Source organism: Phalacrocorax aristotelis, chromosome 23, assembly GCF_949628215.1.
Source record: "Phalacrocorax aristotelis chromosome 23, bGulAri2.1, whole genome shotgun sequence".
Classification (NCBI taxonomy): Eukaryota; Metazoa; Chordata; class Aves; order Suliformes; family Phalacrocoracidae; genus Phalacrocorax; species Phalacrocorax aristotelis.
In genome coordinates this window covers 4,849,757-4,990,186 of record NC_134298.1, presented here as the reverse complement: position 1 = coordinate 4,990,186, position 140,430 = coordinate 4,849,757, and the positions used below count along the sequence as shown (strand labels likewise).

At 47.8% G+C, this 140,430-nt stretch overlaps 5 protein-coding genes and 3 long non-coding RNA genes across 30 annotated transcripts; 3 read left to right on the top strand and 5 right to left on the bottom strand.

Annotated features, from left to right (window-relative positions):
* The first annotated feature begins 23,256 nt into the window (after positions 1-23,256).
* On the top strand, positions 23,257-25,460 carry NXPH3 (neurexophilin 3). Its single transcript, XM_075116707.1, has 2 exons — positions 23,257-23,469; positions 24,655-25,460. Exons 1-2 carry the CDS (start codon positions 23,413-23,415, stop codon positions 25,384-25,386), a joined length of 789 nt encoding a protein of 262 aa, XP_074972808.1. The 5' UTR covers positions 23,257-23,412; the 3' UTR covers positions 25,387-25,460.
* A 4,937-nt stretch (positions 25,461-30,397) lies between these two features.
* Positions 30,398-32,639, bottom strand: LOC142068060 (uncharacterized). Its single transcript, XR_012664203.1, has 4 exons — positions 32,150-32,639; positions 31,539-31,857; positions 30,998-31,417; positions 30,398-30,521 (listed from the first exon to the last, which is right to left on the bottom strand). It is a non-coding gene; the product is annotated as an uncharacterized LOC142068060 (long non-coding RNA).
* Positions 32,640-41,590: 8,951 nt separating this feature from the next.
* On the bottom strand, positions 41,591-71,317 carry SPOP (speckle type BTB/POZ protein). 7 transcript variants are annotated; one of them, XM_075117274.1, is made up of 11 exons: positions 71,225-71,317; positions 67,735-67,806; positions 54,962-55,104; positions 54,463-54,584; positions 52,681-52,832; positions 52,452-52,579; positions 48,552-48,729; positions 47,904-47,959; positions 47,309-47,431; positions 43,591-43,733; positions 41,591-42,849 (listed from the first exon to the last, which is right to left on the bottom strand). In XM_075117274.1, exons 3-11 carry the CDS (start codon positions 55,037-55,039, stop codon positions 42,705-42,707), a joined length of 1,125 nt encoding a protein of 374 aa, XP_074973375.1. In that variant the 5' UTR covers positions 55,040-55,104; positions 67,735-67,806; positions 71,225-71,317; the 3' UTR covers positions 41,591-42,704. The 7 variants fall into 7 exon arrangements, with proteins under 7 accessions (XP_074973375.1, XP_074973376.1, XP_074973379.1 ...); XM_075117275.1 differs by lacking the exon at positions 71,225-71,317 and adding an exon at positions 70,730-70,748; XM_075117278.1 differs by lacking the exon at positions 71,225-71,317 and adding an exon at positions 70,337-70,704.
* A 12,372-nt stretch (positions 71,318-83,689) lies between these two features.
* Positions 83,690-87,941, bottom strand: SLC35B1 (solute carrier family 35 member B1). The gene is made up of 9 exons (XM_075116895.1): positions 87,719-87,941; positions 87,296-87,399; positions 86,940-87,070; positions 86,386-86,416; positions 86,029-86,186; positions 85,551-85,677; positions 84,813-84,919; positions 84,384-84,537; positions 83,690-84,038 (listed from the first exon to the last, which is right to left on the bottom strand). The coding sequence occupies exons 1-9, from the start codon at positions 87,913-87,915 to the stop codon at positions 83,986-83,988; spliced, it is 1,062 nt and encodes a 353-aa protein (XP_074972996.1). The 5' UTR covers positions 87,916-87,941; the 3' UTR covers positions 83,690-83,985.
* A 78-nt stretch (positions 87,942-88,019) lies between these two features.
* LOC142067882 (uncharacterized) lies at positions 88,020-97,699 on the top strand. Of its 2 annotated transcripts, none has more exons than XR_012664158.1 (2): positions 88,020-88,111; positions 89,070-97,699. It is a non-coding gene; the product is annotated as an uncharacterized LOC142067882 (long non-coding RNA). The 2 variants fall into 2 exon arrangements; XR_012664157.1 differs by lacking the exon at positions 88,020-88,111 and adding an exon at positions 88,334-88,484.
* On the bottom strand, positions 89,342-122,700 carry FAM117A (family with sequence similarity 117 member A). Of its 15 annotated transcripts, none has more exons than XM_075116882.1 (11): positions 122,430-122,700; positions 121,580-121,701; positions 118,937-119,076; positions 115,533-115,629; positions 97,517-97,679; positions 93,925-94,041; positions 93,276-93,389; positions 92,821-92,955; positions 92,075-92,297; positions 91,582-91,702; positions 89,342-91,064 (listed from the first exon to the last, which is right to left on the bottom strand). In XM_075116882.1, exons 3-11 carry the CDS (start codon positions 118,968-118,970, stop codon positions 90,725-90,727), a joined length of 1,344 nt encoding a protein of 447 aa, XP_074972983.1. In that variant the 5' UTR covers positions 118,971-119,076; positions 121,580-121,701; positions 122,430-122,700; the 3' UTR covers positions 89,342-90,724. The 15 variants fall into 15 exon arrangements, with proteins under 15 accessions (XP_074972983.1, XP_074972989.1, XP_074972987.1 ...); XM_075116888.1 differs by having other exon boundaries at positions 93,925-94,020; XM_075116886.1 differs by having other exon boundaries at positions 115,533-115,626; positions 122,430-122,624.
* On the bottom strand, positions 111,688-115,520 carry LOC142067884 (uncharacterized). The gene is made up of 2 exons (XR_012664159.1): positions 112,616-115,520; positions 111,688-112,019 (listed from the first exon to the last, which is right to left on the bottom strand). It is a non-coding gene; the product is annotated as an uncharacterized LOC142067884 (long non-coding RNA).
* A 49-nt stretch (positions 122,701-122,749) lies between the features above and the next one.
* On the top strand, positions 122,750-136,007 carry KAT7 (lysine acetyltransferase 7). Of its 2 annotated transcripts, none has more exons than XM_075116876.1 (15): positions 122,750-122,968; positions 124,472-124,619; positions 125,935-126,111; positions 126,304-126,543; positions 127,098-127,180; positions 127,418-127,507; positions 128,211-128,309; positions 128,476-128,586; positions 129,437-129,628; positions 129,842-129,931; positions 130,828-130,968; positions 132,191-132,284; positions 132,464-132,610; positions 133,387-133,493; positions 134,187-136,007. In XM_075116876.1, the coding sequence occupies exons 1-15, from the start codon at positions 122,954-122,956 to the stop codon at positions 134,286-134,288; spliced, it is 1,836 nt and encodes a 611-aa protein (XP_074972977.1). In that variant the 5' UTR covers positions 122,750-122,953; the 3' UTR covers positions 134,289-136,007. The 2 variants fall into 2 exon arrangements, with proteins under 2 accessions (XP_074972977.1, XP_074972979.1); XM_075116878.1 differs by lacking the exon at positions 122,750-122,968 and adding an exon at positions 123,911-124,116.
* The last annotated feature ends 4,423 nt before the right edge of the window (positions 136,008-140,430 follow it).

Below are 140,430 nucleotides of genomic sequence, written 5' to 3'. Positions count from 1 at the left end.
ATGGCAAAATGCGTCCCCGTCCCCAGCAGCGGGATCTTATCCCAGGAAAATCCAATGGTGGGACCTTGTCCCAAAGACATCGCTGCACTTGCAGAGATCGTGGAAGACTTTGCACAGGGTTTTTTTTTTAGTTTCCTCCCCTCTTTGCTAGCAGAAGCACCATGGGACCCAGATAAGGAGCACCCTGTTGCTTTGCACCGTGCCTGCCTGCACCTCCAGGGGTTTCCCCAGGTCCTGCTCCTGCTGCTGCTGCCACCACTGACCACGAGCTCTCTTCGGGTATTTAGGACAGGAGAAGGTTCACCTGAACAAGCAGCAGGTTAAACCCATTACTGTCTCAGTGCCACACTTCCCTAGGACCGAGGGGAAAGGAAAACAGCTTTATTACCCCTAATTGAAGTGAACTCGCAGACCTCTCCCTCCCCACCCGGATGCAGTGAGAGCTTCCCAAAGAAACTAAGGTCATTTTTCCCAGAAAATATTCCCTTCACCTTCCAGCCTCCCCCACACCTCCCACATTAATTTAAAACAAATTAAACTCTGGCTACACCTGGGCTCCCTCCCGGCAGTCCGGCGGGACGGAGGGCTGAGGGGGAGTCCCAGGGGTGTGCAGGTGAGCAGGGCTGGGGCGGGAGGGTGGGTGCAGCTCCGTTAACCATCACCTGGGCATTGCAAGGAGGGTGCCAGGACACCCGATCCCCGCATGGGATCCCCAGGCATCTGCTGATGGGCGCTGGGTTTTGGCAATGTGACCCTGGCTGCGTCTGTGCAGGGTGTCAGATGGTGGGAAGCGGGGTTCAGGGTGGTATTTTGAGGGGAAAATGAGGCTGTAAGTAGCTGGGAGGGCTTTTCCGCTTGGTTGGGAGTTTTACCGGAAGGAAGATAACGTCTATGAGCTTTTCTGGGGAAAAAAACCCAAAGAAAACCCAACCAATGACGAAGAAAAGAGCGTTCAGTTTTACTGCTCCATAAATCAGCCCTTGGGCCCCTGGCCTGGGGATCAGCCCAGGGATCACCCCGGGTAAATCATCACCTCTTCTCAAACAAAGTCCAGCAGCGGCACAAGTGGGAATGGGAGGAAACATTATCCCATTTTCCATCCCCGCTCCCCTCCCCTTCCCCTTGGGAGGAGGTTTTAGGTTTTCAGTGAAAGTCACTGCATATACTTGTAATTCTAGTTTTTAGCAGCTGACACTTCCCCTGTTTTCCGTCAGCTGCAAACTCTCCGGTTCCCAACGAAAGGAAGAAACAAATAAATAAAAGCTGCTATAAAAACAGCCACATTCTGTGAAGATTTGGGGTGAAATGAAAACCCAGCTTCCTGTTTACCAAATAATAAATGAGAGGGGGGAACGTGTTTGACGACCTTTAAGCCAGTCCGCCCTCCAACCCTGGCTTTGCACTGATGACCTCGGGGTTTAGCTTTCTACCTCCTCTCCTTCCCAGAGAGAGGAAATCGCGAGCAAGGAGGGGGAAAAACTGAGCTGGGGGCAAATGATGCTGCCCATTCAGGGCTTGGTGCAGGCAATCCTGCCGGAGCTTTGGGCTCATTTCACGGACGCTTTCCTGCATGGATGCTCTTTGGAAGAGGTCATGCTCCCACCAGCCCCCTCCCTCTGCTCCCTGGGGGGCTGGCAGGGATGTGGCAAGGCTGCCACGACCCCCTTCCTGCCTCAGCCCCCCAGCAAACAGCCTCGTAGACACCCACGGGGTGGCTGCTTGTCCTGTCTCTGCTGGAGCATCACTTCACTTTCCTGACACGCCCAGCACTGCTAGGTTTCTGCACCCTATTTATTTTAAGTGGATTATCATACAGTTTTTGGATACACAGCCCGCTCCCTCGCTGCATTCCGTGCCGGCTCCCTGCAGCAAGGATGCTTGATCGGCGCTGAGGCCGTGGGAGCCTCGGAAAGGGGCTGAAGCAGCTCAGAAAAGGAGCCAGGAGGTTTCCCTGGCCCCAACAAGTTGTGGGAAGGGCTGTGGGGACTGCAGCCCAGCGGTGCTGTCTGGACAGACACGGGGGAGGGCTGGAGAGGACCTAGAGGCAAAAATCGGCTGGGAAGAGCCTGTCCCTGTCCCCTCCACTTGCCCTGTGGACAGCAAGGAGCCCAGACGTAAAATCACTCCCGCGACCCTAAAGAAATGCCTTTTCCACATGGCATTAGCGAGGCATGGCAGGCAACAGCTGGGACATCTCAGCTTTTACCTCTTACCTCCCGTTGCTCCCAATTTCAGGTCCGAGATTAGCACAGCCCGTTTCCCCAGGCTGGGGTTTATGGTTGCACATGTTTCATGCTTGGCAGCAATAGCAGCGCGTGCACCGGTGCCTCGCTGGATGTGTTGCCTTCACCATGCATCAGCATTTCTGCCCAAAAATCACCTATAAATGCTGCCCAAGGAATAAAGAAAAATACTTCCAGCAGCTCCTCCAGGCACAGTGAGACATTGGCCCTGGTTCCAGGAAAACCTTGGAGGAACCAGCTCCATGGGTGCATTTTCCCAAGCATTTATGCCTGGGAAATGAGGGGCTGATGTAGCATCCCACGTGCAGACAGGTCCATGGGATGCAGTTGGACTAACAGAGCAATCCTGAAGGACTTGCTTGCACCAGGCACCAGCTCTGGGCTGCCACAGGACCAAAAGCTATTCTGTGGATAAATGCTCCTGCCGTGCCCCACCGGCCACTGCAGAGCCACGATGGACACCAAGCATCCAGCTCCTCTCCCAAATTTCTGCCACCAGCGCCACCCCCAATAGCAACACTGTCATTATCTGTATTTTCAGGCTTGCAAACCCATTTCCTAGCATGGATGGGGTGTAGGAACTGGTTGCCTTCTCCGCGCTGAGCCCTGCCATGGGCTCGTTCCCAGCTGCCACTGTCCCCTTTCCCCAGCCCAGGGCGGCTGCAGCTCCCCATCCCCTTTGCAGCCTTTCCTGGGGATCTATACTGGATCAATGTGCGTCTAGTCAGGAGGTGAAAGGTGAATACATTAAAATACACTTAGTAAACACCATCCGTAGAGCTGGTGAGAAGGTGAAGGCAAGAAATCATTGTAAAATAGCCCCAGGAAGGCACATAACAGGAGAGAGCTGCATCCACGAGCCGATAAATCTCCAGCTGTGGGTCTGAGCTCTGGAGGGAGCAGCTTTGGACTGAGCAGGGCAGGGACTGAAGGCAGCAAATTTAATGGGATTCCTTCGCTTTCCAGGAGGGATATTTCCCCAGATCCTCTCTCTGCCCCAGTTAATTTGGAAAAGGCTTGTGTTTCACAGCAGCCGGGGACAGGAATGGAACAGCAGGGGTGTGCTTGGGAGCCCTGGGAGTGTTTTTGCACCCAAAGCATCTCTGGTTTCTAAGTGATTTAATCTGGGACCTTGGAGTTGGCAGGAAAAGCCCCTGGGAAACCTCAGCGATGGTTTGCAGCCCTTCAGACCCTGGGACCATGGTCGGGGGAGCAAATGCCCCAAACCTGCCCATGGGACTGTGCAAAAAAGCACCAAGCAAAGCCAAATGGAGAGCAGATCTTGGGGGGAGGTTTGGGAGGTGTTTTGGGGTGTATGGTAGGGCACATGGCAATGCCTCAAAGGTACCAAAAAAGTGCTTCATTGCACTCAGAGCTGGATCTGGCTCAACAGATGCTTTGCATAAAGGAGATTTTGCTGGATTTTACCTTCAGCTGGAGTCAGGAGGCAGGATGGATGAGCTCCTCCTGAGCAGATGGGATGTCACCCCTTCTGTCTGCCCAAAAAACATCCCCTTTTTGCCACCAGCCACCATGTGATGGGGATGGAGAGGCTACGGCAGCACCTGCACCCAGCGGATACCAAATCTTGGTTTAGTCCTACTCATCAGATAACGGGGATCCATGCCCAGAGCATCAGCCCCAGGAAAACTGGGGACCCTTGTTTAAATCAGAATTAACTGGGACAAGTGGGAGGCATTGCAGATTCAATAAAACCCTCCTCTGAGCCCTGCTTAGGGCAGCAGGATTTCCAGCCACTGCTAGTGGCATCCATTGATCTGGGAAATTTATTCTCTAGAGACTTACAGGAAATGGTTGAATCAATTTAGACCCAATTATCACACCAGTCACCTAAGAGCAGGGTGAAGAGAAAGATTTCCTCACTCCACCGCAGCAGAAGGAGAAACCCAGTAAAAATGAGTGTATTACCCCAGGCAGGACTCGTGGGGATCTTTAAAGATGCCCTGATATTTCCAGCAAAGATTGTAAGTCTTCAAAACCAATAAAACACCATCACTGGGGAGCAGCCCAGGCTTTCTGTGTGAAAACTTTGGCTCTGTTAGCAGGCAGACTAGCTTACCAAGCCCACGGAAAGACCTTCGTGCCTGCACAAGAAGTAATATCAAATATAACCCATCTAACCGAGAGCTCCCAGAGGAGATGCTGACATGGCTTTTGGTCCGAGCAGCTACATCAGCTTCTGGAGAGCAAACTGGAGCTCATCTGCTCCATCCATCCGTGCTCTCCTAGCAGCGACCATGGCTTGCTAACACAAATCTCTCCTTTCCTCTTGGCAGGGATCCCAGCCTGGGGGTGGCAGGTAAATACAGGGACAGGGCGGATGGGACAACAATGCGGGGAAGTCTGGTACATAAAGCACACCATATGCGCGCTGTACAGCCTTGGAGGAGGAGCACACCTCTCCTGTCGGTGACACGGACATCCCATCCAGCCTTGCAATATGGCAAAACACTCAGCGCCGTCACCTGCTCGCCTCCGAGCTCCGTCCAGGAGCGTTTGCCCAGGCTGAAACTCCGCAGACGCGGCGCGGGGCCAGCCACGCTGCTCCTGATGGCCGAGGGAAGAGTTAACACAGATGTTAGGAGGCAAAAACGGAATAGAGCATCGGCAATAAATCCTGCCTGTCCCCAGCGGGGAGCAGAGCAATAAGAAAGATGAAAGGAAGCAACCCAGACCTCTGCTTCCATCGATAAACAAGAAAACGACAGCAAAACAACTCCGGGATGAACCCGGCTAAAGGAAAGCTGCCCGCACGGCTGCCAGGGGCGTGAGGCCACTGAGCCACGCTCACACACGTGTTTGGGACGTGCCCTTTCGCTTGATGCAACAACCAGAATCGACTGTGGATCCCACGCAGCAATGGCAACCTCCGGAAAAATGAGAGTCCCTTCGGGATCGTTTGCTACCACTGACCAGCCGAAGGTCCTTAGAAGATGCGAGAAAGAAATCTATATTCTCCCGGCACAGCCTCCTCCCCATCCCTTCTCTCTTTGCCCTCGGGGCTTTGGTTTCCTCCATTATTTTGTTTGTTTGTTTTACAGCATCCGATAAGGGCCCCTGTGTGGGGAAGGGGGTGCCTGGGGTGTGGGAACACAACCCCTCCATGCATCCAGCCTCTGCTCCTGCTCCAGCACCCGGAATGCGTGAAGTTTATTCTAATGGGGAATAAAAGGGGATGTAAAAAGGAGGAAAGAAGACTGAGAATAGTTGAATGAGTGATAAGTTCATAACAACAACAAAAAAAAAGATAACCATGACTTGTGTCAGGGTGGGATCTTTCACATCGTATCCTGGAAAAATGTAATGATGTTAAAGGTTTTTGGCACCGAGATGCCAAAAGCTTGCGCTTTAGAAAGCGTTAAACAAGCCGGTGGTTGCACCCCAGCAGGGTCGCGTTTATACTCGGATTACAAGCACTTAACACCTTTTGGTTGTCTTTGCAAAGCAAATCAAAGGGCAGAGCTCTGCTCCGGATCCCTGCTCCGGACCCCATGAAACGAAGGGTAACTTGCAAGCAGAAAGCAGCTCACGGGAGCTGTTTTCCCCCTGTTCTAATTCCACAGGGGAAAGTAGCCCTGGGCCAGAGCTTGCCACGGAGAGGCCAAGGAGATGCTGCTCTCTCAGAGCTGCCAGCCTCGCACCGAGAAGGCGTTGAGCCAAATTGATTCTGTCCCCATATCACGTTTGCAGCCCCCCTCTCCCGTCACTGGGACAGCTGGAGGGGCTTTGATGCCCGAGCGAGGGCCGGTGGGCTCCTCTGCCCGCGAGCTGCTCCCACCTGCCCGTGTGGCATCGCAATTAGCTGCGGCAGCCACGGCTGTGATGTCAGAGTGGGAGGATTATGACTTCAAAAGGAGGAATAAGCAGGAGGAACAAATGACATCCTTCTCGAGCACGGGGGATGCCCAAATGTGCGGGTAATGCTGCTAATTAAGGAACAGAGAAGGTGCTGGCAGCGCTCCCGGCCACCGATGCTGCAGTCTGCTGGGGGCTGAGGTCACCCCACCAACAGCCCCAGCTTTGGGCAAGGACCACCCAGTGCTGGGACCTCCAGGCACCCCTCAGGATGGCCGGCCAGTCTCCAGGCACAGCTTCGCACTGGATCCAACCATCAGCAGCTCTCACAGGGTCTCTGGAAGCAGAGCACACCCAGAGACACCCAATTAACGGGGCAAAGTCATCAGCCGAGCAGCCCCCCAGCCCGTCCTGTCCCGAGTGTGCTCTCTGACAGCAACCAGCCTCACGTGTATCAAAGGGAGACATCGCAGCCCTGCAGCCAAGGGCAGAGCCAGGTCTCCCAAAGAACAGCCTACTCTTAATTAGCTCGAGCTCAGCCTCAGCCTCTCCTCCAGGACCCTTTCTGCCAGTGTGAAGCACAGCCAAGCCTCCAAGCACTCATGTAAACACTCTGTTCCTCCAGAAAAAGCTAGTAACTCATGTGACCCACACTATTTATTTTTGTAAGACCATTTCTTCTACCCTGGCACTGCAGATTCTGCTTTTGACACCGACTTTTTCTTGGAGACCAAAAGGCACGAACCCTTGGTGTTTAACCTCGCCGTGCCCTGGGTCCCTGACTGGGGACAGTCTGCCTGTGTGGGTGAGACGCTGAACATGTAGGGATGGGAACCCTATAAATAGCCTTGGTTATTCCCTACCCCCTCGCTGCCTCTTTCCAGCAGCCCTACCTCCTGCGTGCCTTCCCCAGCGCCGTTAGATTTGATTCTCTCTCCCGGTCCCGACCTCCCGAAAGGATTGGGGCTCCCATCCTCCCACAGCCCATCACAAGTCAGGAGACTCAAGCGGGCTTCAGAGGACACCGGGGCGTTTCGCCGCCAACGTGTATTATTCTTGGCCCCGTTGGTGAAGGCGGGAGGGGAATCTGCCACCCGCGGAGAGTGAGGCTTGGGGGCCAGGCTGATGGCAGGAGCAGATGCTGGGAACCAAACAGACTGGAATTACAGAACATCTGGCTGGGAGCAGCCACAGCCACCCGGGCACGGTGGCCAAACGCCAGCCCAGCTTGCCAAAGCGCTTCTACAACACGTGCCGCTTCAGCGGGGCCAGAGCAGGACCCCCGCTCCTTCCTCTGCTCTGAAACCAAAATCCCTCCTACCTCCCCCATCTCGCCGGTTTCCTCCCCTCGTCCCCACCACCCCACGGAGCAGCTCAGCACCGGCTCCGGGGCGCAGGCACGGTGCTTGCCTTCGCTCTCTGTCGTCGTTCTCCAAATGGGCCATGAAACTGAAGCAGTCACTGCCAGGCTGCTGGGAACAAGCTGGGCTCTGTTAGCAGGGCCCGGGGACAAGCGCACTCTCCATCCACCCTTTTCCTGGCAAACACTCAGCTCCCATCAGGAATCATTCAGCAAAAAGGCAGGGCTGTCCCTGGACAATTTTCTTGTAAAATGATATCAAGAGGAACCTCATGCCTGTTATCCCGGGATGGTAGCAAGTTTGACCTTGTAAACACCAGCGATCCCATTTTGCAAACCCTCTTTCTCCCAAACCCCCCATCCCCTGGGGGGGGTCCACGAAGCTGCAATGGCAGAAGCGAGGGGAGGGGTCCGTCCCCACGTACACAGCATCACCTGGCTGCACCCGAGCGGGCAATGCGGGGGCACTCGCGTTGGGGGGTACTTCCAGACCCACCTCTTCCCAAATGCTCTGGGGAAGGGAACAGTGGAAAGCACCTCTTTATCCCCCTCATTCCCAGAAAGGCTTTTTTTGCTGGGAAGGAAATGGTTGCATGCGTTCAGCCACAGTGGGAGCCAAGCCCTGAGAGTTGGCTCAGTGAGAAGGTCATGAGAGGCGACCCACTCGCCTTCCTCCAGTCAAGGGAGGCTGAAAGCCCAGGCTCCAGCCAGACACACGCAGCGGGAACGAGCCACGCAAGACCCCTACGGCCGAGCCGAGATGCCCACCAAGCCCCACACCACACACGGAGGGGCACACGGGGGTCCGGGGGAGCTGCCGGTGGTGGCCATGATCCTGAGCAACAAGGGGTGGCAGCCCTCGGCTGGCCAAACCACCAGGCATCTGGCTTCGCTTCCCGCTGAGGAGCTCCAGACTGAGCAAAGACAGAAAATAAAGGATAAAGCCATCAATTGAGGCGGACAGCTTGCCCCAGCCTTCGCCCCTCAGCACAGGGGCACGGCCAGCCCTTGACTCACATCTCCAAACCCTTCAAAGGGCTCTTTGTCTCCCACCAGCACCAGCCCGCTTGCCCGGGAGGGGGGCAGAGGCGTTAGGCTGCCCATGGGGATGCTGTGAGCCCCGCAGATGGCGAGGAAGGAGCCACGTGCACCCAGCGATGCTCTGCTGTTCCTTCTGCAATGGGGTGCTGAAGCTTCGAGGCAGCTCCGCTCGCCCACACCAGGCTTATACTACTCCGCTTGAGCCGGGGGCCCGTTGCCTGTGCATGGGAAACACATTCACTCCCCAGCATAAGCTAATATTGCAGTCTTTTCACCCCCCGCATTTGGGGCGCCGGCTGTGCAGCCCAGATCCCCTGAGCCAGCTCGCTCCAGCCGTGGACTTGGGAGCTGATCCCTCCAAAGGAACTTGCCGGTCTCACAGTCCCAGCCTGTGATTTATTTAATCGATCTTTGGATAAAGTCCTACATATATTTCCAGTTTCCCTGGGAGGTTTGGAGTTTTTTTTCCTTCCCCCCCGCCTCACTTTGGCATCAGCTGTGCTCTCCCTGCAGGGACAGCGAGGAGGGGGAGTGGGGAACACAGCCGGAATCGGATTGCAACCTTCACACATTTCCAGGCTTTTGGAGCCGTGTTTCCCACCAAGAAAGCTGGAAACCTCAATCTGTCAGGCCACCTAAACAGAAACACATGGCTGCAGCTGAGCTTGCCAGCCAGCGACGTAAAGTGAGGAATCAAAGCGAGGGAGAAACGGGAGGGCTGACCCACAGGAGTGGGGCGGCAGAGCCAGCGCAGGGCAGCCAGCCGGGGACATGGCAATTCGGTGGCTCTCACAAAGAAGAGGAGATGAAAGATGTTCCGAGCTGGAAAAGAGAAGAGGAATTTGAAACCTCAGGGCAGAGCGGACAGGGATGCTGGGCAAGCCTGGGAGCTCAGCCTGAGGGGATGGGGAAGAGCACGGCTGAGTTACACCCGCCGCAACTGGGGGGAAGTTGATCGAAATTGCCATCAAAACAGGAGCTCCTACTTGCATGTGGCCTGTGCAGCTAAACACACCATTCCGGGGGAAAAAATATCCCACAGAAGCACTTAAAATATTTGCATTAAATACCCAACAAGCCTATCAGGATTAATAGCATTACAGTAAATTCCAGACAAATTAATAACCACTAGACCATCACGTAAAAGCACTCCTGGAGCTGGCTGGCCTAAGCCTCACTGTAAATCACTTTGCTATCAGTAGCCAATCCTCCCTTCACAAACTGAGTGCTCCTTTTGCCAGCAGTGCCTCACGATACAAATAAAAACCTCCAGACGGCATCATATGTCGGCACCCCAGGTCCCCGCAGCCTGACGGCGAGGTGCGTTTTCACATTACCACAAACAAAAACCACCAAGACCCCTCCAAAGAACTGCACATGCCTCGGTTTTTTTGACTTACAGTATTGTTTGTGCCTGAAAGCACCAGGATAAAAGGTGCTTGGGAGCTCCACTCTTACCTACTTGCTGTTACATACGGGGCAGAGCTTTCAGAAAGGTGCCCAGGGAGGGAGAGGGATGCTTTGAGGTTAATGGAGCACTGGGGAGGCTACATCTGATTTCCAGCTGCCATAAATTCGCTGCATGATTTTACCAATTAATCCACCACCCTGGCTCGGTTCCCTCCCCTTTCCCACCCAGAGAAGCAATTTTGCATCCCGGGATTTGCAGCCGGGTTGGCCCATCGGCTGCGCGCAGCTGGCCCCCGACCCCATCTCACGCGCCCGCCCCAGCCCTGCTGGGCACGGAAAGGGAGAGGGAGGGTTTGCCTGCACTGCTGCCATCGCCGGTACAAACCCCTTCAGCCTCAGCTCCTGGAAAGTAGAAGAGATGAGAAAAAAGCTTCCCAAACCCATAAAAGATGAGCAGAAGTGGGGGTGGGGGGTGGATGGGGGGAATTAACAACTCCGAAGTAATTACATCACCATGTCTCCCAAACAGCTTTGAAAACGTTGACCTCTACCACATTCGAACCCTGAGATGAATTACCCGGGTTAATCGCAGCTGTAATAACTGCCTTAGTCAGCATTATGACATTCATCCTGCGGGTCTGCTTCTTACCTGGAAAAACGATCCCTGCCTTTTCTCTGCCCTTTCAACAGGACTGGGGTGGAGGAAGGTCCTGCCTTCCCGGAAGGCTTTTTTTACAGCCAGGATTTCCCTACTTGTTTCACTTAATCGTGGTTTTCACGCTGCCCTCCGGCTGCCATTGGGAGCAAGGAGGCACCTGTGGGGAGCTCATCACCCTTGAAACCTGCCGTTATTCTCCCAAAAGGAGGCACCGCTATTTCTTTTGGCATAGCTGGTGTTTCGCCCGGCCTTGTAGAGCACAGAAATCACCAGGCCCCAATTTCCCACCTAAGGGCTGGCCAACACTCAGACAGATGTTTTCTATAAATAACAAAATAAGGAGAACACAAGCTGCAGAAATAGGGAAAGCAAATCCAATTAGGTTGGAAAAATTCTTTGCTGGGCTTGCAAAAGGTCTGTGGTTAATTGTCTCGCAGGGTGCATCTCTATTAAAATAATAGAGAGTTTTTGGGACCTAGTTCAGCCTCTCCTTCGGGGTAGAACCTGGCTGTGGGGGCATCCCCATCCCTACTCCTTTGTCCGCTTTAGAAACAAGAATGGGAAAATCTGAGCCAAAAAGAGCGATTTGCCAAGGGAAGAAGGGAAAGAGATCTTTGGAGTTTGCTTGATTTCCTATAATAATGATTGATTTTTCTCCCGCTGCTCTCTCAGACTTTCGCTCGGGATCTGGGGCTCCCCTGGGGACCAGACTGCAGCGTAGGTTTCACTTAAATGAACAATTTGTTGCTTTAACTTGCTAAAAACCTCAAAAGCCACAACAGGGCTCAGTTGTACAAGCTGTTTCTTTCCTGTCTCGGGTCAAGCGACAGCTGGCAGTGTGGACCCTGCCAGGTTAGCCGGGAAGCCACGATGCCGGCGGTGGTTTACGCTTTCAAAGAGCCCCCCTGCGATTTTTGGTGTCTGAGGTGGGCCAGCTCAAGACCTGTTGAAAGCAGCCCCAATTCCCTCCTGCAAAAGCTTTTAAGCTAGCAGCAAAAGCCTAGCTGAGGCGCAGTGGTGGGATGTTCACGTGAAGAAAATTCAGCCTCCAGTTATGGTTTTTGTCCCTAAATCAGAGCAAAAAATTAACCAGCAACTGGTTGGAATGAAATACAGAAGGAAAAAAAAAAAGACAGAGAAATCTTCTCATGAAGTCATTGAACTGAGGCTGGAAATTGTCCTAGAGGGTCAGCTCTGCCGATGAGGACGGCAAAGCTGAGCCGTGGGTTTCTGTCCCCGCTCCAAGGGCTCCTTATGCATTTTGCATTAAGCAGTAATTGGATAAAATGCATAAACAGGCGCTGACAGAGGAAGGAAACCCAGGGCTCCCTCTCCCTGGGGTGTGTGGCTCTGCCGGCCGGAGAGGCACGGTCTCCAACCGCAGATTTCAGTAAGAGGTGGGGACCCGTGCCCTGACCCCAGCAACTCACCTACAGGTGAAGGACACGTGTGAATCCCCCACCAGCAGGGAAGAGGACCGGGATGTGGTCTCCCCCAGCCTGGAGGAGGACCATAAGCCACCCCAAGAGGCACCGATTATCTCTACAACCTTTACACACTCCAGTTTTGGGTGCTTCTCCCAAGGCTAGTCTGGGTTGTCACCCTTAAGCAAGCATCCCCCAACAACCCACCGAGGCTCATCTTTGACTTCAGTTAGTTGGGAGAAAAAAAACGCAGTCTTTCATTCTTTCTGATCTAATAAATCCTCCTTCCTCTCTAGGTCCCATGAATCGCTCCCTTTGCTGCTGCTAGAGCTCGAGGCAATCGGACAGAGGCCACTCGCTGCTTCGTCCCGTGAATTAGAGCATCAATGGACCCAGAGCCTCAGCTGCTTCACACTGGCCCTGATCCATAAGCTGCTCTGCACTGTCTGGGATCCAGCCATTGGTGTAATTAGGAAAGCCACATCGTTATCCGAAGCACGGTTTTCCAAGAGCAAATCCATCTGGGTTATTCCCTGGGGAGTCTGAGCTTGTCAACACAAGCTCGCACAACACGCTGCGCTCTGCCTCCTCCCACGATGGCAAACACCAGGTTTGGCTGTGGGAAAGGGGTTCGGAGAGAGCAAACGGGCCGGCTTGGGGGTAAAATGGGTGATATCACACCAAAAAAGCAATGCTGAGAACGGTGTTGCAGCCTCCTTGCTTGTTAAAAGCCGCTTTTCCCCCCACTGAGCTTCCAGCCTTCTCAGGCAGAGCAGGAGGGCTTAAAACACAGTGAACTGAAAAGCGGAGCCTAAAGAAAGGCAGAAATTCCCCCAAAGCCCTTGAATAAGCAAAGCTGCGATGCTGCGGCCCCGGAGGGCAGGGAAGTCACTCATCAGTCACGGCCCCCGCAGACCCCGGGAGCGGGGACCTGCTGCCCGTGCAGCCCGTCCCCTCCTCGGGGACAAGGCTGGGCTGGAAGTGCAGGTGTTGAAAAGGAGATTTGCAGCTTTTTGGCTGGATTTGTTGCTTTTCGGTGGGGATAAAGCAGCTGGAGGGTCAGGGGGTGAGCGGAGTTGGGGGGTGGGGGGGCACATGCGATCGCTGCAGTATTTTCACTTGGGGTTCCAGACAGTGCCTTATTTTAGGGAAGAAGCCAAGCACAACCCTTGGCTATGTCTCAGCACATGGGTCTGGGCTGAACACGTGCATCCAAAGCCAGCCGGCTGCTCTCAGCCTGCATCTCCCACAAAGACGAGCCTGCAGGACGGAGCCCCCCCAGGAGACCCCGGGGCCATGTCGCAGCTGAAGGCTCAGCGACGCCAAAGGGGACTGGGCGTGAAAGGCTCAGGTCAGCCTTCCCATCACTGTCGAGGTGGATGGGGGATGAAGATCAGTGCCAAAAAGGAAAGAAGGGGCTGAGAAGGCAAAGCCCCCCCAGGACAGCGCAGGGTCTCAGCTGCACGTCATCCCACGGGGAGCCCCCGAGGGCAGGACCAGGGCTGACGCTGCTCCTGGCCCCACAGCACACAGAGAGCAACACATAGATGTCGCTTAAATACACACATGTGATGAAATGTGCGGTCACCTCCTTTTTTTAAAGCGCTGAGCACCTGCCTTATTTGCCCCCCTGCTCCTGCACATCCCCCCAGCCCCTGTGCTGCTCAGCCCAACGGCCAAATCCCCCCCAAATCCCCCCACTTCTGCCCCAATCGAGCCCAAAACACCTGGCCCAGGCATCTTTCTGTGGGCAATCTGATCCCCGGGACGGAAAGCAGCCCCGCTCCTGAGCCCACCGGGACAGGAGGGCTGCGTTCAGCCAGCACCGGCCGCCCCCAGCTTGGACCCAACCCAGGCTGCTGATGGAGTGCGAGTGCTGGAAGCGCACCGCCGAATACCTGCCCTCCGCCTCGCCTGCTGGCCCTTCGCCACCCTCCCCTCCACACGGGCTGCTAAAAAAATACATTTTTAATTATTATGAGGAAATTTTGGGGTAGGGGGAGCTCATTAGCCAAGCCTGTGAAAATGCCCAGCCGCCCCCCGGTTCTGTCAGCTTCTACTGAGCATCACAAAAATGCATTTCCATTAAATTAAGTTAACAAAGTCATTTGAAGTCTCACCGAGCACCCAGACAGAGCCCGATCAATGCCGAACGGCAGCGGGGAGCCCGGGAGGGAGTGGGAAGGGCGGCCCCGCTATGTGCAGCGCCATGCACCCCACCCACTGCTGCCGGCGGGACACATAGTCCCAGGTGGTGTCTCCCCCCATGGCAGAGATGGGCAAGGTAGGATTTAGAGGCAGGTATTTCTTCCTAGATCAGCCAATGGAGCTGGAAAAAAATCAGGTCAGGTTTAGGGCACGAGAGCCCTTTAGAGAGGCTGCCTCTGCCAGTCTCCTAGAAGAAATTACCTCTCCCAAGAAACCCGGCTGCGCTCGGAGTGCTTGGGCAGATGTAAAACGTTAGCAAAAGGGTCCCTCGCCTTGATTTTTTTCCTGCTCTGACATGAAGTGAAGTTGCAGCCCTGGATCCAGTGGGTGGGCTGGGAGCCCTGTGGTGCCCGTGGCCCCCCGTCTTGCCCCGGCCACTGGGCTCGTCCCCCAGCCCGAGGGCACAGAGAGCCTCGGCAAGACGGTGGAGACATGTTTTGAGATGAGGCTGGAAAAGTCCTTGGGGCGGGGGGTTTGGCCCAGCCAGCAGGTGAAAAGCTCTGGGAAAAATGATAATGGGGTGGCATGGAAAATGGGGCGAATGGCAGAGTCCTGGTGGCCTGCTGTAGTGCTCAGAGAGAGTGGCTTAAAAATTCCCAGGGGGAAAGGAAAGGGGGAAAGGGGAGAGGAGGGGAGAGGAGGGGAGAGGAGGGGAGAGGAGGGGAGAGGAGGGGAGAGGAGGGGAGAGGAGGGGAGGGGAGAGGAGGGGAGAGGAGAGGAGAGGAGAGGAGAGGAGAGGAGAGGAGAGGAGAGGAGAGGAGAGGAGAGGAGAGGAGAGGAGAGGAGAGGAGAGGAGAGGAGAGGAGAGGAGAGGAGAGGAGAGGAGAGGAGAGGAGAGGAGAGGAGAGGAGAGGAGAGGAGAGGAGAGGAGAGGAGAGGAGAGGAGGAGAAAAAATGGAAAAGGAAGGAAAAGGAAAATAAAAAAAAACAGAAGAAAAGAAAGCAGTTTTCCCCTTTTCCCAGTTTTTCAGGAAAAAGAAATTGCCCTTTTTCCCCCCTTTGCAGCCCTTCTCATCCCAATGCACCCTCCCTACTTCCTTATCCCTTTTTTTAAACGACAATAAGGCAAAATTTTCCATAGAGGGAAGAAAAAACCCCACTACTTGTCCAGCCCGCTCTAGCGTTAAGAAATATTAATCACTAGTATTATTACGTGGCTCCTAGAGAGGGCTTATCTCCCCTCCGCAGCCAGCCCAGGGAAGCACAGAGGCACAGACGCCCAACACGGGCACAAGCACGGGAAGACACAGAGGGGGACGGGTCTGATGGGGAAAGGCTTGTCTAAAGCAGCTCTTATCTGGAGATGAGCTGCAGGGGGAAACTGAGTTTTCGGAGGTGAAAGAAATGAGAATCCCTGCCTACACACGCTCAGGAGGAGGCATCTGGGAAGTTCAACCATCTTCCCCCAAAATGTGCCTGAGAAATTAAGACTTTTCTAGCAAAGCTGTGTGAGTTCGAGGGGCCTGGTGGGGGCATCTTCTTCCTGTGCTGTTAGATACACACCGGTCATCTTTCCAAACCTCTCCCTGCAAACATCGGGTGGTTACAGCACATTTAAAGCATGAGGTGAGATCCCAGCTTAAATCCCCTGACTCCAGCAGCTACGACTTAAAATATCAGCCGACACGCAAGGAGAGGGAAGAGCAACCCACCCTAACGCGGCAGAGCTGCCGACGGTCACTTTTTTGGGGCCAAAGCAGAGCTTTGAGCCTCCGAGATTTGCTGCTAAGAGGTTTTTCGTCTCCTTGCAGCTCGAGCAGCAAACGGCCTCTTCTCTGTCCAGACTAAAATAGCATGGAGGGCATTTTGCATGCAGAGATCTTTTTTCTCCTATCCTTTCAAAGGCAGGCAAACAACTCAGCCCCAGCCAGAGGCATCGCAGCATTTTTCCTGATAATTTTAATTTCATTCAGCGCTGCCCTGCTCTGAGAGCTGGGACAAGAAACCCTGACGGCTGCAAGCCATGCAGTTTTTTATGCCAATAGATTGTATCGTGTTTATATTGCCTTTTCACAGTGATAGGACCATGATGTAAATACGGGACATGACCCGGTAAAATGTTACTGGGACGTGAACCCTTTTCATGTCCAATTTATCATTTCGCATCTGCCCTGGAAACCCAGTGGCATTGCTGTTTGCTGAGCCCAGCAGAAGTGAGCCGCTAATCTCCATCCCGCTCCAAAGGAAGGAGATGCTGCGCGAGATGTGAACCATCACCTCCGCCAGCGATTCATCCAGCAGAATGCCCTGCATCGCCTGAACGGGCAGGATAAATGACTTTTTTTTTCCCCCTGAGGTTTGTGGTTTCGAGGCACTGGGGTTGTATCAGCCGCCTGCACGTGCCCTGCTGTCCCTCGGGAGGACTTGCAGGTAAAATTAAAGCCTTGCTTTGAGAAAAATCCTGCACTCTACACCCAAAACACAGGGAAGGGCTGCTCATGGCTCCAAACCCCACCTCTGCACAAACACTCCTTTGGCATAGCTTTGTTTTCCCTGGGATTATTTCTTTTCCCACAGAGACTCCAGTTGCCTCTTTGGTTATTTTTATGAAACAATATTCAACCTCTGAGGGTGGGAAGGGAAAGCGGAGCCGCACATCCTCGGCGGGAGGGAATCCCGCTGGGCCCCTCAGGCTGGAGCCGAGCACCCTTGGGGCAGCAACAGGGACCCTCTTTCCAAATCCCCCAGAGCAGAAACAAGAAGTTTCTTTACTCCCCCATTCGGCCTGAGAAAAGCAAATGAGCCAACACAGAGAAACCCAAAGGAGATGGGGATGAAAAATTAAACAAACCGGTCGGTAGCACAGTAAAACAGGGCACGCTCGTCCTTGCCGGGTCCCTGACCTTCCCAGGATAAACATGATTTTTGCTTGCAGAATGGTGGTGTAAAAGTTTCCTACGTTATTCAATTTTCTTGCGTGACCGGGGCCATAAATAACACCTTGATGTGGAAGGTGGGTTTGGGCAGCATCCGCCGCTCCCAGGCCAGCAGGTTTGGGGGTTTGCTGCCCTTGCAGCCCCGGCAGCGGTGGGTGCACCCAGAAACCAGGCGATGCCCAGAGCGGCTCCCTGCTACCCTCTGCAGTCGCACGGCAGAAGGGCTCACTCAGCTCACAGCCTCCTCTGCCTCCCGCCTGGCCTCTTGCAAAGGCAGGATTTACCCCGAGTCCTTCCCCAGCCCATCCTCCTGCTCCCCACATCACACCACCCCCAGAGGCAGCAGTGCATCCCCAATCGCAGCCGCATCATTAGATACTGGGTCCCAGCTTCACCTAAACCCCCAGGTTTGCTCTACTTCCAGGTAATGCCTTGCCAAAGCATCTCCCCCTGCTCTTTAGGCAAAACCCGTTGCCTGCAGGCATCTGCAAGAGAAAAAGGAAGCAGGGAGGAACCTTTCAATTTGTTTTCCCACTTAAAAATCCAAACAGGTTCCTGCAGCCTTAGTCAAGAGGTCTCGGCACTTGGCAAATGCGCTGCGATTAGGTGTCACCATTTGGAAATTATTATCCTTCGTTACTGGAAAAGGGAGGGGAAAAACCCATGTGCACGGCTGGGAACAGGGCGGAGAGCTGGGGCAGTGCAAGAAGCGGGATTTAGAGACAATTTTCCCAGGGGCAACATTATTTTATACTTTAGTATCCAACAAAGTAGCCTGATGCATTCCAAAGGCCAAACCAAACTGCTCTTTGGAGGTACCCAGTTTACCAGCCCCAGCGAGATGGATCGTACCTGGCTGGGAGGGTTCAGCTGGAGCCGGAGAAGGGCTGAGCGCAGCCAGAGATGGGGCCATCGCCTCCAAACCTCCTGTCTGGCAGCTGAATTCGGACAAAGGTTTAAGAGAACGTTGCCCAGGACAGCGCCGGGGCCCAGAGCACAAACATCCCTTTCATATATATTTATTAAAAAAAAAAATGGAGCTGCATTATGTACCTGAACACCAGCAGGTGCATGCACACAGGTACTTTGGCGGGGGAAAAATCTTGTCTTGCATATGCAGCAGAGGATGCAGCGAGCTGCAGCTGACTGGCACCCAGCAACCTGCCTTCTCCCCCCAGCTTTGCTCCTGGGCCCCTAAACTCAAATCAATCTGGAATAACTATATTTACTGGAGAAATCTTTCGCTACCTGCTAATGAAAGGCTCTGTGAAAGCTAGGAATTAACCACGTTTCATATATTTCTGGCTGCCAAGAGCATCTACCTGCTCCCTGTGCGTTGGGAGCACGCTGCTGCACATCAGCCCAGCCGAGGAAGGGCAGAGCACATCCAGCAGCTCCTGGAGAGGAGGCAGGAGACAGAGCACTGAACCGTGGCTGGGTGGAGCTGAGCTGAAATCTCACCACTGTGGCCAGATAACCTTGGGGCATTGGGCTGCAAAATAAAAATAAGGATGGCAGCCTCTTTCCCAGAGTAACTGGAAGGGGAAAGGGCTGTACCAGGGGATACACAGCATCTTCCCCTCTTAATCAACTCCTGAATTAATTATCTTCCTCCCCTTACAGCTGTCAGGCATTTGAAGGCTTGGGTTCCCACTCTCACTATGCTCCCTTGCTTCTTTTAAGTCTCTGCATAAGCCAGTCTCCCTGACCTCCCGATCTCTGCTGTCTCTCCCAGAGCATCTTCACTCTCAGGGCTGGGGTTTTTTTTGGTCTTTGGCACTCACATTCTTGACAGCGCTGCTTTACGTGCAGCTGCTCCAGCTTTGCAAGAACAACAGCATGGGTTTATGGGGGCGTCGGACCTGCCGGGCAGCTCCATCGTGCCACATCTCTCCTCCTCCATGGCATGAAAGAACCGAGCCCTTTGGTGATGACCCTTTGAGACACCTGCCTGGCACCCTGCAAAAGCCACCAGGGCCCCATGGGACACGTCACCCACGTAGCTAAGCTGCCTCTGTGTACGTGGGTGCTTGTGGCATGTTACCGGAGGAAGATCCCCAGAAACACCCTGCCACAGATAACTGCAAATTCCTCTTCCTTGCTGTTACTGCTAGTGATGCTGCCAACAGCCTGCCGCTCCCCCACCATCACACACCTGCACCTTGGGTCACTGCAACCTTTCTGCTTAAAATATATCCCCCCTTCCCAGCTTCTTTTTTGTCTTTCTAATCTCCTTCTAGCCCTAATTCTGTTGAGGTTGATAATGCGTTGTAAAAAAATGCTTCAAAAAACAAGATCCGTTAATAGAAAGCTCCCTTGGCAAACGGGAGGTGCTTACCAGAGCCTCTCCCCTCCCCATCGCGCTCCCTCCCGGTGCTCGCAATCCTGTGATTCCTCGGCAGAGCTGAGGACCCCCCAGCACCCCCAGGCTGAGCCCATCTTCCCAGCACTGGGTCCCACTAGAGGGCAATAGAAACCCAGGAAAGGAAACGCGGAGCTGGGCTGAGCAGCACAGGGGAGAAAGGGCCTGGCAGCACCGCCAAGGCTTCCTTCAGTTCAGCCTGCAGATAAATCACACCTAAAAATATCTCAGCTGCTCCCCCCTAGCCCGGGTTGCTCCCCAAAGCGGGATGCGCACGGGGCGAGGTGGGAGAGGCTGCATCCCCCACCTCCCCGAAATGAGCCCCTGCTCGCTGCAATGGCAAGAACATCCCTCCTGGAGCCGGATACCCTGGACCTGGGAAAAAAAGGTTTCCCAAAGTGTTAGAAACATATGAGTAATGTTTAATTTTGGAAACCTGCACAATCTGAGAACATATTTTTCCAGCAGCCCCTGGCGCCCCAGCTGGGGTGGCCGGACCATCGTGCTGGGTGCTGCACAAAGAAATGCAGCTGGAAGAGCCCCGCCACCCCTTGTAATGACACCCCAGGAGCTCGTCTCGCCCCCTGGGAGAAGCCCACAGGACAACAAAGAAGGAGTAATTTTGGTCACTGGATCTTCCGTTACTGCAAAACCCAGCAGAATAAGCTTACAAAGCCCACTGTTGGCACCCACCAGCTGGAGCTGCGGCTTCAGAGCAGCCAAGGTGAGCAAAGCCAGAGCCAAAACCTCAGCACCAGCTCACCCCATCCTCATCAGCTGCCCAGCGAGAGGCTGGGACGCCCCTTCCAACCCCCCCCCCCCCCCATCCTGGCCTGGGACCCTCCTGGGGAAAAAGCCAGCAGGGACAAGAGTTTTCCTTAGATGTACTGAAAGCATCACCCAGCTTTTCCATTACCTCCTCCCACACCAACCCCTTCCTATTTTACAGCACTAGGAATATATTTGCCAGTGTTTAAAAGGAAACCTGTCCCTAAATGCTGGCCCAGGTATTATTTCCATCATTGAGGCTCCATTTCTGCACAGGAGGTGCAGGAGCCTGCTGTTACTGAATAGGCTGGGACACATCCTCAGGCTGGACCAGGGGACACATCCCCACCACTGCCCCAGGAAGGGAGAAGCGCCAGCCCCATGCTCACCACGCATGGGCTATTTAAGTAGCTCCGGAGGGAGCCATTGCAGCACCAGACGAGCTAAAGCAGCTCCTAAATCAGTCCTTCTTTATGCCACTCCAGTCCCCAGCTCCCTCCAAACACCAGGAAACCCAGAAAGTCACATTAAATCATTTTTATCCCTTGTTCTTCCTCCTCGTCCTGAGCTGCACTGACCTCAGCTCAGCCTCACTGAATCGCGAGGAGCCAAACTGGAGCTGCAGAGCTGCTCCCCAAAAGCATTTCACCACCCAGAACCAGCGTGGGAATAGGTGGGATGCATCCAACACGGTGCAGGGGTGGGGTGGACCCGAGCCCACATGGCACAGATGGCTCCGGGAGGCTGTGCAGGAGATGTGGTGCTTGGAGTGATTGAAAAGCAGGAGATGGCACAGGCATTTGGAAGTTTTATGAAGATCTTTTATCGAAATCACAGTAGTTAGAGATGTGCAGCCTATTAAAGGTATCCTGCACACCGCTGGGGCCAGGACAGCCTCAGTGCCGCCGTATATCCTCCAACACTGTGTTCCTTCTGGTTTTAGGAGGCCCCAGGGTCCTTCCAGCACCGCTCTTGGATTAATATTCTGGAGCTTGATAGTCCTGACTACCGGGAAGGTTTTTTTGAGGAATTTGTCACTCCTTTGCTCCCTTCGGCACAAGTTGGCCAGGGGAACTGGGCCCGCAGGGCTCCTCACCCTCTGTCAGCTAGGAGGCGTCTTGTCTCCCCGTGCCCCAAAATGCCACCGCTCCATGGGAGCAAGTGCCATCAACACTGAGCAACCAGCCCGACAGCAAGTAAAAAGCAATTCAACCCCCAAGTAACTCCCGCAGCATCTGTTTGAGATGATATTTCCAACCTGCTTCAGATTTCCAACAAACCCAGGAGGGACAGGCAGCACCTTAGATGCGGGCAGCGGGCAGCAGCCACCGCACAGATTTGTCGCCCACCTTCCTCCCTTCCCCAAAACTGCAAAGAAACCTCCCTGTCCAGATCCCAGCACCGCAATCGCAGTCAAAACCTGGACGAGATTGCTGTGCAGATGGGAGTGCTAGCAGGGCATTCGGTGAGAGCATCTTGCGTCTCACAACGTGCTCTTTCCCCCGTAGTTCGTTCATCTTTAGCATCGCTGCAAGACCTGGCTTTCCAAAGCAGCTCAGGAAAAGGGGGAATACAAAACGGATACGGGAAGGAAGGTAAAGTGAATGTAAAGAAGAGCAATCGTCGCCTAGGGGTTGAGAAAATACTGGGTTTAATTCTAGTCCTGTCCCAGGCAAGTTACTTCTCGGCACTGCAACTTCCCCTGCTGAAGGATGGGAAAAGGACAAGTGCTGCCTTCAGTGGGACAAACCCCCCAACGAGCAGATCTGTCTGTCTGTAACAGCGAACCGGTGGCTTCTGTTTCTTTTTTAAGCACAGTGCTGCCTGCCATCCCTTTACTTCTGTGATAATATAAAAAAAATCAAACCGACTGGCTTGGGGGAACAGGAGCTGCATTTCCTTGTTCCTTTTATGATTTCCCCAGTCGAAGAGGAGCAGTGCCCCGGCACAGCTACGATTCATCACGTCCCCACTCTGCCATGGAGAGGGAAGGGGAGAATGTTATAGCCCAGACTTACACACGTGCATCCATAAACACAAAATCACAAATAAATTCAAAATAAACATCCTACCTGGCCTGGGCCTCTTGCAAAGGAGATGCCAGACCCTCCAGCAGGGAGGGAAAAGCTCCCCATCCAATTCAAGCAGGTAGAAGGGGCCACACACAGACCCAAAATCAAAAGACCCTAGAAATATTATAATTCTCTCTATTTTTAATGATTTTAAGGGTGGGGAGGGAAAGGAGGCTGCACGGCCACACGATGAGGGAGGAAGCATCGCTGCAGCGGCCAGTATTAGAGAAACAAAAATTAAACTTCCCCAATGAATCCAGGCCCAAAGCATCTCCCCTGGCCTCGTCCATCACCTCCCAAAGGGCACAGCCGCTCTGTCCCATACACACAAGCGGGGGCCTCCCTTTGCCGTACCCCCAGACGGGTCCTGCAGCGTCCCAGGAGGGGGGACTGGTAGGAGAAGCAGCCTTTTGCTTTTTCCTGATGGCCAGACTGGAGGCAACAGGACAGGGAAGAGCTGAGCCCGGGGCAGAGGATAATGCCACAGTCCTGCCTGTTGCCCTGGTGCCAGGTACAGCGGTTTATAAGGACAGAGCCAGTGACCCCGGTGGGTCCCCTCAACTGCCCCCCCCCCCCCCAGTTCGCTCCCTTCATCCCAGTTCTCCGCCACCAGCCTGGGATGCTCCTCTCCGGGGACCGATGGGGATTCCTTTGCACGACGGCTCCCCAGCCCTCTCCTTCAGCGCACCCACACATCTCCCCAGAGCCCGCTGAGCCCCCCGTCGGGCCCCCCATCAGCCCCCGGGGGACCCCCCCACACCTCCCCGAGCTGCTTCGCCTGGGTCGCAGGCAGCAAAGGGTTACGCTCGGAGGTGCCGCTCCGCTCCCAGCACCTGGCAGGGGAGGGAGCGAGGAGGGGATGGAGCGGAGTTTCATTGAGTCTCCAACAAGGCAGCGAGGAGCAGGCAGGGGGGAGCGGGCAGGGGGGAGCGGGCAGGGGGGAGCCGGCAGCAGGTGAAGCCGCCTCCCGGTCCGGCACAGCGGGGTGGGAGCTGCCGGAGCCACCATGGGCCGGGGGGAGCCCTAGGAACCGGCTTATAAAGGGGGACAACCCCTTCCTCTCGCTGACGTCCTTCGCTTAAAAAGAAGGGAGGGAAAGGGAAAAAAAATAAAAACCCATCCAAACCCTCTCCAAATTTGAGATACGGCGAAGGCGGGCGGCACCGGCTGGAAAATGCATCTCCCTCGGAGCTGCATCGTCCTCCTCATCCAGGGGAGCATCTCTCTGCTGGTGAGCGCTGGGGAAAGGGAAGGGGGGGCTGCAGGGGACGGAGGGGTCGCGCTGTCAAAGGATGGGGGGGTGGGGGGGTTGACAGCCAGTAACATTTCCCAAATCAATTTGTCCATCCTCCCCCCCCCCCCCCTTCCCTGAAAAACAAACAAGCGTCCCAAAACTTCTGTTATTTTGCAGCAGGTAGCGGGTGGGCAGCGGGCAGGGTGGGCTCGCAGGCAGGGCTGGGGGTAAAGGTACCTCCTGATCACCCTAAAAATCTGCAGCCCCCCCCCCCCCCCCCCCCCGCCACAGCAGCCCTGGCAGAGCTGCAGGGGGCAGCTTGGCCGCCCCCCCCCCGGGCTGGGGCAGAGCTCCAGCACAGCCCGGCAGGCCGACCCCGACCTCGGCTTCCCCGCTGCCTTCTGGGCCAGGTGAGCTCTTGGCACCCCAGGGATCACACGGCAGGTGTTTGCTCAGCAGTTTAGCACCGGGGGCGAGGGGGTTGCAGAATGTGCCTCCTGCCCTGGCACCCTCCCAGCCCCCGTCTGTGCTTATTTTGGGGTGCACAGCTGGTTGCAGGCACGGCCCCCGTGTGACGGCAGGAGGAGAGTTGGCAGCGGAGCTCATGCACGGCTGTTAGATGCAAAGGGCATCTCCCCGGGGTGAGAACTCACCTCTGCACTTTGCTGCCCTTCGTGCTGCCCCGCTGCTCCCAGCTCCATCTCTCCACCGCACCATGGTACGGTCTGGAGGTCCGTGGGACGTGCTGTCAGCAGCGAGGCCGGCGCGAAGGCCGTGAGGCCGGCACCCTCGTCACAGGTGTGTGCTCCCCCCCCGCAGCACCCTCTCCCTGGTATCTGCAGAGGTCCCCCGGGTGCAAGCGCTCTGCCCTGAGAGAGGTGCCGCTGCCAGGCTGCACCAGCAGTGAGCAAAATGCACCCGTCCTGGCTCCTTTCACCCATTCCCTGAGCAACCATGGGAGGAGAATGAGAGCAGGGAAAAAGGTGCTACCAGCAGGGAAACATGGACTACAGCGAGAAGTAGAGAGGAAAGGCAAGAGAAAAGGGAAATTAGAAAAGCAAGGATGAGGAAAAGGATGGCTGGGTCGTGTCTGGAGAAGTGGGGTGACTCTGGGAGCAAGAATGGGCAAGGGGGGCAGGCACCCATCACCCATCTCTCACTCTTCACCATTGCTCTGTTCAGGTGATCTGTGGCCAAGAAGAACCGGGGAAAGGTGCAGAGCCACGCGAACCCAAGAGCCAGGAGAGAGCTCAAGTGCAGAAGATGAGAGGGCTGCTCTCTCCAAAGTCCCTGTTAACCCCAACCTTACTGCAGAACATGACCCTCCTGGAGCTGGTGAGCAGCTCACGGGAGTTATGGGATATCCTGGACAACCTGTCGGAGCGGGATCACGCTCCGCAGCCCAGAGGACAAAGGGACTTGGGGCCAGCCTCAGGCAAGCTGAAAAAAATTTTTGGCTGGGGAGATTTCTATTCCAATATCAAGACAGTGAAGTTGAACCTCTTGATCACCGGAAAGGTGGTTGATCACGGCAACGGCACAGTCAACGTCTTCTTCCGACACAACTCTACCGGGCAAGGGAACATCTCTGTCAGCCTCGTTCCCCCCACCAAGGCAGTGGAGTTTGACCTGGAGCAACAGATCTTCATTGAGGCCAAAGAATCTAAAATCTTCAACTGCCGCGTGGAGTACGAGAAAGTGGATCGTGCCAAGAAAACCACGCTCTGCACTTACGACCCATCTAAGACCTGCTACCACGAGCACACCCAAAGTCACGTCTCCTGGGTCTGCTCGAAGCCCTTCAAAGTCATCTGCATCTACATCACCTTCTACAGCATAGACTACAGACTGGTGCAGAAGGTGTGTCCCGACTACAACTATCACAGCGACGTACCCTACTACCCCTCGGGATGACGCGCTCTGCCCATCGCGGGATGCCCCGGTGACGAGCGGGTGCTGGGGGGGCGGGGGGAGGGACAGGGATGGTTTTGTAAGCAGGGGCGGGAGCGCAGCAGTCCTTAGAAACCAGAAGCAAGCAAGGAAGAGGAGGATTTTCCATTTTCCCCAAAAGCTGCAATGTCAAGAGGAGGAATTTTAGGCTATGGGGTACTGGCATGGCTAAACCTGGCCTGGATCTGTGGTCTTTCGAGACCGGTACGTGAAGGCAGGGTCTGAATCTGGGATACAGAAAATAGGACATAAAGCCACAATCAGGACTTGGGTTTCTCAGTGCAATAATGGATTTGTCTGGATCTAGGCCACATGGTCCTAAAAGGTTGGTGACCAGGCAAAGAGGGCTCCAGAAGCAGCCTTACACAGCCTGGAGCCAGGGGAAGACCTCAGGGTGGGGGGAGAAAGGCACCTGATGCCCCTTGTCGCTGTAAGATGTCCATGGGCTGCCACAACGTCTCCTCCATGTCCAAGTTCTGCAGTGGTGGGAGCTCGAGCCGAGTTTTCCCATGTCAGGATGCAAAGGGCTGCCAGCATGCGTGGGAGGGCAGGGAAGGACGTTCCTGGGGTGCCACCCCACCATGGCTCACACCGGGCACCAGGGCACAGGGGGGTTTTGGGGACTTGAAACTGGATCTGCAGGTAGAGAAATCCCAGTGGAATCTGGCACATCTTCTGACACAATATATGATTCATGTGTTTCCCCTGACACGCTGTGATTCATTCGTTTCCTCTTCATCTCATCCGTGCTCCGTATCACTGCTGGTTCCCCAGCGCCCGCTCCCACCCTCGCCCAGCCACAATCAACTCCAAGCGCTGCCACTCCTCGGCGCAAAGGCGCGTGCCCGCGTGCGTACACGTGTGTGAACTGGAGCTCTGACTGTAGCATTTCATTTACTTCGAAGGAAGGAAAAAAAAAAACCATAACAATGCTGTCTTTGAGAGGGAGAATAAAGTTTTCACAGTGGCACCGAGGCAGGTCAAGTGTTTTTACTGAGAGCAACCTCAGTCTCCTTGGGGGAGAAGGAAAATAAACCGGTGGGGTTGTGAATGAGGCACAGGGCATCACCTCGCCCTGTGCCCAAAGTCGGCTCTGTTCACATGCACCTGAACTTGCCCCTTGCAGTAACTGGGGGTTGGGTCCAGCTTTGGGGTTTGCTGGGCCTCAGACTTTCACCTGGATGCTCGGTTGCTATTGCTCGTGCGTGGGTTCATTCTGCACCACTGATGGCTGTTCCCAATCTCTTCCCCTTCCCCCTACATCCAACCTTCAGACTCCCACTTACGTGGAAGCTTTCCTTCCTACAGAGAAGACCAAAAATCATCTTCCCCCTGCCAGCCCTTCATTTTGCCCCAAGACCCCCCATACCCAGAGCATGAGGGCAGCTCAAAAAATCCCCTTACGCCAACAAAACGCCAGCAGAGGTACAAGGCAGGTATTACGACGAGAGCAGGTTTTATACTCCGGGCTTCACAAGGCAAATACCTTCTCTACGGCTTGGAGAGCGGTTTGCTGGTTGCTGGTGAAGTTTCATTATGTGTGCTCTTACATCTAGACAAGGGGCCGGTTCCAAAACACATTGAGCAAAGAAAGCCTTTTAGTGCAATAATCAATGGGAAGACTTTTACTCCGAGAACAGAAAGTTTAAAATGCTTTGAGAGCACAGTTTCAGAAAATAACAGGAGCAGTATTTCATATTAGGGGGGGGGAAAAAACCCTACCAGGAGTTATCTCACAAAAGTATGTTCCCCAAGGGCTCACACTTACTTTAAGGAAGAAACACAAAAAGACACAGTTAAGCCCCTTTCTGCCAGCACAGACAAAACAAACAAAACCACCACACACAAAAGTTGCTCATTTGGAGAAATTTCAGACAATTGCCATTTGAAGAAACAGAGCAGACAGCGGGAGCAGAGAACCAGGCTACAAAGGATGCACCATTGTCAAAAGTGATGTGGCAGCCGCAGTTACTAGGAGACCAGGACGGGCCATTATTCGGGCTTGGGAGAAGAGGATTCCTGCTAGCCGAGTCACAACCCCTGCTCAGAAAAGAAGGATTTTGTTGAGCTGGAGGGCAAACAATACAAGAGAGAGAAAAAAAATCCCCCTACCCTAAATCCACCTGCCCTTAACCCCTGGCTTCCCCCAACTCACCCCCTGCTACACGGCGATGCAAGGGAGAGCCTTCGCACCAACTCATTTGGTAAAATTTCCCTCGGTAGAGACTAAGGCAAGGTGTACTTGAATGCATTTGCTTATACCTTATGATCATGTGCTTTGTGGGGTGTTGCTCAAGCTGTGTTGCACGGTGGAGGTTGGCCACGGGGTTGTTTCTGCCTCTCAAGCGGAGGAGTTAAATCTCTGCGACTGCCTCTGCTGCAACGTTACACAAGGAAGCAAGGTTTAATTTCTTTCCCCCATTAGTAGATGGACATAAAATATATTTGGGGGTGAGGGGAGCTAAAATTTATCCAAATGAAGTTCCCTGAGTTGCAAACTTCATTACAAATGAAGCAGCGTGTAATGACTGTGGAAAGCAGACTTCAAAAAATCCTCCGTGACACCAGGGTTCAGCAAAGTGCCACAGAAGTATTCGCAGGCATTTTTGCAATTAGAGCCTATCTCCATTTATAAAATGCAGCCCCTTATCATCTTTGATAACTCAGTGGACAGCCAATCTCTTTGTCTCCAAAGCAGGAAAAGCCCTGATGGGAACTACTTACCGCTGTCATCTACAACTACACAGTGAATGTTCTCCATCTCCAGTAATTAGCTCTCTTTAGTTTGTTAATACTTTTTCCTCTTCCCCACAAAATCCTCCTAATTTAAATTTCATGAGTCTTCCAGCCGAGCTGACCTATGCTTCTGCACATTTAGAAACCGGCTTCCCAGAACAGCCTGCTCCACCCTCCCACCAAAGTCAATCAGCAGCCCCCAGCCAGTAATTGCACTCATTAGGGCTGGTGGGGACCAGTTGATCCAGGCTCCCCAGCACCAGGATTAGATGAGTCAGGGAAAAAAAAAAAAAAGATCAGGAGCAGAGAGATTTGCTGCAGGAACACAGCGACGCCAACATCCCCCCAGTCCTGACACCCCCCTCCACCCCGGGGTGGTGGATCCCATCGCTTCTGCCTCCTCTGGTTTTAAGGACCGAAGTGATGAGACTTCCACCATCTTCCTTAAAATGCCGTTCAATATTCGAGTAATTCTCCCATTAAGCTAATTTTCTTAGCGCTGCGCAGTCCAAGTGCTCCTTTGTTAATTTTGCCCTATATAGCAAAAAATAATTTGGTGTAATCAACCTCAAATAAACCTAAATCCATCTCTCTGTAGGTTACTGGGACCTCTTCTCCCTTTGTAATCTTCTAGTCAATCAGACTTTGTCTTTCTATCGTTTCCTATTTACCATCTCCAAAAAACCCAGCAGCGGCCTCAGATTCAAACGAGGCTCTCGTGGCCAGCTATCACCTCCAGAACATGCTAATGCATTACTCCAGGATTTTGGAAAGGACAAATCTCGCAGGAAGGTACGACTTAATGCAAGGACGGCACAACCGGACCCTTCTCACCGCTACGACAGCTTCAAGGCATCGATTTTCCTCAGCTCGAGGTCAGTCAGATAATTTTTTTTTTTAAACAGAAACATTTTTAGCAGGTTCCAGCCAGATGCCAAGATCTCCAACAGGAAGGAAATTTGTTCATGAAAAGCCTCTGGACAAACTAATGAGCAACAAAAGGTTATCGTCACAAGAGCCCTACTTGATCTGGGAACTTCTTTAAAGGCATCAACACGGCAGAGGTGCCAACCTTTTGAGGTTTTCACCAGAATTTGGCAAGATTTGGAGCAGTTCCCAGAGCGGTGGCTACCAGAGCCACTTAGTTACTCGGGAACTTCAGCTTCCAGAAAAACAAACAATTGGCTTAATAAAAAAATTAAGAAAAAACCCAAGAAAATTGGATTTCTAGAGGCTTAGATGTCACAACACCAATATAAACTTCCCTTTGTGTTAGATTTCACAATTTCTAAGTCAAGCTCGCTTTACAGTCCATCTCAGGTCTTCTTTTACGCAGTGTTTAGGCCGGTGATCCTGAGTTCCTGCAGCCGGGTGAGCGTATGATGTTTTGCTTGGAGGGACGTGGGAAGCTCAATGCATCTACATTTTTGCTGCTCCTGTTTTCTGCGCCCGCCCAAGTCTCCAGCGCAGCTCCCGGGCCGCCGGCGGCATCGCAGCTCCTGTAACGTCGCTTGCCGGGACAAGCCTGGCCCTTTTGTTCCTAAACCGAACCGCCGAAGTTGAGCCTCACGGAGGGAATCCTGACCTAAGTGCTTTCACAACAGAAATGAACATGTTCTACGGTTTCATGCCCAAACTATCAAACGGCTAATAGAGCCTTCGCCGAGCTTTAGCTCCGACGGGGTACGGCTGCTGTGTACGTGCAATGCCGCATCTTTATAGAGATTATTAGACTTTAATGAGGTCTAGTGAGTCAGCCAAGCCTTTATGCTTGTAATCCCCCGTTTCAATGGCCATAGGTAGCTCCTGAATGCATTAATGTTGCTGGTTCTCCGGCTCTTCTGGGTACATAAAAGCAACTTTGGATCCGACTTTGTTGTTCTGGCTAGTGCCAGGCCAGCATCACGCCAAACACAGAGCGACGCCGCTTGCCCGGGATCTCAGGATGAGTCAAGCGGCAGAGCTGGGGCAGCCCAGGTGCCCGGGGTACCGCTCCAGCCCACGGCCCCCCCCGGCTCTCCCCGGGGAGCTGCTGCACCTTTCAGGTCCTCTTGAAGCCTCTTCACCGTCTCTCTGTGTCATTTCTTCCTTCCTAAGGGAAGTTTCTCCTCTTTGCAGACCACGTTTCACGGTGCCAATGCAAGCTGTGCTAAGGACAGACATTCTCATTCTCCAAGCGGTTCGAGAATCTTAATTCCTGGGCATAAATCCTGATCGTGCTATTGGCTTTTCTGATAAACTTAACCAAGTTATTCCAGGCCTTTGTCTAGTCTGCCTTATCTCTCTTTATAAAGATAATATTCATTTGCCTTCTGGGGATGGAGTGAGACTGCATGATCGTCAAGCACTCTGGAAATCCTCCACTGAAAAGGGAGGCAAGCAGAAATGATTATTCATGAAATCCCCAGTGTTATGACTTGTTATTACACGCAGTAGACTAAAAATGCAAGTGGGCTGAATGCATCATGTATTTGATCTAAGAATTATTACAGCTTTGCCAATTAGACCCAGAACCCAAATACAACCGCTTCCCTCCTCCTCCTCCCGCTCCCCTGCCAGAGCTTAGCACCAGCTGCCGTTTCATAAACACCAACATTTCCCCATCTTCCTGTGCTTTCAACAAACTCCAAAAGCAGCAGGTCTCTTATTGTTTTCCCTCCAATTAATGGCAGAGTGCACCGCTCTCCCAGAAAGAGTCTGCAACGTGTAATGTCACATCACGACAACAACCGCTTGCCCATCAGTGGCTTTTTGCTGCCCGAAAGGGAGCCGTGCCGAGCGGGTGGGTGAGAAAAGCACCCCTTGGCATCCCCACCCCCACCCCCCACCCCTCACCTACCTGAGAGCATGAAACACTGCTTTGGCTGGAGGGACGGGGCTCGAGGGCTAAGCAACCGGGCTGCTCTGCTGTTCAGTGCACCGGTGGCAGGACGGCATCCAGCCAAGCGCCGGAGGAATAGGGCAATCTGCTCCCTTAGGGGAGCTAAGCACGTACACGCTGTTCTGCAGAATAAGGCCTGAACCTCCTGGTGGGAAGGAAGGATTTACTTTTGCCTGAGAGGTTTCCAGACCTACCAGATCACCCATCTGCTACCCAAATGTCTTGTTTCCTAAGGGCTTGTGCCCAAAGAGTAGGAGGGAGATGTGATGCAGTAACCCCTTCTCCTCCAGTCCCCTAAGGTGACCGCTCGCGGTGCGGTTTGCTGTGCTGGAGCATGTCTGTTACCATCCAGATCGTGGTGAGGGTTTCCTCTCGTGCCTTGTTAGATTGCAAACAGAGACAAGAAGAGCCGAGTACAAGAATAGTGTTTTGTTTTGGTTTTTTTTTTTTTAAATAGAAATATTCCCATTTACATGCTGTATGGATAATTCAGACTTACTCGGGTTGCACATCCCAGAGCGTTGGCGTACAAGGGTGGCTGCAATCACAGCTCTCTGCTCCACGCGTGCACAGGACCAGGGCTGAATTAGCATTTGTTGCCCAAAGAGCCCTTCCCTGTGCCCCCGGGGACGGGCAGAGCGGGGCCAGTGGGTGTCACAGCCCTGAGCTTGTGCACACAGGAGCCCTCCCTATGAGTGGAGTCAGGGATTAACCAGCACCAAAGGCCGCAGGAAAAATCTGGGCGAGATGGAGTTGAGCAGATCGCAGAGGAGAACAGTGTCTGTCTGATGCTCACACACACAGACGGTCCCGAATGCCTGAACAAAATGGATCGGGGGAGGAAGAGATTTTAGAGGAACATTGATCCAAAATTACTCTGACGTGGTTCACAGTGGAGCTGCCTGAGCCCCCTCTGTGTCCCCGTCCCTGTCCCCTCCCTTCAGGACGAAGGGCACGCTGCTTCAGTGCTCGCACAGCTTTGCAAACCACCCCCCGCCTTCTAGAAACAATAAAATGAAAAAAACCTGAATAAACGCACCAAAACCCACACAGGCACAAAGCAATCTCCCCCAGCCCTTAGCAAAAACCACCTCAAAAGGCAGCCCTCGCCTCCTGCCAAGCCTTTCGGTGAGCCTCGGCAGCTCCGTTTCCAGCTGAACTAGCATCTGGTCGCTCGCGACGGTCTGAACTGCGCTGTCAGAGTCTGCAGGCGATTGCCGGGTCCCCCGGGACGAGGGGCCGCCTCGCCTCGCACGCCGGTACGCGGCATCCAGCACGCTGTCAGTGCTCAATAGATCGTTACGGCAGCATCCGCGAGCGCTTCAGCAGGTGAAGCAGTAAAATAAAAGGAGAGGGGGAAGTTACGGGGGGATGGAAAGCACAAGAAAGAGAACAAGAATTCAGACCTAAAAAAAAAAAAAAAAAAAAAGAGGAAAGGCTGTCAAGAGGCAGCAAGAGGAGGACAGGAATGGAAAACTTGTCCAGCTCTTTCAAATCCCACCAGACCCTAACTCCTCTGCAGAGAATTCCCGACTCAAACCGCTTCAAACCCCACACCTGCTTGCACTAAAAAATATGCTAAATAATTCAGTTTTCACTCGTATGCTCTCAAGCTGCAGAATCCTCCCGGCTCCTGTAGCTTTGTGGGGGATTTCAGGGGGAAAGTACAAACGGGCTGGGATTGAGGGAGGGGAGGTCGCCGTGTCGCCCCACCACCACGCTCTGGGACAGTGGAGCTCTGGTTTCTGGCGCTGCGGCTCTTTGCCGAGCAGCACGGAGCCTGTGTCAGCGTGGTGGCGGCGGCACACGGGGAAGAGAGACGTGCCACATACAGGATGAAGGCAGGGAGAAGGGAGGGCTGGTGTGTTTTCCACCTGCCAGGCTTTTCTGATCTGTGGCAGATGTCTCTCCGCTTTCAAACTGCATCAAGAAGCGTCCGCTTTCATCTAGCCTCCTCATTGGGAAATTTTCCCGTAAGGGGGGAAAAAACCTCTCTGCTGCGGTCTGCTCGAAGCATCACGCCATCAAGGACGCACAGCTGCATCTTCGGCACATGTCACTAGGACTTTATCCTGGGCCGGGGGCTCTCTGGCTCTCCCCACTTCTGCTAATCCTTCTGGAAGACTGATGGCCTCACGCCTGCCCTGGTCCCCACGGTGCACTGGGAAGACCACGGGGTGATCCTCACTGGTGTATGCTCCTCCTGAAAGCTCCCCACGCACTCAACAGGGACACGCGCTACCTCCTGCACTGTGTCCCAATCCCTCCACCAAGGGAAATTGCTTGATGAGCAGCGAAAAATTCCGTTTTCTTGCTCCTAAACATATTGGGGGGAAAAGGACAAACGCCCCGGAGCGAGGCACCGTGGGTGGAACGCAGCTGGCTCCACCACCGCCGTCACCCTCCACAGTCACCAACCTCCTCTCCGTGCCTCAATCCAAACTACCCACACTGGGTACCTGCTTTCACGGACTGCTGACGCGGGCTCGTCCCCCACTTGCAAAGAGGCACCTACATTCACGTGCACATTTTTCATCCAGAATTTTAAAGCATCCCAACACCATTTCATGAGACTGAAGCTACTGGAGGAAATGCAGAAGGACAATTATAAACTAAATGAGAATTTCAGCAGGTTCCTTGGCTGGAACCATCTCCTGGGAAGAGACCAGTGCTATGGGCACAGCAGCCCAGACCCAGACTAGAAGGAAATCCTTAGTTTCAAGCACAGGGGCTCTTAAATTTTATGTCTTGTTCAGAAAACTACAATCCCAACAACAAAACCAAAGGCATCTAAAAGGAGATTCCTCAGTGGACTCTCTACGCACATGTGGGACTGATGGTTAAATAAAGAAGTGAAGACGGCCCATGGTGGAGCAGCCCAGAAGCCTACTGTGTCTGCAAATCAGTTTGAGGATACGCTGGTGCTTTATAAACCTTTTGAAATTGCAGCCTGAAGACACTCATTTTAACTACTATGTTCTCTCTTCTTGCCTCCACTACTAGACATCGTCCCACTGAGACGGTGATCAGCTGCCGAGGTACCTAATACAGAGCCTTTTACTTACTATTGCTGCCATCTACCTCCAAGTGCTTAAAAATATTTGCACCCAGCTCAAATTGGCATTTTTCTCAGCTATCAGAGGAAGCATAACTACTCCTGTGTTTATTGTTACCCCACCAGGAAGCGCTGCTAACCTTGCAGATTTTATTTTGATCTCCTCAGCCCAGCGGATGCTCTGGCACTTTGTCATGGGAAGACAGATATTTGCTTATACCATCGGTAGCCAGCTCTGTGTTTGCAGCCTCTGTTATAGCAAACATGATATCTTAATTAAGGGACTTGTTGGCTTGCTGAACTCAGACAGATGGGATCTTAATTCAATTAGTATACTTTAACTACCTATTATAGTAGGACTTTAAAAAAATGGACAGAAGTGAAAGGTTTTCTGAGCAGCTGTCAATCGTATCATATACTTATCAATGATAAGCAGCAAATGCTGCTCAGCGGTTTCTTTCTGCCATTCCTCTTCCTCACCCCGAAAAACGGATGAATCTTATCTACAGTTTCGGAAATTTTGCCTGATCTCTCCCCTTATATATTGAAAATAAATAGAGGCACGCTCTGAAGTGGCAACACATACAAGTAAATCAGTTGGAAAACTGGATGCCTGTATGTTAACCCACATGCTCCCAAAACCTCAAGCTACAGCAAGTAACCTGAAGAAGATCCATGTATTTTTGCTATAGAGATTATGACCGGCCAGTTAATGCTGGTAAAGAGATCTGAACGCAATTTAAAAATAATCTTGTCTTGGGACACAAGGATGTGCCAGATTATTCCTTCCGGTCTCTCTTAAAATTATTCTCTAAGAAAAGCCCTACAGAAATAAATCACAGTTGGGGTCCATCATAAGGAGTCTCTCTACGGCTGATCTGAGACAACAGGGGCAAAGTCACAGTTAGTAGGTGCTGACAGAAGAATCTCCCCACAGCTCCTATTTTGTCAAAACTCCTCATTTTGAGGTCTGGTTCTATTACACTGGGTTGTTTGTGTCTACGGATGGAACTGAATTTTGGAAAAAACATCCCTCTTCATCTGGTTGGAAGAGGGTTATTTCATCCCCAAAGCACCAAAAGAGCATAAGGAGGTCTCAGAAGACACAACTTCCCATTTACATTTTTATGAGGAAAAGGGTGGGCTTGGCATTCTTGTGATTTTTTAATTTCTATTTTGGGAGTGAAGCTTGGAAAACAGGTGGAAGCAGCACTTAAAATTGCTTAAAACTCTTTGACCACAAGATGTGACATTACAGCGCGCTTGCAACATCCTTTGAAAACAAGGTACTGGCCCGATTTTTTCCTGGCAGCTCTCTAGCCATGCATCCATTGCCAAGAACAGCCTGAGCGGAGGGAGTGGCGACACCAGCAATCCCAGGTCTCCCAGGCTAACAAATGGGGAATAAACATGAAGACCCAGTCTAGGCACGGCTCTCCGCTGAGACTGCCAATGGTGGGACCTGTGAATGTCAAGCTGACTGTGCTCTGAGACCCCTGTCTTTAAGAGACCTCTGTCTAGCAAAAGAAAAGCATTTCTGGTAAGATACTGAGAGCCAAAAGATAGCAATGGCTTGACGTTTTTGGCTGGTTTGTTGTTGTTGTTTTTTGTTTTTTGTTTTTTTTTTTAAAAAAGAACAACTAGAGAGCTCTGAAAAATATTATTGTACATATTATCTACACTTAAACACAGCCTACCTATTTTCCGATGCATCAACCTCTCCTCCCACTGCTTCTAAAGCCTATTCTCTCCTTACGTGGCCGTTTTACAGAAGCATACACCCACACGCTTTTTGTGTAGCGCCAATCCATAGCCAGAGGTTTCAGATATTAGGGGGATGGCAAGAACATGTATTTTAAATATCCAGTGACTGTTCACCAACAGGAGAAGCCTGCTTACATCAAACCCCTGAGAAGCTCCTCTCCACGCGCTGCAGGCAAAGAGCACAGTGCTGAGCAGCACGAGGTGCCAGTGCTGGGGGCAGGAGGGGAAACACAAATAGAGCCACCAGTCAAACAGCTGCGGCTTTTAAATCCACGGCATTTCATCGCCATGATCCTGCCCGTCAGCCGCTGCTGAACTGACACTGCAAATACCTACCCGCACCCATCAATCACTCTCTATCATCGTGGCCGCCAGAGGAGTGCCAAAGAAGAGTAGCACTGGTTCATGGGCATCAGGTAAAAGGCATTTGTTCGATTTAATTTTGGAGAACCATGCTGTCAAAGAATATATAGACAAGATTTAAAAAGCAAACCACTCATCAATATAACAAAACCACCACTTACATCCTACAGCCCAGCTCCACGCCACGCTAAAGCACCCTCAATAATGACAACCTCACAGAATTATGCGTTTTAGAAGCCCCGGCAGCCCTGGAATGGAATGGAGTTATTGCTGTGATGCTGAAGGGAAGGAAAAGGCTTATTTAAACATTTACCGTATGTGAAATGCCTCTTTTTCCCTTGCCTTCTGAGGCTTCAGCACCTAGAAATAAATCTAGCTCATTAAAGAATATTTCGTAGCTCAGTTTTGTTTACAGGCCCCAGCTAAGTAATGCCTGCTACCTAATTCAGATTTTACCATCTGGCACATCACATTAGAAATCAAGGTGATTTATTTTTTATTATTTCTTTTGTTTGTTTGTTGGTTTTTTTTTTTAATTCAGGAGAATCTGCGTTAGGAGTGACATCACACTGGGCAGAGGAGAATAAAGAAAAGACATTTTAACTTCACATCCTCTAGAGAAGGAAATGATTACAACCCATCAGAGTACCTCCTGCTCACTTATGTCTAAATGTTTTACAGCTGCACGCGGTGACTGCAAGCGATGGAGTTACTGCCTGAGCCTCAGCAGAGCCACTGCAAAGGGCACGTAGAGCACGTGAACCGATTTCCCGGCAGCCCACACGTGCGGAAACAAGCAGGCAATGAATTGCTCGCATCTCGCCTGCACAGAGATACAGGCAGTTGGACCAGATGATCACTGTAGGTCCCTTCCAACTGAAGATATTCCATTCTATTCTACTCTGTCTGAAGACGGCCTCACTTCGGGGCTGCTGGTGGGTGAACACACCATTACAGAACACCGTTATTTCAATTAAGCACACTGGGACAGCGAGGCATAATTATCTCACCTGAGTTTGCTGCCTCCTTGCTGTACTGCATGCAGGATAGAAGCCAGTCTCCCCAAATCCAAGCTACAGAAAAAGAAAACTCCCAGTCTGCCAGCTCACTCATTGCTGGCCATAAAAAGCACTGGCCAGTCATCCTTGCAACCGGGGTGAAACCCCTGACGAGCCTCCGACAACCGCCGGAGCTGGCTGCGAGCTGTAACCTGGCCACAGACTTAAAATTCAACATCCTGTCTAGCTATTTTTGTCAAGTGTTCTGTTGTTTGGCAAAAATTCAATAATAAGCAATAATTTTGCCAACGCCACCTGCCATGGGGAGCGAAAAAAGTTAGTGGGAAAGAAAGGAAACGCTGACAAACTGCAATGCAGCAACAACTGGAATCAACAGTGGGAAACGCGCCTCCTAACGCCAAAGAAAAAAAGCAACCAAAACCTTGAAGTCCTGCTGTTAAGATTGAAATAAGTAGGCGTGAACAGGAAAAAAGGACCCACCCCAGCTATGAGATGTGACAATCTTAAAGATTTAACTCACCGCTTCATCTTACCGCGCCAAGATTTAAAAAAAACAGCAGATAAAAAGCACTCCGGCCATCGCATCAGACGCGGCAGCGAGGAACGGGTTTGCAGACATCCACGCAAGGCCGTCACTGGCCAGGGTGCCACGCTACCAAGTACCGAGGACCAGCACGCCCACTGCCCCCCATGCCAGAATGAGATCCCTGTTCGACAAAGTCCTTTCTCCGGTAGGTTTTACATGACTCGGAATGCTCAGGGTCTGGCTGGAGCCTTCCAGAAGCAGCGGAATGACAGGTTGAAAGCGGCTGTCGTTCGTTCAGGTTCATCCCGTTACTCCCAGATGTGCAACCTCTGGCTATTTCAAGGCTCAGAGAGCTTCGCTAGCAGCTGGGTACAACCATCCAAAGAGCCCTTGTCCTCAACACCGCTCCCCAGTGGCAAGTCAACGACTATCTCTTCAAGCCTGCTCGGTTCCCTGACGGCAGAGCTCGAAGTAATGTCCCTGCATTCGGATTAGAGAAAAATACTCCAGCGTAGCACAGCACACCTCTCCTGGGGGATGGGGAAGCGTTCCGGTTCCCATCCAGTTTATCATTGCCGTCTCGATTAACTACTTTCTTTTTTTTGGGGCCATTGATGCTTTTCAATTATTCAGAGAGGAGCCCTACATTTTATGCCTCTCCTGCCTGTGATTTTTCATAATTTGATGGAATAATTGCAATCCGCTCTCCAACCCTTCCCAATTTGCCCCATCAATTAACACATTTCCTCAAGTGATTTTAATAATTCAGTCTCAGAGAACGAAGTCTAATGTATCAAGTAGGAGCAAGATGCAAAATCCAACCCCAAACTTAACCCAAAACTCGGCCGGTTTTTCTTGCCTGCACTCTGCCCAACAAACTTCAACTGGGTTAAAAGGCCACCTCCTACACTGAACCGCTCCTGCTTTATTTATCATATATATTTTCCAAAAGCCTTCCAGGTCACTGCAACTTATTTCCCCAATTATTTCATGGGCTATCCTTTTTTTTTTTGTCCTCCTGCCATTTCTCCCAGTTTCTTTTGCCCACTGTCTTCCTGTGCAGCTCGAGCTCGACCTCGCCGGCTGGCCCCGCTCTCACTCTGTGCCCATCAGCACCACCACCAGCGGTTTTAAAGTTGACTTTAAAGGTAACATACACAAGAAACTGGAATTGCCAAGGCAAATTCCCTGCAGCACGTGGCTGGAATTGCAGCCAGAAGATCCAAGTGGGCAGCAGGTCAGGGGGGGAAAAAAAAAAAAAAAAAAAAAAGACCCTCTGTAATTAAATGTCTTCATATTAGATCAACCAAAAAAAGTCATTAGAAATAAATGAGTTAAGTAATTCTGTAACACAAGTTAAATGGCAGTCATGAGAGAGAGAAACTGCACGGCCCAAGCTGACTGAGCAAGATAATTATTTTAGCAAAGCCTTTTGCAAAATAAATTGCACGGAAGTTGAGAAACCTTCTGAAATGAAGTTTTTTTTTTTTTTAAAAAAAATCATCTTTGGCTCCTTCAAGGAAGTGGAGGGAAAAAAAAGGGAAAAAAAGAAAAAAAGGAGACGGTATTGTGTCCTTAACAGCAGTTTGAGAACCAGAACAAAGCCAGAGAGAGTTTCAAAGCACAGCAGCTCTCCCCACTCTGCTGTTTGTTCTGCTCATAAGCAGACAAGCTGTTTCCTTTCATCTGGAAAAACTCACACAATAAGAAAAATACCTCAATAGAATCTGAGTCCGTAATAACAAAGCCCAAGGGGCAGCCAGAAAGAAATCTTTTGGCCAGTAAAAAAATATTTGGTATTCGGATCCTCAGAGCGAGCCGACTGCTTCTGGGTGTAGGGCACACGTACATCCCGCCGCCGCCGCAGGAGGTCAGGGGATTCATTGAGGTATTTCTCGCCGCCATCCCTCCTCCCCACACCCAGATGAAGGCTGCAACCCTCGCAGGTCAGCACAAAGTGAGCTGAGGAAGCAGGAGCAAGGAGATAATAGGGAGAAGGAGGCACATGAAAGACTGCACACAGGGATGAAATATCTCTCTGTAACACCCTTGAGGAGGGGGAAGAGAAAGAATGAAAAGCGCAGGGTCCAACCTAAATTCCGAATCCGGACCTGTGGTAGCTACGCTGCGGTTCAGAAGACCCGGTAAAAATGTCTCTCTGAAATACTGTTTTGATAAATATGCCATCTCCTTGTGGAATTCAAATCTCCAACTGTTCAACTGGCATGGACATCTCTGCAGTAACAACACATGCCACAGATTGTGAGTTAACTTGAATTACATTTCAGATCTGGGGAGGGGAGGATGTCAGTGGGAGGTTTATGAACAGTATGCTCTAGCTCTGATGTTGTCATAACCAGATGGCTTCAGCTGTATCATTTACAATTAAAAAAAAAAAAACAACAAACAAAAAAAAAAGTGAAGTTGACAAATAAATCATTAATTCACCTGCAACTGGAACAATCTGAACAAGTCGCCTCCTTCGCGGATCTCATGTCAGACCTTCCATGACAGCGTATCCTGCAACTGCACCTGGCTCCGCAGGAGGGGCTGGGGCACACGAGGCCCAGGACAGACTCTTTTCCTGCAGGTGTCTCCCCATCCTCCCAGGAAGGAGGCTGCCGGATCTGTGTCGCTTGCCTGTAAATACCTCCCCAAAAAAAGGGCTGAGGACAGGCCACGCGAACACCCGTTTACTTTCTTCTAGGCATGTTTGCTCCCCAGGGCAGGGCAGCGCCAGGGCCACCCCTGAGACAGCTGGTCACTCTGACTCGACCAGGATAAAAGGTCTCCTTCAGGTTTGAACGTTTCAGTAAACAATGCGGTTCCTGCAGCGTAATTAGCCATCACTGTGCCACAGAGACAACTTCTGCAATTACCTGGCAATGAACTTTTCATGCCTGTATGCAATTATGAGGTAGAAATGCTGGGTTTGAGTTCTGACAGGGTAGAGGGGAGAATCTCGTTATGACTAAATGCTTTGCTTACCTAAAAGGAAACGCAGGCTAAATCCAATATAAAAGGAATTAGTGGCGTTTGAGCAATAGATATAATAAGGGAATTTGTGAACCACGTAAAAGGAAGGCTTTTCTATACAGCTGGCTGTGTGCTTATGGTGAGAGCTTTGGTGGGGAAACACAAAAAGGGGCAGGGACCCTCTCATGAGTCACCATTTGATAAAAATAGACAGCAGCTAGATTAAACACAGGAGCGTATGAACGGAATTCTCCTTCGCACAAGGGACAAGAGGCCGCGCGAGAAAGTATGGTAACAGAATGAAAAATCAGCGACAACAGATACCTAATCTATTTTCTAGACAAAACAGAGTTATTCTCTGTAATCCATTACGTGCCCTACCTGACCATCTTAAGGTCAGATCAATTTGCCACTGCCCTGGCACGACGTGTTTCAGTCTAACCTCCCTGGAGATCTGGAGCTAATGATGACATAAATGGATGGTGTCTATCCTACCCAGACACCCTGCGTTGCACCCGAATGTTATAAAACAGATGGCTTATTATATTATTCTCCCTACCCACACCTAAACAGGTCCGGGTAAAAGGAAGGACCATGGGTCAGCTTCATGCAGCTACTACGAAAACCGACACTCTTTAGTATTTTGGTAATACCTGCTACGAGAAATAACACAGGTTTGCGTTCCAGTTTTACGTGCAACATTCCTTAATAAATCCCATCTGAGTTCCAGGAACAGCATGTCACCATCAGTACATGGCAGCAGACTGAAATGGAACCTTTTGGGAGCCCATTTTAAACTGGGAAGTCTTAAAAATGAAACACAAAAAAAGACAAGAGATACCACACAGTACAAAATAGTAATTATTTATATTTTCAAAAAGGAAAAAAAAAAATTACCAGCTATTTTGAAACTTCTTCCCTGTAAGAAGAGTGACTAATAGAAAGGAACAGACTGGCTCCTATACAGTCGGCAAGTCAGGTACAAACAGTTGTTAAGAATCATTTAGCAACTCAGGACAGGGACTTTTGACACAGCGTTCATGAACAATAAAATTTCTCTTTTTTTTTTTTTCCTTAAAAAGGGGGAGGAGGGAAATAAAGCAGGGAAAAATGCCAAAAACATTTCCCACAATATCTAAAAACAGTAACCATTGCTCTCGTCAGACAGCACGCTTCAGATCAAGGATTATCTAGTCCTTTCAAAACCAATACAGACTTGCCAAAGGCTGCCTTCAGTCTATTCACACCCTCAGAACACACAGCCTTTCACTGTCCCCTTTCACTTCAACCTGTCATTTTATAAAAGGTGGGGTTTTCCTTTTTTTTTTTTTTTTTTTTTTTTCTTTTTTGCAATTAACATACAAGTGCTACTAACAGAGAAACTGATCTTCTTGTTGCTGGATGGCAATAAGGAGTTACACAAACGTCCAGTTTTTAGCTCAGCTGGAAGGACTTAAATTCTCTTTTTTTGATATAAATACTACTGGAGCTCCCATCAGGTACTTGCTTTCCAGAACCTCACTGGAAATTCTTTTTAACCCTCCAATGCTCTCCAAAGCTAAAATGTCCTCTTGCTCCAGGCATCTGACGGTTTGTTCTGTGCTGCCAGACGCAGAGAGGTCGTTTTCCCCAGTACCACTACTGGGTTATTCCGACTTGGGTTGGTGCCTAAACCGAACCCTGTACTTAATTGACTCAGCCAAGTCGAAGGGAACACACAGACGATGCAGCGACAGGGATTCATTAGGTTGAACAGCCCCAGAGCCCCAGGCCCACCCTCCCCCCTCTCCCCAAGTTACTTGGTGCTGTTTTAAAAAGTCTGGGTGTCACGAAGCAGTCTCTTCCCCCCAACAACAGAGTAAAAGCTCCACAGATTTCGCTGTCTACCTGGTGGTCAAGGTTACAGCAGCAACAGCTGATGCTGCTTCCAGAAAAACATGGGGTGGTGTGACAGACAGGAGTTTAGGATTGCTTCAGTCGCTTACGTGGGGGTCCCAGAAAGGGACACTGTGCAGAGGCCAGAGAGCGATATGCCTCAGCCACCAAATGGGGGTGTGATACTACCATAGACTTCCAGCCTGATGTCTCCATGACGTCAGAAGCATGACTAGAAATAAGAGAGAACAAATCTGAAGTTACCAACTGGGGATAAAAAGGATTAACTAAATAGATTCTTTCCACATGCCCGAGAAACCCAACATTTTTAGTGTGCTGTTTTAGGATCACTCTGGATGTATGTTAGGTATCTTTTGCGAAGATTGCAAGCTCTGGCTCTGGTGGCATAACTGTATGCTGGACAGTCCTTCAACTAAAGGATGAACAAGCTCAAACATACATGATGCCAGGTGGAGAACAGCAGGAACACAATGCTCACCTACCCTGACTGCTCAGCACAGAATTATTTTAAGTCAATATAGAAAATACTGAGAAAAACTGTATTAACTGACAAATACTGTGAAAATGTTTCCAGCCATCAAAGTAGTTGCTAGTCATTTTACACCTACTGAAAGGTCTGTTGTTTTACGAGTTGCAAATAGTCCCTCAATATCAGGGACTACCTGATATTCTATTACCTAAGAGTTCTTGTGATCTTAGGAGGAGATCCATAATAGCTCACAGAGACAGTCCTGCTGTACACTTAGAGTCCCAGCAGGACAAGACTAACTTGCCCTTAGGGCAATGCTGCTTCTGGGATGCTGGATAAATGAAGTATCACAATGGGAGAACTAAAAAAGAAAAATAACAGGAGAATCTCCCCTACGTGCGACAGTTCACAAGTTGTGAACCCTATTGCTTAATAAACACTTTCCTCTAGATTTGTTGCATCCTGGAACAAAAGTAAACTCACTAGTTAATGAAGTCCACTGCTTGGGTTTTCAGTTGATCAGCGCTATGTAGGTCAGCTAAAATGAGAATCTCAGCTGCATTTTCCACCGACAGGTTACTGCACAGTGCGTCCTCACACATCACCTTCAGACGTTCCAGGGCATACTGCAAAATACAAGCCGAAGGACGGTTACAAAGAAGAAAACACCTGGTCAGGCCTGACGTGAAGCCTTACTTGTGCTCCTTCACTCTTCAGTAACAAACTACCCTGTCATGCTGAACAGACCTCTTTGCTTTGCTATATGCGCCTGAACTGTATTCGAAGAAGTAGCGACCAGCAAACAAACAAAAAAAGATAAAAGAAAAGTAGAGTCATGATGTGCCCACCCTGAGGAAAGCAATGGAGAGGAAACATACCCACCATAACTCTTCTGGTGTTACAGGCTTACTGGTGCTGTGCTCATGCTTTGAAATGAGAATTTCAGGTCACCTGGAATGCGTCCTATCTCAGTTACTTCAAGGCACAGAATGCTAAAGCCAAACCTTTACTCTCACTCTACTGCTGCGTGACTGTATCACCCGGCTTCAGTGGGAAGGCCTATCTAACAGTGAATGCTCCATAGGTGTTCCAGTGATGTTTAGGCAGTTTTCACTCAATTTCTTCGCCATTAATAACCTGGCCATTAAGATCAGCCCTGCTCAAGTACGTGCTACCAGTTTAATACTACAACGTTAAACAAATGCCCCTGATTTCTTGCGGCCATCCAGCTGGAAACGAAACATCACAGCATGTCTGTAACACCCTGGCAAAAGCTCTATCTCAGTCTAAGAGTTTCTACCGTGCAATTGCGCATTTGCCTCAACAATTTTTAGATCCACAGGGTTGGACCATGCCAATGGTTTGAGAAATCCAAAGGATGTGCTCAGAAGTGCTGCCTAATAAATCTCACGCTCTACTTTCTGCAGCACTTCGGTCAGTATTGAAACATTCAGACACAGCCAAGATTTGCAAAAGCAACACGGGGGTCTCGGGCAGGCTTCAGAGAGGTCGATACTCAGAAAACTTTAAGCCACTGGTTATCGAGACATGAAACCCAAACGCCAAACCTCAGCCTTTTAGAATATCATAGCCGGTTACTGCAAGACCGAGATACTTCTGAAAACCCTGGTGTGTGTGACCTGATTATGGGGTTTGCAGTTCTTTGGATGAAACAGACTGAATAGTTCTGAATATCCTAGATCCCACGATTACATTTCACAGGGATTAGGAGAGTAGTCAATTCTTATGCAGTTCTTAAATGAGTAATAACATTAGCACTACATAAATTATCCTAATGATTAAACACAGTCATCTTCACATTATGGCTTCCAGCTGAGTGACGTTTCTAAAATGAAAATCTTTAAGATTGTTGGTTTTTTTAATCTGACAGATAATTGCATTTGAAAGTGAGCTTCATATTGTTTATAAGGCTTTTTTGGACAACTTCGAGATGCCATGGAATACAAGTTCCTCAGTATGTGAGGGCACATTCGGAAGATACCAGATTTGTAAGGATTGCTCTGTCAGCCTGAGCAGAGAGCTGGTAACGACCTCGTCTGCATGACGACGGGACCATTTGCCATATGATAAGCACTATTCCTATAAATTGATTCTATATTCTGATTGAGATTTTCATCCCATTATGATTAAAGTTTAAATGAATAATTTTAGATTATAAAAACATCTTTTCACTTAAGACTCGGTGATAATAATTACTTCAGCTGAGGCATGGCACTCATAACCAGGACAGTTTTCTCCCACCAGAACAACTGAGAAGGCAAATCAAATTTACTTGCTTAATCTGTATCAATAACTAAAACAGTTTCAAGCGAGGGGCAAGCCATTAGTTTATATTATTGTCTGTCAGTAGCTTAAAATGCAGCAAATGAAGCTTAAAATCATTCCTTTTGTAAACTGAATATTCTCCTCCATGCATGTACAATTTTTATTTTGGTTTTTGCTACAAATAGCTCAGCTTCTAATTACATAGTAGGGCAAAAGTAGCCATTCTGGTCTCTCAGGTACCAAGATTTCCCCTCCCCCCCTTTCTTAATTACTCTTGAAAAAAAACCACCCTACCCAATAGCATACTTACCCAAGAGAATGAAATAGTATCTCCTGGGTTGAGAAGACGTGCTTTGTTTTGGTTTTGGTCTAATTACGTATTTTTCCCAAGAGACAGGAGGATCTCAGAAGAAGCTGTTTCAGTCTCTTGAGTAAATATTAGATGTCTTATGTGCTTTTGTGAAAGATTTTTTTTTTATTTATGCTTTTAAAAGACACACAATGATTTTAAAAGGAAGAAAAAACCTACATTAAAAGCCAGGAAACTCAAAGTTAAAGCCTAATCTGTCCTTAATGTACTGCTTCTTGCTTACACTTGTCTCAGTTAAAGACGGTACGTGAGCTCTCAGTCAACACTCTTTAAATATTGAATAAAATGTGGCAATGATTATCATCAGGCCAAGAATCTCCTTGCATTATTTCCACTTTAATTCTAGTCGCAGTGGCCTAATGATGGCATATGGAGCATTTCACCTCTAAAATCAGCATTTCTGATGAAGCCCAGGTCTGCAGTGACAGGGAATTTGATGGCCATGTGGTGGTTGCGTGGAACAAGGTTACATGCATCCACACCTTAAAATCCACCACCCTAACTGGCACCCACAAGAGAATCCAAGGACTGAAGAAGCATGGAGACTGAACTACGCTCTCACCCCTAGAGGTGGTCCCTCCAGGTCAGAGTTGAGGCACATTGGCAGGGCAGTGTGGAGAATCTTGCACTGCTGCTACCCGTGCTGAACCTGTTCGATGGATAAATTCAGGACTTTAGTCTCCAGTGCTGTCAAACTGGCATCTTTCACCAGCACTAAGTTCACTTTTAAGAGAAAAAAGAAAAAGCAAATAAAATTTTGGTTATATATTACGAATTTTCACTGGTTAATACGGCTCACAGGCCAGCAGAGCACTCTTCTGTCCTTGGTGCTGCAAAGGGAAGGAGGCAGCGGCTGGCTGGCTGGCAAGGCCTGCTACACGGGGACTACCAGCTGCCTTCCCGTCAGACCATTCCCGACACCACCCTGGCAAGGACCCTGCAAAACCACAGACGGGTTAGGCAACAGGGCTTCCTCCAGTGCACCCCTCCTCTCCATAAACAGCAGGGACTGCCACTGCAAAAAGAAAATAAACAACAGGACCTTCCCACTCTTGGCTATCCATCATTTTAGAGCATCTCTTGAAGCTGCTGATACCAGCCAGACCAGAAGGAGAAGCAGGCCCTGTTTGCCAAGACAGAACACTACTTTTGAGATTTGGTAATAATCACACTAAAAAAAATATCGCCAGGTCCACCTCACAATTTTCTTCTCACCCCCAGCTCTTATGCCAGATTATGCTGAACAGAGATGTCCTCTGAAATTTTAAGAAAATGCTTAAAAATGAGCAGTAGAGACAAAAATTCCTGACTGTTATATGTTAAGATATGTATCTATACAGCTACAGGTATCTTATATGTATATCCTGTCTTATAGGTATCTCATACTCCATCCAGCTTTACCTATAAGCCACGACCAATTCGAAGAAACTGCCCAACCACAATGATCACACGAAAAACTTACTGCAGCAATCTCCGATTAGCATCGTGTAAAGCAAGGCACATGTCATTCCTGGTTCTCTGAACACCCATAAATCCCAACTGTACCTTGTCAGCAGCTGCCAGCAAGTCATCAGCCATTTTGTCAAGATTTGGTGCCTTCCCCGTGTAAATAAAGCACATCATTTCCTTAAAAACTTCAGGCTCCACGTCATTGATTTCAACCCGATTCTGTACCAGAAAAATGAAGCTTATTAAGATCCTGACAAGAGGCTACTGGCTTTCTTCTACCCAAGCTCTTTCAGTATTCAGAAATTTGTAGAGACAAACTATTTAGAATGTGTACTACTTGAACACCAAAAACGAACCCCAAAAGAACAAAAAACACCCCCGAAAAAAAACAAAAGAAGATGCAGATGGAGTAAGAAGAATTCTAAGTTGTATTTCACATTTTCTGCTTCTCCCTACCCCACCCCAAACTCTTTCCCCCAGAGTAACAAAGGTAACAATTGCCTCCTTGATCCCTTCCTTCCTCCCTTCAGGACAGTTGAAGCAGAGACCTGCATCTAATGTGAGAAAAACAGTTAAAAGGTGACAACAGTCACAAACACTACCTGAAGAAGTTCTCTGACCAGTGAAGCTAAGCATTGACTAGAGAGCTGTTCACCTAGCAGCAGTAGCTCTCCTTCCTTCAGGAACTTACCTTTTTACTCTCCTCCATCTCATGCTCAAACATGGCGCTGAAAACCGGGGAACGTGCTGCGGCAGTGGGGGAAATAAAAACACAGTTAGAGATGCTCTTTTACACTTCAGGAGGAACTAAGTGTAGCCTGCTAACACCTCAACAACTGTCCTGCTACTTGATGCAGGAAAAGCTCTCCTACAGCAGACAGGGAAAATTGGGTACAACTGGTAAAGAAAAGTACAGGTTGTGATGCAACATAATGTGGCTGACGTAGCTTCAAACCAGGAATGGGAGAATTTATCATGTCCTTTCAACCCAGGTCAAAGAGTACATGGGTGGTAAGGTATGTTTCTTGACTTTACAAGCAAGTATTCCTCTGGAACTGTGCTAACTTCCCCTTACAAATGCTTTAGGAATACATTATAGCACACTACAGCCACAAAAGAATCCTCCTACCATCCTCGCTATCGGAGGAGATAGGCAATTAAAAACAGAGTAGATATTTCTTCTCTACCTGTGACAGTTCACAAAATACTCCTGTACTACAGCTCTGCAGTTAAAAGAGCTGCAGAATTCTCCTTTAAAGAAGTAACAACTCAAAAAAGCCCCCTTGCCAGCAGGTTGATGTCTCCCACCCTGCTAAGGCCCAACCAACTCAATACTGACCTGCTAGTATGGCTTTGTGAGCCTGGAACTCCTGGCCTGCAACGCACAGGCAGCAGTCCGTGAAGCGCGAGTTCTCCCAGAGTCCTCCCAACTCATCTGCCAAGCGGCACTCTGGTACCTTCACCATGTTCATAGTGTTCTGGCCGGAGATATTGACAGAGTCCTGTACCACACTCACCTGAAGGGGAAAAGAAAGCAAACGAACTCAAAACCACACACTGCAAAACTTGTCTCCCTACAGGATGTTTTTATTTCCAGGGCAGGTGAAGGGAAATGCAAAGCAAAACCCACACCTCTCGAGCAGAGTCACTGTATGATTAAAAATGCCTACATTTTCAAGGCATCCTTACTACCCCTGCCTTAACCCTGTTCTCTGCTCCTCCAGAGTGCCTACCCCAAGTCCAAAATCACACCAGCAGGTTTCCTTCTAGACCCCAAATTAATAGCACGTCTATGCAATTTAATTGTAACCTTATTAGATGGTTTCCTAAGGAAGTGGAACCTTATTTTTCTGCTTTTACAGACATCATACCTGACCTAGTTTTTTCCTTCTATCAACACTCTGAAACCCTCCCCAATCAATAATGCAATACAGACAGCAGTACAAATGAAAACGAAGTACACAGAGGGCTTCTATAACCGAGCACTGCATCCACACGTGCGTGCAAAGGCAATGCCTGACCACCCCCCAAATGCCTTGCTGCTTCTGGTTCTAAATTTCTTAGAGGGTTCAATGCTTCCATCAAATTACAGAATATTAAAAAAAAACCCAAACCAGAAACCCAAAAAAACCTCAGTAAGTTTTAAAAAGCAGCTTTATGTCAAGTAACTAAGAAGATTCGGGGAAGGCAGACAGATTCCTTACCTCCTGCTCTAAAGCATGCATGGTCAGGCAGGGACCATACGTAGCCATATTGGCTGACGAATAACCTACACAAAGGGAACCGTTAAGAGCCTATTCAGCACCGAACCATTATTGTTGAACGCACAGTAAATCATACGCCTTCTACAGCAGACTCCAATTAGAAAAGATCAGGGTGACTAATACTACCCCACTACAACAAAGAATAAAGCAAGAAGCTGACTGACAGGGAAGCATCCCTGAGACTATTTCCTGGATTTGCTGTCAAGTCCAAGTTAAATTTCAGTTCTATTAATAACCAATGGCCACAGAACAACAAGGGACAGCAAAGGAACCTTCACATTTGTGTAAAAGGAGAGGTAAATTATGAAGTGAGAGAGATGACAGAAGCATCTTCTAAGGAAAAAACTTGCTGACAGCACATGCCCCCACTCTTGGAAACCTCCAGTGGGTTTCCGATAGCAGACACATCTTGTACAAACCATACAACACTCAAACCCAAACAAGTATCAGATGCTGCTTGCCAAAGGCCACTGATGATTAGATAGAGCAAATGTGAGAAAGCTAATATTCTTCGTCATTAATGCGACAGCTACATCACCTTTTTGCCCTGCAACATCTAGGCCAGCAACGTGGACCTAAGGATGGATTAAAACTCATCACATTCATTAAAAAGGAATTCTAAGACACAGATCCCTTGCTGGAGTCCAATACTGATTACAGACCAGCCAAGAGAGACTTGCAAACTGTGTCTCAAACCAACAAATAAATCATCTTCATATATGAAAGAAAATCTGGCCTGAAAATGTATTACATGGCTTTTTACATAAGGAGTTAGACTGGTAGATTCCGAGTGGTGACCAGCCTTAGAGGTCAAAATAGAGAATGTTTTGCTTAAGCTATTTTCAACATCTTAGCAAGGGAACCAATGCTCAGTTTGGAAAAGAGCTGTTAGCATAACTTTGGGAACACCATTCTTTTTGGAGATTTTCCAGAATATTTACCTATGATGTTGGAATATGATTTAAACAGCAAAAAGTAATGCAGTTGGGATATGAACAATCAGCCCCACCTGCAAAACAGAGGTTGAAAAAGCCCCAAACTGACAACTAAATGAGGTCAGATTTGAAATGCTTGACAAGGAACATCATTCTCTGCCTTAGCAGCATTTTCAGCAAGACATTATTGGTGTTCAGCACCGGACACGAGCAGAGAGCAAAAGGCTTTTTCCTTTTAACTTTAATAAAGTAATGAGAAGGTGCAGCAGAGACACTCAGCAACCTTCTGGTCTCCAGAAAACTCCAACATATCCCCACATAACAAGCACCTCAACATCCACTATTGCTAACTCCTTAGAGAGTTCCTACATACAAAAACACGCTTGCTGAAAGTACAGATGTGAGCAGCATCACTTGGCACCTGTGGCCAGCAGGGAAGCATTAGGAAAGCATATGGCACACTGCTTGTGCGCTAAGAGACTTAAGCTCCGCGAAGAAAATAAAGGAAAAAAAAAAAGAAGGGAAAATTTAAAAAAAAAAAAAAGGGGGGGGGTATTGGGGAACCCCAAAATGAAGCTGTTGAAAGTTCTCGCCAAACTGTTTCCAGACAGCAAAACCTTCCCCTCCAATACCACTAAACTTAATATTTCTTACATGCTAGACTGTAGAACAAACAGAGAGAGAACAGAAGACATCAAGGCCAGGTGAAGCCAGCAGCAAGTTTCCTCTTCATCCAGAGCAAACAAAAACACTGAGCTGAAGCTATTGAAGGGAGTAATTCAGAGAAGAATGAAGTGACTTGAATTAGTGCTAGTTGCCAAGACTACTGGTGGATCTCAGGTTTATCTACATTGCACCTTGCAAATTCCCTTCTCAGACATTAATTTCTTAATTTCACTCCACAATTGTAAGTTTTCTGGCTCTTTTGTCATGAAGGAAAGAATAATTGCCAGACCTATAGAGGTGTCATCCAAGACACTGTCCTCTTCTCCTCCCATACTGCTACAAGTGTTAAAGGAAAGGTTCCATCCCTGACAGTGCTAATTTATGCTACTGACTGAATACACGCCCTTTAAGAGATGTTTGTTAAATTAACATCTGCATGCTTCTGATGGCCAGAGAAAACTGGGAAAAAACACGAAAACAAACAAAAAAAAAGAAAAAAAAAAACCCACAAACAAAACCAACCAAACAAGCAAATCCAGCTGACAAACAACTTTGAAGCATTTCTCTCACTCCTGAAAGAAAACACAACAAAAGAAAAGACTCCCATAAAAACCACTGCAGGAGATCCAAAGAGAGAACAATGTGTTCCACTTGTCTTCTGGCAAAAAAATCACAGCAACAGGAGGTATTTTGCAGTTAAAAAGACAAAGGGAATAAGGCAGCAGAAGCTCTGAAGACACAAATTAGAGAGTTTAAATTTGCTCGTTAAGGTTGCTAAACTTAAATATCTAGTTTTGGAAATAACTGCCTGCATCTCTGTCTGAAATACGTATCGGTGAAATAATAATTTTGTAAGCAGTTGTAAAAAAATACAAACACAACAATCAGAAAGTTGTGGTTACTATAAAATTCCTTTTTCTTAAATTTTTCTTTTTGTTGGCTGTATAGACACACTTAGGAAAATAAAACTCTTTATTCAGTAGGCAAGTAATAGGTGGGCCAGTTTCCATTACAGAGCTAGCGTTGGTTATTATCCCAATTGAGTTTCAAATTAAGGAGTGCAAACAGATGGATAACACTAAACCAGAAGTGAAATGATAATCAAAACATGTTTAATTCCTATTATCATCACAGGTAAAAGACAAATATAAAGTAACAAAAAATAAATGGAAGCGAAATGCGACGAATCACAGGGAGAAAAAGCCACCAGCCACACAGGTGCACGCACACGCACAAATAAAATCTAAGTGCCATATAAACATCCAGTATTTCTTCCGATACCTCTGACTCCTTAAAAGCAATGATGAAAAATAAGGTCACATCCACCTTAAGCTAATGGAACTGCTATTCTTTCAGCTGCAGAGGAAGACTTACCTCACAGAAGAGAGTGAGTTTGTCATCTGGAAGAAGTCCATTGGCCTCATCCAAAAGAAAGTCTCTTCTAATAAATTTTTTGAATCCCCAGTCCTTGCCTTGTACAAATCGATATGCTCGCTGGCTCTCTGAAAGAAAGATACGGTGCTTTAAACACCAGCTGAGCAACTCCCTTGATCAAACAGCAAAAAAGAAACAACTGACCCCATCAGACAGAGTTTTTACACACCCATTGCTTTTGTTTCTTCTCCTTTAGCATTCAGGATGGAGAATTTGAACTTTGCTCGAACTTCACTTTTTGGACAGCTCACCAGCAACAGATAGAGGGAGAGATAATCTTTACTTTCTTCATCCAAGCCTTTAGGGTTCACACGTAAACACCTGTAGAAGCAGGCATCTGAATGAGATGTCAGGAACAGTTTTTGGCAGGTCATTCACGGCTTTCAAAGAAAGGGCATTGTAGAATTTTCACAATAAAATGTACAGCAAACAAGTTCTGTTTAACAGCCACTGAACCACATGGAAATAATAGCTGGGTAAATAGAGTGGAACTGTGTGTTACAGTCAGCCTCCTGCTACATCTCCAAGACAGATAATACACAGGCAGTAGCTATGGGCAAACCAATTCAAAAAAATACAGGGGGGTAAGGAGGGGGGTATGGTTTAAGTTACTGAAAAGCACCCTGGATGTCAACTTTCACAAAAGGCAAGTGGGAAAAAATAATAGTAGAATGGAGGCAACAGATTTGAGGACGTGCAACAAATCCAGAGAAATGGTAGGTAAAATTCCACAGGAAGCAACTGAAAGGAAAGATATATTTCTGGAAGGCTGGTAGTTTCTCAAAAACATAATACCAGGACAAAAAGAGAAGAATACTCCTGTGTAAAGAAAAGGTAGTAAGTGCAGGAAGAGGCTAACTCATAAGCACTTCCGTGACCTGAAACTTGACACAGAATCTAACACGAAGCAAAAACTAGGCCAAATGACTAACAACTCAAACACACAAGGACAATCAAAATCAGAAAGATCTAGACATTAGAATGAGATACGACTAGCAAAGGTTATAAAGGTAAAGTAATTTAACAACCAAAAGCAGTCCAAGGAAAGCACAGGTCTGCCACCCAAAGGAAGGGAACAAAAATTGTACCGCGTGCTCACAGAGAATTATTCAGTGGTAATCTGCTGCAGCCTACACTAAGGAGGTCTGAAGAAAAATGCTAAAACACTTATCACCAACAAGGGATAAAATAGGGAAGCAGGCGTCCACGGATCTACGAGGTCAGACACAACTCACAGTAGATACATGTTCTGACCAAAGTCCTCTCTGAGTTACTGGAAATTACTTGAGAACTCAAGGAAGATAAGAAAGGTTTTAAAGGAAAAGGGTAAAAATAATGTCATCTTTAAGAAGCAGAAACTCCTGGGCAGAAGGAGTTATAGAACACAGAGGTCATCGAAGTAACAATGTTAAGTCTCCAAATCCACAAAAAGCTGCCATAAAGAGAAAGGTAATACAGTAGCAATAGTCTTAAATTGCAGGTTTAGAGCGCAGGCAAAAATTCTTTTTAACAACATGGAGTATTAGGGACTGAAACTGGGAGGATGAAATACAGCTTGAATACACCAGCTGCGGACTCTCATTGGCTTGTAAGAACTTGTTAAGATAAATATCGGTCAAAAAACCCCCAACTTAAGACATTACTAATCCTCCACAGCACATCTCTGCTTCAAGGCAGGATGTAGTCTTCCTTCCAGCTACGGCTTTCTATTACTTCTGATGTTTTCCATTATCAAAGAAACACTGCAAACAACCAGATCCTCACATTTGTTTTGTATGTCCAAACACTGCGCTGAAGCAACAGTACTTTCTCCCTATGCGTATGTCGCACATCCAAGGAAGCAAGAATCCATGTGCAGTACAACTATTTTTTATGTTCCCTCTGTTACAGAAGCCCAAATTCTTTCACACAGTTGTACAAACAGGGAGAACCCCTCTGCTCTATTTCTTACCATTTAAGTTTATCATTGGCTCCAGATGAAAAGGTCGAGCTTTTGATGACCTCACCCATTTCTTCTCGGCAGAAGCTGAAGTTGTTTATGGTCCACATGTAGGAAAACTTCACCACCTTGATCTTAAAACAGAGGAAAATAGGCTGTTTAGGGTCACGCACATTCACCCTGGCCATCTTAAAAGCCATCTTTTAACTCAGTCTTAAAACTGAAAACCTGGAAGTTTTATTGAGTCACCTGTGTGACAAGTAAGCACCAAGCACGCGACAACAGAGTCTGGAAATGGCTGGCAGTGGCAACTGGACCACTCCAACCTCTCCAGCTGCCTCCTCCACCAAGGGCAGAGGGCAAACATTCTGCTGTTGCTGTGATCAATGCTCACGGTCAGCAAGCACATTGTCGTCTGACAAGCCAGACTCTAAACTTGTTTTGTAAAAATTTCTTACCACAGGTTTTAATCGCGTTACGTCAAGAATATCTCAGCACATTGTGGACTTACCTGAGTGTAGCACCAGCTCTCTGCTACAGGTCCACTCGACATTTCTGCCGGAGGAGGAGGACTCGGCACCCTTGACATCGCCAGTTTGAAGATTAAACAGAATTTCACAATTCAGCAGAAGAAATTTATAGTTGATCTTCACCCTGTCAGTCCCCCAAAAGAGAAAAAATCCAAAACTAAGAACAAAGAAAAAAAAAAAAACCAAAAAACTTCAGGAGTGCTTTTAAATCTCATGGGACACAAGTTAAAGCCATTACACTTTCTCCCTTGCCCCTAGCACCTTCAAAATATGATGTTACTTTTAAACATTTTAAAGTGTTACCATATGTTTTCTGAAGAGGGGATATACCACCTCCACTCATTCTTTCAATATGCAGCCCCTTACAGGAATAAGCCTAGCATGTAATTTCCTTTAAGGAGTCCAAGGCTCAAGTAGGAGACTCTCCACTTGGCTTGGGATTTACTACTGTACCCTGAGGCCACCATTTCAACTCACTACTTATTCCCTGTTTTCATTTTGAGAGTCTCAGACTATTCGAGATCAGATGTGACAAATGAAGTTCTTTATCTGAAAAAGCTGCAGTCAGCAACAGCAACCTGAACTCGGCAGCAAAACAAAACCCTGGGTTCAGAGTGACTCCAGTAGCATCAACAGAATAATTTCCTATAGCTTAAACCTTCTCCTCAAGCCTTACTATTAAGGAAGGTGTTGGTAATGATTTCTCTATTTCACGCCGAATACCTTTGGCCAGAGGGTAAAATTTTCATTGCCTTCATACGCTAGTGAAGTTCCCAACCTCTAAGTGACAAGTCAAACTGTCATCTGCAGCGATCATATGGAGTTAAACCCACTACAACACACCTGAATGAAAACGCAGGCACAACTGAAAAGACAGAGGTCTAGATACCAGAAGGGAGGTTTTACAACAAAATAGAATAATCAACCCATCTCTGACTTCTGAGTCCTGATCCCTAAGGCAGATACACAACACGCCCTCAAAGATGAGCTCAGTAACTAGGATTCATAACTTTGGCAGATATAAAAGCATCACATGCCTTACAGTTTTGCTTTCTGCTAAACACTTTCCGTTTCGCAGGTGGTATTTATCTGCCTTCCTCTTACTGCACAGGACAGCCAGTGAACCAAGAGAACTACGTTGCTGTTAGCTTTGTCCTCGAAAGGATTAAAAAAAAGGGTGAGTAAAAGACAGAATTGTTATCCTGTGATACAAATTGCTTTAAATACAAAAGCTGATATTGAGGCTCATTAGGGCAGAAAGGTAAAGGACAGGCTCGAGCTCTTGAGGAAGGCCAAGTCATTAGTTGTTGAAAGGAAATGGGGGAAAGCGTAGAGAATATATACCTAAAAATTCCACACCTCAAAACAACAGGAGAATATTCACAATAATAACCAAACATATAGGCACATAATTCTCCCCAAACTGCTATCAACATAATTTGGAGTCTTTATGCGCAGTTGCAGGGCAGGTCTGGATGAGTGCAGGCTCCAGCTGCAGACCAGACCTCTCCCAAGCAAGGCTTGCCCCAGCCTCTGCTCCAGTTTACAGCTCTGTACTTGGGTTTTGAGTTCTATGCACCTTCAGAAAACACCTGGAAATACTGGCACACAGGCATTATCTAACAGTAAAACAGAGTGGGAATTTTTTTTAGGTTTAATTTCCTTTAAAAAAAGCACAAGTGAGCCCATGTAAACACTGAAAGAGATACTGGCTATCAGGAGCCAAGAAATAAGTATTTAACCCTGCAGAGATGCACACTTAACTCGATGGAAATGTATTTCCTGGAGCAAAGCTCAGGGGCAAACAACCAAATCCCTAAATAACACCTGAACTGCGGACAACTAGCACTACTGTCAACACAAGTGCTCTCCCATCAAACTGCTTTACAAACTACTTGCATTTGCAGTTTGTGCTGTGCATGTGGAATGAGGAAGAAAATCAGCATTTTAAAAAGGGACATCAATATGCACTTTAGGTACTTGCTGCAGGTCTTATTACATTAAACTTAAAATTACCACAATTCCTCCAAAGAAATTCAATTAAACCGCTCTGTGTCATTCAAATTAAGCCAAAATTAGCAGACACTGGTTTTGAATACTTCCCTAACTGCCCTTCCATGGGCAACATTCTGTCTTGCCTCCGAGGACACTTCACCCTCTCCAGTCACAAGTCTTTGGGGGACAGATAAAACCTGAAATTCCAGTGCAAGCAGCAAGAAACACCTCCTCCTCTCCATGGCTGGGGAAGGGATGCCTTTTTGCAGATTTTAGTGTATGGGCAAGAGAGACCCAAGCTTCTTCCTTCCCCTTGGGGTTCACAGTTCTCAATTGCTCAACTCCACCCAGGCTGTTACATTGTTCTGTTCACAGCTATTTTTAATCTACATTGTTCTAGTGATCTGTTTTATAGCACAGGCACAAACGACAGGGACACAAACTCCTGAGAGGAAAATAAGCAGCCAGGGAAAGGATGACGTTTCTCCAGCTCACCTCCACACTGACAGCAACCTGTCTGCACACCAAGCAATAAGATGCTGAGCCTAATGAAAAGGTTTGACCAGAAGAAAGCACAACGAATAAATAAAACACAAGAATGGGATGTGAAATTAGATTTTGTTTTTGTTAAAACTGCAGTTAGTTTCAGTGATTTCAGTTTTTAACTAACGTCTTTTTACTCAAAACTACTCACAACATGGAAGTATTCAGGTCCCTTTTAAACTACTTCCTTACGCAGAGTGAGAAATAATACAACCTTTATTTAAGAAGCATTAGAGGGATGAAGAAGTGACACCATAACTTAGCTTAAAATAACTTTTGAATTCTCTGAAACAACGACGCTATGGCCCTCCATACATCTCCTCATATACCTATGGTGTAGCCCATCACTGCGAGACACCCTAAAGCTCCACATGAATGGCCGGAGGGCCAGCAGCAGTGCCCATCAGCACCTTCCCCATGTCTCTGCGAGGCCACAGCGCTGTTCTCCCTGCCCGGCCTCAGACTAAACACAAGGAACAGACCCCAAACAGTCTGGGCAAGGTACCAATTTCCACATAAGGTATTTATCAACAATAAGTGGTTTTCTATAAGACAACTTCTACTTTCAGGTAAACTGAAGCGATCAGATCAGGTATCTCCACACACACATTCAAGAAGTGGTTTAACAGCAAAGGTAATCACACAGTTAAAAGGCTCCAGTGGGTCCTTCTTGAAGACAAACTGGTAAATTTAGTGGCAACACCTCCCTTTACAGCATGAAAACGAGGGACTAATGAGGAGGGAAAGAGGAGACAACAACTTTTTACCGTACAATGGCACATTCATCAAGCCTGTTGGAACAGGCCGAGAAGTTGAAGGGTTTCCTGGATGGAGGGCAGAGGTTAGTCCTAAATCCCCGTACCTTTCACTGGTCTCCCAGGAGCAAACTCCAGAAGACTGCAGCCGTCAACCATATAATTAGGGAAGGAAATAGATAATCGTGTGATGCAAAAATTGAAACTTTAACAGCTACTTTCTGTATTTCAACAGGATTTTAAAATGTACCTAAATATTACCTCCATCTTACATACACAGAGCAGTTTTAGAAAGCTTCTGCAGTCTAAAGGCAAGACAAATGTACGAGCTTGAGATACACAGGGCTATTTAATTTCCTCTGAGTAACTGTCACTTTTATATCTTATATCCTTTCCTCCCAGATGGCTTGGATAGGCAGGTGGTAATAAAAGTTATGACAATGTGCTAATAGAATTGCTGCATGCCAGCGCGTCATTCGTTATGCTTTTAAAATGGCCCAAAGGGGACAAAGGTTCTAGATTTTAAAGATTTTCTAGTATTTGGAAAATACTTTCAGGCTAATTTGTCAAAGCTTTCTCCGGATGCTTTGCGAGGCAGTTAAATACAGTTTAAAAAATATGAGGCAGTTAAATACAGTTAAAAAAATATGTTAATCTCCAACATACCCCTTACTCAATACAGCAATCAACCATCAAATACTTGTCATCAAATGACATCACTGATCCTTTCACTGCTGTAGCAAATCATAATGCGAATAAATAGGTAATATCCATCACTGCCTTTTGCAAAAATTACCAGTAAGGACACACTTGCTGCTTGCCCTGCTCAGCAAGCACACGAGCAGGGGAAGTACATAAAAGGTCACTGAAATATATCCTTGAACATGTGCCATAGAAACTGCCGTGTGTTCCTCCACCTTCAAATACTGATTCGCTCTTCTGGAATGGACCGATATTAAATGCATTTTAAAAGGAACCACAGCTTGCTTAAGGGAAAGTTAAGTTTCCAAAATCAGCAGGGCACCCCCGGCGTTTATTTGCTCACAAACACTTAATACTTCACCAGTTCACACTTCTTCACTAACAGTGCTGGCACCTCTGAACTAGGAGTGAATTAAAAAGCGCTGCAGGCAGAGGTTTTAGGAAAACATTTTGTAAACAGTTTGGATATCAAAATTCTTTCTGGCCAGGAGAGGCAGGGACAAACTTGAAGGTACAGGCATAAATATCAAGTCACAGGAAACAAAATACAAAATATTCTCTGCGAGCCCATGTACAGTCTGAGTGTCTCTTACTCCCTTGGATGTAAGAAACCCTTGCCTCTGGACATCGGTAGAGTTAAGAAAAAGACTAATTCTCACCTCATTCACAACCACTTCCAGATGAAGACATTTTATCTAAGAACCAGAGCCAGACCAGACCTTTCTGAAGCACAGGAAATGTTCCTTTGCCACTCTGTCCTCATAATTACCTCCTGACTTAGCAGCTGTACCAAGACATCTCAGCTCAAAACTTCATCTAGTGTAGGAATCAACAGTCAAAAACTATTCTGTGAGCAGCAGAGACTTCACCTGAGAGAGGTGGGGAATATCAACTCAACAAATAATTCTAGAAGAGGCCTCAAAATTACTAGACTTTTGCTAAACAGCCTGTCAATTTTCCTTCTTCTCAAGATAAACCAACTACCTTTTAAGAAACCAGTAGTTTACACCAGAAATTTCCAAGCATATTTGGTTTTGGTAACCTTTATTCAGCAAAAGATAACTTACAGAAGTCTATAAAAGAAGTGTACTTTTAATTAAGCGTTTTAAAAACTGGGGTGATTGCTTCTTGGATCAGCAATGTATCAAAGACTATCCAAGAACAGCACAAAGCGCAGAGAGAAAAAGCGGGACAAAGATAATTGGAACAATAAAACAAGGGGATGAGATGCGGAAGCACAGGAAAAGACCATTATCTTCCTGCATTCTTCAAAGCCTTGGAAAGGACAATAGGTCTGAATTCACTGCTGTAACGAAAGAAAAAGAAGAAGAGAGAAAAAAAAGGACAAGTTAACTGGAAGAGCAAAGTGGGAGGCAATGATATCTAACTACGGATGAGTAAAATCAATAAGTTTTCAGATTTTAATGTCCACACTAAAAAGGGCGTTATACCACTCTTCCTACTTGGCCTACCACAGAAGAAAGCAGAAGAAAGCAATGATGGGCAAAGCGTCCACGTCACCTGTGCTAAGGACTGCCAAGCACAGGCACTGACTGCGATGTCTCTGGTGTGGCAGGAAACCTGTCTAGCTACAAATGCAGCTGAACGTCAGGCACAATGAATTCCAGAGGTTACACAAAGTTGCCTAATTATTAACACAGTGGTGTAGAAGAGACTGCACCAAGGTAGCAAACAACCTGTGCCAATAAAAATAGACTAAGATTAGAAATCAACACTTATGAAAGATGAAAGTGACCCATACCAAAAAGCTACCTCTTGAAAGGAAGCCTGGTTTACACAAGGGAAAGGCTTATCTTTCTGGAACAAAGAAATGTGAACAGTTTTACAACAAGAAGTTAATCAGCACCTGCAAAAAACCCAAACTATAAAGGAGTAATGTGAATGGGATATGTACAGGCTTAGCTGTACCTGAATTAGAGGGAAGAATAACTTATGATAAAAAAGTGGTCAGTGAATTAAGCTTGAACACCTTCTAAAAACCAGGAGCATGTGCATTACACCTTCCTCTGCCTTATGGGCTCTTAAATCCAAAAAAAAGATCTTACTTGTCCTGTACCCTGTTGAGCACCACAAAAACTGCTGAGCTCAAAATGACACACGGAGTTTCATTTACAATCTTCAGTCATAAGGGAACAGACTGGAAAATCAACACAATCATAGCAGAGAGATAAAAGGAATGACCTGGCATCCAGCGGAAGACGCATACCAGGCTAAAGGACCTACAACTTCTCATTTGGGAGACAGAAACAAGAGATAACCTGGTTTCCTTAATACACAGTGCAAATGATCTTGCTCAACAGCTGAGAGTGCCCTTGCTTCTCTCTTGATTCCACGGCACTAGGTAGCACTCCTAATCCTAATTCACTTTATAAATTGTCCCCATTACACCATCAGCAGCATTCAGGAACTTGGATGGGTACTTTTTTCTTATTACACCCCAAAGTTGCTGAGTACATTACAGAAGGCCAAATTCCTGAGGTCACAACAGGGCCCTCTGGACACTGCATAAAAGGAAGACTTTAAATAAAGGCAGACACATACACCTTAATCCAATTTATTTCAGAAGACTCATTATCAAGTCAGAACATGCAGAATTACTTTTTTTTTTTTGAGATGACAGATCATGCAAAAATAAGGAGGAGTTACCTAGAAAAAGAAATTTCAGCAGTTTAGAAGAGGGAGATAGAATTATCTCAAAACACACTGAAACTGGCAGTCCACTAGAATTCAGAAACTAAAATTCCACTTTGAGAAATATTCCAAAACTAATGGGTTTCTTATCCATTCTTAGAATGTTTTTATTTTATTCCCCTTTAAACCAATTCTCCAGTTATAAAACAGGAGAAAAAAAACCAAGGGCTTGGTCACCTACAAAAATCATTATTTGTATGAAACTACTAAGGGATGGGACAATTGTCAGTGAAACATCAGCAGGAGAATTAGAAGTTTCACACATATTTAGTAAGAAAAGAGACACCATCATTCTTTAACTGTAGGCCATCTACCATCCCATCCCCCTCCTCCCCGAGTATCACCAGATAAAACAGCAAACAGCTAAAACTAAACCAAGGAAAGAGAGAGGAAGTCAGTGGTAAGAAGCAGCCGAGAGTTCTCTAAATAACCTTCTGCTGTTATAAACAAATCCTCCGCTGAAATTTTCTGCTCTTCAGTCATTAAGTCAAGTCGTATTTTTGACATTTTTCTAAGACTGCTTCATGCCGGTGTTTGAACAGATGCAGAGAATTGTCTCCCCTTTAATCACATCCAACCCCAACTATAAATTACCCAAAGTATATTAGAATTACATCCACACCAGTAAATATAAAAAGTAATCAAATTCTTAGAAGCAAACAAAACTATTTTTTTTATTTTAGAGTAACTGTTGCATTTAAGTCACCAATCCTGTTTCACCAGATGTTTGCCTCTTCTTTAACTCTTTCTACTTCCATCTTTAGTCGAGATGCCTAAATCTGAAATCTTCACAACTTTTTCCTCAGAAGTCAATCTTCCTCATAATTTTTTAGTTCAGATCATAAGCATGTTAAAAAGAAATAAATCTCTTATTTCTTCCAAATTCTCCTTTTCACCTCTTTTCTCTTCCCTCCTGCCAACCCATTCCTGCTCATTTCTCTCCTCTCACAAGGAAAAATGTTATTTGAACACCCCAGCTCAAGTCTTACAGAAACAATCAGCCTGAGCAGACTTCTGTCTTCAATAAGAAACCTGATCTCATTTTTCAAAGGAAGGGTTTTGTTATTGCCCATGAACTCTTTTATTTCAGATTCTCCCTCATAGGCAAATCGTAAATAGTATTTTACAGCTTCAGTTTCTACTTGTAGGGTAAATTGTTACCTGTCACTTTTCCAGTAACTCAGTTGCCTTTTTAGCAATTTTTTTGGTTTTTTTAAGCAAAATATTTGCACTTTCATAGCATGTAAGTCATCTTCCAAATTAAAAGATAAAGCCATGAAAACTACTCTTTCCCAGTAAACTTCCTCACACGCCAGGGAAGCCTCTCACTCTGAAAGCAGGCTGGCAGCAGTAGGGTTTTTTCTCCCCGCTGTAGATTGTTCTTCTCTTTTAAGAGTGACACACTGCTAGAAACACCTCACACCTCTAAAATCCCAACAGATTCCCGGGGAGTTGAAAATAACTGGAAGAAAATGCCTAAGTGGTTTAATGTCTAAACAGAGAACAAGAAAAAAAACCTGAAAATTAAGCAGGGCTGCATTTTTCAATCTACTGAGCTGAGACCGGGTACCAAACACTGCTAAAGCACTCAAATGGGATTGCAGATCTGACCTCTAGCAAACCACCAAGACTATAATCGCCTCTGCAGCCTTTTATTTATATCAACTTTCCAGTAATACAAACATCTGGTAGTCCTCACATAACATTCTCCAGTTGCCATCTTGTGTTAATATTTCTAAGAGCTTATCAAAACCAACTTGATCTAAAATACAGTTTCTGCCATTATTATTCTGGAAATTAAGCTTTCAAATAATCAATTTAGAGTTTACCATGTACGGTCAAAACTACACATCAAACTATTGGATTCTTTCACCTATTTGCAATTGCAGCGTGACTTCAAAATAGTTATGAGAATTATTTTAACCTGCTAAATGTAAAGATCATGTGATCGCCAAATAAAGGCACTCTTAGCGCTAGCATGCAAATCTGGGTTTTTGGAAGAGCATGAAAACGAATCAACCACTTGCTTCATTCCAACAGAAAACTCACTCCAGGGCTTAATTCCTAACAGATAATAAATAGCAATGACAAGCACTTGAAAAGACTCCTGTTTGCAGCCCATCCTACCAGGCAATGCTTCTCCAACGCTTGTGGTTTTATAGGCAGGTATCATAGAATCGTTAAGGTTGGAAAAGACCCTTAAGATCATCGAGTCCAACCGCTAACCCAGCACTGCCAAGTCCACCACTAAACCATATCCTCAAGCACCACGTCTACCCTTCTTTTAAATACCTCCAGGGGTGGAGACTCCACCACCTCCCTGGGCAGCCTGTTCCAATGTTTGACAACCCTTTCGGTGAATAAGTTTTTCCTAATATCCAACCTAAACTTCCCATGGCGCAGCTTGAGGCCATTTCCTCTCATCCTACTGCTTGTTACTAGGGAGAAGAGACCGACCCCCACCTCACTACAACCTTCCTTCAAGCAGTTGCAGAGAGTGATAAAGTCTCCCCTCAGCCTCCTCTTCTCCAGGGTAGCAACTCCAGCCCCCTCAGCCGCTCCTCATAAGACTCGTTCTCTAGACCCTTCACCAACTTTGTTGCCCTTCTTTGGACTAGAGTCCTTAATTTTCAGTTATTTTGTTTAGTCTTTTCTCTGACCATATCAGACATCAACATGCAATGGAACAAGGAGTGGAAGGAGATGGGAACCAAATTCCAACCGACTTCCACTTCCAAACCATCTATACTTTCCTCAAAAGTCAGCAGCTGTGTTATCTGTAAAACATATCACACTGGCTTCAATAAGGTGTGATGGTTTAGTTAGCATAATTTTAATAATCTTACATTAACATTAAAAAAAAATAAAATCACATCTTACCATAGATCATGCTCTGAAAATAACACAATTACGGCATTTGCCTACACCCATATTTCAATATCCTAGCCATTCAAGACCAAGATTATTGAACTAGTAAGACAAAGAGCCAAGGAAAATTCTGATAGCTTAGATATTCTGTATTTCATATGTTTTTAGTCAGTAAGGAAAAAGACTGGGCCAGATGCATTATTATATGTCTACTTATATCAGTGACACTTCAGAAGCAGGGCAGCAAGGTACATTCTTTTCACTGCTTTTGGCATTAATGTTGTAACTTGTGTTAAATGTGAAAAAAAAATCCCAAAGAAAGTATCTTGGACACAGGGAGCCGATTGGCTGCATTTTAATTGTACATTGTAAGCTGTTGTTGGCATTAGCCATTTATTGAATCTTCAAAAAAAACCAGAGGGAAATGTGAAAGGACATGAAAATACGTTCCCAGGAGATACCTGCATTTATCTCCCTTTCTACACCAACAAGCCACCTCCATAAACTGCGTCCAGCCTCCAAGAAGAAACCAGTTCTTGTTGCTTTTGTTTTGCTGCTACCCCTCCTGTTCTTATAAAACCACTCCAAAGTCTTCCTACTATTTTCCCCATCAATAGTAAAACTCAATAAGCTACTGGGCAATATCATCTGAAGAGAAATACCAATTATCTGCTAGTCAAGAACCAACTCTAAATCACACGAGTTATAAATTGTTACTACCAAGTCACACTAGGACTTTTATCACACTTGCAGGTTTGGTAAAGTTGGGACCAACCTAAAGCAAGGATGTCACAGAGCATTTCCAGGACACTGCTGAATATAATCTACTGTAATACTCGTGCTTGCCTTCCCTGATTAAAATTATATTATATAAAATTTAAACGACAGTCATTTCACCGTAATATTACTTGCTAGAAAGCAGAGGTCTGTCAGGAAGAACACAACACACGTGACGGCAATTTTCGAAACTTCTGGACGGAAAAACCTACACCCTGTCCTTCTCTCTGGGAACAAAAATGAACAAAATCATAAGCAACAGGAAATCTTAAGAAAATCATCTGTCTCTCAACTGCAGTAAGTGAAATACTGTTCTCAGAATTTCATTTACTGCCCACAACTGCTTCTATGAAACTAATCAAACTGATACATGTGGTTTTTAAGCACAACTTATTGAGGTTGCACACTTCTACAAAAAAAGCAGCTTAGGAAATGAAATCACCAATATAGTGGTGTCATTTAACATGATTTTGAAATTACAAAGACCTGTAAGGTCAGGATACCCAGCCTACAACAGCCTGCCTTCTGTGCATCCAAGGAAAGTACTGTACGGTGTCTTCACCGTAAGATAATGGATTCTTGGGGGGTGCGGGAGGGATATGACAACATTCTTTAACAGTCAATGTAGTTAATCTGTAGGTATGACTCTAGCCATGTTAACTGAAAACTTTTCCATCAGTGCAGTCAGCGTCTGTTCTAGCCTCTTTATGCAGCAACACTTGGGAGGCAGCCAGGCAGCTTCTCTGCATTGCTATACAGCAGCTCCAGACGACTTCGTGTATTTGTCTCCACCTGCTCTCCAGTCTCACTGCTGTAAGCACGTCTCTAAAACCAGGATTGTCATCTGAGCTTTTTTCAGCCACAAAGGCAAATCTACTATTTTAAATAAAAAACAAAAATGAAAAAGGATTTCTATTCAAGAGAAGGTAAGTGAGGCCTCACTAGCTTTAAAATCTAAGCTGAAGAAATAAAACTTAACAATCTTGGCTAGTCTCCCACTAGTAAACCACTGCTATTAAAGAAAAGTTGCTCTATACAATTATGATCTGATTTATGATTCATTGAACAAATTTCTGCAGCGATGAGCAAAGAATGTGGGCAGAACAGTAACTAAAGGCACACTTAATAAAAAAAAATACACATATCTTTAAATTAAAGTCCCTCTTCAGCTGATCAAGTCCCAGAAGCAAACTTCTACTTCTTGTTTGGCTCTAAGATCAGTAAGGTTTTCTAGACCATCTCCTCTGCCAGTGCAATTCTGCTTAAGTATCAGTTCTTGTCACAGCCCTAACGGAGATATTCACATGTTATACTCATTCTGGAGACAGCTGTTTATGGGTAGGTATGAGGACTCAGACTTCATGGAAAGGAGGAAAAAAACCTGAACAAATACACATGGCTGTTTGAGTCCCACAAATCATTTTGTGAACCTCTGCAAGTACCGTTCCTGAATATTTGTAGGTAAAAAAGTATAATTCTTTAAGTTCTGTTTGCCATCAGAAGATACTGTTTCTATTTTTAGAACATCACATCAGTCTTTTCAGATTGATGCTAAATAGATGTCACAGGCATGTCTGATATCACTCATAGGAAAGCGTTCCAACTGTGCCTCTATTAACTCAAGGTGGCATGTGAACTCCGGAAAACAAGTAGTGATTCAGAGTAACTTAAACTATCAGTCAGCATTTTAAGTATCCTAGTGTCCAACTATACCCTATATAAGTTTACATATCATGGGGCATGAAACGTTTCTGAATATGTAAGAAATATAAGTGTTTAGAGTTCTAAACCTTCCAGTATATTTTCAGAAAAAAAATATTACTGAGCTTATGAGATTCCTAAATATTTTAAATGCTTAAAGATTAGCATATTTTCACATTAATATATGCGAGTCTTAAAGGTGTGCACAAAGGCGTCCTTTTTTTCTGGAAAATTATTTCTGTTATCAGAAGTTGGACCAATTTTTAAAAAGCATTAACATTACTGTATATGATTCACAGCCCAAGTATTACGTCAGACCCAATTTAAAATGCACAACATACAAGCTATATTTCTAGCAAAAACCGTTTTTAAAGTCCACAGTCACACAATACGACCTATTGAATAAGACCTACTACACAGGTGAAGAAAAGCTGAACTGAGATCTCAGTATGAAAATTTTAATACTATTTTCCCTAGTCAGTGCATCAAAAGTCCCCAGTATCCTACTGGGTTCTACTATAGCAGTGGCCAAAACAGTATCTTCCAGTTACGAATCTAGTGTTGGAGTGTTTAATCCCTCCCATGGTCCTGACTTTTTATAAACTCTACGGATGTCTAAAAATCCATGGAGTTGTGCGCCCAGCTACGCCTCACAGAACACAAGGGTGCAACTCCTGCCTGTAGCCAAAGAATTTACTCACAGTATAAAAATGAACTCCCAAGTCTTTTCCGGGCATTTGCTACAGAGTCAGTGGTTCTGCATCTTTTTGGTCCTAAAAATGTGGAGAAAACAAACAAACAAAAAACCCACAAATTACATTTCATGTGTGATACATATTGACTTGAATTCTCAGCTATGAATATGAGCAAAGACAAAGAGACTTCCAGAATTACTCAACCTCTTCGTTCCAGAACACTGCTGCAGAGTTCCATAAAGGGACACTTAACAACGTGAAACCAAGGAAAGAAGTTCTGATGTATTTACCGTTACAGTTTCTGAAAAACAACAGCTTCTTTGCCTCCTCAAGGGTACGAATATTTTAATCTCATGCTAGTTTCCTGTACCATCATGTGTTTCTAGACCTTGGGACACATACTTTATTTAAGAGGCTTCTCAAGTACAAAGTACAAGACAGAATGCAGTAGCAGCTTATCGACTGGAAATCGAGGAGCAACACTCTCAATAAAGGCTTTTTGGTTGGGGGTTTTTTGTTTCTTTGGTTTTCTAATTAAAAAAAAAAAAAAAACCAACACATTTTATTGTGTTTCCCTTCTGTGCTGAGTAGGAAAGACCAGCAGTCAGAGGTTGGAGGAATACAGCAAGATCTTACGTAATACTCCAATTGTGCAGAAAATCGAGCCAAAGCTGGGAGGAGAGAAGGAATTTTACAAGATTACAGTGGGTATTTGCAAGCGTGGAACTATGAATGCAATCAATAACACATCAGTAGCTCCTGATCATACAGAAATAGACATCTTTCCCAGCTTAAGCGCAATTTTGCAGAAATAATGTCCAGGAGGAAATGAAGCAGATGATTTCAAGTTTAAAGATCCACAGTGAGCCAGGCAGTGGAATGGCAAGCCCCACGAGTAAAACGCTGAACAGAAGGGTGTGCCAAGAATAAAGCTGGTAAGTCCCTCTTATTGTAAACTGGATTGGTATCTAGAAAAATCACACAGGGCAACAAACAGTTCACAGTACATACCTAACACTAGGTCGGTCTAGAGCTGCAGTTCAGAGATTAACCCTAAATCTACCCCCCACTGTTCAAGCTGGCTCAGTGGAAACTAACTGAGAGAAGGCTCCGGTGAACTGTATTGTTTTTAAACATTTATCAAGTATAATCAATCTAATACTATTGCCAGTACTGGTACCTTCCCTCTGTTAAAACATTAGCAAATGTTAACAATTACACAAGAAATAGGGGGTGTTTTTAAGCACTCCACTGTGACCTGTTCCATCAGCGATGGTACTGCTCACTGAGACCATGTGTCAAACCCCGTCCATTTTAACTCCTTCCCTGATCTGTGCCTACGTGCAAATCCTGGAGGGTTTGGGGCGGAAACACAATTAGTGTTATTATAATAGTGGTAACTATACTCAAGTAAATCAGGATATCAGATTTGACAGTAGTTTCTATGATCTTATGGTAGGTACAGTTCTGTATTGCTGTCCTCTGCTGATGCAGTGACAGGATGACAGTTTGCGATGTACTACTGCTATCATGTTGTCTTGATCTTGATACACATCCATGAGAAAGTACCATTAAGAAAAAAAAATCTGTTTTCTTCGGGTCACACAGAAACAAGTGACATAATGAAGCCAAATCATTCTGGGCATCTGGTTAGAAAATGTCACTGAAAAAGAAGGAAGCCAGTTATATGTTTTACTTAACTAATTTAGGGTTTTTTTATGACCAAAGAGTTCTATTTTATAAGGCATAAATGTTAGTGAAATTCTTCACTTTTATAGGGCTTCATACCAAGCCACCTCAGATATAATGATTTAGAACTCTAAAGGCAAAGGGAAAAAAAAATAGGGAATCACAAGAAAGGATCCCTTTTCATTATGCCACGATGATGCTCTACAATCACAAACGTAAACACATCTAATGATGCTGAGTTACAGAAAAATGACCGCAAATAACACTACATTCCATGTTTTTCTCCCCCCAAAAAAACTCCTGTCAGAAAAAGACAATTCCATTTCACAGGCAACTTTGCAAATACTATGAGAATAATATTTTACTCTTATAACCCCATCTATCACTAATCAAGACAATGTTTGCTACAAGCATTAGCACTCTACTATCGAACCGTATTAGTGACACGTTTAACTGAGAAATTGAATTTTTTGCTTTTCCCTGCTGCATGATGATGCACCATTTCCTTTAAACACCACTACAGGCCTGAGACATAGCTAAGAAATACCAGTAGTGATCCCAGACACCATGGGGTCTAATTCACAGGAAGACCAAGTTCCCTCCTGATTTAGAAACGTGCCTCACAGTGCTCAGTGGCGAAGCTACAACCTGTCATCCCTTACTTGGTCTTACTCTTAGTCACCTCGGTTTTTCCACTCCAGCCCGTATTTCCTTTCTCCCACTCGTGTTGCCTTACTCAGTTCCTGGCACCCCACTGAACCCCTGCCCCCGCCCGGGGATCTCGAGGAACCGCCTGACCCGGCCTCCCCCCAACTTTTCCCGCACCTCTCCCCCCATCAGGCCCTGCTCCCCTCCTCTCCCCAGCCGAGCCACCCACCCCTCTTCTCTCAACTCCTGCCCCCTTCCCCACAGCTCTTACCTCCTGGCCCTACGAGTGACTCCCACCGCCGCAGGAAGCCCTGCTCCGAAGCAGGCCGGGACGCCCTGAAGCCCTAAACCAAGCAGGTGCGGCGGGTGGGGATGGCGCCCCGGACTCTGCCCTCCACTCCGCAGCCAGCCCCCCTAGGAGAACACCAGCAGCTGGAGCTCACTATTTGGCAGCATGTCTTCCTCCTCCGATTCCCCCCAAGCAGTGGCACAGGCTCATTATTCCGCAGGTCCCCGCAGCAGCCGTCTGCGCAGGCGCGGAGTTGACGAACAAGCAGGATATGGCTGTTCCCAGCGCTCTCCTCCCGGCCGCGCATGCGCAGCGCACCGACAGCGCCTCCTCCCCAGCGCCCCCCCCCCACTCACGACCACCGCACACGCGCACATTCGCCCAGCACAAGACCCAAACTCCTGCCTCGGGCTTCCTCCTGCGCATGCGGCCTCTGCCGCCAGGCCAGCTTCCACGCATGTGCTACCGCATTCGACCACGCCCCCGCCCCTCCCCTGCGCATGCGCACCGGTCCCGCCCTCCTGCTTCGCCTCCCGGCGGCTCAAATTCTGGCAGCGCGGTGGAGCATGCGCTGTGTGCCATGGGGTCCCCTAAAGTGTAATAGCTCAGTATTTGGCAAGGATCTACTCCTGTCGCAGTGCCATTTAAACAGCCGGCGGAGGAGGGGGGGCAGGCCCGTGCGGAGTCTCTCACTTCCTAGTCATGCGTCAGGGCCGCCGCAGAAACAGAGGAGAGCTACCCCAAATACACCTCACAGAGACAAGCGGTGGTGGGGATGACGACACTACCTTCCCCCCATCCCTGTGGAGGTTTCCAGTCCTCGCCCGATTCCTTTTGCTTCTTTCCCCCGCACGGCCCCTCCCACCTCACCTGAGAAAGATACAGCTGCCTGCTGTCCCCTTGCGGTCTCCTCACACTGCCCTAAACTGATACATCCGGGCTCCCCTCAACACCCGCCTCTCAGGGCGGGGGCGGCGCACTGCGCCTGCGCAGGAGGGGCGGGACACAGGGGAGGCGGGGGAAAAGGCGGGAAAGGCGTCGAGCGGGGTGCCGCGCGCTGCCTGCCCCTCCCTCCCTCCCTCCCTCCCTCCCTCCCTCCCTCCCTCCCTCCCTCCCTCCTTCCTTCCTTCCGTCCCGTGTGAGGGCTTGGTTACCTGACGTGGAAGGGCGCTGCTCTTCCCCCCCTTCTGTCCCGGAGACCTCTCCTGGTGCCGTGTGAGGGCTGAGCACTCTGCTTGGACCTGGGGTAGGGTTTTATTATAGATCTTTTCACCCAAGAAGCTTTAGGGGAGATGGAAGGGGGTACTTTTCTCCTGTTGTGGTGTGGCCTCGTTTTGCCTTGCCTCCCCATTCCTTTGAGGGTTGGGCTTAGTGTTGTGTAGTGGAAACACCAACAGTTCCTCCCCCTTCTCTCACTTCAGGTTGGATTGTGGCCCATTTCAGCGTGTGGGTCACCAGTGCTTGTGAAGAATGCCTCCCCACGCTGCGCACAGTGAGAATTTCTTGCTGAGTTTGAGGATGATTGGTGAGGGTTTTTTTTTTCAAGATGCAATATTTATGTTAACTTTTTGATAAAAGGTTTATAAAGGAAATAAAGATGTTTTATGTCTGTCATTGAGGGGTCTAGACCAAGAGCTTAAGGGAGACCTTATAGACCTTCCAGTACCTACGAGGGAGTTATCAAGCAAATGGAGCCAGGCACTTCATAGTGGTACATGGCAGGAGAAACAAAAGTAAAAATGAGAAAAGCACAGACCAGATATAAGAAATGTTTCCATCGTCACCATAGATGAGCATTTACCCAGAGAGACTATGCAGTCTCTGCTGGTGGGTTTCAAGGCCTGATTAAATAAAGCCCTGAGCAATGTTGTCAGATCTCGTGTAAGTGGCCCTGCTTTGAGCAGGTTGGACCAGATGATGCCCTGAAGTCCCTCCTACCCAAATTACCCTGTCGTCCTAAGGTCTCTTTCATATATGGATCTTCTCTTGGTCTAATTTATAATGGTTTGCAACCAGAGGAAGCCAAATTTTCATTGTTATTTATGTAAATGTTTGTAGAAAAGTTTATCCAGAGCTAGCCTTTCCTTCCTGCCAGTTCCAGTGTCATGTTATAGTGAATTAATTCAATCACATGCAAAGCATCCCAAAAACCAAATTAGCCAGGTTACATAATACACATCACAGCTATACTTATTTAAACAAAAGATCCAAAGTCTTTTTCTCTCCTATCTCATTCTCGCCGATGAAAAATGCTGCCTCTCATAGCGCAATTGGTCCTGTACGCTAGGCTGCCACACTCGTCCACCACTGACTCAGAGAATATTGCCTGTTTTATTGCTAACATTTTCTGCAGTGTCCTGGGTTTTCTTGGCAAGTGCCTTATCCAAGCCATGACCAATTCTTGGACCCTGCTTCATTCCTTCATTTCACAAACTGCTGCCCGTGGTGACAAAACAGCAGGTAATGCTGCATTGTAATGAAGAAATGCCGTAAAACTGCCTCTTGGGAAGTACAGAATTGGTATTAGCATTCCTAGTCTGGCTACACATTTCTCCTAGAAACTTATTTTCATACCCTATCCATTCTCCTGGATCTTATATTCCCAGTATAAGCTGTGGACTTTTACTGAATGTATTTATTCTCTTATAGTTGAAGTACAAAAGGAAATTACAGCACCAGCTTTATAGAAAACAAAGAGATTCCCCCCTCCCCTTCTGCATTGGAGCACTTAGGCTGCAGAGTCTTGATATGAGGGGTTTCTAGACAGAACAAAACAGAAATGTCTCCTTTAATTCAACACTGGCCATGTGTCACTTAGCGATAGGGAGGTCAACCTCTTCTGCAGTTTATGACGTTTTCCTGATCAAAATTCTCTTGCTCCTAGGAAGTGGAAAATTAAATTGGGTACCTGTGAAAATGAAGATCGAATTTCACCTCTCCTCCACACGAAAAAGTTATTTAGGGTCAATTCTGTCCTCCTTGGTGGCAGATAGAAGTGAAATACTGTCACTTACTCTTCACAATCCCTACCTTCTGTCTTTAATGTGATTCTGTAATAAAATGACTGGACAATTCCTAGGTGCAGGTACTGCTTGAACCTTGAAAATTTGCATGGGGATATGCTGATGCGTGCGTGTTTTGACACTAGTGTGCGTGTGAGAGTACCAAATTAGCAAATGCATTCACTTTGGGTATAATTCTCAGCGTCACCTGAATGAAACAAGACAGGTTGTTTTTTCTGCATGAAAAGGACCCGTAAATGCTACTGTACAGATAGGTTTGAGGTGTTACTTTTGTGTATATGTAAGCTTGATTTTTCTGTGAAGCTGATTAAACCGATGTCCGTGAAAGGGTTGTGTGCAAGAATTTTAAATAGCTCCTGCTTTTTAATATTCACTTCCTCTTTGGTTTTAATTATTTTGTTCCTACGTTTTCCCTTTCAATTTACTAAAAATCTAGAAATGTAATTAGAGAGAGGCTGAACCTAGAGAAAGCTGCCAGCATTTCTACATCATGATTAAATATATCAGCCATCCCTTTAGTGAGAGACTGAAAAACAGGATTTTCATAATTATCTCCCTGTTATCCAGGAAAGAATCTGCAACACCTACGGATACAGAGTTATTGAAAATGCAGCACTAATTAAAATCTCATATAGGCTCCCGATGATCGGGAGAGTATGAAAACACAGTTATTTAATTATTTCCTGTATTTGCTATCTTTGTTACAAAAACAAACACAACCATTCTAAACAAAACCCATCTCCAGTCACTGGGGAGACTTAATGAGACTTTTATATATGCAACAGTCACAGAAACATTGCAAGTTACTTGATTCACCTCTGCTTATACCAGTGAGACATCTATATAACTCATTTTCCATATGTAATGCAGAAGGAATGCTGCGGTATATTCACAAGCAGTAGGGGAATCGAGCTTGGGTTAGGACATGGTTACTATTTGTTTTAAATTTAAGACATAAAAAGAATCTTGATATTATAGGCTTTTCTGGTTTCATTGTGAAATAGTAATATTTGTGCCATAACCTATTAGATACTAGATTTTTAATTGGCTATCCTTCCAGTCTGACTTCTGCTAGGGTATCTCCATCCTCTTGAAAATGTCATGCTCTCACCTACCCCGTACAAAGTCTACATTATTATTTATCTTGTCAGAGGAGTCTAAGCTTTGGCACTAGCAGAGCACACTAGAGGACAGTAAGTGCTGATATGGTTTGTGATGAAAGGAAAAGCTTCTGAGATACTGGCTTCTTTGAACTGTGTGAGTCTGAGGATTCTCCAGGGAAAGGAAACTGGTGAGCTTTTTCTATTGCAACCCTTTCCCTCAAAATTCAGTTTGCAACAGAATAGCAAGTATTGAGCTAGATGGAGTCCAGCATCCCCACTTTTCCTTCACTATAAATTAGCTGATCTTCAGTGTTGCATGGAGTAGGAGGGTAAGTTGACTATTAGCCATCTTTTAGAACTTTTAGAAGTGTAGAGAAGTTAGCTAGCTTATTTATATATTTTTAAAAAAGGGGGAACTGGTCGCTTCTGGTTTCAAAGCAGAAATCCAGGAGGGCATAGGAATTGGGTGGGTTTTAGGCATCCAGACTTAAAACTACGACTGAAAGCAATTCTTTTTCAACAGATGTATAAAGTTACAGGTGCCTATATTTTTCAGGTACTACCCTGAAAGTTCTTGTAAGCGTTGCCAGTTTCCAGTTATCCATGTGCTCAGAACTGTCATTGCCTGAGCACTTAATTAGCTGCTCCTCTCGTTACATTTGGATCCAGTAGGACCCACGTCCTTTGGAGCATGAAAGGATCACCTTGCTCTAGCACAGCCACCACAAACATACAGCGTTAAATTCAGTGCCAAGCACGATAACGATCAGCACTTGTATGGGAAAATGCCTGCTGGTAGTGGTGGGGTAGTCTCCTTTTTCACCTGCAAACCGTTCCCTGGTCCGAGTTTACTGCTATGCATATTGCTTGTCAGAATTTGCTTTCCTGACTTCAAAATACTGTAAGATAACTTAACTTAGTCATTGTTGCTGTGGTTAAAAACTACTTTTATTGGTGAAAAAACAAACATTGTTTAAAAAATCTTGACCTCCTTTGGAAAAACTATGACTTGGAGATTTCAGTTGCAGGGAATCTGTTCGTAGTGCTATTTTTACATGTATTGGAAAAGTATCAAAGCTAATTTTTTAGAAGAGGAAATTATACTTTAAAATGCACTATTGTGAGAAAGTGACTCCCTAACGTCTTTGAGTTGGTGCTTTGTTTCTCGTTAGAAGCATCTCCTGTCTTCCCTGATGAGCCTGCTCTTGTTTTCAGTGCTGGTTTGCTTTAAGATGCTTTTGATCCTGTATTCATTAAAACCTGATCCTGCTGCTTCCCACCAGCCCTAATGGTCTGTGAAATTATTTTTCTTTCTCCAAGACGCTGTTAACTCTGCTAGCACCTGCGGAGTAGAGGAGCTCAGAACATTGTCAAAAGTCCTCCGATTTATTCAAACCAGCTTTTCTCCACAAACAAGGCTTAATCTTCAATGTTATCACAGCAATCTTCCCGAGTTGAGAAGTCGGAACGGACTGCGACAGACTCTAAAGGTTTTTATCACTGCTGTTTTCCCCTTCTACAGGTAGAGAGAGGTAATTGGACAAAAGACTTGAAAATCGAGGATAAGATCACTCTGTGTAACAGAGCACGAAAGTATGAATGAGCATGAAGGGCTCACATAGCTGCAAAAAAAAAAGAAAAAAAAAGGAAATTCAGTAAGAAAACTGTAGGGAACAATGAAGTGAAGTGATGTAGTAAAGGAAAAAAACCCTGCATCTGCAGCCTGGCCTTTGCAGGGAATAACAACAGTTAAGCAAAAGTCAGGATTTTTAAGGTATCCGCAAACCAAGAACTTTTCACTCCCAGAGCATCAGGATTCATAACTAGATGCCAGTTTAGTCTTGTCCTGTTTTTCAATGTTGGTGGAAGAAAGGCGAGCTCACTAAAGTCGTGCTTTCCACACAATGGTAAAGATTAATATTAGCTGTCAATATGTACTTTATTGCACAAATTCTAGCAAGACTGTGACTTAAATATTGCTACTCTAGAACATTCATACGGAACTGAACAGCTTTATGCGGAGCTAATCAGTTCTTTGGGTTTGCCTTCTCATTAGCAGTGTCCTGCCGTGACTATTACAGCATTCCGTTACTGCAGCCAAAATGGCAGTAATGAGTATTCAGCTGTTTAATTTCAGTTGAAGATGCACCCAGTTATTGCACAGAAACTTGTTTGCTAGAACAGTGATTTCAAAACCAAGCACTCAGAAGCCATAAAGACCAACCAAGAGGAAGGTTCTCCATGCAGTATTTTGCTCCTATTGTAGAGATCTAGATGCTGTAGTCTCTAACTGTATGATCACATTATCTTTAATCTGATTTCCTAAGGAGATAAAGCTTATGTTGTTTGATGCTCCTATGTTCCTTCCCCGTCCCTCAATAACTGCAGTTTTCCAACCAAGTTTTAAAAAAAGAAAGTATGGGCCTCATTGCATTCTCCCACATTCCATCAAAGTAGGGGCTGCTGATTCCAGCATTTATAGAACTCCTTTTTCCACTGGACTGGTCTATCCCTTCCTGTGACTGGGTAAGCGTATAGATAATGAAATGTTGCATCCCCTATGTGTTCCCAAGATTTATGTAACTCATACTTCCTAAAATACTGACTGCAAAAATAGATAACTTCTTCCTGGGCACTTCCCCAATTATCAGGTAACGGTGTCTTGCTGCTTAGAAATATTAATGAAGCTACCTTAACCAGTACCTCTGTGATCTTAAGTGATAATACGCTTCATGCAATATAGACAGAGGGGAAAAAACCAGAGAAAAAAAATCAAGCTTATGTCAAAACTATGCACTAATTTAAAGTGCCCAACTTGATACATCTCAGGCCTCGTTATTCAGAGAAGTTGGTCAGTCAGCTGTGCTTTGTGTGTTCAGATCAGAGTTTTACATCTCTCTGGGTGTAGCTGTGAACATCCCATTTTTGCAGATCCAGCCCAGCTGTTCATACAAGAATAAAAAACCTTAATGATCGGTTAAACGCTTCAGGTTATGGGATTGCCACACAGGTCCTGAGGCGGGGCAGGATCTCCTAATCCAAACTGCTGGTGTTTCTTAATCCCGAGACTAGGATTTTGGTTTTCTTGCCACATTCACTGTAAAACTAATTAACAAATTATAGCCTATCACGCTCGCCGAATGAGATCTCGCAAGACCTTGGGAGAAACCGACACCACAATTCTGAGAACAAACTAAATCAGAGCAGGCTGCAAATTTGTCTGGAAAGCAGACTGGGCTCCTCAAAGCTGATAAGGAATAAGAGGCAGCCTTGCCTGGAAAGCAGTTTGCGTTGTTCTGAGAAGTGATTGTTGGAAGTTCAGCTAATGAATGTCAAGCAGTGATGCTGCCAGAGGACACGAACTCAACTGTCTACTTTTTCTGCTACCACAGAGACTGGAGACAACGCTCCCTACTGAGTGTACTTGAGAGGGCTGAGGTTTTTATTGCCTTGTAATGTTTAGTTTTAGGTGGGAAATGGTCCTTTGGAGGACAGTTTTCTGCTGTCGATGGGAAGAGGCTGTTACAGATGGGCCTAGCGGGCCCTCTATTCCCCCTCCAGGGCCGCCGCAAGATTTCTTAGTGCTGTCTTTAAACAGTGGCTCGTACAAAGGGGAAATGACAGTGTTTGATTAAGAAGTGCGGGGTGCTAGTCCCACCTGCAGAAAAGCAAATCACTATGCACAAGGACCAATATGGAAATGTTCCCTTGCTCTCCCCTAAATTACGTATGCCTATTAAAATATTCCACTTCATTCCCATTTTCAAGTTTCAAACAAAAGACACAGTCCTCATTCCAAGTGATGGAATGTTTCCATGACCGACCTGGCTGGATTTTGACTTTCAGGGATTCTTTAGCATCTGGTGTGTGCTAACAGAACTGCTCTTGGAGTAACTGAAGACCCAGGAAGGGACCTCAGCCTACTTGCAGGAACAAACGCACCACCATCCCTGACCCTGTCAGCCTTTTTTTGCATTCTTCTAGCGAAACACCGCTACTCAATGAGTCAGTAATTCAACAAGTACCAAGTATGAAAACCATGCTGTCTTCTGAAGGCTGTTTTTTCTTTAAAATAGCTTAGTTGCTCATAAAAACTTTGGAAACAGGCTGCGAGCTTACCAAAAGTAACTGAGCTGTGATGATGATGAAGGTATTAGAAGCATTCAGGAGCCTGTATGTGCATAAATATACAAAAAGTATGAAAATGACATCAGAAGCACTGCAGAAAAGCATAGCAAGAGAAAGGAAAAAAAGCCATATGGCCATTTTTGCCAATTTAATTCTGAAGTCTTAAATGCACTATTCATCTTAATTTTTTTCCTTAAAATATTTAAAACCTTAAATACCTCGTTCCAGTGTGACATCCAGCTGTCTTAGCCTCAACCTGAGGCAATTACTCTTTCTCCTGTTCTCTAGATGCATCCCTGGCTCACTGTAGCTCAAATTCTATTAGTTATGAACTGTAAACCTAAGTATAAAACTGTTTATTGTAAGAGTATATATTTCAAATGCATATCCCAGCCCTGTTGGCCTTACAAAATCTTCCTACTACTAGTCAGCATAAACTTACTACATGCTAAAGTGGGACTCTAGCACCCATCAGGGGAAATACATGCTATTTTGATTCTCATGTGCTTTTTGGTGTGTGAAATCTGTCAGGAATTCCCATTTCCTTTGCAAGAGTGTGGAATCCTGCAGGATAAGCTCACATAACCACCGACTCTTAACTGAGTGGCACAGGATAAATCCTGGGTGTGCCTGAAGAACCACCGTTAGGGTTGGGGTTTTTTAAAGTGGTGTCTTCAAGATTGGCAATTCATTGGTTTCAAAGCAGTAACGATAACTTCATTATCCCTTAAACTGTTGTCATTTGAGCACAAGTCTATACTATCCTGTGACCAGAAAATGATCAGTGTTACACAATTATATCCACCTCTACAAAATAAATACACAGTATCATATACCTTATTCTGTGTGCTCTCTAAACACTTGGGGTTTTTTTTAAACATCTACTGATGGAATTGCAGGAGGAGCTCGTAAAAACAGGGAAGATGAAAGGATAAAGGAGCACAGCTGCTAAGTTTTCCCCCCTGCGGATGCCATGTCTCAGCTACGAAATAAAACTTCACCTTTCTTAGCCGATACATCAACGAGTTCCTCCTGGAGGGACAAGAGGCACAAACACCACATCAATGTAATCTGCTGTTTATTCTCAGTACGTGCGTGACTCTTCTCATCTCCCTGGAACCACCAAGAACTGACAAGGTTCCTAGGAGAATTCTGGCAGAAATGTCTTCAAAAAACAGCGCCTGTGATGCCAGTGGCTGCTGCTGAGCAGGAAGCCAGCTGTTTGTGTTACGTGAGGACAAGAGGACATGCAGGTGTGCACATATTATTTTTACTGATGCTAGTTGTAACGAAGGCCATTCTGCAGAAGAGGTGGTGATTGTCTTAAAGCTTTAACGACTTAGCTTCAATGTAGTCTCTGCTGATGGTCAAAAAGTATCAAGCAGGATAAAAACAGAGGGAAGATGACCTTGATTTCCACATTATGTTTTTACGGTAAGCACAAAGACTCCAGAAGTACAATGATATCGCTAATTAAAGAGGAACTGCTTTTTTTGTTGTTTTTCATTATTGAAATAAGAGTTCCCCCTGCTGGTAACTGGCCGAGTCATAGATGGACTCGGGGTTGGGACAATGGAGCCAACAAAAAGTAGAAGAGAGGAAGATGGAATCTCTTCCTAACTTCTCCATCTCACTTACATGTTTTGTACTTGCAGGGCTTTGTCTAAGGCACTTAATAAATTAATCTCCTATTCAACCAACTTCCCTTCCTCTTCTACTCAGAGAAAGACGAGTCACATCTGCTAAGGAAGGAGCAAACCGCAAGCATTACCTTTAGTAATGCCTCAGCAAGTCAGCCCAGACTCAAAACCTCATGCAGCGGGTGTTCACCCACCATTTGGCTGCAAAGGATGATGTTTTACACTTTACAAAAACTCTTCATTTTGGAAAACATGCCATTACACAAAACTATTGCTTGTTTACAGCTGGAGAAAGGCAGACAGATCAAGCACACAGGGCTAAAAAGAACAAGGTTGTCTTTTTTTTTATTTAACTAGGTTTGCACCCGTTGAATAAACCGGAGAATGTCTAAAAAAAAGCAGAGCGCCAAACTGAGTCATAGCAGAACTGGCGAAGCCCAGACTGTTGGTAGAGAACCTGGGCGCTGTGCTTTAATTCCTTGAAAGCTCTAAACTGCTTATAGGTGCACATGCTACCACAGAACGCTTCCTTCTTTGAATAAGGAAAATATAACTTGCCGGCAGTACTTAAAGATCCCTTTGCACAGCCATACCCGAGATGTTATGCAGTATCTAGATAAAGGAGAGCAAGTTCTGTCAACACTTTGTACATTACTCATCTCTGACTTGAAGAGAGAAAGCCTTTCCTGACACTTCACCAGAAATTCAAGCGTTGCCTCTGAAGACACTTGTGCTGTTTATAAAAAAAACAAAGCCAAAAAACTATTAAACATAATTACCCCTCGGCAAAAGGTACCTCGAAGAGGAGCTACCATGTCTAATAGGAAAAAGCAGCACAGAGAATGAAAACTTTATTGGATCCCAACCCAGTTCCTTTGGAGTTTACCTGTCTTTAAATATAGCGACAGCTGAACTCCAGCAGGAACATGCACCAACAGCCACCAGGCAGCTTCTCAAAATGCGGTAACCAGTCTGTCACTGGGGAGAGGTGTTACAGCAATCCTCCTGGCAGCTCAAAGCTGGGGACCTGTTTTGCAGCAGTGTTGTTAGAACTGTCCAAGAAGACAAGCCAGTGCCGATTTGAAAATAGCTTCTTGACTTGCTTTTGTAGCCTCCTCTGGGACCTTGCAGCACAGGAGGTCTGGAGAGGAGGCAGCAAGCTGCCCGAGGAAATCCAGAGGATTCAGACTCAAGGTAGGTACAAGAGCTGCCTTTGTTTTAGAGAATTATTCCTAAGAGTCAGAGGTGCAGCAAGAACCATGCTGGAGCAATACCAGGAATAGGCTTTAGAGCTAAAGTGGGTCAAGGGAGCCTGCAGCAATCAGGAGAGAAAATCTCCTTTATTTTCTTTCTTCTTGGCAGACTGATCTTTAAATCTGTGCTCTGAATACAGACAAGTTGAAGATATTGGTAAAGACAGATCTTGGCTTAGAAAATAGACCTTAGGAAGCTCCCAGCTTCATTCTTTCTGCTGGTTGTTGAGGCTGCTGCAGCGTGGGCAAGGGGAGACCTGTGGGTTTGAGCACAATTTCCCTTGAAACTATGGTGGCTTCTTTTCGATGGTTCAGGAAAAAAATCAACAATGAAGTCTTTGTTTCGTTTTTAATACACTATCTCTCCTAGATCTCTAGGCTCGGGGCAAAACGGGGAGAAGAGTTCAGGAAGAGCAGTCTTCCTAGCGTGTACACAGAAGAGGCAATTTGGCTTGAGATGCTGTAAATAAAGAGGAGATGGCTGATAACAGACTGACAGCGCAGCAGGGAAAGGCTGCTATCTCAGTCCCTCAATTTCTGATCACATACTTGCTCAAGAGCTTTAGTCAGTATAGCATTATCGCTAATAAGCAATTCTGCTTCTGTGGAATCAAAATAAGAGTGATTTCCCTTTGATTTGTAGCACACACTCTAGAATAGAGTAGTGGTTTGTAACAGCAATGACTCAGATATAACAGGCGACATGTTTGAACAGAAATTCCAAGATTATCACAAGGAAGTGGATGGTTGAGGGAATAAGTGATTTATAATGCATTTTGTAGGTGTGTGTGTTTGCACAGTGATGGGGGAGCTGGGTCTATTCCCACAGTAGAATGCTAACTTAACAGAAGGGAAAACAAGTCTGCAAAACTAACAGAACGGAGAGCTTGCCTGGAATCTTTTTGCTGCTTTTGGTTGCTGAGCTTGAGAATTGGTTAAAGTTAAGATAGTTCTAGGAGATAGAGGAGCGCAAGTCCTATAAACACAGAGGAAAGATAGTTTTATGATCAAGACACACAAAAGAGAATGAATTCTTACCTCTGCCACAGTGTGCATGAACAAGTCCTGCAATTTCTCTGCTCCCTTTTATAAAATGGAAATAGTATTCATGGCCGTAGAGATATGGGGAAGGGTAACCGTCTTCAGGGAAGCCAGAATCACGGCGCAGTAGCAGATGCCAGCACACGGTGTTCAGGCAGCGTTCATGGAGTCTCAGAAGTTTTTACTTTGGGATTCTCTGCTACTGAGAACACGTTTGTTTGCTACTTACCACTTGACATTTAAGACAACGTAAGTTAGCAAAGAGGTGAAGGTGACAGAAAAACCTTTTTAAAGCCTAGGGTTTAATTTTGCAAGAAGTGTGTTGAGTAGAACTATAGGATATTAAGACGGATTAACTGAAAATCAAATTTGAGGCCAAAAAAAGTTGTAAGAAACACTGGAGGGGTGGGGGAAGTAGGGGATGGAGAGAGAGAGAGAGACAACAGCTGCTCAGGAAAGAGATCAAGATCCCATCTGGAGGGGCAAAAGGCCAAAGCCACAGAACAGATGGAGACCAAGTGACAGCTGGTAGAAACATGCTTTCATGTGTAAAGTTTGCTCTTTGGAGAATTTTGCACTCCAACTCTGAAGGCATCATTATGATAATAACTCCTCCCTGCACAACACTGGGGAGCTAGGCTGTGCTCAGGAGCGGGTGTTCGAAAGCTCACTGTGATGGTGGTTAATTAACAAGAGCCCTTTCAACATTTAGAAGCCGTTGTCACACAACCTTGGCATGGTTTTAGCAGCAGAGGGTCCTGTTCCTTCAGCAGCAGGAGGGATGAAAAGAATTAATTTGGGCCCCACTGGTTAAACAGGTTTCCTGTAAACTTTTACATATGCCAAGAGTTGCTTCTGTTTTAGAAGGGCTCGGATGAAGGATATAATGCCTCTCGCTGTTTACACGTATTACCTTAACGGAAGAGTGTCCGACTGGCTGCGCCACCAACTTGGTTGTGGAAAAACCATGAAGAAAAATCAATGAGAAGAGGGGGTTGTCTTCAACACAGGCCTTTAATCCAGGGATCTTTCCAGGCCACACCAAAGAACTAACATAATTCTAAGACTAGGCCTCTCCTTGGGGAGGTATGCTGCTCCTCCCCAGGATCAGTCGCCGATACTGAAATTAAAGTTCTGGAAAAGCGGCCATTGTTTCTTTTTCTTTAATAAAGATATGAAGTTTTTTTCCTGTTAAGGCAAGAAATTCAGCCTGCTGCCAGAATCTAGTAATGCAGCTTTGATTACAGAAAAAAAAAAAAAGCTTTGTTACAGTTAAAACTAAAGTATTACACTTTTAAGACAATTTAGAATTAAAAAACTATAACAAAAAAATCCAAACACTCCCCTTCTGATTACCTATCCTGAGTCCAGTTTTATAACAGATTTTGAGGTACAAGACAATAAATTAAAAGTTCATTCCAACTGCAGAGATCAACCATTTCCTCAATGCGACGTCTTCTTTACTCCCTTTCCAAATTTGGCATCAAGTCCAAGGCCTGCAAAGAGAGAAGATAATCCATGTGCACAGAAACGTGCTTCACGTTCTCCGAACAAACATTAACACAAGGAACTTTGTGAAAAAGCAGCTTAACAGCACTAACTAATGGTCACTCAGAGGCAGTGACTTACCCGGTGCGGGGGAATTAAAAAAGACCAAATAGATCTGCTAGAAGTCACGTTCCTCTCTTCCTGCACTGGTGAGGCTACTAACACGCTCTTCCATCGAAAGCGTTGTGATATAATTAGGTTTTTTGGACCGTTTTTTCTTAGCTCTCCTCTCGCTATACATCATCTCTACGTTAACAGGGGAAAGAGCTCCGGCGTTTCCTTCCCAGACTTACCCAAGAACACCAGGACCGTCCCCACCCACTGCATTGTGCTGATGGGATTGGCAAATAGAATGACGGACGCTAAAATGGTGAAGAACTTGCGGGTTGTGGTGATGATGGAACAAGTCAGGGGTCCAAAGTACACCACAGTCATGAAAATAAAACTCTGTAAAAGACAAATAGACGCTTTTTGTCAACTCTGACTGGAAGAAGTACAACACGAATCATATTTTCAGATGAAAAGCCATCGAGCCAGAGCCGAAAAAATCTTATTTCAAATCCCAATTATTTGCATACAAACTTAAAGCAGTTTTACGCTGAAGGTAGCCTGGACAGAAGGCACCACCCGAAGCGACGGCAAGCGAGGCAGCCTTACTTTGCCATCTCCCAGCTGGGCAAACGCATCCCCGTGAAGACAGAGAACAAGGGAGGCGCGTTTACCTGACCCAGCGCGCTCGTCAGGCCAAACAGCAGGATATTGTAAACGATGCTGGGGTAGCGTTCCGTAAAGCTCAGGAACTCCCAGAGCTCTCCAGTGAACAATATCCCTGGAAGAAAGATCAAGACGAAAAGCATGAATTACGAGCCCGGAGGCAGCCCAAGCAGCCACGGCCTACGCAGTATAACATCAGTTTATGACCGTAACCCAACGGGAGCCACTAAAAAGCAAAGATTAAATTCCACACAGTGGAAAACAAAGAGAACAGAAGAAAAAGCGATCACCTTTCCAGTTAATTAATGGAAGAAGCGATCTTTAACTACAGATCCCATTCTGACAAAACAGTCCCCAGCAATTAATTAGAAGCGCCACTCCCTAATCGGAGCGGGAAGCTACACCGATAGGCTTTGCTTTTCTCTCCCGGCGCAAGCGAGCCCTCGGGCAGAAACCCGCGGTTGCGGCTGGAGCGCAGAGCCAGCCTGCGGCGAGGGCCCCCGGCAAGCCAGCGCGCTTCGTGAAGCGGTGTCCTCTAGCGGGCATGAGGAGAGCTACACTGAGCAACCCCGACTTTTTATACACAAAACAAACAAAAAAAAAAAAACCCCAGCCCAAAACAAAGTGATTTGCAAAAAGTGCTCCAGGCTCTTGTTTTTGGAGCAGGACAGGATGCCTCTTCCCACGGGGCGTCCCAGGGTGGTCTCTGGGTGCGTTGGCTGTGGTTTTTGCGGGGTGTTTCTTACCAGCCCCCAGGAACAAGGTGGACCATAGATTAACATTGAGCATCATGTGATTGGAACCGGTCTGGTAGTGAGCTCTCATGTGGTCCTGAGATACGCCGGTCAGCCCATCCAAGGTCAGCGAGAGCAGCTAAGAAAAAGAGAGACAGAGAGAAGAGAAAGCAAAGAAAACCTTCATTTGTTATTTCTTCTGTGAGGAAAACCTCGAGCCTTCTCCCCCTTTTTTTACATCCCAACCACCTATTGAATAGCAATTACACGGCCTCAAAACACATGCTAAGAGGGACGCACGTGTACTCATCCGCTGACCTCGTACCACAGCTCAAGAGAGCACCCCTCGAACCCAGGTGTGCTCCTGCGGAAGCGTTTCCACACCAGCTTTAGGGTACGCTTGAGGTACAAAGGACATGGCCTTATCTATGCTGTAACCGCTCGCTCCTCCTCACCCCGCCGGGGTTATTTGTGCGCTGGCAGTACTCACCAGGAGGAGTTCGCCATAGCCAAAGACGTGGTCATCGCTCCCAGCCCCTTTTTTAGGTTTGTACAGAAACAGGGCCACGCCTGCGACTATCAAGAGGACGCAGAGATACTTGGCCGGGGGATACTTCTTCCGCAGCAAAGTCACTCCTAAAAGCATGACTGCAAAAAAGCAACATCACAAACCGCTCCCAAAACCCTCTCATGGGGTGTTAATTTGGCCCAACGGCACAACACACAGATAAAACACTGCCTGCGCTTCCCGTGGTGGAGTGGACGGAAGGGGGGAGGCATGACTTTGGCAGCCGAGGGCCCCAGAAACCCACACAAACATACAAAAAGAAAGAGGAAATTTGCATACCTGGGATGGGCTTACAAGATTTGCCCAGGACCTATAAAAGAAACTCCGTGTTAACTATCTGTGTACCATCACCTGCCTGCCGCGAGAGATCGTGGCAATACAAGGGCGATCGTGGGGGACCAGACTAATAAAACATACCAAATACTTCAAAAAACCCCCAAAAACCCCGATAAAAAACTCCAAGACAGGGCAAGCTGCTAAACCACCAGTGAAGGCTTCAGAAATTGCCTCAAGCCATCCATTGCTAGAACCAACTCCCAATTATCAAATCCACCTAATTTGTAGGGATTGCTATTCCCTTTCTGGAACAGCCTGAGCTCTCTCAACCCCTCCACACACCCAGCACTGGCGGCAACGCAGCGATACAGCCCCGCAAAAAGCTGTTCCAGAAAAACATATCAAAATCACAATTTCCCTCCGTATCATTTCACCAGCTGCTTCTTCCACAGCATTTGCCTCCTCAGCCCAGCGCCCATTTTTGGGATCCCCCAAGCATTAGGGGCTCACAGAGCCCCAGGATGGATGGTATCGCCGCCCCCCTCGCCCCGCTCCACCTGAGTCGGGTAGCTGACGAACTGCAGAGCCGAGTTGCTGGAAACCATTGCGCCCAGGTAGGAGAGCGAGCAAGCGGCGTAGAGCCAGCTCCGAGTGCGATCCGCTTTGACGGCATCGAAAAAACGGATCACTGGAAGGGAAAGAAGAGGAACGTCAGGAGAGCCGCCAACAGCCGCCACCACAAAGCGCTGTCAGAACATCACCAGAGAGGCGAGGGATGATTAACGACGATGCTCTGCCGTAAGAGCGGCGGCACCGTCCCCTGCGATGGGTACAAAATCCCCAACTGGTGGGTGTGCTCCCCCAGCAGCGGGAGCCCCCCGACCCGGCCGGCGCCTCCTGAGACCCGACTTACGGAGCTTGGCGAAGGCGGCGTTGATCACGCACTGGATGAACACCAGGGTCAGGGCGTACTTGAACTTCTCCTGCTTCGCACCTTCACCATACCGGCCCCGTGTGCTGCAAGAGCGGGACAGGGTGAGACAGGGCGGGGCCCGGCTCGGACCAGCCTCCCGGGAGCACCGTGAGACAGCGGGCTCTCCCCAAACACCGGAGGGGAGCAAGGCTCTCCCCCAAAGTCCCGGCAACAGGCGGGGGGCAGCAAGTCTCTCCCCCAAAGCCCCGGCAACAGGCGGGGCCGGGCAAGGCTCTCCCCCAGAGCCCCGGCAACAGGCGGCGGGGGAGGGGGGGGGCGGGCAAAGCTCTCTCCCAAACCGCCAGAGCCAGGCTCCCCCACCCCCAGGGACCCCCCCGCCCCGGTCCCCCGCCCCGCACGCACATGCTCTCCTGCAGGATGCCGTAGTAGAAGTAGCAGGCAAAGACGCCCAGGAAACAGACGGGCAGACGGAGGCGCTCGGGCAGCGCGGCGCCGTTCCCGCTCGCCCCCATGGCGGCGGCGCGGCCGTTCAGCGCCGGGCCCAGCTCCAGCGCCACATCCCGCAGCGCGGCCGGCGGCGGCGGAACGGGCTGCCTCATACGCCCAGCCTGCGCCCGCCCGCCAGGGCCCCCCGCCCGGCCCGTCCGCTGCCGCCCGCCGCGCTGCCGGACCCGCCGCAAGGCGGGGGGCGGACGGGCGGCACCGGGGAGCGGTCGGAGCCGGGAGGGACAGGCGCGACGAGACCCTCCGAGGCTTCCCCGGGGCTGCGTCAGCTGTGGCTCGGCGGCGCTGGGGGTAAGCCTGTGCCCCTTGGGACAGGCGGCGCCATGGGCAGCCCCGGACTGAGGCCCTTCCCTGGCAGCGTCCCTCGCAGTGACGTAACCCTATGTGGAGCGCAGGGACTGGCTGCACGACCGGGGGCGGAGATAATGGGCGGTACCCGGTTGGCCTTCCAGCCGTCTCCTGAGCGACTGGGGCGGGCTGTACGCATGCGCAACGCGGCGGGGGGCAGCACAGCCGGCTGGGTATGAGCCAGCAGTGCCCAGGTGGCCAAGGAGGCCACCAGCCCCCGGGCTTGTGTCAGCACTGGTGCGGCCAGCAGGAGCCGGGCAGGGACGGACCCCTGTGCTCGGCCCTGGGGAGGCCCCACCTCGAATACTGGGCTCAGGTTTGGGCCCCTCGGGACAAGAAGGGCCTTGAGGGGCCGGAGCGTGTCCAGAGAAGGGCAGCGGGGCTGGGGCAGGGTCTGGAGCACAAGTGTGCTGGGGGGCGGCTGAGGGGGCTGGGGGGGTTTAGCCTGGAGAAGAGGGGGCTGAGGGGAGCCCTTCTCGCTCTCTGCAGCTGCCTGAGAGGGGCTGGAGTGAGGGGGGGGTCGGTCTCTGCTCCCAAGTCACCAGGGGAGGTTTAGGTTGGAGGTGAGGGAAAATGTCTTCCCTGCCAGAGCGGTCAGGCCCTGGCACAGGCTGCCCAGAGAGGTGGGGGAGTCACCGTCCCTGGGGGGTTCAGGAAACTTGTAGATGTGACACTTGGGGACATGGCTTAGGAGGCCTGGGGGGTTGAGTTGGCGGTTGGACTTGATGATCTTAGAAGTCTTTTCCAACCTTAACCATTCCATGATTCTATGAATGTAGGCTTTTCCTTCAGCGAACAGCATTTCCTTTCCACAGCCTAATCTAGAAGCTGTACTCACATGGCTAAAAACAAGCACAACTTTAACATCTTAAAACATCTCTCAACACTTACTGCCACTCAGCCTTGCAAGCAGTCCCAGCTTCAGCTGAGGAGCAGCGAGTCTGGTGTGCTCTGCGGAGCCGTCTGAGACCCAGCACCCTCCCCGTGAGCCCCAGCCAGGCAGGGTGAAACCCCGGCAGAGCCAGCGCATAGCCAGGCCATGGAGGACTGCAGAGCATAGCCTCGAGCTGGTGATGCTACTTCAGCTCTGATCCTGTTCACGGCTTCAACATCTCTCTGCTAAACCCTCCAGCCATGTGAGTTTAGACTCAATATATTAAAATCCCAAAGAAGTACTTTGGATGCCTGAAATATTTATTTTGTTTCCTTTTAACTGGCCATACCAGCATCTGCAAAAAAAACCCCACCAACCCTCTAAACAAGACAAGAGCTCCAAAGCTACCATTCCTCCTTTAAGCTTTGCAATACATACATAAAATACAGACTTCAAACAGCTGCAAAAATAGTGTCTTTGGAAGAAAATAGAGTTTCTACATCAGATACAAGAAAATATGCTTCTTCAATACAACCCAGAGCCTTTGCAACAGACCACAAAAATCAAATACTTTTGTTGTCAAGAGGCTTTTACAATCAATGTTCCCGTGTTATCGCATCACTTTCTAAGGCATCACGTTGGGACAGCGCTGCTGGATGTGGAAGCGCCTCAGGCAGCCGCAGCCACGGCTCCGTGCACAGAGCTGAGCCCTCGGTGAGGCAGAAGAGCCCTGGATCCCCACCTCCCTCCATCCAGCCCGCCCCAGGAGCCAGCCCCACAGCCAGGTGCTCGGGGCTCACAGCTGGAAAGCAGCAGGTAGTTTCTCTACAGCAGCAAAACACCCCCCTCGAGCAGGGACCTTTGTGCACTGCCAGTTTTCACTTCCATCCCCTCCTCCTGCAGCACGGCCAAGGCACCTGGAAGACCTTTGCCCACCCACAGGGAGACCAAGCCAGCAGCTCCCATCTCAGATGCTTCCTTTGCCCTCAGCCACGCAAGCTGCCAGAGCACACACCTGTGGAAGCCCGCATTTAGTCACCTGCACTCTCCCTGTTTAGCGCATGGCATTGTTAAAGCTCCAGGCTTGTTTCGAGGGGGTAAAGGTGTCCAGGGGAGGCACAGTCAGGGACCCGCTGCTCCCCAGCCCTCTCTGTGCTCCGAGGGAGATGAGCCGTCTTAGCAGTGCAGATGCACAATGTTTTCTGCTCCGATACATCCAAGGGAGGCCATCCTCAGGCTCCTTCTCCCCCCTTCCCACTCCCCAGGGTTCAGCAGTCCCAGAGAGCTGCAGGGGTGACGGGTGCTCGAAGCCACACCTGAATTCTCCCAGCTCAACCTTGCTCACAGAGCCACGGAGCACAAGTTTGCCTCCGCTCCCCACAGCGGTGCCCGGCTGCTCTTCACCAGCAGAACAATCACACAGGAAACAAAGACAATTCAACACAGGAAAGTGCTTTGAACAGGGGAGGCTCGGAGAAACCATCCTCTTCAGCAGCGAGGAGTCCCATGGCACTCTGTACTTCACAGTGTCTATCATCCTTGGAGGAAGCCTGCTGTGGTTCTCAATCCCAGGGCTGCCTCTCGGCTGTCACGTCCCACCTTCAAGGCACTGGTCTCCACAGGCTGGCAGAGACACGCTGAGGAGCCAGAGCTGCTGTTGCTGGCTAGGCTTCCCAACGGCTTCACACCACGAGAGAGCTGTGGAAGACGACGCTCTCCTCTGGCTGGCCACGCTTCCAGTGTTCGTAATTCAGTGAAGGAGACTTGGACACCTCGCCGAAGCTATCTACCGCAGCGTCCTTCCGCACCCCAAGGAATGGGGCGGGGGCTGTGGGCTGGCAGGATGTAAACGTGGCCGTGCCAGGGCTGGGAGAAGCTGGAAAGCCCCTGAAGAGGAAACCCACATTTGGGAAGAGAGGCTTCACCAGGCTGACGGGGCAGAAGGCAGAACCGGTGGGGTTGAAGTGCACTTTGTTCTTATCCGGGCAGGAAGGCCGAAAAGGCTGGTCAGGGCTGGGGGAGCTGAAGGAGAGACACAGAGTGGACACGATTAGGAACAGACAATCCCCGGGGCACCGAGCAGACGGTGCCTGCAGACGCAGGGAAAACACCTGGAGTTGTGCACTCTTCAAAGGACCCGACTAAAAGCTGAACTGGCTCTGTGCTGGACCGTTCTCCAGGCACAGAGCGGCACGAAGGGCGTGTTTTGTTTTGAAAGCACACTTATTAATAGGAGAACCACCTCTTCTCCTCAAGAGGCTCCGCCGGCTGAGAAACCCCCACCGGCCTGGGAAGGGCAGGGAGTCACAACATCCTTCCGAGCGCATCTGAGGGTCAGCAAATTCAGCTTTCAGCTCTTCCCACCAGGACCCAGCAGCCACATATTTGTTGGGAGTGTTTTCCTACGCTCCCTGTGCTCAAGAACAGGGCAGGGGTGGCAACTGCAGCAACCGAAGCCTCAGGTGCCCCCACCCCAGCATCCTCCCACGGGGACCAACCTCACAGGAGTTCTCTTCTGCCAATGACTCCTCATACTTACGAAGCTTCTTCAAAGGCCCGGACCTTCTCACATCCCTCGGGAGGTTCCCGTTTAAACATGTAGCTGTGGTTGGGCCGAGGAGAAGAAGCAAAGGCCAGGACTGGTGAAGGGCTGCCCTCCTCTGGCAGGGAAAGAGATAGATTTTGAGAAATTTTTAAAAGAATCCAACAGCGCTCTTTAACTCAAAACCAGATGTGCTCTTCTAGACCCTGGGGCTGCAGGCTACAATAACCCCAAAGCTGCAGCATTTATCTGTGTAGCTCCCAGCTCACATCCTCCATCTAGTACTGGGAACCACCCACCTGGTGGATAATTACTGGAGCTTTAAAAATCCACTACAGTTTAGCCAAGTTGGCCAAGACCCTCTCTCCCACCTCAGCTGCAGCTTCCAACCCACCACGCAGACAGGGAGGAGCCACCGCACTGAGGGTTTCACAGCACTGGCCCCTGTTGTCTCCCCTGACCTCCCGGCCCCTCTGCTTTCAGTATTTACCTTTCTCCTTTAGATCCGGCTGCACCTCGTCTGCTGCAGAGGAGGGCTCTTCCGCTGCCAGCCTTGCCGGGCTGTGTGGGGAAAGGCGGAGAGGCACAGAAGGGGAAGGAGAAAGAGAGAGGCTGCTACAGCTGCCACTGCTGGGCTCCAGAGTCAGAGACGCATCTCCAGAGCCTCTCTGGGCCGGCGCTGGTGCCCTGTGGCCGTCTGGGACATCCAGTATCTAGGGAGGAAGCAAAGCCTTAGAGGAGCAATGAAACCCTGTCAGCAGTGAAGGGGTTTAACAGCAGTTGCACCTACAGACAGCAGCTACTTGGGGTGCTGGATCCAGACACAGGCAGAGCCTCCACACTTCAGGGAGCGAGGCAGCCTCCTGCAACCAGCAGGACATCGACCCTTCGGCATCCTGAAGCGCACTTTGGTCTGTAAGCTATCTGGGGTTGCCGCTCCCACGCACGGGGCGAAGCAGCCTTTGGATGCCAGTCTAAGACAGCATCTTACAGCTGTCAGTGAGGTGGCATCTGTCCCGAGGTTACTACTAGCTGGTCTCTCATAGCACCAGCAAGCTTTAAGATGGGAAGCCAGCAGCCACTTGACTCAATTTAGACAGTTACATGCCTAAACAAACTAAAACTAGACACAGAGACGGTCCCCATGGCCAAGAAACAGACCCAGGCAGTGTCTTTAGAGGAAAGGATTTCCAAGACCACCCAGAAGATCCAGGGCATCTTGTGACCTTCACTTACCCGCAAAAGCTCTTCATCTCCCTGTTCCTTCACAAACACTTCCTCCAATTCCTGGTTTAGCCCTTCGAGGCTCCTATGCAAGCAGGGGCTGAGCCTCAAAACAGGAGATGGAGAAAGGAAGCCTGAAGAAGAGTCCTGTAACAATCCAGAATCGAAGCAGTTAGTTACATCTGCCCAAACCCAGCGGTAACATCCTGTTCCCACAGCTCTCCAGGGCTCAGCCAAAGCCTTCCAGGAGGCTGACGACAGAAGACTGACAGCAGTCTCATGTAAACTCACTGACTGCAGATCGAAGCACAGGGTTGAAGAGGTGGGGGAAGAAGAGGAAAAACACATTCTCCCTTCTCAGGCATGAGAGGAGTCTGAGAACAGCTTGGCCACCTGCCCAAAGACGCTTGTTCTCCACCTCACTAGGACACACGGTGAGAGCAGAGCGGGGGGAGACATGAACGTACCCTGAGCGATCCAAGGACAGCATGGTCCCCCTGGAGCGGGGAGCTCTTCTCCTTTTCTTTGCCACTTCTGCCATTTAGCTTTGTTCGCTGGAGCTGTTGCTTCAGTTTGGCAATCTAGCAAACAAAGTTTCAGCTACAGAACCAGACAGGCCAACACACCTCCACCAAAAAGGATCATGCCTTGTCTCTCTCCTCCCCCGCTTCCAACCCACAAGGAAGTGCCAAAATAGAGACGGTTTCAGTCACACAAGCAGTGGGTCCGGCCACCTCTCCAAGGATGGACCAGACGTACTCGCAAGGCCTTGTCACAAACTGCAATGCGGCCAGTGCCCTTCCTCTAGCGGATCTGGGTTATCTTCCACCAACAGAGCATTAGGAACTAGCCCCTGCTGGGACCCACACACGCCACAACACCGACGAGCAATGCACTGAGTTTCAGTGGAGCTACTTTACAATAGCTGCCTGCTAGAGGAAGCCAGCAAGATCAGTCTTTAGTTGAATCAGAGAGCGTTAGGGATGAGAACAAGGGCTAAGATCTCATCTTCAACAGTATCCTGTCCTCCCGCTCCCCTCCCATGCAAGCAGGAGCCTCCTATACATTAGCAACTAACACAGATCTTGCTCAAGCATTGGGAGTGGTCTATTTTACCTCTCTGCGGTGATCTGTGCTACCCCAAGAAGCAGAACGCTTGTGAGCACTGGAGCTGGCTTTCCCCACTTCCACGTCATGCCAGGACACTGGAGTCTGAAGTGATGAGAAACACGGCTGAGAATAATCACAACATTTACTGGTTTAGAGACTGGTGGTAGAGTCCTAAAAATAAACGATCAACTACCGCCCATTCAGAGTCCTGTTCCAGTCTCCCCCATGAACAGAGTACTCATAACGTGCATTAAGAGATAGCCGTCTATTTATATTTGCCAAAACAAAGCCACTTTCGCCAGATTTGCGCCTATTGAGAAACTGGACCTCACAGACCTACAGGGCGAGACACCTGCCCAGGAGTCAGTGGCTTAATCACCGCAAGTACCTGGCCCGATAAAGGGCACCAAGCCATTACCCCAGAGAAACAACCACAACCGCCCCTCGCGCTGCTTGCGCAGGCTCCCGGCTGATGAACGCTGACGTTGGGTTTCAGGCACTCGTTGTATGAAGCATTACCGAGAGGAAAAGCCTCACCCAACTGTGAGAACACACAACTTGCTTCTGAGACCTCAGGCTCCCGTATCGGAGTTCAAAGGCGTAACCAAAACCAGAGCTTGGCCTGCAGACTGGCTGCTGCTCTTGCCGGAGCCCTGGAAAAACCCGGCTGCCTCTCCAGCTCACGTCCCTCCGTCTGCAGGGCTGGCAGTTCTCAGCTGACTCTCTTCATGCAGGAAAACAGCCTCAGCGTCACATTGCACAGCTGTTTTCCAAGCAACAGCTACATTTTGAATATCAATGGGAATCAGAAAGGGCTGTTAATCTGATCAGCAAAGGGTGTGAACTTCCTTCCACTGAACTCAGCCCTCTCGGCAGAGGCTCCAGGATCAGAACAGTCCCAAGGCACAACATTTTCAAGCCCAGCCATCATTTTTTCCCCAACATCACATTTCAGTGCCTCTCAAAACGCTCACCCTGTGTCACTGCTGCCTGCCATTTCTGTGGGAGGCTTTGGATGATGCTTCCCTCCTCCATCCTCAGCGACAGGCTGCCAGAAGGTGCAAGGGCCTGAGAACAGTTCCTCTCCAAGCAGCTTGACTGATCTCCCCAGAGGCTACTGCAAGAACAGCAGCTGTTTTAAACAACCCTGTTGAGTCATGAGGATGACAGGAGCCTCTTCTCTCAAAACAGGTTTTAAAATCTATTTAAACCAAAGGACCAAGGCAAGTTTCCTAGAGGGGTACCAGGTTTCCCTTCTGTAAAGGGGTACAGGTGATTTCTAGGCTGAAATCCAACCCTCACCTACCTTCACAGGCTCTGAAGGCAACCCCTCCTCATACACACCACCAAGCAGAGCACGCTGCGTTCCCTACAGCTAAAACCATTTGCAGCCTAGGTCTCCGTTTTGCAATGCCTGTAAGCAGCAGTCGGCTCCGCACACAAGTTGTTCCACTCAATTTATGGTGTTCGGTTTGAGAGAAGAAACCCGTTCAGCCTGAGCCATCGCTCTGAGGCCCCGCGAAGCTCAGCGCAGTCGGTCGCGGCCATCCCCGCGCTACCCGGGCCGTGCCAGACAGAGCCGAGGAACAGACCGACGCGATAGGAAACCCCGCGGCAAGGGCCAGCCTCGCGCTTTCAGCACACGGCACATCTGATCTCATTTCCTACCTCAAATATTCTCTCCTAAACAACTCAAACATCATTATTTGGCCGTTATCCCGAAACATTGTGTCATTTTATATCCCAGTAGATCACGCACATAAGAAAGCTAAGGAGATGAGGCTAAGGTCTAAGAGACAAGACTGCAGCCCTGTCCCACGTTACTGCAAGAGGCAAGTCTGTGGGAAGCTGAACTCCAGCTGCTCAGAACAGCCCTGCTTTGCAGGACGTGACAGAAACTCTCAAGTCACTGGAAGCCTCCTGAGCCCTGTTTGAGAAGTCACTTATTGCAGCCTATTGCCGTGATACCCAGAGAACTGAGCACCACAGCGGTGCTCGCAAAAGCCCTAGGGCCTAAAAAGGAAGAAAAGACGCTGTTTGCAATAGGAAGGCCTGAAAATGAAGAGCGCGTCCGCGTCCCACCTCTCGCAGGCAGACTGTCAAGGCAGAAGGAAGTTACAGAACCTTTTGTACCAACTGTGGCAAAACCGCTTCCTCAGAAAAAGGAGAGAAAGAAATGCTTCGCACAGCAAGATAAAGCCACAAGCTCCAATCGTGTCTAGTGCTGCCATCCTCACCCCCGCACCGAACACCTGCAGTTCTATCTCTCACTTAACCACGTTACGATAGCAAATCTACAGAGCTCTGCAAAACAGCTGATCAGTAGCTGAATAAGGAAGTAAACATGTACTGGCTAGCAGAGAAAGTCCCAGGTTTGATAACTAGTAAGCCTGAAAACATGGAAGGAGCGGCGAAGTCCTGGAGGTTACGATGAGGACGGTTTGGGGATGCACAGGGCAGCCTAAACCCGGGACTTTATTCCCAGCTTTCAGCTGACAGACACCTTTGCGTGTGGAACAGGAGATCGCTGCTCGCTTCACAGGCGTGTTGCAAGGTGAAATTAGCACCTGCAAAACACTTGCAGATAACTGATGAAAGACTGCGGCACACCTGGCCTGTTCACTGCATAGAGGAACCATCAGCTCCCTGCTCAGCAGAGCCTCAATTAACACATTGGTGTCTTCCGTTCCAGGAGGAAGGAGGCACCCCTCTTCTCCAAGCCTTCCCCCAAAAGGGCCACATACACATGAGACTAATTAGCCCCAAAACACTGGGGTTGGTTCAGCGTTCCCACCATTGCTGATGAAGACAGAAAGGAAGAGTATGCTTCCCTGACTCAGAAATAAAGTTAGACAAATTCTTTCCCTTCCTTTCCAGCACGCCCTCTGCCCTCAGCAGCGCTCTTGGGCACTAGGACTGAAACAAAAGCAGGCAAGAGCACTTTGGAAAATGACAATGGAAGTTGGAATCCAATTAAGAATTTCCTGCAAACAGCCCTGTAATAAATTGTTGAATAGCGAAGATAAAACAGCAAGTTAACAGAGATTGAATGTGCTAAATAAACAACTTGTTAAGCAAGCAGATGCTCTTATCCTTCTAAAGCCTTTCACCTCCGCAGATAGGCAAGCACTATTTGCTGCCACACAGTAATATTTACAGGTTGCTAAGAGTTCCTCGAGGTCTGGAGCTTTTCCATTGTGCAGCGGAGCGCTGTGCGGTTCGTGCTAGCGAGCCCTTCTGTGGGAGCACCCTCGACTTCTCGCAGCCTGTGGCACGCAGCCCGCCAGCGTTATATAAGGACTTGGCCCAGAACTGCGAGCCAGAGGGGGAAAAAAAAGCAGCACTGAGCCAGTACTGGAGCAGAAAGCCAGAGGCCATCTGCCTCCAAACAAGGCCAAGGAAATTCTAACTCTGCACCAAAGCGGAATCAATTGAGGCTGAGAAGCAAAAAGGGAAAAGAAGCCTTCCTAGAAAGTTGCAGCTGGACGGATGGAAATTTAACGCCTTCCCTGTTCGCCCCCAGTTTACAGAGCTTGTTTCAGTTCTGCAACCCTCTCCTGGCCCGGAGACCTCAAGGGCAGCCTGCAGGTGTTTATACCTGGGTAGCTTTGTCATTCATGCACGAAGTGGAAGCTCCTTCAGTGTCCCGCGGCCACTGTCCCAACAGGTACGAGCCCACGATGGTGTCCAGCGAAGACGTGCGCCGCACACGGGGCTGCCGGGGACGGCAGGGCTTCTCAACAGCAGCAGCACACGGAACACTAGCTAGACGAGGGGGGGGGAGAAAAGAAGAATTAGACCTCCAAAGCCAAGATTCAGCAAGAGCTATCACAGTTAACAAGCCCACGTCCCCTGCAAAGATCACAGGAAGGGAACTAGCACATACAGCCCAGAGAAGTCCATTTACTTTTCGGAAACCAGAGTCCTATTGCTTCTAACGTGCCCAGTGAATGCCCAGTCTCACAACAGCTTTTCCCTGCCGAGGCCATGCTGCTGCCCAGCCTCAGTTTGGCTGCTCAAAGTCAGCTATTGAAAACAAGCAGCAATAGAAACACCACGTCAGTAGAGTGGGCCAGCAAGGGCTGGCCGATTGACTGCTCAATCTGCCCTCCTCCTCGCTCCTCCGCTCCAGAGAGCCGTACTCACGCTTATCACCAAGAGATTGCTTCTCTAGAAGCAAAGATTTTATTGCAGTCCTTAAGTGGCTGCTTGAAGCCATTGATTAGACATTCCAGTCCAAGTCAAGGAAGCTGCTCCACAACCGAGTGAAACACTCACCATGTCCACATTGCTTTTGCATGACCGCTGTATTAAAAAAAACCCCACTCCGTACACGCTGTCATAAGGCCGTATTTCTTTACTAGCCGGAGCACAATGCTTAGTGAGACGACCCAGGCTCTTACCCATGGTCAGAACCAAGAGCAAAAGGGAGCCCGGGTGCCTCGGTTTCCCCCAAGGAAGCCTGCAATGGCTCGCTCCCAGTTTCAAGGAGGCCAAGAGAAAGCCTGCAAAGTCGTGGATCCTCCAGTGGGACTACACGAGTGCTGAGTGTCATTAGTAGGTGTGGGCATTCGTTCAGCAAAGGCTAGAAAGGGAGGTACATGACCTGTTCACCATCATAACCCACCGCCGGTGGGGCCCGCGCTGAAATGCAGGAGCTCTGGATCTGCCCAGCTTCCATGGAACGGGCACACTGCCTGTTCAGACACTACTTTCATAATGGTAGCTAGAAACACCATCAACAGAAAAGCTTTGTAAGTAAGACTAGTTTAAGTTTGCGTGTCAGCAGTGATGCACGCCAGTGCAATCCCATCGCAAGGACGGAGAGCCAGGTGTCTCTCCTGGCAGGCTCCAGCAAGGGGAGGCACAGAGCACATGCTCCGCTTGCCTCCTGCCTCCTCCATCACATCCTGCCCAGCTCCAAACGCGGTGTGATCAACAGGCAGCCCACAGGCAGGCAGGTCAGCTGCCCTCTTCTGCAGCCCTGCTGTCACCCCTGCAGCTCAAAAAAAGGTGTTATTGCCAAAACCAAAAACGTAGCAAGAAAGAGGCAAGTTCAAGCCAGCAGGAAAGGTCTGTTTGCATTTCCTTTTGATTAGACGTGCAAATTACCACACACATTAGAACCAGCCCTGTGGCCTCCCAGCAAGATATTAAGGCCATGCACAGCTCTGCTCCAGCTGCTTTGTGTACAGACATTCCCTCCTTCCTCCCCAAAATGAGGGCATGGCAGGCAGGTAGCAAGTTAATCACTCAAACCGGCGTTAGCGCCGTTAAGCACTGTGCTGTATTTGACAAACACCCCTGTGTACAAAGGTGCTGAGGCACCCACCGTAGGCTCATGGGCCCTGGCCTGTTAAATACACCTTTTTATCAACTAAAATACCAATTGAGCGGTGGAATTTGAGTTCTAGGTGAGAAAAGGTAGGAACAAAAAGGCACGTGGGAGGGCAAGAGAAGCATTAGTCCTTGCATGACAGCCACACCTCGTAAGGTCCACACTGGATTAAAGGCTTATTGTGTTGGGTCCAGCTGGCATTTCAAGGCACACTCCTTGCTCCTAACAGTAAGACAGCTACCACTAACTCTAATTTAGAAACTCGTTAGTATTTGCAGCTTCCTCTTCAGTGCCTCATTGTCCCCACAGGCTATGTTACTTGCATCTCCATTACGTATGACTTCAGCTGTCTCTTCCTCTCACGCTGCTCTCCCCAACCAGGCTGCTGACAGAAGGACCGAACACTGCTGCACCAGGGCAGCCCCTCTCCTGTGCTGCTTTGACAGCGCACGCCCCCCACAAAGCTCTCCGAGAGGCCCCCTTTGATACAACCGTCGCTGACAGGTCGCCTTTGTACGGCGAACCTTCAGCGGGGCAACACATCAAAACCAGCCCAAAAGGTCCTTGAGAGCAGACGTGACTGAGAGGCGACGTGGCCTGCTGCGGTGACTGCATCGCTCGTGTACGATGGCCGACAAAACACCTCAGGCTAACAACGTATCAACGGCAAGAACTGCCTTTTCACGAACTACAACCCTGCTACCGAAGAATTCTGTCTGTTTTTAAGCGGCACCGAGAAGCCCGAATCGCCGGGGGCCGCTGGAAGCAGGCCTGCCCCTCCACGCGGCGCAGAGGCTGCGTGCACAGCGCAGTGTTCCGGGCACAAGGAGGAGGGCGCGTGAGAGGCGCCGAGGCAGGGTGGAGCGTCCTGTTTACAGCTCCGTGCTATTATCATCCCTCCGCACCGAGCCTGCACAGCTGCCACCTGGCCACAGGCTCTGGAGCGGGTCCAAGCCAGCTCCACAGCTGAGAAGCATCAGGTTGTGGCACTTTTACTTTTCATGTGACAGTAAAGCTGGTGCAGATAACAGAACCGTCGCCGTATCTCCAGGAACCATTTGGCTGCCTCCAGTTGCTGCATGAGGCTTTCATGCAGCCACAAGCCGGAGACTGGTGCAATGCATGCGTTTAAAAGTGGAAAGTTTTCAGTGCTGGAGTCCTAGATTTGCAGCGCCCCTAGTCCTTCCCAACCACACGAACATCAGTGAGCTCAGCGCTTCCTAAGTGGTCTCTCTAGGCCAGCCAATCTCTGCATCTAAAGAGAGAAAATAAAAGCCTTCAGTAAACCTTTTAGAAATTTCTGGGGCCCCTCTTCACTAACAGTACTTACAGCTGAATCAAAAAACCACGGTAAGCAATAAAGCTCGCGTTACTACTTTCTATAGAGTTGTAGAATTTTCTTCCTTCCCTCTCCAGATTTCATCCTGGGGAAACTGACCCTTTAGTATCAGAAGAATGTTTGGAAATTTAGGGACGTGCTGTTCAGACCCTGACATTTTTGGAATATGACCCCGCAAAAGGTCTGTCTGAAAGTGCTGAAGCATAAAATAACAGTCCATGTTTAAATATAATCAGCTTTCAAGTTAACCGTGGAATGACGGGCTGCCCGAGGCTTGGCTACACAGGGAAGCCTTCCTGGCGTTCCCCGGTATCGAGGCCGGACCTAATGGGTTCGGACGCCGCTTTCGATTTGTTAGCTCAAGCAGGAGTGGTAAGCTTTCAAGAGAGAATTCGTCAGGGAAAGTTTAGCTGAGATGGAACCTAAGCAACTCTGTCAATAACTAACTTATGCAAATATCTTCCGCCCCAGCGTAACAGAAATTACTGCTAATTATCTAAGTTCTCTATCAGCTTCCCCCATCTACACCTTTTAATGCCCTTTACGACACATCATCTTATTCAGATGATGCTCCTGATTTGGGGGATGGGGCAGTAGGATAACATAAATGCCTTAAGTTGAATTTCTCACGGGCCTGTCAAACCGCAGCAGGACCCTGTGATACAGAACTATCTCTTTTAGACAAAATATTCACACCGAGCCAGGCTGCTGGATGTGCATCAGTGTCCCCTAACTGCACCCTCAGCACCACTTCCTTGAGCTTTAACATCTTCCTAGACAATCTAGCTGGGAGATCTCCAGATGAAACATTTGTTTTTCGCACTACAGCTGCTCGGACACAGTTCAGGTGACATAAGCAGAAGGGACCCAACTGTGGCATTGCTGTGGTGGTTACCAGGGCAGGAGCTCCTCCAGCGGAAAGGAAATAAGCTACCTGCTGTGCCACAGCACTAAGAGCACCTGTGCTCATCTTAAGGACTGTGCTGCTTAATGAGTTCCAGCTCTAACCAATACTTTTGCTGTAGTGGAGGTCTTGGCCATGGCATCGCCCCGAGCTCACTGGCTCCGATCCGGCAGAGCAGGAGGTGAGGCTGGTACAGAGCAAGAAACCCCATGCCTTCTCTTCTCCTCGTCTTGTTTTAAAATGTAACTGGACAAGAGACATGTGCAGGACTTCCAGAGGATGTTAAGGACTGTGATCCACAAACCACGTCAGGGAATCGCGCTTCATCTAACCCCACTCTGCAAGATGGTACTCGATCAGGAAACCTATCTCCTCTGCAGACCGAAACTGCTTTAACTGGGCATTTCCAGTGCAGCGACAAGCAGTGGAAGCGTTAGTGAAAGATTAAAACGGAAGCTTCAGCATTACAACCTGCTTAAATCCCCTCTCTATTTCTCTGCAGTTTCGTCATGGCAAATCAAGTTACCTGACAGGTTGCTGCCAAATAGGACAAAAAAATCTCAGCAGTAAGCAAGCTGTAGAAATACAGCCTCGGTTTTTATTTAGGTTTTTTTCCCCCCAGATGGAGCAGGTAAAGGAAATTGTGCGTCCTGACTGCTGCACTGAGGAAATGCAACAGAATCAGTTATTTTTGAACAGTCCAAATCTTTGACACAGCAATGACTAAAGGTCTTTACAGGGAAAGAATTGCCTTTTCCCAGCATTGAGCCTTTACTGCACTCTCATGCAGAAGAAATGGGAAGATGTAAGAAACTGTGCTTGCAGCCATCGCACTCAGTCCAGGCACTTCCACGTGGTGCACCAAAGCGCTGCTATTGCATGCTGCTTCTGCAAAAGCGCTCCTGGAGAGGACCTTAATCTACCACACAATCTGAAAGCAACGCAGGGTTATGCAAGGAACAAATGCTTTTGCCCCGGGAATCCCAGAAAGCCTAAAAGGAGATGAACAGGCAGTTTTGCTTGTTCTTAATGAAATTTAAAATCCCACGCTTAGCACACTGCAGAAATCTGCAAACATACTAGAAAATAGAAGCGTTTCACAAGAACTCTCGGCATGGTCAGGGCTAGCTACCAAGACAGGAACGAAGGCACGATCAAGAGGGTGCCAGAGCAGGGGCACAGGCTGCCCAGAGAGGCTGTGGGGTCCCTTCCCTGGAGACATTCACCCCCCGCCTGGATGCGGTCCTGTGCCCCTGCTCAAGCAGGGGGTGAGACGGGATGAGCTCCAGAGGGCCCTTCCAACCCCCACCTTTCTGGGAGTCTGTGAAGAGCGAGATTGGTGCTGGGATGAAAGTTCACAGAAGCTGGAGAGAAAAAGAGTATCCTCTCCACAAAGACAGCTACGGACACGTCTGTGGAAGTGGAAGATCTCAAGCATTCACCAGAAATGGAGCAGGAGGTCCAGAGAAGCCTGCCACAACATGCTTACTCAAGGTACCAAGAGACAAACGAGGCTATAGATACACGCCATCTGAGGGCCTCCACAAAACCCCACCAGAAACCAAAGCCAAGCAGGGATGCAGAGATGATCTCCAGCAGAAGACAGGCAGCAGGATGACTAGAAGCAGCCTTTGAAGGCTGGACACAGTCTGTGTTTTCTGGGAAAAGAAAAATCTCACTTTATCCCAGGAGCAAGAAAGGAAAGTTGTGTTCAGTAGTAAGGCAAGGGGGAAGAAGAATGCAGCAAGACAACGAGCTGCAATTGGTACGTATGGGCAGAGGGAAAGAACAACCTGAATGTTACGGGCCTTCAAAGGGGAGAACGAACCCGGAATTTATAGGGGATTAAAAGGTAATGATATACACAACCCTCAGCCACTCCTGCAAAAGAGTTACCAGAGCCACAGCAGTAACTTCTGGCACCAACTCTTTTCACCTCAAGCCTCTGCAAAGGAAGCATTCTACATCTCTCTCCATGTTTTAAAATGATAATCCCTCTGCCTTTAAAGATGATTTACAACTGAAGGGCAATTCATGCCCATGCCAGGATGGGATTTCATAGCTCTTTGCTCATTTCAGTAAACATTAATACAGAAATGCAAAACCCTCAGAGCGCTGAAATCCATTGCACCTTCCGGTGAAGAGGCAGAAGCTGTGGTTAAACCACACTGCCCCCCATGACTCTTGCTCAAACCGTACGCACACACCCCAAGTCACCCAAAAAAGTACCTGCTGTTCCCAAAGCACAGCCCTGAGAAACCCCGCAAGAACCGTTCTCTGCTTCAGCGCTCGACCGACACAGAAAGGAGCAACCCACCAAGGGGGGGGTTATCGCAAAAGCGGGGAAAAAAAAACCCAAGGGCAAAGAGGATCCTACACCAGGTTGAGGAGCTGGATTCTCATCTGATAGCACCCAGAGGACGACTTGCCCCACAGGCTTCTGCTGAACCGGCCCCGAGGGCTTCACAACTGGCCCGGGAGCACAAGGGAAGAAATTCCAGGCTTTGTAATCACTCCCCTGGTTACAAGCAGAGTTAAGAGTACAGCTGGAGAGAGCTGCCCGAAGGACACCGCATCTGCAGATGTCATTGAAGGAAACTAATAGGGGACACCAGCAGTTCAAGCTGCCTTTTTTTTTTTTTGGATGCAGATATTGTTAAACAGCAACTCGCTTCAACACAGCTCAAGGCTGAAACTGAAGCTGAACACCCAGTTGATGGAGGAACAGAGCTGAACTCTTCACCTCTAACTTAATTCTTACAAAGTTTGTTTTTCAAATGATAAAACAATCTGAAGAATTTCAACGTCCTCAAAGTCTTGGTTGAAGTGCAAGTTTCCTAGATGTAGCCTGATGCAAGGCACCACTTGGGTGGGATCGTCAAGCAAGCCCATCTCTTACCCACTGATCCAGGCTGGGAGCGCTTCTGGACTGCCTTTAATCTCTGAAATTTAAGTAAGAACTAGGGAAAACACAGATGGGCAGGCAGCCTCTCATGAACAACAAGAGTAGTTTAGAAACAAGCAAAAACTTGTTCAAACATAAGACCTTCAGGATTTGTTCACTCTGATCCTGGAGAATACAGATGACTGAGGAGCTACCAGGATCATCCATGCCACCCTTATCAGGAGAGTGAAACCCAAGCAACACAGACAGAGCTGCAGGTTTGGTTTTTTTTTTCCCCCCCCTTTTTTGTTAACCCTATGTAAATCAACTTCTGATAAGCATCTAGGAATCAAGATCACTGCAAAAGGCAGGGCTCTCACTCTCAAGATGAGAAACCTTTGATTCTCGAGCCCTTGGAAGTCTTCCAGTAGAGATAAAGTCAAACAAAACAGAGGAAGACATCCTTGACATTTCTACAGTTACAAACAAGGTGGAAAACAAGGAAAAAGAAGGTTTCCTGTCCTTTATAAGCATATAACTCCATAAACCACGGCAACGCTTTACGACAAGCCCTCCTCCACACTCCCAGTCACCTTTATGGCTAGCTGCAGTTAAGCCATCTGCCTGGAGGGCCTAACATGAAGCCACCAAAACAACTTTTCAACAAAGAAGAAAAATCACAACTTCTGATATACCTTCCCATCGCCTTCCCAGTGCTTTTGCTAACTGGGAACAGGATAGCAAAGCTAATATTAGCTCAGGGTTACAGCTAGCCTGAGCAGTGTAAGCACAGCAGCCTTGCGCATACAGCACTTGCACACAGCAGCCTCAGGCTCAAGCATGCCAGGAACTGTACAAACTCTGTAATTCCTGTTCCTGAACGCTTCCAGCCTGAAAAGATGGCACACAAACGATGAGAAACTGAGGCACCGGGAGGAGAAGCAGCTTGCCCAGAGTCCTGCAGCGGGTTCCAGGCGAGCATGGAAACAATTATCTCCCGTTATTTTCAAAGAATGGGCTAACCATACAACCTTCTTTGATATTTTCCTCATTTCCTGTACACTCAACCCTGCATTATCAGGTGGTTTGAATGGCAGCACCACAAGCTTAATTTTTAATGCAACAAGGCCTGTTTAATATAAATTCCAAGAGGGAATATTTTTACAGGCTCACCACTAGTGGTCTTTCTTGGAGATGTTTCTTGTACAACTGTGAATCCCACTAAATCAGTATTGTCATCTAAAACTGCAGGAGCTATGAGGGAAGTGCCAAGATCAGCTCGGAGCAGTCAACGCTGCCCTTTACGCAGTATTTCAACATCCAAGCTTTGCATAAAGAGAACTCATTGCACTTCGGTGCTCACCATTATTCCTCTCACAGGGTTAGGCCAAGTCCTTGTTTTTCCTTTCACACCGTGCAGTCAGACAGTAAAGCGTTTACCGCACCTGGAACTGGACTGCTGCTTCTCTGCACAAAGAGGTGCTCGGATGCCTTCAGTTCTCTACTCACCCAACCAATGTTGAAAACTTTACTGTGGTCCATGCAATTGTGTTAGATAAGCCCCAGCTGAAAGAAAGATTCACCAATAAAAAAAAAAAAATCCATCCAGGGTAAATGACCTGAGAGCTTCCTAGTTCCTCTGGAGCCTTCTGCTCTCGAAGGGACAGATCACACTGACTGCACACTCCTTCCCCCCTGCAAATTTGTTTTTTAATGTCATCTCCAGCATTTAAAAGCAGGGAAAAACTTGTTTCGCCCACGGAATGTCAACACAAGTCAAGATTAGTTATAGCTGTGTCCTTTGTTTCCCCTTTCCCACACCCGTATCCAGAGGCTAACAAACTGGGAGCAGCAAGTTTAGAGTGAAGGTATGATCTGCATCAGCTGAGAGCTGCAATACCATGAATGGGCTCCAATTACTGTGCCAGAAACTTGTTCTACATTAAACAAAGCCACCTGCAATGCTTTGCCTCCAAACCTGAGCCACGTATTGTACTCGGCTGTGTTTTGCACAAAGACCAATCTGATGCCATAGGACAGAGGCAGGATTCTTCCCAGCTAGTGCAACAGCAGGACATCTTCAAGGCTTTTCCCATCCCTCAACCAGTCCCTACATGACTGTTTTTCCCCATTACAGCTTCCTACCTGCGCTTAACCCTTTAATTCAATCGGCCTGCTTACCCACAGCAAAACCCTACAGGCAGAATTACTTAATGGTGAATCCCAAACTTTGGAAATGCAAAGCTTGTCGAAGCAGCTGCTTGCACAGTGCAGCAGCACAATCTCCCCATGGCAGTACTCTGCAGCCTCACCTGAGGGTTTCTGTTTCTCTTTTGAAGAGTTAAAACCAACCAAGCGGCTACTTCTACTGAGATATCCCTTCTCCAAGATGGAATTTTTCATTTTCAAGCCAGGTACAGGATATAAACATTACAAACCTGCGTGACCCTTGGTCATTTGCTTACGCACCCACCGAAAAACTACAGGTGTTAAACAGCATAAAAGAAAACTGAAGAACAGACACCACAAACATCTGGATCACCGTTTCTGTAACGAAAAGCCTTTATACCCATCCCTCAGGGACACAAAACCCCATCAGATACCAACTGCTAAAGCAAACACGGTAAGGCCTGAAGCACTTAAGATATTCAACTAATAAGACTGAGGGGGGAGGAGACCCCCATACTCTGCGTGATGCCTGCAGCAAAGGAAAGAAGCCGAGAAAGATACCATGAACAGCTCTGCTCCCACAGCACTTTCAAGTGGTAAACAGACAATTTTTATTCCTAAAGAAACATTTCCATTTCACTAAACATACACTCAGACAGTATTGCCTATGAATAGTGTCCCACTCGTCTGCCTCTATAACATACACCAGGCACGGGTTTAATTCAGATACCAAATAAAGATATTTGGCAGTCTGCTCACTTAGCCTCTCTAGCAGGATCCACACAGCAAAAACAACTGGGCATCTCAAAAACAGGCAAGTTCAGCAGGCAAGCAACAAAATCCCATCTAGATGAGTCAGCTCAGCCAACAGTAACTTCCTGAAAAGCTAAAAGGCACCACATAATTCCGGGGTTGTAGGGGTGGTGGTGGGAAAACCACTGAATTGATCTGAATTCTGGTGAAGGGAGACTTATAGCAAAGCTTTGGTTTCACAGAGGGTTAATGTGAAATAGATGAAGCGCAAGAAATGGGTCTTGCCAAAGCCATCCGTGAAGCCTCCAAATCAACCGTTCAGGTATACAGGTGAGGACTCGCACCTCTGCGCCTCGCCGTTCTTCCCCCTGACACCGCGCCATCACTGATGAGCGGGCGGCATTTGGAAGGCCGACAGGCAGTTACCCTTCCTCCTCCCAGGAAATCTACTCCAATGCTCTTCAGCTAAGCAGTTGGTAGGTAACTCCTGGCGCAGCTCTGCATCCCATCTCACCCCCCGCACATCTAATGAGCGCCCTGAAGGAGGCTGCCCGACTGGGACCATCTGACATGGCTTTGCTTCTCCACCCTATTCCATCTTCTCCCCCCCGACCCATGCATGAGCCAATCTGGATGGCTAAGACCACCTACCCACTTATGCTTGCCAACAGGTCTGCAAATTAAAATTTGAGTTGCAATTTAAATAATCCTCTTTTTTTTCTAGTGTCATACTGAAAAAGAGAGGCACAAGGACTTCTCGTGCGTTTTGCTTGACAAAACCAGGTTTCAGACCTGCAATGCTTGGTGAGGACTGGGGTCACACCCAGCCGGTGGATTCAAGGGTGTCTCAGGGAGGCTGAAGTCTGGATGCAAGTACGGAAACTCTCTGACCAGCACAGGCTTGTGTGGGCTTTGGAGGAAACAACCGAGGCCACAAACAGCACAAGCATTGCCGTTAACCAATTTAAGCTTCAAAATCTCCGCAGAGCTCATCCCAGCCCAGAGAAGGCGTAGCCTTGCCAGTGCTACAGCACCTGCAGAGCTCTGACTAGCCCAGCAGCCGCCTCCGAGCCACCTACTCTGGCATAAACAGATGCAGGAGGGATGGGTCTGGCCTGCACCTGAGAGGATCAAACACCAACACGTTACCTGCTTCGCCGCCAAAAGCCACATCACTGAAGAGATAAGGCATTTAAACAACGCTGACCCCAGTGACACACATCAGATTCGTCACTAGAAGTCCTGACATCTTGGATTTCTAAACAGCAAGTCAAGTCCTTTTAAAACATTCTTAGACCTCCTTCCCAGCATCCCCCAGCTCTAGCTCTTCCTTTTAACAGAAGCCCTTTGAGAAACTCCGCAGCTGCTCCTCATCTCAATGGGATCCTCTATTATCAGAGCAGCTGCAGGATCAGACCCCAGATCACCCCGCACTACTTCATCTAAAACCCCGAGCCAGAACCACCGAGATCCCCAGCAGCCAGCCGCCACGCAGCTAGAGAGCAATTCAGAAAGTCAGCAGAGTCAAACGAGGGAAGATGTGATAAAGCAACGGATTTCCATGCTGAGCTCCCAAAAGGTAGGAACAAAAGCGTTAGATTATAAATCGCCAGGATACCGGTTTTTGGTTAAACCCTGCCAGTTTACTGCTACAGCTCCTACGCACGCAGGGAGCAAACTCAGGCTTACAAAGAGCGACGAAGCAGGGAGCAATGGAAATTTAAATGCTTCCAAAACTGTAGATGAAATGACTATGATCAAGAGGAAGAATTTGAGCTCCTAGAGCCCCAACAGTGAGGCACAGAGCCAGGAAGAAATGAAGACCAGCAATTCTGGTTCATGTCAGTGGAGCTCCAGTCATTTTGCCCTCGGAAAGCCGCATGGCATTCACCACGCTTTGGAGTAGGTACAGTACAGAGCTGTAACGTGACCAGGAGATCACAGGCAGCCTGGCTCTCCTTTCTCTGAGGTTTGCTTGATTTTCCTTGTACCATCTGAAGCTACTGAGTAATTGCCCTATTAACAGCAACTTCACCTCGATTTTGGCATACTGCTGAGAGGGAAGCAGAGACTGGCACTCAAAATAATTCATTTCATTAACTTGTTTCAAGTGCAAATTGAGCAAAAAGCTTTTTAATAGCTTCTCTGATCAATACCAACCCCGCCGGTGGCGGGAATGACTAAGTCTCAAGTAAACACACAACACCCCGGCAAGGGCCGTTAATTCTCATCCTAGGGCTGCAGCTCACTCCTCTGCAAAGCAGCCTAAGTAGCTGCTGCGTTAAACCAGAGACCGGCACACTGAACAGATGCCACCAAGATCGGCCGGCCCAAAGCTCGACAAATATTTCTCTCTGTTCCAGAAGTCTGTTTAGACTTACATTTAACCCAAAAAGTGTTTCATTGCTATTTTAATACTTCCTGAGATAACGAACAGCCAAGCAAGAACCCAACATCCAGAAGTGCCCCGCGAACAGCCAAAAGTAACAGGCACATCAAGAAAAGCCAAAGACTATTATTAGGCCACCGAAAAGTTGTATTCCTTAAGCGGTCAGACAAATCTCAGTAATGCAATTAGGGACAAATCGCCATCAGTGAAAATGAAATTATCGCTTCTTTATCGAGCCAGATCAGCTGCATGAAACACAGGGCGCAGGGTTTCTTTTTTTTTTTTGTGAAACCACCCGCAAAGAGGCAACTCGTTGTCACAGAAGACCAGCGACAGGTCCAGCCTGCAAGGAGACCAGGGCACCAGGGAGACCCACCAGCAGCGGGTTAAGGGGCTCTGACGGCTCGAGGGGGCCGCGTCCCGCCGGGTGAAGCTTCCCTCCGCTCACGGTCTCGCCCCCAGACACCCCTTCCTCTCCCAGGTTGTTTTCCCCCTGCTTCTCTCGCTTCTCTTTCACTTCCACCCACGCACCGTCAATTAGGAGACGCCTCCCGCGCACACGCGAGTTTTTGCCGATCCTGGTACAGCCTCCGCGGCCCCGGGCGGGATGGGGGGTGCCGCCACGCACCGCACCGGGACTTCCTACACACACTGAAAGGGCCGAGCCCGGCTCCGCCCGGGACCCCCTCAACTCCCTCGCGGGTACACGGTGTAGCGGAGCCCTTCGCCCCCAGGAGGTGCCGCCGGTAACCGGTGCCGTTTCGGACCCCCGCCCCGGGCCCGCCCGCCCCCGCCGGTGCCCCACGGGGTGCGGACACCCGGGGTCCCGCCGCCCCCTCCCGCCGTTACCTGCCCAGCCCGGGTCCCCGCGGCGTTGCTGGAGCTGGAAGGGGACGGTGGCGCGCAGCGGCTGGAGCCCCCCCGCCCCGCCGCGGCAGCAGGAGGCGCCGCCGGCCCCCGCCATGCCTGTCCCGTCCCGCCCCGCCCGCCGCACTGACCCCCCACCGCCGCCGCCGCGGCTTATCAGCGCTCCGAGGGCGGGGCCCGCGGGAGGAGCCCGGCCGTTATTGGGTGTCGGCAGCCAACCTCCCCGCCCTCTCTCACGAAAGCCAATGAGCGCTCTCTGCAAACTCCTGCCCCGCACGCGGTCACCCGTAACAGCCGTCATCCCGCGCGCCAGAGCCAATCAAAAAGGGAAAGATGCTCAAACCCCGCCCCTTTCCCGTCCCCACAGCAGCAGCATAACTAATCGCAACACGGCACAGCTGCGTAAAGCCGCCCCCTCCCCACTGCGGGGACCAATCGGAGGCCTCCCGTAACGCCCCGCCCCTTCCCCGCGAAGACTAATCAGCGAGGCCCGGCAGTGTTTGGGTTCCGCGTCCGGCGGTGACGGCGGCGCGTCACGCGGGCGGGCGGTTTCTCTTTCACCTTGGGGGAGCCGGGGGCGGGCCCGCCCGCCCCGAAGTCAGTCCCGGTGCCGCCTCGTCCCCGGGGCACGGCGGCAGCGAGAAGCACAAGGCCCGGCCGTCCCGGGCCTTCGCAAGCCCCGGGAGGCGGCGAGCCCGGTTCCCCGCCCCGCGGCTGGCTGCAGAGCGGAAGGGGAAAGGCAGAAAGCAGCAAAAAAGCCTGAAAACAGGCAAGACGCTACCGCCGGTTTCCAGCACAAAGCTCTCGGCTGCCCTGATCCGCACCCACTCCCCCATCTGAAAGAAGCTGGGGCTTTTATATGTTTTTTTTGGGGCGTTTCCCCCCCTTTACCAGAGCTCTGCTCTAAGCACAGCCATCACCACACTTGTCGTTTGCCCTTAAACTACAAAAACCTGTTGCGGAAAATTCCAATACAAGCTTTGCAAGTGAGCTCCCAGCTTTGCACACACACACACACACACACACACACCCCCCACACCACCACCCCCCCCCCCCCCCAACACCTGAAACTCACCATACCTCAACCACAACCCCTCCCAGGCTGAATTAAGAGTTAAGAAAATCATCACTGGAAAAAGGAGAACAGAAATCAAAATGTTGAAGCTTTGGGGTTAGTTTTTTTGCACTGGTCAGGGCACGAATAGCTCTGCCGGACCAAGGTAGGGGCTGGCGGACCCGGGGCTGTGGGATTTTGCACCACGGACGCGGCTGCTGCTCGTGGGGTCCCACCCTTGCGAACACCAGCTTCGACGGCCGCCAGATGAAGACCCTTTGGCTCCTTGTCCTTCCCACCACCGCAAGCCCTTCGCTCCAGGGAGCTTTGCTGAGCTCTTGTTTCTAGAAAACTTCTGTTCCTTCCACTGTTGGCCATCTCCCCTCACCCGCAGGAATCAACTGCTGCTTAAAGGAGAGGGATGAAAGCCTGAGAACCTGTTTGCGGGCCTGGAAAGGAGGCTGCGGGGGAAAACGGCCTAGGAAGGGCCAAGTCAAAGCTCTGGCTAGGGCTACAGGGGAAAGGGAATGCTCAGGATTTGGGGTGCCAGGGGTTTGGGGGAGGCAAAGTTGAGGCAAAGGTACTAAAGATATAGGTTTTTTTCCCAGGACTACGCATTTGGGAATGTGGCCGCACAGCATTTTCTAGGATCAGGCTCCTGCACGGCGCCTCGCCTCCGCTTGTCCCTGCAGCCTCATACGCAGCAGGTGCGGAGGAAAAGGTCCTTCCACCAGCCCAGGGCTCCCAGCAGCCGGTCATTCACCATCCTCTGACCTTCTGTTCCTCAAGTATCATTTCTGGTCATGGCTTCCATTTAAACCTCATCATTATACCGTGTTCTCTGACTTCTTGAAAAGCCGTCACAACATGCAGGCTTTTATTCCTTGTTCTAGTCACCCTAAAACCTATTTTTAGACTAACGAGTCCTCAAATAAAGGTCGTTACGTCTCACACGTTCCGCTCACCATCCCTCTACTAAACCCACAGTCAGCCTCTCTACCTGTTACAGGTCCAGGCCAATATTCTGCCTCCAGAGCGACGCAGTTACGTGGGTTTAGGGAACAGAAGCATCTCTCCGAGTGAGAAGGGTGGGGCTGATCTATCTAACCCAGGAGCCTGGGAAGCTGTGGCATGGCTAGATAAGAAGAGGGAGAAAGGCATGAGGTGGCAAAGCAGCCCGGGCTTCATGCCAGCCTCTCTGGAGAGGAGAGGTTATGACAGCAGCAGGCGGTCGGTCTCCCCCAGTGGCTATCGCAGCAGAGCAGCGCTCCCCAGCATCTTCCTGTATCTCTCCGCTCCCAAGGCCGGCTGTTTTTATTAGCATGTAATCAGGCGACTAGACGGTGCCATCTTCTTGCTTCTAGAAAAACCCCGCGGGGGGGAAGAGGGGGCGTGTTGCGGTGCCGCAGTTACCGAAGGAAAAGGCAGGGCACACCTCCCAATGGAAGCAAAGATGAGACGTGCCACAGCTTTGGTTATTAGATCTTAGTAAGCAAACAAAACGCCACCCAAACTCATCACCCCTATCTCAAGGACAAGCAAGGGGCCCTGCGAGATCGCGGATAAGGCGGAGACTCAAGAACCCCGGTCACAGACTGAGGCACAGTGATCTCTGCTCAGGACTGCCCGAAGGAGAGGGGAACATTCCAGAAGAGCAGTGTTAGGGGGCATTTCCGAGTTAGCAACAGTCACCGGGAGACAGTGCAAGTATTTGTCTGTTCCCTTAATCTTTCAACCTAAAATCAAGTTTTAAACTAAATGGGTCCTCAGGTGTCTGCTCTTCCTAGCCCAGCTCCCACTGCCCAGACAAGGTACAACCGTACCCAGCTGATCTTTGAAACCTTGCTGCAACTCTGTGTACAGACCATTTCTTCAGGTCAAAGACACTCTTCCTAAAAATATTTCCTTCCCAATGTCCACAGAAGCTATTAGCAAAGAAACAGGAAATTAAATGTAAGAAAGAGAAACAGAGAAGGAACTATCAAAGTACAGGTGTTTAAAAGAACATAAAACTGCAATGAAACAGTTATAAATGCCAAATAGAGGAGTTTTGACCATGCTCTTTTCTCACTGACGGACTGGCTTCTCTAGGAACCCTTCAGAGTCAGTCCTTCTGACCTAGAAATTCAAATGCACCTTTCGGTTTCTCTGCCACACTGTCTTTTTAAGGCACTGCAATTTGAACCCAATACCCACAGCTGGAACAAGCTAAAAATATTCACTCTGTGCTGTTTTGTTTTAGCATAAAGGAGGTCACACAGCTGTGCCTCTGATTGTTCTCACCATATATCTCAGGCTATAAATACTGCAAGGAATACTGAAAAAAAAAAAAAAAAAAGGAATGAATTCGGCACAGCTAAGCTAAGCACTGCTTCGTCTCAAGTCGAAGTTTTGCTTTCACCAAACGCTTCCCTCAAGGTTTAAACACCCACATTTTGCTTTAATACATAGGAAGAGGCAAGAAAGCACCGGCTGTTACCTATCAAATGGGCTACCACCATTCTAGCTCAGATGAGCTGCACATTATCAACCGGCCAAGTTTGTTTCATTTGAAACAAGAACAGGCCTTTCTGTATCCTTCCCAACAGAGACACACACACCACAGAGCAAGCGTTATAAAATTAAAGTTCCTACATTCCTGCAGGCTACTCTCTAGCCTACGCAATGCCGTCATCTCCCCGTAATTAAGGTTCCTAATGGCGTGCTGCATAGTAGCAGAAGTAACACAATCTTTTACAATTGCTCAAGGGCTGCAGGTCAAGGATCCAAGTTCCCATCACGCTCTGCCGGCTCATTTCCACTGCTTCTGCCGCAGCGGTTTCTGCAGCCTTCTCTCCTTGCACAAGGAAAGCTGACCTACCACGCCACCAGTTAACTATTCTGAGTTTTCAGAGCCTCAGAAAGCCAGTCATTTCGTCACAATTAGCGCCACAAAGCTGCAGAACTACCAAATGCATCTCATGGCTACGGACAGACGTGTTCAGTGGGTTCCAGAGAGCCACCTTGTAACCCCACAGCACCCTCCCGTTACAGGCACACAGGAGAATGTTTTTGAGTAACAGGCCTAGCCTTCCCTTCCCCATCGGAGCCCTCTGAGTACACCCTACTGCGTGTCCCCAGACTGCCACCCCCATTCTTTAGCTCTATGTCAGCACCACTTGAAGAAGTGACAGGCAAACAGGAAACATGTAAGGCTGAACATTTGCTGATGAAGTCCTGTCATTCTGGTCCAGCGCTCAAGTCCTAAATGAGATTATATTTCTGGCTGTTTGCTATGGGTAGGAGGGAGACAGAGCTTAGATTTAAAGTCCTGATCAGCTGAGCATGAACGTGGAAGATCAAAGGGTCATTCAGCATACAAGCTAAGCTTTCCCTCATTGTCCTTGAACAAAATTCCTCTCGCTCTAAACTGTGGAGTAAAATGCCTGCCTGTCTGCCTCCCACTCTACCCCCAAGAGAGGTGGCTGCATTTCACTACTGGACAGTTTCTGCACTCAAATGTTTTGAGATGAAAAGCTCTAAAGAACAGCAAGATAAATAAAACAGCAGTTTATTAAAAAAGCCCCAGACCAGCCAAGCTATTTCACAGTCTGGTCATGCTTGCAGTGAAAACAGTGGGAGTTTTGGGAACAGAGGACAAGCCCTGCTAAGAGTAAGGAGACATTATGAAATAGATCATTTTCACTAAGTCATGGAAAGGCAGGAAGCCTCTCCTAATAGTATGAATCATCAATATACCAGAAAGAAAGAGTGCGCTTCAAAGTGATCACTGATGTCCAGAACTGCCAGCATCATTATAGAGCATGGAAATGAATGCAGGGAGACCAAGGAGAGCAAGTCAGTCAAGCACCAAAAAAAATCAGTTCAAAACAGGCAAGGGACTCAAAACTACACCAATAATAAAGTGTGTGTCGTACCTGCTGCTGCAACATCCCCCGCTGTCGCTTGGGTTCCTTCTGCCCACTACAGGAGCCATCTGATCATCCCCCTGCCATGACTCTGCAGCTTCTCCTGCTGGAAAACAGACACAGCAGGGATCAGGGTTATTGTGTTCTTTGGGATCCTTTCATCATACACTTGCAGAAGTTTGGGTACATGATTTCCAGTTTTCTTTGATGTCACTGTTAGCGCTGATGGCATTCAGAGCAATCCCCTGCTTTGTGCCAGGCCACGCATCTGTGCAGGAGCCGGCATCTGAAAGTTCAAAGTGACACAACAAAGGTTGTCTGCAGCGGGACACAGCACATCTAGGGGACGCCAGCACTTGTCTGCTCTGCTGGTAGATCCCACTTATCCCACGAGAGGATCTTGTCTCTCAAACTCCAGCTTGTTGTCATGTTTAGGGTAGGCAAACCCATGGTTTCTCAGTTTGCACAGAAGAGTGTCAGGAATTAGAGCTCTGGTCTACCCACCAGCTACTGTGTGGCAGAGCACGGCAGCTCAGTCACACAGCACTGCCTCTCAGTTTCCTGAAACCAAATTAGATTAGAAAGTGTTAGAAACAAGATATAGAAAAAAAAAGTTTACATAAAGGGCTGTATTTGGCACAAGAATATTATTCCCTCACAGATACACGGCAGTCCCAAGACAAGCTCCCCAAAAAGTGCAGCTGAACATTTCCACAACATGGAACTTAGGAGTTTGAGGCGCAGGTAAACACAACTGTGTGGTAACAACTGGCACAATGTAATTAGGAAAAAATGCAGACGCTGAAGAAAATAACCTACTTGGCTCACCTCGGAGCTCAGCAAGCCAGAAGTTCATATGGGAAGAAACTTCTTTTTTTTTTTCCCCATGAATAATTACAAAAACAGGAGTTTCAAAGGAAATCAGCAGTTCCAGCTGGCACATAAACCTTATCCTAGGAACAGCCATTTTGCAGCAGCGCACTTCTAATGGCACACAGGCCCCCAGAAAGCAATAACATTGCTCACCCCAATCTATTTATCTGACAAATTTGTCCAAGTAAAACAATATGGTTTTTTTCTAATTAGAGGTATAAAGGACAGCGATCATATCGCATAATACAAACTGGTGTAAAAGCTACGGCTCCCATCTTGTGATGTGCTTCCTCCAGATACATCCTCCCATTCTCCATCCTTTCTGTATTGGCAATTATTTGCTGTTTCTTTGGCTCCTTCAATTTTAAGGCACCAAGCTAATAAGTCTCCTAGGAAAGTCAGGGAAAGATAAACCTCCCTAAACAGAGGAGAAGCCAAACTGACACGTATTTGAGATCAGAGTAAGCTAGACCATCCCAGCAACGGTGTTGCTCAATGTACTGAACTGGTAGTAGTCTGTTGATCTCAAAATCATTCTGCCTGGCTCTGGGTCTTACTTGTACCTTGCCTTCCTCCAGTCCTCTCTTACTCCTCAAGGTTGCTTATTTTCTTGACCTTTGCCTGAGTCCAAGTATACTCCACCCTTTAGTTTGGAGTGACATTTGGTTTCTCTGTTACCTGCCTCCTATTTTCCCTCTGGATCTAACAGTAGGCACACCCTGAATTACCCCAGTACCTCCACTACTGCAGGCAACTACCTGAGGCACAGAAAATGGTGATTAGGGGCCGCTCTTTAATTAGCACAGCAAGCAAAGGCAAATTCTGTCCCCGGTATACTCACATATACCCTGTTAGTTCTTACTACAATCAAGATATTCATGTCAGCTGGAAACTGAGCTACAAAGTCTGTGGCTGCTTGCCCACAGTACCACAGGCAGTTCTGTGAACAAGAACTGCCCACAGGATGGGCTCAGAAATGCCAAACAGGATAAAGTTTCATCTGTACTTCCCACATCAGTGTCAGTTTTGGTGACAAACGTTTCTTACACCTGTGAAAGTTTGTGTCATTGGGCTGAACAACATGAGCAGAGTTTTCCTTTAAGGAAGCATGCAGCGGACTTGATTGATTAGGAAGCAAGGCATTAACATCAGTGCCAGGCAGTTGGAGAGCACTGCCTAGACTGGAAGGAATGTATTAAAGGAGCAGATCACAAATCCAAAAGCAGACAAGAGAATCAAAAAAAATAACCCATTTTGGCAGGAACAGGACGAGGATGGCATAAAAATATCTGGCCTATCAATAGAGTTTAGTCCTGCCAGGGCAAAATGTACTTTTATTGCAACTATTTAATAATTAGATCATACTATGAGACCCAGGGGAGGAAGGGAACCAGGAAGTGTGGCTATATTCAGCTGTAACTAAGTGAAAAACTTCTGGCTTTCAGCAAAACTCAGACTGGATCTTTTTTCCATTACAATTAAAGAAAAAAAAAATGATGTAGGCCAAACTGGATTGACCTTGCTCCTGATGCCAGAAAACACAGGCTCCACTCAGATGTCTGCATGCCAGAGCCCCAGGGAAAGAGCAAGTGCATGGATTTGTTCAAGTTTACTGAAACACCCCCATCCATCTACAGCTAGTTGTGTTCTGCAAGACCCTCAGCTCAGTGCACGGTACACGGACACAATTCTCAATACAAGGGGTTTTGTGACTATTTATGCTACAAGTCAGTATCCATTCAATCTAAACCCACTTCAGGCTTTAAAAAATAAACACTCATCCCCCAGCTGTTTGTTGAGCTGTCTGCAAACACATCCTCTCAAAACTGGAGTCCTCCTGATGCGCAACAGCTAGTGAATATTTTTTTTAAATGTGAAAGTAAAAAAATACTATGCCAAGCTGCAAATAAATGCTACAGGCTAGGCTAGCTTCAGCACTACAATTGTCTGAATCGCTGTGGGGTTTGCTTCTGACGTGTACCAAGGCCCACTGGAGAGCTGGCCTCTCCAGCTGTAAGCAGAAGTTAAGACTCAAAAATACACAGGGCCAAGCTTGTTGCTAGCCCAGGTTCCACATTTTTCTTGCAGGTTTTCTACCACATTAGATTCCGTGCCTTGTACCTTCTACCATTTGGATACATATATCTGTATTTACCTGTTTGCACATCACTGACTATCCTTTGTCAAGAACCAAGTTCAAGCTTCTCAGCTGGTGTCAGTCAAAATAATTTAGGCTCCAAGCCCCGAGCCAGGACAAGGTAGATCAGGTTGCTCAGGCCCTGTCCAAAAATACAGCCAGCAAACAGCAGCTAGCTTTCAGTTATTCTACAGTGAAAGTGCCCTTGTGAGAGACACTGACCCACTCCCATACAGGTCTTTAAGACACGTTAAGTGGGATCAGTTGTTCTTCAAGCTTTACATGCTCACGTCAAGAGGTTCTCTGATGCTGCTCTTATTGCCCAGACCTACCACACCTAAAAACCAAACGTTTAAAAATATTAAGCTGGAACCCAAACCAGAGGGAAGCCACCTCTACTCACCTTCTGAAGATGTGAGAGTAAAAGAAGCAGCCATCCTGGATCTTCATATCTGTGTAACAGCGCTCTGGATTTTTGCAGCGCTTCACCATGATCCTAGACTTTCTGTAACTCTATGCCCCAGAGCTGGACTGAGATGATATCTAAAAGCAATTAAGATTTACTCAAGTATAGCACTTCAGATATTTTTATAGTGTATTTTCATTATATAGCATTTCTCTCACTTGCCTTAAAACATGCTTAAGTAGGTAAAGTAGCCCTGCAGGGATGCATCGTAGCAAACAACACACAAAGCAATTAAAGGGCATGCTTTAAGATTTATAAAGCACTTAGCAACTGAAAAACCTGAAGTACTTCACAAGCATTTACTCTGCTTCATAAAAATTCCTACATAAACAAGCCTACTTTATATTATCACTCATGAGTGATGGCTATACTAAGATCCCACAGGCAGCTCACTCTGCCGCGTCTACAGAACAAGTTGGAATGAAGGCAAGAGATTAGGTTTAAACCTAATTTCAACCTATTGATGCCTGTATCTGTTTATAGCGATTGGTTTTGGTGAAAATTCCCTTCATCACCTATATTTTCTAAGATTCAGCACGAGATTCTTTTTTTAATACCTAAGTGTCAAAGAGTTTTAGTGAGGCTAAAGGCCTAGAGGGATTTCAACAGATTTAGTGAGATCTTCAGAACCAAGAGATTTCAGGTAGCTACTTTGCTGACGCCAGTGGCAATCTGCCACCTACATGTATTCAATAACTGAGAATTAAAAAAAAAGCAAAAATCACTTTTGTGTGATTTAAAATGGAATTTCAAGTCACCAAGCACTTGCTAAACTTTTTTCTGGTGTATCACCAGGAAATTCCTAATTTCCTACTTGGAAAATTCTGACAGAGTTAAGAGAGTGCAAGCCTGCCTTAAGAACCTTATTAAAGGCAGCTTAACCCCAGTGGAGATCCTTGTAAGCAGAAGCTGCACCAGTTTTGTACCCTGGGGAAATCGCTCCCTCTCTTCCCAGGCCGATTCCCAATCTCGTTAGCTTGCTCAGGGCGAAGAAGTGGTTTCATGCACTGACATCTAGTGGTGGTGCCAATGTGGAAGGCACCTGTTGGCACACGCAGCCTCTCAAGTTTCACATCCCTTTGTGTTTTTCCCCAGAACAGACCTGCAGCTTCAGCTCCTCCAGCAAATGCCAGGGCTGGAGATTCTTCCCATACACATTAATGAAAACTAAATAGACTTTTATTTCTGCCATAAGCCTAAGTTTGCGCTGGATTTTGAACTGGAGTGTAGTAGCAGTAAGTTAAATCCTTGCAGCCTGTTCTACTGGTAGATATGCACATACAGAAGAGTCCTTGCAAGCTCTGCTGAGGTCATAACATGATCCAAGTGTTGCTCTTCTGAGAGCATGAGACAGCTTAGCAAACGTAAGGCCATCTTCCCTTCTCATTGCCCCCTTCCTCTACCCACAGTGGATACTCTAGAGTTACGCCAATTCCGTGTTCAAACTGCACAAAGGACTTAGTTTGCGTTGCCATTTTAATTACCAGGAGATAAGAGAGCACAGGGAACTGGATTCCTGGCTTCTATTCAAGTACTGCCACCTCTAGGAAAGTTATTAACCACCACCCACTTCTGTTTGCTTTGTTTTTCCAATAACATCCTGTTGGCGGTATTAAGTCCTACTAATATTCATTAACATAAACAGCTTATTTCAGACAAACTTCACTAACACCTAGAAGCTCTAATTAGTATTTTATTTCGTTATCTGATACAATTAACCACTATAGCTCTCATATAATGCAGAGTTTTTGAAAGAGGAATCATTTAGTTGTCATCAACAGGCAACTATTTCAATGGGATGTAATAACGTGCAACTTTTCATATGTTCATCATATTCTTTGGTCTTTTTATTCAAGCAAATCTGCAGGTGAATTTGGATATTTGCATGGCCCAAATATGTTACGTTAGAACCAGTCTTCGAGCTAACTGTAATTTTCCTACTACAGGCAGATTCCATTTAACGCAAGAAGAGATAAAAAATGAAGGAGTTGCAATCTACAAGCTCTCTGAAATCTTTTTTTATTGCTCCTAACTGCCCCGCATTTCTGTTAGACCCTTCATCAGTTTGCAACATTAGACACATTCATTCTTGTGAGGCCTGAGCTTTGTCTCACAGAAGATACATGGGAGATGAGCAACTACAAAGTGTTCAGACTAAGTCCTCCCTTTTCTTTCCATTAAGGAATAGTGCAGTGCTCGTCTCGTTCCCGTTCCTTGTGCTTTGAGGTGATGCTTTAGCTCATCCCAAACTTATCTTAAACATTTCAAGTCCGTCTAATAACTTGAGAGCATAGCGTTCATTAGCCTAGCACTAGATTTTGGCTCAACTGCAATCTGAAATTCTACTGAATTCCAGGCAGTCTTTTATTTTTCTTATAAAGTAGAAAGAATTAACACATTTCTGCAGCAGTGTTTTTTCCTGTAGCCACCTTTCAGTAGGTTTGCAAATTGGTTCACTGAAATAACCAGACTTACTAATGAGTTGTTCACACACCCAGTTTCCCTGGGGTTAATACGTACAATTTTTAGATCAAATGTATGCTTATTTGCAAGCAATACGTACGTTCCCACTTCACATACCAGACATACTGCTCCCCATTCCTCTCTGCTTGGGCAGAAGCAGAGGTATTTCATCTTGGTTTCTTCTTCAGGTTTGCCTTTCAACATTTTGCAGATTGGATACACCTAGGAGCAGTAACAAGCTGGAATGAGAGAAACGGTATTACTTGCATGATTAAGGATGACATGCACTCACGAGGATTATAGGATTAGGCCTCGAGATTTTCATAATCCCTGAAAAAAACTGCAGTTAGAAAGAAATTATGTGTTCGCCTAAATACCCTTATTTTTCCCCAGGTCTTTACATAACGCAAAAAGTTGCTCACACAGCATTATCACACTGATGGTGTCGACATATTACATTTAACGAGCTATCAGCCTAACCGCCACCAGGGAAGCGGCTCCCACGGAGCGCTTGGCCTGTGTGGGGATCCACAGAGGGGTGACCCTGCTGCCCCTCCGCTCCAGGCTAACGGGAGGCCCGAGCTAGCGAGAGCCGCCTGCGGGGAACTGCGCGGCGCCTCGCCGGCTCAGGGCAGGGCCACGACCGGCTCACATCCACCCGTGAGAGCCACACAGGCAAAGCTTCACCAAAAAAAGAACACCCCGCCCCAGAGAATATTTTGAGAGCGGAAAGATTAATTAACGACAACAGCCCCTGAGAGCCCAAAGCAGCACAGCCCTGCGAGGCCCGCCCAGGCCCGCTAGGCCCCGGCGACGGCCCGCCCCGGGAACCAGGCCCAGGAGGACAGGCCTCTCCCTCCCGCAGGCCACGGGAAGGGCAGGCGGCGGCCCCCCCTCAGCAGGAGAGGGGCCGGCAGCCGGGGGCGCGGCGCTCCCCGCCTCCGCCTCAACAGCAACGGGGACTCACCGCCTTCCGCCGCCACCCATGGACCCGGCGACGCGCCTCCGCCCGGCCCCAGCGGGAGGGCTCAGGATGCCCAAACCCAACATGGCTCCCTTGGGAAAACAGCCGCCTCCGGTCCCCGGGAGCCCGCTGACTTCACACCCGGACCCAAGATGGCCGCCTCCCCAACCTCCACTAAAAGCCCGGCAGCCCGAACCCAAGATGGCCGCCGGTGGCTTCATTGTCAGCGGCGCCGCCGGGATACCTGTCCGAATCAAAGATGGCAGCCCCCGCTGGAGTGAGGCTGTGTGAGGGTCACGTGACAGGGGGGTGTGGACCGTGTCCCGGCGGAAGCGTGAGGGACTGAGCAGGGAACAGGGACTGGCGGCGGTGGGAGCGGGCTGGCGCCGCCGGAGCAGACGTGCCGCAGGACGGGAGACACGGCTGTCACCACGGAGCCCGCTACCGCTAACACGGCGGCGACCGCCGCTTCGCGGGCTGGGGGCGCCGGGGACCAGCCAACCTCGCTGCCCCCGCCCCCGCCAAGGATGCCGCGCAGGAAGGTGAGCGCGGCTGGGGAACCGGGGAGGCGCCCGGCGGGGGAACCGGCGAGCTCGGGTCGCACCTTTCCCCCCTTCCCCACTCCCTCTGCTACCTCTCACGAACACAAAACCGAGGGAAAAATAGCGGCCTTCAGCCCCCAGTACCCGCCCCCCTCGCTCCCTGAGTGGCTCCCGCACGGACACGCTCGCCGCTGATTGGCCGTCGTGCTTGTCACTCATCGCCCCCAACGGTTACCGTTTCCCCTCCCCCGCGCCTACAGCGCGGGCCGCCTCTTGGCTTTTCCGATTGGGCAGACAGTTGGAGAGCTGGACGCCTATTGGTCGAACTGCCTTGCCGGGCTAGCCGCTGATTGGCTTCCGCGGCTGCTCATCTACGCCCCCAACGGTCTCCTCCCCGCGCGTGCCTTGTTTCTCCCTCTCTCCCTTCCCCCATCCCACTCCGCCCCGCCCCAGGTTGATGTTTCTGTGGGAGCAAGGCTTGCACTGATGGGCTGGCGCATGCCGTCAGTCACGCCCGGCGGCCGCGCCTTCTTCCTCTCCGAGCTGCCATTGGCGGGCTCTCCCTTTCGGCCACACCCGCCCGCGTTGTGATTGGCCGGGACCGGCGAGTCGCCACTGGGCGCAAAACAAAGCGGCGCGGGGGCTGCGCTCCCGCCACCGTGCGCGCGGGGCCTGGGCTGCAGCCCCCGCCCTTCTCCTCAGGCGGGACCCGGGCCTGGCCCCGGCCCCTGAGGGGAGTCCCCGCCTCAGCTTCGCGAGTCCCGCCGCTCTGACCGCCTTATCGACACCCCCACACGCTGGCTGTGCAGTCAGGGCTGCCCGGAAGGGAATCTTCGGAGGCCTGGTGGCTTCCCACCAACTCCTGAGGCCTCCTTCCCTCAGGGCCGCCCAGCCCGCTGCGTGGTGCAGGTGGCCGCGCTCGTGGTCCGGGGCGAGGTGAATCCAGCTGCATTCAGAGGCTCTTTTGGCCCAGCCTCCTCGCCGAACGCCTTCATTTTCTTTGCCGTGCTTCCACTGGGGAGCCCTGCCGCTGCCCGGAATTGCTGAGCGGTGAAGAGTCAGTCTGGCCCTTGCTGGAGCCCATCTGTTCTCTGCCACCTGCTCCCGTGGTGCCTTGTGCTGCCGCTGCTGTTTCGAACAGGCAGATGGTGCGGGAGTGCTGTCGGTTTGGCAGGGTGAACCGAGAACGGTCAGCCTGTCCAGCCTTTTGAAACTTCATTTACCTTTGCTTTACATAAAATTGGGTGCTACTGTGATCTTTCTTAGTGGATCAGTTTGCAGAAGTCTTTTTAATATTGAAGGCACTGTCTGCCACTACATATTTATTAAGCTGAAGTATTTTCTCCAGACTAATACACCTGACACTTATTAGTTTGCCTATGCCATTGTGTCAGCTTGAATTTGATCTAGCATCAAATATATTATCTTTTTTTTTTAATAGTATAAATAAAATATGCAAGTTTAAGTGCTTGTGTGCTAATGTCTGGGTCTGTGGTGTTGCAGAGGAATGCGGGCAGTAGCTCAGATGGAACAGAAGACTCTGATTTCTCTACTGATCCTGAGCACACAGACAGCTCTGAAAGCGATGGCACATCACGACGATCCGCCCGTGTGACCCGTTCCTCAGCTAGACTCAGTCAAAGCTCTCAAGGTAAATGCTTTGTTTTCTTACACAGGGAAAAGAAAAGCAGCCTCTTAAGCAAAAAGAGGCTCAATGTACTCCATACTCTTGACCTTTACAACTTAAATGTGTGGAGTTTATACCTAAATAAAAATATTTAACTTTTTTCATCTGCTATTAACGAGCCACAGCAAAAAGCAGTCTTTGTATGTGCATATTGCACAAATGAGGTAATATAATCTAAAGATTACACTGGTGGTGGAAGTCAAAACTCGAGTATCCTCTGTTCAAAAGGTAAAGCTGCCAACTTGTTAAAGGAAGTAGGAGTCAAACTCCGTGATTCTGCTGCCAGCTTTGCCTAATTTTTCTGAGCGCTCTAAAAATTTGTTTTCCATCTAGACAGTTGTATTGGTACTGGAGCCAAGCTAGAGAGAGGGTGTTTAGAGGCAAAAGTTGGTTTTGTTTTCTTTCTTTCTTTGTCTGGGGTTTTCTGTACTGTATTTTCATGACTTGCTGACGCTGACCTTACTCTGCAATAAATGTAATCAGCATATTGTGGGTTATTTTGTTATTTGCTTCTACTTCGGGGTCCAGATTGTAAGAGGAAACACTGAATGTGTCCACCTCCTCATTTTTAGTGTTAGTGTAGTCATTTCTTGGCTGTTAGTTAATAAGCTGCCATCTGGCATCAAGGGGAGGGAACAACAGGAGATAATAACTTATTTCTGTTGCTCCATGGATACGCTTTGATAAAGAATCTGTTCTGTGACACATTTTATTGCAGGTAAGAAATACACATGAAAGATCATCTGGTAATTCGGTCTTACAAAAAAGAGGAAAGGTGGTTGGGATGTGTATGGGATGCCTGTGAGATTCCTAGGTTATGAAAGCATTATTTTAATGCGAAATAATTGTTTTATAATCTTATGAGCAGTACAGGATCACAAAACCACCCCCAGGGTCCCAAATATAGCTCCGCGCCAGAAGCAGTCTTGCTATTCCCAAGGGCTGTCTAAACACTGATAGTTCTTATCTAAAGTAACAGTTCTTTAGCTTTCCAAATGGGAGCTGGTTTGTAATTACTAGTTAATTAAGCAATTAAGTCCAGAGAAAGCTGATCTATTTCCAGATGCCTCAGTGTTGGTAAAAGTCAAAAGATTAAGCTTAGAAGAACAGAGCCTATCTTTGTGATGATGTGCAGCAGTGAGTGGTAGGACAGAACGCTATGTCGATACCCAGCTATCATCAGATGTTGGTATTACAGACTTCAGAGCACGTGTGAGGCAAATCTCTGACACTTACAGTTGTTATTGTGGGTGTAATTATGGTGTTTCTATGGAATTAGATTCCAGCCCAGTTCGTAATCCGCCATCGTTTGGAGCAGAAGAGCCTGTCTATTCTACGAGGAGGGTAACCCGCAGCCAGCAGCAGCCTGCTCCTGTGACCCCAAAGAAATACCCGCTCCGGCAGACTCGCTCATCGGGGTCGGAGACTGAGCAAGTGGTTGACTTTTCTGATAGAGGTACGTGAGGTGCGGTGAGGTGTTGAAAATTTGCAAAATGCTGTTTGGAAAGAGTATGTGACTCCGTTCTCAGAGGGCACATTATAATATCCTGAGGATAGAGGGTTCGAGACAGCTGTCAAGAGCTGCTTTACATATGTTTTTTGAAAGCTATCTTTCAGGCAAATCTGTAACATTTTGATCCTTATTCAGACACTAAAAATGCAGCGGATCACGATGAGTCTCCACCTCGTACCCCCACCGGGAATGCCCCTTCCTCAGAGTCTGATATTGATATCTCAAGTCCAAACGTATCCCATGATGAGAGCATTGCCAAGGACATGTCCATGAAGGATTCTGGAAGTGACCTGTCTCACCGCCCCAAGCGCCGCCGCTTCCATGAGAGCTACAATTTCAACATGAAATGTCCCACTCCGGGTTGTAACTCTTTAGGTAACTTCAGCTCCGGGATTAATCCGTTGGGTTTTGCCTTTCTGCTCAGTTGAGTTCTACGTCCTAACAATATGCACTTAATTAGGATCAGAAGTGTTATGGAGAAGTGGGTATAGAGAAGGGGTATGAAGCGTATCTGCAGGTATATTCTTCCTGGCGGTGTTTTCTGGCTAGGAGTGTTTGGGGGATGATTAGATGGTTAAAGAACAAGTTAGGACTATAAGCACAGGTGTGGGAGAAAAATGCCGAGTCTTGCAGGTAGGGCGCTGGTCCATGCCAGAAGCAGGTTTTCAGAAATAAATTATTGCAGACCTCTGATATACCTGGCTGCTTGCAGCGAGTGCAGCTTTTGAGTTAGCGTGAAAAAGATTTTCCTTCTTTGTTCTTAAAGCTTGTGCCATGACCCATGCAGTGTGCTCCCTCTATCACACGGGTAATAAACTGAGCATGCTCCTTGAGGAGCGTACGTGAGGGGTATCTGCCCATTTGGATACTTTTTAAACCTCTTCATGGTCATATGTTAAAGGTGCTTTTTTTTCCCTCATCGTTTGCAGGGCACCTAACTGGAAAACATGAGCGACACTTCTCAATATCGGGATGTCCACTATATCATAATCTCTCAGCAGATGAGTGCAAGGTAAATGAGTCTTCGGTTCTGTCTCCCTGTTTTTCTGGAACAAAATGCCAAGACCTGTCACTTGTGAATAGAAAATAAAGTTAACATGTTTCACCTGATGTCTTCACCTTTAAAACAGCAGCATTTGTGTGTCAAATCATCTGTGAATTCCAGTTCAGAAAGTTCACGCAGAGGAGAAATGGAAAAGGCTTTGAGAGTAGTTTGCTGTAGCATTGACAGATGAGTTTTGGCTTCCAGGTGCGAGCACAGAGCCGGGATAAGCAGATTGAGGAGAGAATGCTGGCGCATCGGCAGGATGACAACAACAGGCACGCCACCAGACACCAGGTAGGCAATCTGCACGTGGTGGAGCGGCTGCTCAGTTAAAAGTGGAAAAACCTCAGCTGGTGGTTTCCAGTGACAATGATTTTAACTTGATCTCCCTTCTTTACTTCTCGGATCAGCCGTCGTGCTGAGACCATTTGCCATCTCCAGTTTGTTCCAGCAAGGGCAATTTATTGTATCCTTTAAATGAGAAGCTGGAGCAGCTAGTGAGAGCAGAGAGGTGGCGTTGGCCGGTAATACTACAAAGGAGGCTAGAGCTGTTCTCGGGATGATCTTTTCTGCATGCTTTGTGTAGGACAAGAGAATTCCTGCAGAACTGTAAACTACAATTTTACTCTGACTAAATAGAAAAGAATAAAACCAGGGGAATTACATTTTTCCATTCATGAGTCTTGGACTTGAGTGAAGATGACTTAATGAGTCAGCTCTGAGCTTGTCCCCATGATTAAGCAGTGCATAAGGAGCGCACCCTGTCTTGTGGGACTGAGCTACACTGGCAAAGGGAAGCTGTGGTAGGAAGGAAAACTTCCGATTTTACATACCTGTGTGGTACCTGCAGTGCCCTCTTATTAGCACAGGATTTGGTTCAGAGGCAACAAATGTCACAAAATGAGAGCCAGGACAGAGGCCCTTTAGAGTGGGAAGGTGAAGAAGAATGAAGTGGATGAAGCCTAGTAGTGAAGGTTTCTGCTCTGGTTTCTTTCAGGCACCGACAGAGAGACAGCTGCGATACAAAGAGAAAGTCGCTGAGCTCAGGAAGAAGAGGAACTCAGGACTAAGCAAGGAGCAAAAAGAAAAATATATGGTAAAAGCAGTAATTTTATTCTTTCATTCCCTCCTGTCGGGAATGAGACCATTAAGCAGGAGTTTGGGTTTCCCAGTGATCCTGCAACATTCTCAGCTTAAAAAGCTGCAAGATCAAACTGCTTAGTAGCAGCAAGGCAGCAAAACCCATTATTTTATTGTTCTAGGAGCACAGGCAAACCTATGGCAATACTAGGGAACCTCTACTTGAAAACCTGACGAGTGAGTATGACCTCGAGCTTTTCCGAAGAGCGCAAGCACGGGCATCTGAGGACCTGGTGAGACTTCTAACTCATAATATATCTCATAGCAAATGTCTTTGCTAGAAACGTGAATGCTTTCTGGGCTTTCTTGTGCTTGTGCAGGTAGAGAGTTTGTAAGAAGAGCCGCTACGGCCCAGCCAAGCCAGCAAAGTTACACTAGGGGTGATATTTAAGTGCCAGTTATTCAGAGGGTTTGCTGGAAGTACAGCTGGAGCTAAGCACTGCAGCCATGAATGCTGCAGTGCCTGCAAGAGGAATAATTAGTCCCATTTAATGACTGTTTGTTTTCAGTAAAAGAATGGACAGCTTCACCTGCTGAAAGAAGGGCTCGGGAGTGATGATAGCAAAAGACAAAAGTCACCTTCACTGGTGACTGTGGAATGGAGTTCAAAACCTGGCATTGCTGAGGCTCCTGTAGGTGCTTTCCAAAGCTACTTCCCATCTCCAGAGATGAACCAAAAGATACTTTGATGCTTACCAGTGACAGCTGTGCCTGGGGTATCCGAGGCAGAGCATTAGACTGTATTCTCCCCCTGCAGATAAGGAAAGGAGCATGAAGTGGCAAGGATGTTATGTTGCTTTGATGACAGAAAGAGCAGGATCCTAGTGTTAGCGTGCTGCTAAGTGCCGATTCACAAGACATTCCCTGATCAGAGGAATGGTCAGTAACTGTCCTGCCTGTGGGCAGGGCTCAGGCTGAGTTTGACTGAGGAGAGGTCTGTGGGAGGGGTTGTTAGACGTGGTCACCCTGGAAATATTAATTTAGAAGACTTGAAGCAAATTATTTCCTTGAGGGAAATAAATAGGGCCCCCTTCCTCTCTACCTACATTTTTTTTTTAAATAATGCATTTTTTTAATGCATAGGAAAAGTTGCGGCTCCAGGGCCAGATTACGGAAGGCAGCAATATGATTAAAACAATTGCATTTGGCCGTTACGAGCTGGATACCTGGTATCATTCTCCCTACCCAGAGGAGTATGCTCGTCTGGGACGTCTCTACATGTGCGAATTCTGTCTCAAATACATGAAGAGCCAGACAATACTGCGCAGACACATGGTAAGGGCTAGGGCGGAGCTGATTCCTGAGCTTTAAATCTGATGTCAGCATGTAAACGTTTTAAAACATTACTGTTGTTAGTTTGATTGCTCTCTTTAGGAGGTGAGAAGACTGCACGTTTCCTGGTATATCCAGTAACTGTTGTAACCTTTTTCGCCCTTAAAATGGTAGCGTCACCCTAGTGTGTTAAAACCCTTTGTTTTCCTGTCATAGGCAAAATGTGTTTGGAAACATCCACCGGGTGATGAAATCTATCGCAAAGGCTCCATTTCAGTGTTTGAAGTGGATGGGAAAAAGAACAAGGTAACTTAACGGCAATCATTAGCCCAGTCTTGAGTGTGGAGTCTTTCAAATGTGCCAGACGCTGCTTTTCCTGCAGAGAAGCTGGATGCAAATGGCCTTTCCTCCTTCTAACCGTAGAAAGGCTACTAGAGTCTGATCTGTCCATTCTGGCAGTAGCTTTGTCTGCATTTTCTTTGTGGTTATTCCTCAGCCCTGTTGTGCTCCAGCAGTTCCATCTGTTGTCTCATACTGTGCTGAATCAGTAGCTTTTGGAGATGTGTGTCAAGATTCCTTTCTGAAAGTTAGTGGGGAGATTCTGTGCTTGGCCTCAGTAGATTGCCACTGCCCATCCCCATTCGCTGCGAATACTCAGTCAAATTTGTGTTAGAGTGGGAAGCAGCCTAATAACAATAAAAATTGAGGGTGACTTCCTTAACCCTGAACTGAAGGGTAGAACATAAACCTGCACCATGCCTGTGCCCTGTCTGCTTGTGTCTGGTCTTGAAGGCTTCAGAGGAAAGAACAAAGAAACACATTCAAAAGCAAAATTTTGCACTGCCGGAAGTTGGGAGGAGTCTTTTCTAGTTACCAGAGATAACCTTGAAGCACAGGATTAATACAGTACTGTGCAAGCAAGCAGAGATCCAACCTTCTGCTCCCCTTCACTGAGGATGTGATATTTTGGGCATTCAGAGATTAATGTCGCGAATGTCAGTTCCCACCCTTAGGAAGCTAGGCTTATCAGGTTTCATTGCAAATGGAATTGTTTCCTGGCCCAGCTGCTCTGTTTGAAAGACTGTACGTCATTTCTCAGATGATTCAGAATTTTCTTGTCGTTTCCCATGTATGCCTGTCTTTGTCTGCTTTTGGGATGTTCCACTGTAATAAACAGGTGTATCCTATTCTTTTGCTTCTAGATCTACTGTCAAAACCTGTGTCTGCTGGCAAAACTTTTCTTGGACCATAAAACACTGTATTATGATGTTGAACCCTTCCTCTTCTATGTCATGACAGAAGCTGACAACACTGGCTGTCACCTGATAGGATATTTCTCCAAGGTTAGTTGAAAATACCTACATACGCATTACTGCCTCGCTAGAATGAGATTTAGGATGCCAGTTATCAGTACTGAATCTCCCCTCTGAGTTTTTGCAGTCTCAGGATTTGTTGCCTTTAGGAATAGATAAAGTTTCAAACCTGATCTGCATGAATTGTTCTTACTGTTTGCTGCAGGGGTTGCAGGTGCTTTGTTGTAACATCCTTCCTCGTTACTAGCAAAAACCAAATCAGCTCAAATGATCTGTTGTAGCTAGGAAGCATGGCGGGGTCTTAAATGTAGGCAAGATTAATGATAAAGAAAATAAAGAAGTGTAGAGAAAAATACATTAAAATAAGTATTAGTCACCATGGTTTTTTGTTTTGTTGGGTTTTTTTTAATGAAGAACTTGAAGGAATAAAAATTTTCGGGTGGAGAAGCTGAGCCATAACTCAAGTAACTTACGCAGATCCCATGAGTAAGTCACTGGCAAGCTTAGAGTAGGAGCCAGTTCTCTCAACTATTTGCTCACACATGTTGCCTACCTAAAAAATAGCCAATCTGGTTGTTTAATCTCTGCTGCACCTTGGTGAGATACATTTCCCGGTTGTTCTTACTTCAGTACAGAAAAAAGTCATTACCCTTCCGGACGTGGTGATATCATGCAAAGCAGTTATCAGCTCAGACATTTCAGTCAGTAAAATTCTATAGGTCGGAAGAGTACTCTCCCAAATGAAGTGCAGGAAGCAATATTCCTTAAACTACCTGAGTCAAAAATGAATAAATATCTAAAAGAAAAAAAATGCTCTGAAGAAAAAATCTGCATTGATCTGAGGATAAGTGTGTCTGAGTCTCTTCTTCGTCTGAACGTTTCATTATACACCACGTGCTTGTAACGCTGCCGTTACGTAGCTTTCTTGTTGCATGTAAACCCGGTAGGTGACAGAGGTGGTAGTGAGAGCGTTACTTGCTCCTTCTCAGGTGCAGCTCCATGGCCAGCCATCCTAGGCTTACAATTGTGCACCAAACACCCAATTTAATGGCTAATAAAGACAGACACTAAGCCAGGTTGGTAGTTGAAGGATGATCGTGTTACTTGTTGTTAGGCAGGTTTTTCTGCTGTTGCTCCTTTCACCTTGTATTGTATCAGTTGCACGGGCTTGTTCAGTCTGTTGGGATTATGATATACCCTTGTTTGTACAGATCTAGACCTGTTAATCTGTCCTCTCTGTTCTTGTTTTTAGGAGAAGAATTCTTTTCTCAACTACAATGTTTCTTGTATCCTGACAATGCCTCAATATATGAGGCAAGGTTATGGCAAAATGCTCATTGACTTCAGTAAGTAGAAATTCTGGAAACATATTCTGTCCAACGTGACAATTTCACCAAGAAATCTAACGTGTCTATGGTGGTGGTTGAGCAGTTTTCATGATAGCCGATTTCTGCATGTGCTAAAGAGGGCAACAGTCAGGAGAGAGTAGTTTAGGAAGGATAAATAGGTTTTCTTTCCTTTACAGGCTATTTGCTTTCTAAAGTAGAAGAAAAAGTTGGCTCTCCGGAACGCCCTCTGTCCGATTTAGGTCTCATCAGCTACCGTAGTTACTGGAAGGAAGTTCTGCTTCGTTACCTGCATAATTTCCAAGGAAAAGAGATCTCTATAAAAGGTATATTTTCAAGCTAAACAAGCTCATAGTGAATTGTTCTGGGAACATACCTATGCATCTCACTCACTCATTTCCCTCAAATATGAGGCAGGTCATGCTTGACTCATATAGGTGTTTGTGCAGCAGCACAGTTAGTGGAATATTCCTATAGTTGTGTATGGCTCCTTTCCCGTCCTGCCAGCATTAAAGATAAGCCAGCTTGCAGAGTTTTGAAAGTGTGTACTGGCTTCTTTTTTAAAAAAATACATTTTTAAAAAAGATTCAGTGAAGAACTTTATCTATCTGTAGATCGGAATATTAATTTTAAAAAGAAAAATGGCTCCACTGAGAGGCTTTCCAAACGCTTTGGGGAAATACTGAGACTGTTTGGACTTCTAATAGCATTTTTACGTTTGTGGCACCTAGGAGCGTGCAGCATTTCATACAGATCTCAAGGTAGTTCTGCGTCTTCTTTCAGAGGATTACACCTTATTAACTTGGATCCTAAAATTAGTATCACAAAATCATTGTGATGTCTAGGCTGGCTTTCGGTTTGTGGCTGAGCCGGGCTGTTTCTGTACAGCTCTGCGTGCCTCGCGTCCGCAGCCTGTGGCTCTTCAAGCTATTGGCAATCAGTCAGCCCTCGAGAGCGAAATGAGCAAAGGCAAGTTGTATAGGCGTTTTGTGTGTATCACTTCACAAGGAGTTGCATAAAAGTTGTAGCTGAAAGGTAGCAATTACAGGCTACTGAGGACGAATTTGTTTCTATTCTAACATAAACGGGTACTGGTTTGCAGAAATCAGCCAGGAGACTGCGGTAAACCCTGTTGACATCGTTAGCACGTTACAGGCGCTTCAGATGCTCAAATACTGGAAGGGAAAACACCTGGTCCTAAAAAGACAGGTAAGATTTGCCATGGCTATTTCTGCATTTTTGTTCCCTTACATTTAGCTGTTAGATTCACGTGAACTTGCTGAAATCTGTATTTCCTTTGCATTGTGCTGGGGTTTTCAGCCTTTTCCCTCTAGTGGGGGAGCACTGCAACTTTCAAATGCAGTAACTGGTAAGATACGACACGGGCATCCAACCAGATTCTTCAGCAGTGTAGAAATACGCTGTGCTGACCTTCCTTTTCTGATGTGTGCAATACCGTTGCTCCTTGTAAGTGGCTTTTTAGGGGAGCAATGGGTCAATGTTCCCATCGTGCTCCTCATCACGTCTGCCCTTTATGGGCAAATGGATGACATAGAAGTGAACTGAGTTAATGGAATCCTGAATAAGTCTTGTTTGTACCCTCATTAGGTAGAAGACAAGTGGTTTATAAACCCCCAAATGTGACAGCTTCTCTATTTTCCCCTCCCTGAGACTTCACTTTGTAGCTAAAGGTAGCCCTATCAGTGTGATTGGAAGCCTTATCAGTGTGAGTGGAAGGCTTCTAGAAAGCACTGTGGAGGAGATGTTATTTTTGTCATGCGAAGCGGTTAGCAGGCTAGTCGTCTTCAGATTCACGGACTTAGATGTGCGGTGTTGTACCATGGATAATTCTCTGTTGCGGATCGTTTGTTTTAACCTGCCCTTTCGTGCTCTTTTCCTTAGGATCTGATTGATGAATGGATAGCCAAAGAGGCAAAAAGATCCAACAGCAATAAGATAATGGATCCCAGCTGTTTGAAATGGACCCCTCCTAAGGGAACTTAACTGTCTTATCACTCCTGAAGCCAGTGAACCCCAGCAGTAGGAAGTACCCTAGGGATCTCTGTTGCATCTGTTGCTGTTGTGATTGGCTGGTACAGTACCCTCCCGAAAAGATCAGTTCCCCTTGGTACTGTTCTGGCCCAGATCTTTTGTGCTCACCACAGACGCTAGTTCTGAGGAACTTTATGTTTCGGCCTCAATGAGGTTGCAAGGATTGGATCTGTATAGGACCCAAATGAAGCTCCTAGCAGCACTGGCCCAAGGAGTTCTGATATCTGGTACTGTACCTGTCCAGTCACTGGTCTTATCCTCATGTTCTTATTCCGATGAGGTTGTGTTGTGTCCAATAATCTGGTTGTTTCTTCCATCAGGTTCCTTGCGTTCTAAGTAACGGAGATAACTTCTGTGGCTTTTGAACAAGGTCTAATAACGCTTGTTTGGGGAAAGTCTGGTTTTCCAACAAGCCGCAGTTACACTGACTTCAGCATTTTGATAGTCCTGTCCGATGGACTGTTTCATTCCATGCACCAAATAGTTTTAGTAAGATAACATGCCACCTCTTTCAGCAGTGTTTTCCATATAGTATAGCAGGTCTTCACATAGTTAATATTGTACAGTCAGAAGCTTGCATATCTTGTAACTGAGTGGTGTGATTGTTAGTGTTACCCTGGAGGAGTCAAGGCTAAGCGTGTGAGAACATCGTGGTCTGAGATGTTTCAGGGAGTTGCTCTTGGTGTGCGCTCCTGGAGCTACTACAGTACCACGTCTGTTGGAGAGACCTCTTTGATTATAAGTTACTGGGTTTTCCTGTTTATCTCTTGGAGTTAGTGGGTTCCTTTACACAGAAACAGCCTGTTCAGTATATTTCACTTTTTTGAGATATTTTTCCTGGAGCAGTCTTCCTTGAATTGTAGGTGTCTTTGTATTGGAGAGGACTTCTTTTCCTCCAGACTGAAGAAATAAAAACTTCAGACAGATTTTTGCTAGCCTTGTCCAAACAGCCACAGAAACTCTGCAATGCAAATATTGTCAGTTGTTGGATCGCCTACAGTGTGTACGTTCTGTGCATCAGCGGCAGCTCCAGTTAGCTGTGTGGATGGTTTGCTTCTCTGACAGTGCATTCTTGTTTGTCTTTGTAAAACAAAAAAGCTTGTACTTCCTCTCTCCCATCAGCACCACCGGAAGAAACTATTGTACAATGGCTTTCAAGTATAACCACTGTCCTTGTGCCACAAGTTTCCTGTATGGCTCCAGTGTGATTAAAATAGGGGACAATCTTGGGGTAGATGATGGCAGCATCATATAGTGCCGACTTCATTTAAACCTTCCAGCGCTTCCATATTGAATGGTGTCTGAAATGAAGCACTTGCAACGCACCAGTAGGTAGGAGCCGTTTCCTGTTAACCACTGACCCATCCTAACGTGGAAAAGTTCTCTGTTGCTCTTCTGATGGTTGTCTGCCTTTGCCTCCTTAAAAAGAGAAAAAAAGATCATCAGTACATGGTGTATACCTTGTGGGCATTACTGAATTTTGCTGTCTCATGCCCTTTGCTCCTGTATTGTAACTAACTACAGATACTCATGAAGCTATCCAACAAAGTAGATCTCTTGTGGAGTAGGGAAGAAGGCCATTCTTGTGCAGAAGCTAAACCCTGTTCCCATGATGTGGTAGAATGTGCTATTCCTGTATCTACTTCTCAATAAAGCATGTTCTCTGCTCAAGCTTATGCCTTCTTTTTATTTATTTTTTTTTTCAGTCAGATGCTGTTCTGCATCTCCAGCTAAGTGAAGCTGCTGCTTTATGGTGCAGGGGACTAATTCTGAACCTGTCTTTGTGCCTGGTGTATTAAGGCTGCTCCAGTCACAATCCTTTAGGCTGAACCTTTTGGGGATAGCCTGTGTTGTGTGTTCACCCCAGAGCTTGCTCTGCACAGGAGCTACCACGAGGAACATACAGGTGCTGCCAGATACTGGCAACTTAAGTACGTCGTGGAAAACTGGGATAGCCTCTGCCAACTTGAAGTTCACTGAAGAAAGGAGGAATCATCCTGCAAGTGATGGCCCTAGATTTTTAGGCTTTCCTTCTGTGCTTGCAGACCAGACCTTGCTTCTTGTACTGTGGGAAGACTTGGGGCGGTGAAGTCTCTGATCTTCAAAAAACAGTGTTTGAAGTACAGCACATCTCTCAAACATTTTGAGTCTTTGCTATAATCTCTGATTTAAAATGGTTAATTACAAATATCTGCTCCAGCTCCCTCGAGAGATTCTGCTTTTCTATGTAACTCAGTGGGAGTTAAAAAAGAGCAGGGAATGTTTTTGGACCCTGGGCTCCGAGCTGCAGAGAGGCCAGGGTGCTGTTAAGGGTAAGGCTGACACGTCAGTGATCGTGACCTGGGACTTGAGGCACTCAGCATACGAAGAAAGAGAGCAAGCTAATTGAGATGGAATGCCTTGGTAGTCCTGTTCTGATCAAGACCAAAATCAAGGGCAGTTCCTTGAACAATGATGTTTTGGTTACCCATGTCACATCAAGGCTCTTCCTAATTCTGTCTTCTTTTCCTTAAGACGATTTTTTTTAAAGCATTTGATTTGGGAGCATTGCTTTTAGTTATTTGAGCACAGTTTTGTACAATACCAGCTGCCTCTTTTTGGCCTTCTTTTTTGTTTGGTTTTTTTTTTTCCTTGCAAATACGGAGAGATGCATTGTGATTTGGTTTGCAGATAACTGGACAGAGAGACAAGAGGATACGGGGTTTATTCCCCACGCTGCTCTGCTGTGTGACAGCCACCCCCTCTCTGAGCTTTTGTTTCCCTCCGGTCCTTACTCTGTGAAGTCTGTTGGTGTGACTTCTCTGAGGCAGCGGCCATCTCTGTATGTGTACAGTTCTTAACACGATGGGGTCCCACGCTTGACGGAAACCTCTGGGTGCTTTGTAATGCAAACACTAATTAAGTAGTGAGTCATACCGATAGCCATAAACATCTCTGGGTAACCAAAGGATGAGACATGCTCACAGTTTCATCCACAGTTTATTCATAGCAACTGCAAACTGGCAGATGTTACATTCTGTACAGGCAGTTTGAAGCCCACCTAAAAATTGCAATGCTACCAAAAAGCAGCCGGTGCTTTCAGTAATTTTTCCTAGATTGATGCTTTCTTGCCCACTTTTTTTTCTCATGTGTAAAAAACCCACTTGTATTTAGCCTTGACACAAGATAGGAATAGATAATATATGTAATTTTAAACACACTGGTAACCCTACAGAGTTCTTTGCTGTGATAGACCCAAAGAAACCCTAGCACAAACACAAATTCTATGCAAGACTGAACGAGACCACCTTACCTCTACGTTCCAGAAACAAGAACCGACTGAAAGTCATATAAATGGAGATTTTGAATGCCACTGAAGTTGAACAGCTGGAGCAGATACAACTTCATAAAGAATCTGCTGGTTCTGGGAGCCTCAGGTTATGTGCCCAAAACCAGCGAGGTACCCTACCAAAGAGCGAGACAGAAACCCAGGTCTTGCAATGCTTGGTCCTGAGGCCTTAACATCAAACTCATCCTTATTTTCCATGGGCCAGCAATGAAGTTTGTTTGGTTTGGATGTCATCTAATGCACTTCTCATATGTATTTTCCAAAAAGATTGTTTTTCAGCAGAGACCTTTATGTCTCTCTGTCAGTGAATGAGAAATAGCCCTTTGAAAGCTTTATGGGCGCAGTAGTAGCCAGTGTGTGTACTTCTAGAACAGTATTGTTTCCTGTTGAGTTTGTTTCCCAGAGAACTTTCCATGACTTCTGGCCCTTTGCTTAAACTCCAACTGCCCTATAGCCGTTTTACTGACAGTCCCTCTAGTCTGCAACTTCTTCCCCTGTTTATTTTGCTGTTTCTGGCTTTCCAGATGTCATAGTTAAAACAACTTCACCTTCTGTTTTAGTTGCCGTATTAAAGTACAGGTGTGATAGCACAAACTGCAGACAAGTATAACACGGGCACGTGCTTTGCAGAGGATTTCACCCGTGCTGCTCTGCTTTGGATCATGCTCTGCTATTCCAGGGTTAATGCTTCACCACACGCAGTTACTGTATTTTAGGCTGGATGTGGACAAACAGCGTGGACATATCCTCTGCTCTTGAGCTGGGCTCACAGTTTTTTCAGCTTTAGGAAGCTGAACTGTAGAGAAGTTAATTGATCTAGTTAGTGCACAACTTGTGTATTTAAGAATGCCCCCCAACCACTCCAAGTTTCTCCATGTAGTTTAAGATTTCATAGCAGGAGGGATTCTTAGCTCTTGTGCCAGCTCGTCTAGGAACTGCTTGTCTGGAGCAAACCTAAGATCAGTTGAACCCAATAATGTGTCTGACAGGAGTCAGCGGTTAGTGTGAAGGTTAATGACTGCCTCAGCAATGTATGTCATCATTAATTATATCTATATACCTCCTTAAAGAAATACATGTCTCTAAATTATGTGTCCTCCTCAGGTGTTCAATTATGGTTTACTGGTGCATTCTGAAGTCATCCAGGGCCCTGTTTTATCCTCTGCTCATCCCAGTGTATATCAGAGCAGCCTCAGGGCTGTTTTAATAGCACACCATCCCAGAACTTCCATCAGCCTCGGGAAACAGGGAATAGTCGAAACATACAATACTTCAGCCTCTCCCCAACCTCGTCCTCGAATCCAGACTCTGGAAGCACAATGGCTACGAAGACCTCAGATGTGCTGACCCTAACGAAGAACAAGCCCTGCAAAGGGCTTTCTCAGGAGCAGTCACGCCCATGAACTGTTGCTCCGGCCTAGCGTGAGCGAGGCCAGGGCTTTCTCAGAATCTGCCACTGGAAAATGCTCTTTTGACCTTGGGACATAGCTAAATTCTTTTTTCCTCTGATTTTCTTCAAAAGACAAGGAAAGTAAAGCTGTTCCAGCATTGAAGCTTTCCAGATTGAACTTCTGCCCAGGGCAAGGCAAGTTTTTACAGTTAAAACCCCAAAAATGAGAATTTAGAACAGGTATGATGACAGACCGTGAGCTACGGCTTTATGTGGGGAATGGTCTTATTTGCACATCGCACTCTGTGCTTTGGAGATCCGGTTTTTGGTAACGAGCAGGCAAGCTCTCCGAGTCCTTCGGGGCCTGCTGTTGCATGAACTTTTATTCTGCAGTGTGGAAAACTGAGACAAAGGCAGCAGGCGTAGGGATCCCGCTGCCGCTGTTCTCTCACCACCAGCTGCTTAGTCTTGACCCCGGACTTCATTGTGCTGCCCTCAGCTGTACCAGCACAGTGTTTATAGGCACCGTGCTGAACCAGATCTCTGACATGATCCGAACCTCTCCACCTTTCACTCCTTCTGTCCCTGGACTGTTTCATTTGGCAGATCACAAGCACCCTCCTCCTCGCAGTTTTTTTCCAGACTCCCACAATATTGGTACAATAAGAGTTTTCACCGCAATGAGGCAAACTGGTGTTTCTTCTTCTTCTGCACTGGTTCTTTGACAGCAATGAGGCAAACTGGTTCTTATTTTCTACTGAGAAGATCTGTGTGCATCTCCAGGAATCGGTCCATTGCTGCTGTTCCCTCTCTCCGGCTGAGCACTGGTAGTTCTGCTGGCTTTTCCTTTTTGATGTCATTGTTCAGGGCAGGATGTGGTCATGTTGTGGCCACACTGAGGATCTGCAGGGAAGGAATAGGTGGTTGATATTCCTATAAAGAACGCTAGAGGAAGAGAGACAGCAGGGAAGCAGGAAGGAAAGGAAGCTAAATATGTAAAATTACTTCAGTTGTTTCTATTGTGATGGCTGTGTAACTCTGAGCTTAGTTTAAACACATGTAAAACAGTCCACCTGCCAGTAACTCCGCCCTCCTGTTGTTCCAAAACTATGGAAAGAACTAGAACACCTACTTCTCACACCAGCTCACAGAGAAGGGGAAAAGCAACTCTATTTTTGAGAGCATCCCCTGTAATTAGGTCTGCTTTTTCCCCCCTCCCCTGGGCTCCTGCCCACACACCACAAGAAAACACCCAGACCCGAGTCTGGGATGACAGTAGAGGTGTAGCAAAAAGGGAGAAAACAAAAGGAAAAGAAAACATCCCCAGGAGGCGAGTGGATCTCAAAGGCTCTTGCGAGTTTTCTACAGTAAAAGGT

Excerpts from the sequence above, each read along its gene's own strand:
- NXPH3 (XM_075116707.1), top strand. The coding sequence starts at position 23,413 with ATGCATCTCCCTCGGAGCTGCATCGTCCTCCTCATCCAGGGGAGCATC. Across the intron at positions 23,470-24,654 it reads AGGGGAGCATCTCTCTGCTG|GTGATCTGTGGCCAAGAAGA; the intron begins GTGAGCGCTGGG and ends TGCTCTGTTCAG.
- SPOP (XM_075117274.1), bottom strand. The coding sequence starts at position 55,039 with ATGTCAAGGGTGCCGAGTCCTCCTCCTCCGGCAGAAATGTCGAGTGGA. Across the intron at positions 52,833-54,462 it reads GCCAATGATAAACTTAAATG|GTGTTTACGTGTGAACCCTA; the intron begins GTAAGAAATAGA and ends CTGCTTCTACAG. Across the intron at positions 43,734-47,308 it reads TGCTGGCAGCTGCTGACAAG|TATGCCCTGGAACGTCTGAA; the intron begins GTACAGTTGGGA and ends TGTATTTTGCAG.
- SLC35B1 (XM_075116895.1), bottom strand. The coding sequence starts at position 87,915 with ATGAGGCAGCCCGTTCCGCCGCCGCCGGCCGCGCTGCGGGATGTGGCG. Across the intron at positions 87,071-87,295 it reads CGCCGCCTTCGCCAAGCTCC|TGATCCGTTTTTTCGATGCC; the intron begins GTAAGTCGGGTC and ends TTTCCCTTCCAG. Across the intron at positions 85,678-86,028 it reads GCTATGGCGAACTCCTCCTG|CTGCTCTCGCTGACCTTGGA; the intron begins GTGAGTACTGCC and ends TCTTTTTCTTAG.
- FAM117A (XM_075116879.1), bottom strand. The coding sequence starts at position 110,862 with ATGACGGCTGTTACGGGTGACCGCGTGCGGGGCAGGAGTTTGCAGAGA. Across the intron at positions 93,390-93,924 it reads GCACAGATCACCGCAGAGAG|ATTGCCAAACTGAAGCAACA; the intron begins GTAAAATAGACC and ends TTTGTTTGCTAG. Across the intron at positions 91,703-92,074 it reads GCCGGATCTAAAGGAGAAAG|AGGAGGGCAGCCCTTCACCA; the intron begins GTAAATACTGAA and ends TTTCCCTGCCAG.
- KAT7 (XM_075116876.1), top strand. Across the intron at positions 129,932-130,827 it reads TGGATGGGAAAAAGAACAAG|ATCTACTGTCAAAACCTGTG; the intron begins GTAACTTAACGG and ends TTTTGCTTCTAG. Across the intron at positions 132,611-133,386 it reads AAAAGAGATCTCTATAAAAG|AAATCAGCCAGGAGACTGCG; the intron begins GTATATTTTCAA and ends ACTGGTTTGCAG.